Source organism: Tauraco erythrolophus, chromosome 10 (genome assembly GCF_009769465.1).
Source record: "Tauraco erythrolophus isolate bTauEry1 chromosome 10, bTauEry1.pri, whole genome shotgun sequence".
Classification (NCBI taxonomy): domain Eukaryota; kingdom Metazoa; phylum Chordata; class Aves; order Musophagiformes; family Musophagidae; genus Tauraco; species Tauraco erythrolophus.
In genome coordinates, this window is record NC_141474.1 from 33,491,907 (window position 1) to 33,622,615 (window position 130,709).

The 130,709-nt window shown below is 44.0% G+C and overlaps 1 protein-coding gene across 1 annotated transcript; it reads left to right on the top strand.

Moving 5' to 3' along the window:
* The first annotated feature begins 2,112 nt into the window (after positions 1 to 2,112).
* CACHD1 (cache domain containing 1) lies at positions 2,113 to 117,305 on the top strand. Its single transcript, XM_086617440.1, has 27 exons — positions 2,113 to 2,322; positions 42,295 to 42,357; positions 53,112 to 53,260; positions 67,295 to 67,401; positions 77,551 to 77,677; positions 79,988 to 80,132; positions 81,748 to 81,964; positions 85,938 to 86,087; positions 87,525 to 87,758; positions 90,101 to 90,250; positions 90,817 to 90,940; positions 91,426 to 91,543; positions 93,300 to 93,468; positions 97,956 to 98,098; positions 98,660 to 98,841; positions 100,528 to 100,638; positions 104,749 to 104,871; positions 107,044 to 107,143; positions 107,256 to 107,372; positions 108,756 to 108,916; positions 109,666 to 109,752; positions 109,958 to 110,074; positions 111,025 to 111,176; positions 111,579 to 111,740; positions 113,359 to 113,436; positions 114,403 to 114,504; positions 117,067 to 117,305. The coding sequence occupies exons 1-27, from the start codon at positions 2,113 to 2,115 to the stop codon at positions 117,303 to 117,305; spliced, it is 3,837 nt and encodes a 1,278-aa protein (XP_086473566.1).
* Positions 117,306 to 130,709: the final 13,404 nt, after the last annotated feature.

Here is a 130,709-nt window from a genome sequence, read left to right on the forward strand (position 1 = left end):
CAGCTTTCCTGTAGGCCCCCTTTGGAAGGAAGACCGCAGTAAAATCACCCCGGAGCCTTCTGTTCTCCACACTGAACAGTCCCAACTCTCTCAGCCTGCCTCCGTAGCAGAGGTGTTCAAGCCCTCGCATCATCTTCATGGCCCTCCTCTGGACCCACTCCATCAGCTCCATGTCCTTCTTATGTTGGAGGCCCCAGAGCTGAACGCAATACTGCAGGGGGGGGTCTCACGAGAGCAGAGCAGAGGGGCAGAATCCCCTCCCTCAACCTGCTGTCCACACTGCTTTGGGTGCAGCCCAGGACACGGTTGGCTTTCTGGGCTGCCAGCGCACGGTGCCGGCTCATGTTGAGCTTCTCATCCACCAGCACTCCCAAGTCCTTTTCCTCAGGGCTGCTCTCAATCCATCCCCGCCCAGCCTGTACTTGTGCTTGAGTTTGCCCTGACCCATGTGCAGGACCTTGCACTTGGCTTTGTTGAACTTCATGAGGTTCTCACAGGCCCATCTTTCCAGCCTGTCCAGGTCGCTCTGGATGCCATCCCTTCCCTCCATCGTGTCCACCACACCACACAGCTTGGTGCCATCTGCAAACTTGCTGAGGGTGCACTCGATCCCACTGTCCATGTTGCTGACAAAGATGTTAAATAGCACTGGTCCCAGTACTGACCCCTGAGGAACACCACTCATCACTGGTCTCCACTTGGACACTGAACCACTGTATTAATTATGGGATGAATTGTTAAGTCGTGGAATTTACTGCTATGGGACATGAGTGACTCTGGCAAGACTTAAAAAAATTCACTGGGGAAGTGGATATCTAAGCTGTCTAGTCACTATGGGTCAGATTTATTTAGAAGTTATATACGTTCGCAGGGTTTTGATGTAAAGTGCTAATTAATGAGGAGTAAATCTAGAGGGTACGTATCTCGTAGGTGCCCAGTATTTGGCTTCTTGGGCTCACTGATCGCTGGGCAGGACCCACTGCCGGGTGCAAATTAAAAGGACTCCTGCCTTCATTTGGCAAATTTTATTCCCTTGTATGTGTTTTCCTAACACAACCCAGCATGCTCGTGAGGCTTCTACCGTGTTCCTAATGAGGCGTGTGATGAGGAGGGAAGTTGCGAGGAAGATGAGGGATTGAGAAAGACGCTGCTACGCATCTCTGGGCGCAGCGGTTGGCATGCGCCTGCCCGCACGGCGCTTCCAAGGTGGATGGGATTATGAGCAGAGGTTATGGAAAGGGGTTTCTCTGCATCGTTCCCAACCTGGCTTTGTTCCTGCCCCAGTGCTTCGTCACGCAAAGGCCGTGTTTCTCCAGGGCTCCGTGCCGCTCTTCCCGGGAGGATGGCTGGCGTTCTTGTGCCACCGAGTGGGTTAGGCTTTGCGTGCGTTCCTTTCGTTTGCTCATTTCCCACCCCTGTTTCACGACGAGCATTTTCCTCAAGCCGCATCGCTCGACGCGAGCCCGGGCTGCGTGGTGCCGCCTGGGACGGACCCTTCGCGCTCCAGGATAGGAGAGGCGGCAGGCACAGTGCACCCTGATTGAAAAAAAAAAAAAAAAAAAGAAAAAGAAAGAGGAGGAGGAGGAGGGGGGGGGGGGAGATTTAAAAAGTTTAAAAGAAAAAAAAATAAAAAAAAAAAAAAAAGAAGGAAGCGCGCTCCGCGGGGGGCAGCGCGGCCCCTCCGCCGGCGGCGGGGCGGGGCGGGAGCGGCGCGGAGGGGGCGGCCCGGCCCCGCGCTGCCCCCGCCCGCAGCGCGGCGGCACCAGACGCCTCCCTTTTCCCCCGCGGCGACTCCGCTGCCGGCCCCGCCGCTCCCGCTCCTCCCTCCTCCGCTCCGCACTTTGCGTCTCTCCGCAGCCGCCCTCAGTCGAGCGGCGGGGCCGCGGCGCGTAGTGTCCCCGGAGCCGGGCGCGCAGCGGCCGCCCGCCCGCCCGCCCGCCCGCCGAGCCGCCGCCGCCGTCCCCCCCCCGCCCCTGCATGGCGGCCGCCCCGCAGCCCTAACGGGGCCCGGGGAAGGCGGTGCGGGAGTCCGGGGGAGGCGGCGGGCGGGGTGGGGGGCGGAGGAGGGAGGTTGGCCGGAGGCGGTGCCCGCGGCTCTCCCGCCGCGGCAGCATGGCGCGGGGCGGCGGGCGGCAGGAGGCCGCCGCCAGCGCCCGGGGCCGCCGCCCGCGGGGCCGGGGAGCGCTCGGCCTCCTGTGCCTGGCGCTGCTGTGCGGGCTGGGCGCCGCCGAGGCGGAGTTCTCCATCCTGGACGAGGCGCAAGTGCTGGCCACCCAGATGAGGAAACTCGCCACCGAGGAGCTGGGGGTCGTCACCATGCAGGTACGGCCCGGCCTGGCCCGCGCCTCGCCTGGTTTTCCCTCCTTCCCTCTTCGCTTCCCTCCCTCCTGCACACGCTCTTCCCGATTCCTGTTTTTCCCTTTCTTTCTCGGTTCCTCTCGTTCTTTTTTTTTTTTTTTTTTTTTCCTTCCCCTCCGGGGTTCTCTTCTCCGCCGCAAACTTTCCGTGCTCCCCCGGCCCCGCTCCCCTCCGCCCCGCGCGGCTCGGCGGCGGGACTCCTGTTTTATTTGGAATTCGCACAATAGCAACGGGCAGAAAACTCCCCCCTTCCCGCCGCTCTGAACTCCCTTTTCTGCAGAGGGGTCCGGGCTCGGCTCCGGGGCTGAGCCCGCCGCGCTGCGGGGCGTGTGTCGGTGCTGACCCGCCTCCCCGCCCGAGCATCCCGCTGCCCGGCAGCTGGAATGAGTCCGGTCCTGCCCGAAAACGCTCAGCTCCGGGTAAAAGAAACGCTTCCCGGCCCGAACGTGCGTTCGGACAAGTTTATTCCGGTGCTGTAGTTTCGTTTCTGGGTTTGGGTGAAGGTGGCTGTGGTTTTGCATCTCGGCCTCCGAGGCTGCATCTCACCGGGGTGTTCGGGGTGCGGGACTTGCGGGGGGTGCTGGTACCGTTACAGCCATCGGCTGCCCACCCTCCCTCGGCGGGGATGGAAAGTGAAATCAGATCCCAAGGGGCTTTGGCTGGAAGGTATGGTCAGTAGCAAATGCGGTTTTAAAAGCCTCCCAAATTGAAAAGGAGACGCTTTCATAGGATCAGCGGGGGTCTCTACCCAAATGGCCTTTTATCTTCTCTAAACTGGCTTCATTCTCTCACCTCCGAACCGTCATTGTGCTGGCCGGCCTCCCAGGGCTGCGTTTTGTCCGGGGAAAACACTGAGCTGGCGCTTGTCCTTGATGCTAAGACGACGTGGATTTAAATGACTTCACTTAACAAGGTAGATTATTGCTGTACTGGGTTCAAGGAAGTCACTTTTTTTTCCCTGTGCCGCGCGTATGTATGTATTTCCCCTCAAAAGATACGGTGTTATCCTGTAAATGTTGGAGTCTCTGGTTAATGCAAATTAAGTCGGTGTAATTGTGTTGCTAAATCTGTTTCTGGCGTTAAAAAAAAAAAAAACAAATCTGATGCGATCGCCTCAACACCTATTGTCTTTAAAAAAAGCTACTCATAAAAAGTGGTTACGTTGCTGTGATGCAGTAGCGAACCGCAGGATGAGCCGGATTTTCCTTGCAGGAATTGCACCGACGAAGTCGGGAACGATCTGGGTGCTGGTGGGCAGGGATGCAAATAACGTGCAAACCGTGTTTACTATTAGGTGGATATTTAGGGCCCCGAAGTAATTGAATGCGGTGGAACTGGTAGTTAAACTCTGAAACCCCTTTTCATACTGAGCTCTATTTTTATGTGCTTAATATTGTGGCTGCTGTAACTCCCATCAAGCTCATGCGCAGCCTGTCCTTTGCTCTCCCCTGTAACATTATTACAGCTGTTTAAGATTAAAAAGCGGTGGGAGCAAACCTCCCCTGATTTTAGAAGCTTCTTTGCTGACCTTTTGCAGGAGAACAAAAAATGTTATGACATGTGTCACTGCAGCCCAGGCTTCTTGCTCGATTTTAGGGCAGAAATTTCCTAAGCCTGTTCAGGCAGGGCTGGCTGTAGCTGGCACAGAATTACCCTTTTCTCCGCTGGTGCCGGGCGGTGGGTCGGGATCCGTGTACGCATCGTCCCGCTGGCATCCCGGGGATGCTCGGGACGATGTGTACAGGTGCTGTGGCGGGACGGTGCCCGGGCAGAAAGGAGGGGTGGGGGGATTTCCAAAGAAGAGCGAGAGCACTTTTGGGCTTTAATTGAATATAAATGTCGGGGTGTTGTCCGGGGTTTAGAGGGCGATGTGGAGGCAGGCCCCGAATCGGGATGTCGGGAGAGGAAGTTGTGGTAACGAGAGGAAGGATTAATAACCCACCGTTTGGGAGCTGTGGTTTTGTTTGGTTTCATAAATTGTAGAGGAGGAAGCAGCAGGATTTGATTTGATGCTTCCCTGGCGCGCTCTCGTCATGCTTTGGTCCTCGCCAGTTGTGGCTCCCGCGTCTGCACATCCTGGGAGGAGGCAGGAGGTGGTGTCACCGGCGCTGGAGCGGGACGGGATTGTGGGAGAGGGCTTTGGAGGAAGGACAGGTCTGAGCTGGAGGTGGGGAGGAGGCATCCAATGAGTGAAGGAGCAGGTGGAAATGCTTCAATAGAGTGAAGGCAAGAGGTTGGTTCGGGTGAGTTCTGAGTCTGGAAAAGAGGAAACTGTAGACAGAACCTCCATAAATGCAGGAAGGGAGGATGAGGTGGAGCCTCTGGAGCAGGCGGTGGAGGAGCAGAGGAAGAGGTAAGAGGAGAACCACGAAATTTGAGCCTCAAATGCCTGTATAACGGATACGGAAGGTGTGAGAGAGAAAATAAATTTGATTTCTACTGGAGCAGCCATCAGTGCTATGAACGAGATCTGTCTCCTCCGTGCAGTACCTACTTCTGTGATACGTTCTTCTTCTACCAGTGTTTCCAGTAATTAGTCCGACAGCAATACGGACTTAGTGGCTTTAATCAAATCGCGTTATTTTGCGTTGTTGAGAGGAGCGAGGTGTGTGTACGTCTGCGTTGTAATATAGGCTGAAGCTACAGGAAGAGTGAGGATGGGAGAGACTTCTGATGCCAGCATCAGTCTGGTAATTGTTTTTGGCACTCACACCACTGCTTTTCTATTTATAGGCATTTGCATGAGCGCAGTATCTGACTGTTACCTTTAAATAATGCTTTGTTTTCTCACCCGTGTTAGTGCTCTGATTTCATATATAAATTTCTTCCTGGAATGGTACTGCATAGAGCAGCTGTGGATAATGTAACGTAGGTGGCAACTCGTGAGATGCATCACTCCCTGAACGTCTTGGACAGCTGTTTGACAGCTTCTTGGTTAAGTTTCAAATTAGAATGTATGTGTTTGTATCATATATGAGGGATTCGCATAGAATGGGTTGTGCACTGAAGTGTAGAAGGTTGTTGGGTTCCTGGGTGTGTGCGTTACTGTCCTGGGCATTATTCCTCCAGGAGGGATTCTATACAGAAAGTTCATTCATTGTCTAACTTCCTCTGTTGCACTGATTAATTATCGTTCTCACTCCGTTTGACGGTTCTACCCAAACCCCAGTTAATGACATTGCTGTGCCTTAACATCACATGTGTGTCCTTTTACGTGTCGGGCTACGGGGTGGTGTGTGCGTGAGCCTTTTTTTTGCTGAGCAATAGAGGTGATCTGTTGATGGTTCTCCCCGAAATTCGTCAGTGCTTCTTCTGAATTGACCAGAAACAGCCGCACCGCAGTCGCGTACTCTTCCCTCTCCTTCCCGCGGGACGGAGGACACAGTGCTGCAACAGCGGCGGGAGGAGAAGCCACTGGCTCATGGGGGGGTTGCTGTGCCTGCAGCAGGACACGGGTACGGTAACCAGTCACCCGTAACCATCACCTTCCTTTTTTTGTTACCTAGAGCACAGGTTGACAGCAGGGAGCAGCTTTTGGCAGCGGGCTGCATCCTTGGAAGACGACGTGCGATCGCATCTCCGCCTGCCAGTCTGAGCAGCCCTTTTACTTGTTGTGACTCGTAGTCTACATCTTCAGTAGCCCAGTGTCATAATTCAAAGAGGGCTGGAGCCCGGTGAGTGAGCGGCTCGCGTGACAGTCCTGTAGTATATTCTCCTGGGCAGAGCTGACACTCAAGAGTAACTAAAAGCTAAGCGCCCCTTTGTACTAAAGTTGTAAGTAAATTGGTGGTTGTGGTGTGACCTGGGCTGCTGGTGGAGTTTCACCATCCCTGTTAACCTGGTTTGTCTGATCCTGGCTCTTCTGGCGTGGTTGAAATTAGAGAGTAGGTTGTTGGTTGAAACAGCCGAAATCCTTCGGTTGAGAAGTTAAGGCAGGAAAAGAATAAATCAGAACTTTTGTGAGCGTTTTGTTTGGTTTTGGCAAGGTTTAACCCTCTAAATCTGCACAAGCCATCCAAGGTGAGGACTATTTTTAATAGCGTGGGGCAAGGTAACATCTCTGCCTCTAAAGTGGGGCTATCTTACTTGCAGTGAGAGTTGAAAGGATTAAGCATCTTTGAAGATGAAAAGCATTGTTGAGTGCTTCTCTAACTTTCAAAATGCATGTTGATGTTTCTAGCCAAATAGTACCAAAAGTATGGGCCCAGAGGGCCTTGAATAGTTTGAAAGGCAGCTCTGCCATCTTAATCCTTTACACTTGCTCCGAGAAGGAAGCACAGCCCTTTCTCGTTGTCTGTTACTGATCCTGGAGGTTGGAAGAAAAAAAGAAAAAAGTATTTTGATTCTGAAAACAGCAGTTTGCTGGTCATTTTTTCCCCTCTGAATTTTCTTTTTTCATATATGTTAATACTTGCTCAGTTGAGGTAGCGCTGTGTAAAATAATCAAATGCACAGTACGAGCTTCTCCAGGTTGACTGGCAAGCGTATTATTTATTTATTTTACTAATAACTTGTCTGGCCATATGTTTCTCAAGAAGAACAGATTGTACACAGACCAGAATGACATGGAGACGGGGAGATGTCCGGGAGTTTATGTGGGGAGGATGACCTGACACCGTTGTTCTGAAAAATCTGTGTTTTTTGAAGATTTCTGGGTGATGGTAAAGAGTTGCAGTCACCAGAACTGTCCATTTGTTTAATCTCTCTGAAAACAAACCCTGACAGAGTACAGTATTTTTTTTTTCCTAACATGATGGTCTTCTGGCTATTGACAGTGGATTTACAACTTAGAAGAGAGAAATCCCATTCTGAGCTGCACTGCAGACCAGTTGAAATACCACAACTGTATCTGAAATTTCATGTTTCACACATTTCCCCACTTCTTTCTCTGGGTATTTACAAAGAAATCTGTCGGTGACTGTGAGGTACTCATGCAGCAAGTGATGAAAAGCACTGCAAGTCCTCCAGCACCAGGTCTGAAACCTGGACCTCTGTGGACCCTCAACCAAACGACAGCACAGAAAACTGCTTCGCTTTTTTTTCCTTTTATTTTCAGGTTGTTTCCAGCTTCTGAAGCTGAAACACAATAGTGAATGTAAGTAAGGAAGGATGATAAATGTTTGACTATATATATTTTTTTAATTATTATTGGGCAATAGTGCTCACTTTAGTAATAATTGCAGAGTAGAAACCAGTGGGGTAAAACCTCATCTGTTTTACATGATTATGCCTCGGTTTGAGTCCAGCTACAGCAGCGTTTTTCAAGGCTCTCTGAAAGCCCAAGACTGCAGCAGTTTTTCATCCTGTTCCACATGGATTCTTTTTTTTTTCTTTTTTTTTTTTTTCTGCCAGCATGAAACAGTTCAAACAGATAGAGAGAGATCCTGGTGGAAGAGCAGTGAAAACGGCTGCGCGCAGGAGACCGCATCTGAATTTTTAATTAGGCTTTGAGTTGTTTCTTCAAAGTGTCGGGGCATCGTTAGCGATGTTAAGTCTTGTTGCATTAGCCAGGGCTGACATTTCCCTTCAAACGGGGGAAAACGCAGCTGTCCTGGGCAGATAAAAGTTGCCAAGTGCGGTGCAGCAAGGTGGGTTGGCAGATAATTAGATGTCCCCTGCGCCGCGGTGACGAAGGACCTGCCAGTCGTGGCGGGGTTATTAGCAGCAAGAAATCCCAGTAGAGCACAAAGCGATTGGGAATCTCCTGGCTGTGGCAGGGCTGATAACACGGATGTTTAAGAAGGTGCAAAAGTAAATAAGGCGTGTGTTGCCCCACTTTTTTCTTGGCTTAGTTCAGCAGAGGAGGAAGGGTTTGTGCCTGGTGATTGGAATGTGGCAGAGAAGCTGCTCTGCTGCCGGCAGCTCGGCCAGGCACCGGTGAGAAAAAATGTAATGATTATTGTCAAAATTGGGTGCTTCGCCTTCTTTCAGACAGAAAGGCAACATATGAGAATGGAAGGAAATGTGAAGTATTAAAAGATATTTTTTAATGTGTGTTTAACCATTACTATTTTATGTCCGTGGATAAAAGGAAGCATTAACAGATTTTTTTGTTTTGTTTTGTTTAACAATTAGTGTTTTCTGTTCATAGATTATTGGTGAAAAATTTGCAAAGGAATGAGTGGAGCCTTGTCAGTTCGTGACTCGAAGTGCCCAGCTCTAAGGAATTGTCCCAGATTTCTGCCTGCCCTTTGTCAGGACACTGTGTAGTTGGATCTGCTCAGGGCTGGGATACGGGGCTGGCTCTCCGTGAAGCTGCTGGTGGCAATGCTTCACAGGTCAGAGCTTATGGGGGCTTTGCTGGGGACTTCAGTGAGGGTTGGATAATGCCCCAGGAATGATGTATTTGTATGTAGTTGAACAGGAAAATATTCACTTTTTTTTTTTTCCCCTGTATGTGGATAGTATGGCTTGAAAATGGGAATTTAAGTAACTTACTTGATGCATCAGCCTTTGTTTTGCATGTTAAAAATTGTGCTGAGGTTTTGACTAATAGGTGTACTACCTCTTCTCGTACCATAGGCTTGATGCAGAATAAAGTATAAAATCATGACGTACGGAGGGACTGCATTCTGCAGTCATCACGTTCCTGTGGTTTGTTCTTGTTCAATAACATGCAACATTAATGAAATCTGAAAGGATATCCTTCTGCTCTCTTTTCTGTGGAAAACAGAGCTTAGTGACATTGATACATACCCAGCATCTGTTGTGAAGATACACCTTTTCTAATGAAAAATAGAGTGCACGCGACGTCGTTGCTTGAGTCTTGCGTTATCTGTGTTCTTCCCTGCTACAGATTTTTGGATGACACTGTATGTCTAATTTAGCAGAGAGAATCCAAGTTGGCTTTTGAAATAATCATGATGCTGCAAGTCACTAATACTCATTTCCAATCCCATGAAAAGTTCTAATGGAGTCACTTTTATCAAGACCCTGTAGAGTCTCCCAAGTGATTATGCAAAAGTGTATTTGCACAATTACAATCATTAGTAGAAGCAAACTATTACGTCTCCCTTTACCAGCTTCTCAGCCAGAAGTGGCTGATAAAACCACCTTTTTCACTCGTGCTCTTTCCCTTTGAGCACACAGTTTTGGGCAACTTTGACTACGTGATTTCAAGCTGCAACCAGTCTACTAATAGAGCAGAAAAGCCCTAACACCTTTTGGAGAAAAGCTGTAATTTTACTTTCAGCATTTCTGTGCTGTCTGTCCACTTCTGGCCGTCTTTTGCACGTACTCCTGCAACGCAGTAGGAATTTTTGGCTATACTTAACAATCCTCACAGGTGGGAACGAGGCCAGGGGAAAAAAAGGGATTTAAAATAGGCACATCTGGAAGTTGCCATAAAGGTTTCTAGAAGCTGGAATGCCTTAAGCAGAATTTCTTGTACGTTCGCCCTGGTAGGGTTATGAGTGTATTTTTGTGCCCTTTTTTTGTGGATTTTAGACCGGGTTGCATCTGGAGGGGAGTTCAGCTTGGCGGTGACGATGTGACGGTCCCACACCAAAGGGCTGGGGTGCTCCCACGACCTCCCTGGCTCTGGTTCAGCCCCTGCTTCTCTCCCTTTCAGCAAAGGAAGTATTAGAAATATTTCCTCCTGCGCCGTACTTTCACCTCCGAAGTAACACCGGACAAAACGTGGGGAGGTGTTTGTGTTGATGGAGCGGAGGGGAGAAGGGACAGACTCCCAAAAATAGCTATAGTGGGAGCCTGTTTGCCTGGAGTGACTCCAGGCTCTGAGCCAAGGCTGGAAAGGGCTCAGCAGCCTTTGGGAAGATGACACGCAGAGCCAGGAGGACTCTTTGCCTTTTTTTTTTTTTTTTTTTGTTGTTGGAAAATAAAGGAACTCCAAATTGTGTGGGTCAGGAGCGTAACATTTTATCATAACAGACTTCCCTTTTGGATGAGAGTAGCGTTTGTTACTAAAATGAATAGCAAGCCAGCCAGATATCTTGATTTTAACCAAATAAGCAGCAATCTTCACCAGTTCTTTCCCAGAAGCCGTGGTAGCACGAAGATGAGCTGCGTGGTCGCCTGCACGCTTTGTCATCGTTCCCTCTCCGTCCCCCTTACTGCGTGGTGGCAGCTGGATGCGAAAATGGGTGGAATAGTGCTACAGCTGCGGGGAGAGGTGTTGGGCAGCATCCGGATGATGGCACAGCTGGAGGTGACGGCACGATTGGAGATGATGGCACGGCTCTTCCTGGCCAGGGACCATTCCATGTCTGCTGCATATTGGGTCATGTGCGATGGTGTGGGACAGTTCCGCTCGCCGATGCATCCCGAACTGGGCTGCTGCTTTGGGAACAGGAGAAAGCCCGAGTCCTCAGCAGGGACCAGTGTGTTTGACTTGCACCAGTAGTGTTTTGCCTTGAGACAGCCAGGAGGAGAAAAACCAGTCATGTGGTCCTTTCAGGGTGAAGTAGATGCCGAGATGTTGCACGCGTTGGCAAGCATCAGGTGAGGAGCACTTTTTGGGAATACTCTACAGCAGCCGCCTCGGTATGGCTGCGGAGGTGTGCGCTTTGTGGGAGCAAAATAAAGTTTGCCTGAAGTTTTTGCTTTCGGTGGCAGCCTATCCATTGCAAATGAACGTGCTGGCAAATGCCGATGGAAGATTGGTACAGAAGAAGGTAGTTCTCAGGATGTTTTTTATGGTTTTGTTCATGGTCAGTGAACTATCACGTCATTTTCTCTTGTTTTTTTCCCGATACGGAAGTCATACGGGGTTTCTGCCTTCTGGTTTTGGAGACTTAAACACCATTTGGAGGAGAAGCAAGCAGCAGGATCTCTCATCATTGCAAGGAGCGTAAAGCGGAGGAGTAAAGGCCGCTTCAACTCAGTGGATCATTAATTATAGTTCAGGATTCGTTAGTGGTGGAGGCTGAAGCGGGTGTGTGCTCTGCGGGTTCAGCTTCCAGTTGACAACAGACGGTGTGTGTGGTCAAGCCCTTGTGGACTGGTGTATTCAAGAGAGACCAAACCAACATTTTGGAGACAGGATTTATGTGTCGTATGAAAGGCTTACGAAGGATAAAATAAAAGGATATTTAATTTGAGGATAATACATTTAACAATTTTAACAGTGAAAGGATATTTAATTTCAGCATGCTACAACTGCGGTCTAGGGAGTTAGACTTCCTTGGGCATGTTGTTTGCCCAAAGAATTGTGTGTAATGTGAATTTCTTCGTGGGCTTTCATTTCTTTTGCCAGTTGCTATCCAGGACTGGCAGGTGCGATGTGGGATTTATTCCCTTGGTCTGTCTTGTTGGAGTTCAGCTGCAGAGAACGATTTACAGGGAAAACTGCACCTCCTGGTGCCGACAGGAGGACAGGGATACGCGCTGAGGACGGCTCGTTGGTCATGTTCTCCAGCAGTGCTCAAGTGTCTGGTTTTAAACTTTAAATTCCAAAGTCTTTGATCTGTTAGTTTAAAATTAGAAAATGTTATTCCGGGATACACAGTCTCTTGTGTTTTGCTTGTAGGAGGTCATGATTTAAAAAAAAAAAAAGAAATTGGAAAAAAAATAATATTCAAATATGTCACAGGAAGAGGACGAAAATTACAAACTCTTCAAACATGTTTAACTTCAGAGTAGCTTCACCAAAGTCGAGGTTGCAAATATAAAGCTAACGTCGCTTAAGTAGCCTGCCTTGTCTTGGGAGTTACTGCTCAGTAGTGTAATTTGGGAAAAAACAAAGTCTATTTTTCGTTTCCATTTTTTTATTTTTGACTGAAATGAAAGTGTCATTTTAAATTATAATGTTCTGGCTCTTCCTTTTGAATTCTGCGACTGTTGTGTTTTATGTAGCCCTAGATGATTTCGGTAGCTGCTCTGAGGGATATGCTTGATGGTCTTGAAGTTGTTGAAATCAGTTAGCTGGAGGTCCAGCTGGTCTTGGTGGAGGTACCTGTGATGTGCTGAGCTCTCTGCTGGGACTGTGGGATTTTATTAGGAAAGTTGTGTTTGTTTTTTTAACGTTTTAGGTATTGGTATACTGATGATACTGTATTTCCATTAAAACTACTGGATGCAAAGCCAAAATTAAAACAGCTCCAACGTTGCCGTAACAGTAGATAACCAGCTTAATTGAAGTCATTTATTTCTGTTTGGTAAGAAATTGAATCTAAAGAATTTTAAAATACTGATTCACCATGATGTCACGTAAATTAGTTTTGCCTCTTCTTTCAAATTTGTGTATTTATTCAGTAGGTTGTTGACTGTAAGTCTAGAAATACATTTAAAAAAATACATTCTGGTAATTGCAACCTCAGACTTTCAAACTCTGCTTTTTCATACGTATCCAAGAATAGAAAATCAGCCTCCAAAAATAAATGAAACCCAACGTACATTGCCATGGTTTTCAGTGTTTGAAATGGAGGATTTCTCTTTGAGGGGCAGAGGTGCAGCAGCTATTTTTGGGAAGGGAAGACGACTTTGGAGTCAGGACAAAATGAATGCAGACCTGCTATGCGAAGGCTCGTTTGAAAAGTGAGACCCGCTGAGTGTGCTCTCTGCTTCGAGCGTGTCGTCCGGATGATTTATTAGAGCCTGGGAATTCGGGCTGAAATGGAAGAGAAAAAATAAGCAGCTGGAGAAGGGATAATACAGTTGTTAAAAATGTTAGTAGAGAAATGCATTGTTTGGGATTCTTTGGAAATGCGATGAAAGCTGTTGTCCGCTCCGAGCCGAGCTGGATGAGAGCTGCTTTGCGGGATGTGTGTATCGTGCAAGCCTTGTTCCAGGCTCTTACCTGGTTTTTATTAATCCATATCTTGGTGCAGCTCTGATACAAAAAAATGTTATTGTGTGTTCGAGGCCTTTGACCTCAAACCTTGACCCGTTGGGAAGCGTAGGGAGTTCCCATGAAGTTGTACTTTAGGCTCTCTCGCACAGAGTTGTGTTTCTGCTGCCTTCCAGCGTTGCTCCACCATTTCCTGAGCTCTAGTTTCCTTGTTTTGTGTCAGTTTTGCCATTCCCTGTCTCCTTCTTTCCAGTACTACCAGCGTGCTGGAAGCAGTTTCCCTGTCCATCGGCACTGGATGAGCACTTTGCCCTCCTCCACGCGACGTGCGTGGGGCCGAGGTGGTTGTTTCACGGCTCTGCTGTGGCAGGTGGACAGCACGCCTCTCCGGTCAGCACAAGAAATAACATGGTTGTAACAGATCCCCTGAAATTTTGCGCTTCGTGGAAGATATCCCCGAGGGACTGGTGGGGATCTGGATGGACTCCTAGGGCTGCGAATGTGTAAACCTGAAGATCTGGAGAGGGGCTTTGGACAAGGGCGTGTAGTGACAGGACAAGGGGCAATGGCTTTGAACTGAAAGAGGGGAGATTTAGATTGGATATAGGGATGAAATTTTTCACTCTGAGGGTGGTGAGGCACTGGCACAGGTTGCCCAGAGAAGCTGTGGCTGCCCCATCCCTGGAAGTGTTCAAGGCCAGGTTGGATGGGGCTTTGGGCAACCTGGTGTAGTGGAGGGTGTCCCTGCCCATGGCAGGGGGGTTGGAACTGGATGGTCTTGGAGGTCCCTTCCAACCCAAACCATTCTCTGACTGTATGTTTCTATCTGCAGAGCACTGTCTGCGTGACAAAACCCAGCAGTTTTGCAACCATCCGCTCTTCCTCTGTGTCCGCAGTGAGGAGCTGGGCACATTTTTGCCTCTGCTGCTGGGAAATGACGTTTCGCTTTAGTACCGAAAACACATTCACAGCCTTTTTGGGATTCTTGCTCTGAAATAAGATTAGAACCAGCATTAGCACCAGCCCTTAGCCTGATTGCCTGCATGTCCGAAAATATATTTAAAATATTAAAAACTTGCTGTAGCAAGTCTGTGGGCTGGCAGGGTGGCGAGCTGCAGGTCCTGCACAGGTCGGTGTGTGAAGCTGGCGTGCAGCCATACCCACGCTGGAGAAGATTGTCAACTTGTGGCCTTGCTTTGATGCAGAAAGAAGAAAGATTGGGTTTTTTTTTTTTTGCCTTTTGGTGGACAGAAAATAACTTTCTTTCTCGCAGGGCTGGCGGGGATTTATATCTACCTGACTTAGTTATTCAGTATGTTGGGAGATGCTGATGTTTTGATGAGAGCAGGAGGAAATGCTCTGGAACCCTCACCAGTTCATCCTGATGCCATGATGGAAGAGCAGGATCCAATCAAACGTGGGTTATTTTGTTGTTTTTTTTGGGAACCTTGCTATTGCCAGCTGGCCGGAGCGGAGATGCCACTGTCCTCTGAGCATCGTGTTTGGTGCAGGTACAGTCAGGGCTTGAATTGTCCTTTCCTTTTTATCCCAGAATGGTGCCGAATGCAGAGCAGTCATGGTCTGAGGTGCCTACAGATCACCAAATAAAGAAATTAAAGTGTTAAAACGTAGAAAGTGCACTTTTGGCTGTCGTTGCGAGTACCGGACCCGTTGGAATACTACTGCAGAGGAGTCGTGCAGCATTCCCAGCTACTCATTTCCAACCCCAGCTCTCTAGTAATAGACGGAAAAATCTTATTGTGTAGTTGAGTGAGCGACTTGAGTCTTCACTTTATAATCTCTTTATAAAAATGTATGCATATTAACAGGACGTAGTTAATAGACACGCTGCCCAGATGAAAGGGCGCTTTGTGGAAGGAGGCTTTTGTGCCTTTCTGGATCTCTCGGCAATTCCTGCGGAGCTTCCCAAGTCCGGCTGACACTGAGCGGCGGAGGAAAAGACCTTCTGGCTTTCGGCTTGAATGGAGAATAATGGGGAGTGAGATGGGAGTGGGGGAGGGAACCCCGCTCCCCGGCACGGGGGGGCACTCACCAGCCTGGAATTTAACACGTTTAGTTCTGTTCTACCCCCGGCCGGGCTTTGCATTTGCAGTGAGCTCTGTGCGACCTGGGCAGTGCCAGCAGCTTCCCGGCCCCCTGGAATTGGGACAACTTTTTTCAGCCCAGGTAGTCCCTTTATTTCTGGTTTGATCCACAGGGTCGGGTTTGTCTGTAATGGCCACTTACCAGAATAGCATTTTATCTATTAATTAATTAATTAATTTTAATCGAGATCTGGTATTATCTTTCATCTTCTATTTAATCCCTCAGCTGGATTTGGGTGTTGTTTTTGTTTTTTTTTTTTTTCTGTCTGTGGTTCACCACGGATTCTTGGCGCGAAAAAGGTTTTGTTTCTCAAAAAATAAGGCTGCAAGGTCATGGATATGTTCATGTCTTCATGAGAACAAGAATCTAGTGGACATCTAATGAAGTTTCCACTGGCAAAAAGAACTAAACTTCAACCAAAAAAAATCCTGAAGTTCTCCGATGAAGACATCTCCTTCCACAGCTGCTGCTAATTCTCATGCTCTGTAGGGTTACAAACAGAGAGAGCTTCTCCTTAGTCCTATTGCAAGGACCCCAGAAAATGTATTCCAGTTTGGAAACATCTGAGTGAAGATTCACAGAGAAGATAATTAAAAAAAAAAGCGGGGGGGGGAGGAGGAGAAGTGCCACACATTTTTAATTAGGATGGTAAAGCTGGACAGATGTGATTGGGGTCCGTTGGACTAGGGTTTCTAATTTGGTCAGATGGTCTGTCCCTGGTGGGAAAGGTGGATGTCCTCTGGGTATTGAGTTATTTCTGGCTGGTTGCTGTGCCAACGCTGGCACATATTTCTAAGAAAACAGCCAGAGGAGGAATAGCCGGGGGCTGCTGGTGCTTGGGTATCTCCAAACAGGTGTGGTAGCAGTAGCTCTTGGGATGTACCTCACCTCTGCTTCTGGCCTTGGACCCCAGCTGCCTGTCTTCATCTGATTCCTCGTATTTGCTGATAGTTTTTCAGTTGGAGACTCCATCATGCCAAGAAAGAGCAAAAGCAGGTCTGCGTCTGGCTTGAGCTGAGTGTCTGCAGGTTCCCCCAAAGGGTGGAGCAGTTGGTTGTGCGATGGCTGAGAGCGAAAGCTGAGGACCTGGTTACACCCAGGTACCTTCAAAGAGATGTGGAGGTATTAAATTGGAAAATGTTGCAAGAGGAACGTGCCTGGCCGAAGATAAAGTGAATCAGGGGTGAAGGGTGGTGGGCTGGGCTGCCTACGCGCTCCTGTGTGACTTGAAAGCGCTTCGGACTATCTGAGATATTATGCGATGGCATCATCGTTGTGATGGAGAATTTCATCTTCAGAATTGAAAAAAGCTTTTTGAGGTGAATCACTCAACCTCTTTTTGCCTGCAGCCCCAGCACAAGCACGTAGCATTTCTCTGTATAAAACCAAAAATGAACCACCAGCCTGTTAATTTCTGGATGAAGGCATCATTCCTTTCCGGAGGTGCTTCTGAACAGATGCGTTTCAGGTGGCACTCCCTTTCCTCGATCTTCTCTTGCCAAAGAAAAGATCTCACAGAAGTGACAGGAAGTTCCAAAATCCTTGATTTAATTCCTCCTCTGAGACGAGGGTATCTGTCTTTCCCTCTTAGCCCTCCACTTAACTGTGTTTAACGAGGTGCATTAGGTGGGTATATGAGGAACCTTATGGTATCTGGTTATCTCTTTTTTTTTTTCATCAAAACAGAAGAAAAGCTGGCAAAGGACTGAGGTGTCCCTAAGTCATTGAGTGATTTTTATTATTATTATTTTTATTAAATTACCTTTCTTTATCACCCATCTTAATGATAAAAGCTTCCTAGTTGATGAACTTTGGTGTATTTTTCAGGTTTGAGTACTGGCCTTGCTTCGTTAGATACGATGAGCCTGAAATTCCTAAGAGCAGGTGGTTATAGTGTGTTAATTTCAAAAAGAGACGAGAAGTTGTGTCCTGCAGGATTCAGAAACTGGAAGTAGCAGCATCAGTTGCTGGAATCAGAAATTAGCTATTCTCCCAGTAACGCAGGTATAGATAAACTGGCTGTTTTCTCCCGTACCACGTAGTGTCCCTGCTCCACATTTCTCCTGATTATCCTCAAAACCACGCCATTATTAAAGTGATCATCTGGATTGAGATTGATCTCATAGATAAGAACTGTACGTTGCAAGGTGGTGTGGAAGTTTGACATTCAGAACTTGGGGGAATTAAGTCATTTCTGATCAATACTGGCAGGAACTTCGTCAGGAGCGGGGAGCAAGGATTTCCCAGCAATAACCTGAGTAGTCTGCTTTATTTGAGGAGAAGGACTTGGGAGTACTGGTGGACGAGAAGCTCAATATGAGCCGGCAATGTGCTCTTGCAGCCCAGAAGGCCAACCGCGTCCTGGGCTGCATCAAGAGGAGCGTGGCCAGCAGGTCGAGAGAGGTGATTCTCCCCCTCTACTCTACCCTCGTGAGACCTCACCTGGAGTACTGCGTCCAGTTCTGGAGCCCCCAACATAAGAAGGACATGGACCAGTTGGAGAGGGTCCAGAGGAGGGCCACGAAGATGATAAGAGGGCTGGAGCACCTTTCCTATGAGGACAGGCTGAAAGAGTTGGGGCTGTTCAGCCTGGAGAAGAGGAGGCTCCAGGGTGACCTTATAGCGGTCTTCCAGTACCTCAAGGGGGCCTACAAGAAAGATGGGGAGAGGCTGTTCAGGAGGGCCAGTTGTGATAGGACAAGGGGTAATGGTTTTAAAATAGAGGGAGGTAGATTCAGATTGGATATTAGGAAAAAATTTTTTACCATGAGAGTTGTAGAACACTGGAACAGGTTGCCCAGAGAGGTGGTGGATGCTCCATCCCTGGAGACATTCAAGGCCAGGTTGGACGAGGCCCTGAGCAACCTGATCTAGTTGGAGATATCCCTGTTTGTTGCAGGGGGGGTTGGACTAGATGACCTTTGAAGGTCCCTTCCAGCCCTAACCATTCTATGATTCTATGATTTTAGCATGTTGCATGTGAGTTCACACTAACATCTTGCTGGTTTCAGATGAATAAACATCAACTACATGCTGCATCACTGCAAGTCTCACCTTTCACGAGGCTTTCCGTGCATGTGGGCTTGTTGCATGAGCGTGATTTTACCTGTAACCTCAAGCAGCTGGTTGAAATTTGTCATGTTTCTGAATTTGGTGCCTTTCATGAGGTTTTCTGTGGCTTTACCAGTCCAGTACAATTCTTGCAATAATGAAATTCAGCTGGCTTTGAACTGGTTTGTGCAAAAGCAAGAGGTAATTGAGATGGTTTGTTTCTAAAAGGAGGTAGTTGGAGTAGATAAAGCACCTGAAACTTCTGTGGTTTGATAGCAATCCCCTATATATATAATTACCTAAGGCTTTTCTATCCTGCTTGCTTAGTGAAATACTTAAAGGAACACACATAGTGTATCCTCTACAGTAGTACTGTGAACTATAAAAAGCATACGTGTTCTGAAAGCTAGAGAGATGTAAAAAAAAAATAAAAAAAATTCATTAATTTCAATGCTTATTTGCTGCAGGTTTTGTGCTCTTTGCATCTGGTCTTCAGTTTCTTTAGGGGGGAGTTAATTGAACATTGAATTGAAAATCAGGTTCCTAGTTTGTCAGATGAAGATTTCTCATGAAGAATAATTTTATTTGTGGTTTGTTTTTTTTTTTTTTTTATAGCTACTACATGGTTTTGAAGACTAGGATAACAAGTATTTTTTTTTTTTTAATTAGAAAAAAAACCCCAGTATTGTTGTTATTACTATTTTATTTTTGGCGACTAAAATCTGAAACAGGAAATGACCTGAGACACAGTTTCCATGACACCCTCTCACTTGAATCCAGTCTTCAAGAAGATGAAAGGCCAAAGCAGCCTTTTGATAGTGAGCAGCTAATTGGGTGGCTGATAGAGGCAGGTTTTCCTATGTGAAAAAAAATAAAGGAGAAAAGAACTGGAACAGCTGTGTTTTGGTACACATGTATAATCCTCAATAAAACTCTCCAAGAATAAGGAAATATAGTAATGCCTTAGTGAAAGGAAAATTAAGAATCTTCAAAAGCGTATATATGGCGTTTTGGGGGTAGGTTGTGTTTAAAATAAAAATCTACTGGAGCAACGGTGTTAATAAATAATGGATTTGTGAAATCAGAACAGAACCTCTCGCTCCATGCAAAATGTGGTGTTGGTTTTTGTTTCTGTCTAGGCAAATCCCAAGAAAATGGCAAAGTGCTCAGTTTTGTTTTGGTTTTTTTTTTTTCCTTTGATCAGTATGTTCCTACCCAGGAGGACGTGTGGCTAGAGCAGCGTATGCTGCAGCTCATGGTCTTCCTCACTTTTGATCATTGCTTTTACTTCTCCTCTAACACTGTGTTTTAAAAATGTCACAGTGCAAAAGTACAGTGTAGAAATGTGTCATTTTTTTAATATAGATTTAAATCTGAGAAGCCTCTTCTGCTGATAGTGGGGATGCTGGTCAGGGTGTTAATGTACAGGTAGTCTCTGCAATGAACAATAACCTTCCAAGACATGGCAAAAATGATAAATACCTAAAATAAAGTGAAATACTGAGCAAAAGATCTTCTTTTTCAATAAATAGTTTGAATCTCAGATTATAAAGTAGATTAAATGCCGGCTACTCAGATAGTTTTAAATGAAGTTTGTTTTACTTTCTGGCAATTGATGCAATATGAAGTGAGTGGAGGTTCCCTATATCCATGTAACTGGATAGAAAAAGAGAGTACAAATCATCCAGTCCTGCCTTGTTCATTTTTCTCTCTGCTGTCCCACTTAGCTTGGGAACTCCAGGTGTCTGGACAAATTATTTCTCCTCCAAAAGTGGGTGTTTTAAGTTGATAACCTTGTGAGCCTGTTAACTAATTGGTATCTGGCATCTATTTTTGATTTGAGGAGCAAGTCCTGAAGAAATCCTAATGAGTTGTAGAGTAAGATATGACTGATGAGGGTGCAGTTTCTCGGTAAACTGGTAGTGTTTGCTTCTGCTACAGCATCTGTAGGTGTTAAAGTGCTGTTATATTTTATATATCAAAACACAGGTACTGCATTACAATTGATGACTCTTTTCGTTTATAAACTGGTAGTAAAGTTGTCCTATCCAGATATTGAAGTGAGAAACTAGGCTTTAAAAGTTGTTCTTTTAGTTTAATGAAAATAGAAGATGTGAAGGACATCTTGACTTGCAGTCATACCGAATTCAGTTTCAGTCTTACTCCAGTGAAGCAGGGAGCAAGTAACCCTTGAGTTGTGGGTACAGACACAGGTTGTGGTTAGATGTGTTGGCAGATGGCACGTCCAACCTCGTGGCTATCCGCCTCCAAAGAAGAAGGAGATCCTTGTCTGGGCACATGCTGCTGCCGTGTCAGGCGTAGAGGTTGCAGAGCAAGCTGATGAGAACCTGCTTTATTTTCGGCAAGGATCTGTCGAATTGATTTATCCTACAGCCTAGTGGCTGGATTGTGCTGGTAAACCATGTCTTCAGGAGCGCTACAAAAGCAGTCAAGCCGATCCTACCTGCTGAGAGGAGAGGGTTTTGCTTGCTCCTTCATTGCCACCATGCCATGGTCTGTCCCTGGGGCTTCTCGGGCTCTGAGCTGCACCCACCCGTGCAGTACAACACAACTTCTGTCCCCTGCTCTGAGATTAGCCTGGGCTTTCGTGAACGGTTGGGTGGATTTTCATGGCCTTCTTCAGTAGGTATTTTTCTCTCTGGAGGGAGAAGATAGTTGCCTTATCTAATGTCTTTCTTGCTGCTGTGCATGGGATACCTTTGTTTTCCCATGAAGTTTTGTATACTTGGGAGAGAAAGTTGTTGTAGGAATGTTTTGAGGTCTGTTGTCTTGAGACCTTGCGTGCTCTCCATGGTGTGTGGTACCTTGTTGGTCCTGGAAGTGTGTCCAGCTGGTGAGTGCTGTTTCCAAGCATTGTTTTCTCCTCCTGAACTTTTTCTGCAGAATACAGCCATCTAGGTTGGCATAGTTCAAACTAAGTGAAATAGTCTGGGTTTTGTCTCCTGAATATCAAAGCAAGCCTCTTCTTTTTTTCTTTTTTTTTTTTGTTTTTGAATGCAGGAGATTAAGATCTCCTCAATGAAAGCTATCTAAGCCAACAGTTTGTAGTCTTTAAGGGTTCCTGAACCTAAAAATCTGCTGTGCCATCGGTAAACAGCCAACGGAGATGGGTCTGGAGGAATTTGGCACAGCTCTGGCTGATTGATGTAAGACCTTTACGCTAGACAGTCATGGGCTGGTAACTTCTGCCATGGTAAGGAAGCAGCTCACTGTCTGAAAGGGCTGCTTCAACATAAATAAATAAAACCCTCTAAAACCAGCTTGACTGTTGGCGTCGGGCAGCTCCTCTGCCTTCTCATGTGAAGATCTTATTAGGCTACGGCTGCCATCCCGCTGCCAGTTTGCCTCTGCAGACGAAGCCTGGGGGACTGCTCGTTAGCTCCCTGCCCGCCTGCCGGAGAGGAGCATGTAAAATTCATACGCGAAGAAAGGGCCGCGCTCCGCCGCCGCGGGAATGCAGGTGGGCTGGAGCGACGCGCCGGAATTAAGCTAACGTGCTAATCGTGCTCCTCGCAGGAGGCCGGCTGCTCCGTGCAATTTCAGTATTTTCTGGTATAATAATCCCAGTGGGTTTTTTGCCAGCTTTTCCCAGCTCTCTCGGCTGATAGAGCCTTTAATATTGTGGTTTGTGTGAGAATTTCGGTGAGCGTTCCGTGAGAATTTTGAGAAACAGGTGGGTGTTGCCCGCCTTCAGAAATTGGAAAATATTCCTCCGTTTATGAGCACAGCGTGGCGTTTGCCGCTAGTCCTGCGTGACGGTGCGGTGTCAAGAGTGTCATTTCCCGGGAACGGTGTCTGCAGCTGGCGGAAATTTCTGAGCGCTTTGGAATTTTGAAATCCAGTCTCGCGCTTGTGCCGTCAGTGTGGAGCTTCCTTACGGCACTCCTTTATTTTTCTTTAAAGGCTGAAATTTTAATAGTGATCCCAGAGTATACATTCAACTGTTTCACTTAGAAAATAGTCATTACATGTGCCTTGTGAGAGGCTGAAATAAAATAAAGTCGATCTGCTGTTGTACGTGGAAGGCAGAGGGTAACGTGTTCCCGTGCAGCTGTGCCAGTCTTATGCCACCCCAGGGATCATCCCTCTTGCCCTGTCCCTTTCTTGTAACAAATCTGTTTTATCTGAGATTAAATTAAATCAACCTGAAAACAAAAAAACGGTAGCAAGATGTTCCAGAAGCAGCGATTTAATGATAATTTTGAAATGCAATGCTAAAGAAAACAGTTATTTCATATAGGTGCTGTTGCCAGAGCCCTGCTAAAATGCATTTATTCTCATGAGTAGTTTATATGGAAAACATTTAGCAGGCAGGAAATACAGGGTCTTTTTTGCACCTTTTTTAACATTTACCTCCAGAACAGGTGGTTCGATAACTGCTTAATAAAGGTATTTGCCTTAAATTGGGGAGGCTATAGAACAAATAAATTGGGGAGGCTATAGAACAAATAAATTGGAGGCTATAGAACAAAATAAATTGGAGACTAAGCAAAATGCAGTTTAGCTATGGGGAAGATACAGTTGAGAGAAAAAATGGGAACCCAAGTCTTATTTTCACTAGTACTGGTCTACATCACTGTAGTGGTGTAAGTGCCTCCAGGGGGTCGTAAATGTGATTTATTTACGTTGGAAGGGTCTCGTGTGCTTCCAGCGAAGTAAATGAGCGTTAGGCTTAAAAACTGCCAGATGGACTTTATATTTCATCAGCTGTACTACTTGGTAAGTGTTGTTTTTAGCAGTCATCTTTCTTGCAACACGCTGCGTCGTGATTTCTGAATTTCTGCATGTCCAGCTGCGTTCTGCTGGGCTCTGGATGCCGGGTTGCACCATGCCACCCCTGTTGCTTGCCAGCTCATCTCTTCATGTAGCAAATTCGGGGTAGAACCTACCACTTCCCATGACACGGGCAGCTCAGTGATGGTTACGGAGTGTTTACTACTGAATGTACAGTTCTGTACTGAACGCTTGACATTGCTCAGACACGTACCATGTGGGTTTGATGGTGCAGAACTTCAGAGGTTCCTTTCTCAGCTGTTTGCCCCATGTCTTCATTGAGGTTTGCCTCACTAATAGTTGTGTTAGTGCAGCTATTTGTAGGGCTGTAGTATTAACTGGATCCTTGACTTGAATCCCTGGGATTGCAAGGGTTCGGCACAGCCCCGGCAAACAGCGGTGTCGGCATAGCAGACGTGCTAGGTGGGTATTTCTTAAGGCAGATTTGCTGCTTATGCCCACGTATGTATAACTACACCGTTCGAGTTAAAGAATAATGGTGTTTTAAAACGTGCCAGTTTTAAAGGTGGGCGATCGTTGTACGCCAGTCTCAAAGAACTCGTCCTTCAGAGGCTCATTCTCATTTGTTTCGCTCTGAAAAGTGCGTTGCCAAGAGGTGCCACCTTGCCCCGCGGCGGCGGGGAGCAGCTGCCTGAGCTGCTGGGATGGAACTTCAGCAATTGTTGTGGAGTGGGAACCGTGACGTGAGAGTGCAGCGTGTACAGTGACAAACGGGTCTAAAATTGGTGGTTGACTGTTTGTGTTCATAAAACACAGATTGGAAGCTTTGCTTATTAGCATTTAATACACAAAGAGATGTAAAAAGGCCCTTAAGCCTGATAGAAATTTTTTTTTTTTGTGCCCAGAACTTGTGTTTCTAAAAAATAGTCTTTAGGTCTGGTGGTGTTTCAGTTGACTCGAGTCTGAGAGGCAAAGGAGAATTTTTCAGTATTTAAAGGGGGCTTATAAGAAAGATGGGGACAAGCTTTTTAGCAGGGCCTGTTGTGATAGGACAAGGCATAATGGTTTGAAACTAAAAGAGGTTAGATTTAAACCAGATATGAGGAAGAAATTTTTTACACTGAGGGTGGTGAAACAGTAGAACAGGTTGCCCAGAGAAGTTGCGGATGCCCCAACCCTGTAAGTGTTCAAGGCCGGGTTGAATGGCGCTTTGAGCAGCTTGATCTGGTTGAAGATGTCCCTGCTCGTTGCAGGTGGGTTGGACTAGATGACCTCAAAAGGCTACTTCTGACCCAAACTGTTGTGTGATTCTATGAGAACATTGTGGAAACTTAATCCGAGCTTGGGGTCAGTTTTGGTTATTGCTGACCTTAGAAGAGGCAGGTTCCTTCAAAAGAGAGAGCTTTCACCCACCAAATAGTTCTGTAGCTGAAGGCTATGCAACAAGCTGCTGGAAGATCCTCTTCAGACTTGTGTTTGTTGCAGAAGCCTACCATGGCCAAGGTTAGTGCGTGCCTTGTCTCCTTGAAGACATGGAATAGATGTTCAGAACACTCTGGGGTGTTTTCTTTAACCAATATACATGTTTACTTTAGGGGTTTGGCAGCAGTTGAATCTTGGAGGTGGTTTTTTTTTTTTTAATGGTTGTTGTTTGGTTTGGTTTTGGCTTTTGTTTGTTTTCCTCTAAACATCTTTCAGGTCTGTTTTGGTGCCTGAACAGGACATGCCAAACTCTTGAAGTAAAACTAACTTTGCAAGTCAAAAAACTAACTTTTCAGCCTGGAGAAGAGAAGGCTCCAGGATGATCTTATGGCAGCCTTCCAGTACCTAAAGGGGGCCTACAGGAAAGCTGGAGAGGGACTTTTTACAAGGATGTGTAGTGTTAGGACAAGAGGCAATGGATTTAAACTGAAAGAGGGAGATATAGATGAGATCTAAGAAAGAAATTTTTCACTCTGAGGGTAGTGAGGCACTGGCACAGGTTGCCCAGAGAAGCTGTGTCTGCCCCATCCCTGGAAGTGTTCAAGGCCAGGTTGGATGGGGCTTTGGGCAACCTGGTGTAGTGGAGGGTGTCCCTGCCCATGGCAGGGGGGTTGGAACTAGATGATCTTTGAGGTCCCTTCCAACCCAAACCATTCTCTGATTCTATGATTCTTAGTCATAAACTTAAAACGGCATTGACGTTGTAGAAACCGCTCGTCTTATTTTGTCCACTCTTTCAACAAGGGACACATTGAAAACTAATTCAGGAACCCTCTTTCCCCCAGTTTCTTCTACACTTTCAGCATTTGATAGGTTTATTGTGTGAGTCTCCTGCTCTTTTTCGGTTATTTGTTTGAAAGTGAGGAGCACTGGTAGTTTCCCTATAAAATCACAGATTAGAGTAGAGGGCAGGTGTTACAGCTGAAATTACCCTTTTAATTATCCAGATGAAAGATGACTACATCTTTTTGCAAATAAAAACCAAAGATACAATAGATCATTCACGTTATGGCTTCTTTTTTCATTGCTTTTCACGGGGCTGCAGGCAAAGTTTTGTACTAGTTTTGTACAGGCAAAACTAAACAAGAAACTTTCTTGATAACTTCTGGGGAGCTGAGCAAGGAGGGGTGTGTAGAGTGACGTGGTGAAAGGTTAGGGAGGCTTGGAGGAAGCTAGATATTTAATTTTGGTTTGGAAAAAAGGGTCTCTGAATTGTTAGAGCTCCAGGATCAAGCAGCTAAACCTTCCAACATGCTGTAGAGCTGGTAAACCAAAGCAAACCAGGACACCATCTGGAAATGATTCTCTACTTCATTCTCTGTATTGTTAGTGTAATGAAATAAAAAAATTTCAATTTCTCGTAATTGTTAAATCTTGTCAAGCAAATGTGTTCTAGACCTCGAATGGGATTGTAAAAGTTTTCCTCTGATTTTCACGCTTTGAAGAAAACCTCTGTGTCCTTGCTGCTTTGGTTGAAGAGAGGAGCAGTTGTAGCAAGGCATCAGCTTTTCTAATGACTTTTACATGAATAATAGCTTGTGGTTGTGAATAGGTGGAAATTGGATGCAAGTAGTTGAAAAAATATTAGATTAACATGAGCAACTAGTGATTTCCATGTTTATCAAATAGAATACCTTCCTAAATTGTTGTAGAGTTCAGTAATTATCATTCATCTTCAGCTGATAAGCTCAGATATTTCTTGGCGGGCTGCTGCATGCTTGGGGTGGGTTTGGATAGCATTCCCCTTTTTTTGTAGTTTGATGCGAAGGTCACCGCCTCGTGATTCTTAACATGTGGAACAGAGCACATGCTGCGGTACGTTTTCTATCTGGATAATTTATGGTTTTATTGGGTAAAAATTTGTGGTTTTATTGGATTTTATTTGAGCGTGGCCAGCAGGTCGAGAGAGGTGATTCTCCCCCTCTACTCTGTCCTCGTGAGACCTCACCTGGAGTACGGCGTCCGGTTCTGGAGCCCCCAACATAAGAAGGACATGGACCAGTTGGAGAGGGTCCAGAAGAGGGCCACGAAGATGATAAGAGGGCTGGAGCACCTTTCCTATGAGGACAGGCTGAAAGAGTTGGGGCTGTTCAGCCTGGAGAAGAGGAGGCTCCGGGGTGACCTTATAGCGGTCTTCCAGTACCCCAAGGGGGCCTACAAGAAGGATGGGGAGAGGCTGTTCAGGAGGGCCAGTTGTGATAGGACAAGGGGTAATGGTTTTAAAATAGAGGGAGGTAGATTCAGATTGGATATTAGGAAAAAATTTTTTACCATGAGAGTTGTAGAACACTGGAACAGGTTGCCCAGAGAGGTGGTGGATGCTCCATCCCTGGAGACGTTCAAGGCCAGGTTGGACGAGGCCCTGAGCAACCTGATCTAGTTGGAGATATCCCTGTTCCTTGCAGGGGGGTTGGACTAGATGACCTTTGAAGGTCCCTTCCAGCCCTAACTGTTCTATGATTCTATGATTCTATGATAATGCTTGAACTGGAAACTTCCCTTTGTGGATGGGAGTGGGAGCGCGGCAGCGGAGGGAGCAGGCGGGACCGAAGTTCGGAGCGTGGGGGTGAGGGAAGCTGGAAAGCCAGGGATTCCACTGGGAAACGTGGAAGACACAGGTGTGAATTGGTAGTGTGTACTTTGTGATATTGTTATAATTGCCACATTATAATTTTTACTTTAAATATATATACGTAAAGTCTGTAAATCCTCCGCCATAAGATACAGCTGCTTCAGGTTGCCACTTACTCATTTGTGAGTGTAGGGAGAAACAGGAGCACCCCATATTGTTTAAAACCCTGATTTAATGTTTTGAGACACTAGTTTGTATGACCAGGTTTTGGTATTGGAGGGGGTTAGTGGGGTGGCTTCGTGAGAAGCTGCTAGAAGCTTCCCCCATCTCCGACAGAGCCAATGCCAGCTGGCTCCAAGATGGATGCGCCGCAGGAAAAGGCTGGGACCATCAGGAACAGTGGTAGCATCTCTGGGATAACATAGTTAAGGGGGAAAAAATAGCTGTGCGATTGCAGCTGGTGAGAGGAGTGAGAATACGAGAGAGGAACAACTCTGGAGGGGAGGAGGTGCTCCAGGCATCGGAGCAGATTCTCCTGCAGCCCATGGTGAAGATCATGAAGAGGCAAGCTGTCTCTATGGAGGTCCACAGTGGAGCAGAGATCCACCCACAGCCTGTGGAGGACCCCACGCTGGAGCGGGTGGATGTGTCTGAAGGAGGCTGTGACCCCATGGGAAGCCCACACTGGAGCAGGCTCCCGGCAGGACCTGTGGCCTCATGGAGAGAGGAGCCCAGGCTGGAGCAGGTTTGCTGTCAGGACTGGTGACTCCGTGGGGACCCACGCTGGAGCAGCCTCTTCCTGAAGGACTGTGCCCTGCTGCAGTGGAGAAGTTCATGAGGAGCTGTCTCCCATGGGAGGGACCCCACGCTGGAGCAGGGGAAGAGAGTGAGGAGTCCTCCTCCTGAGGACAAAGGAGCAGCAGAAACAACGTGATGAACTGATGGCAGCCCCTATTCCCTGTCTCCCTGCACTGCTGGGAAGGAGGAGGTAGAGAATTCGGGAGTAAAGTTGAGCCTGGGAAGAAGGGAGGGGTGGGGGGGAAGGTGTTTTTAAGATTTGGTTTTATTTCTCATTATCCTACTCTGATTTGATTGGTAACAAATTAAACCAATGTCCCCCAGCCGGGTCTGTTTTGCCCGTGGCTGTGATGGGTGAGTGATCCCTCCCGGTCCCTGTCTCGACCCTCGAGCCTTCCGTTCCATCTTCTCTCCCCTGCCCAGCTGAGGAGGGGGGTGACGGAGCGGCTTTGGTGGGCACCGGGTGTCCGGCCAGGGTCAACCCACCTCAACTAGAGAAAGGACTTTGCCTTGCATGGAGATAGGGCTTGATGAATTTTAAGATTTAATTTTTCTTTTTAAGAAATTCAATATTCTGTGACTTCTTCATAACACTGAAATTTGTGCCATTACTTCATATTACTGTGCTGTATCACATCTATTTGAGGATGGGCATCACTTTTGGAATCTTCTGAACTTTTATGTTGCTTGATTTTGTAACCTTAGGCTTGTGCTTGTGTTCTTGTTGTCCTTAAGAGTGAAAAGTCATATAAAGAATTAAATTCAAGCTAGGGAGGTGAGTCAGAAACGTGAAACTGTTTTCAGTGTCGGTCTGGTGGCTCCCAGTGTCTCTGCGTAGTGAAAACACACATTTAAATTGTGTCCTGGAAAGCTTTTGGAAATGAAAGTACAGATTGCATGCTGAAACAGGGAGGTAAAGTTGATTTGTGGGTATCAGCAGTTTATTAATTTATTAAAGCTAGAATTTATTCATTGAGATAAATCGTCAGTATCAGCGTAATGAAGAATTTCCTGTCTAATAAATCATATTTTTTTTCCTTTCACTTTCTGACTGTCAAATGCTGATACCGGTGTAGTCGTAACTGTGTTTGACAACAGAAATATTTATTCCCTGAGTAGCATTAATCTACTTCAATTCTGTCTACATTCAAAGTAACATTAATGCCTTTATTTCTCTTTGGTGTCTGAACTCACTAATCCTGATGCCAAAATGGATTACGGTGTCGTTTCCGCGTGTTCGGGTGGGTGTGCGACACACAGATAATTGCACAGAAAAGGAAAAGAAAGGGAATTTATTGAGGATGGCGAGCTGGAGGAGGTCTCTATACAGCCTTAAATCCTTAATTGAATTTCAGGTTTACCAGTCAGTCCAGTTGGGCTCTTGCGCCGAGCGGGACTCGGCAAGCTGGTGCCTTGCTTCGTGCTCGGTTTTCACGTCGGCAGCTGTACTTTGGCCAGAGTAATATTTTTGGTGTACAATTCATCATGAATTCATAAAGTCAGAATTATTATGTAATGCTGTAAAAGAATTACAGGTTTTAGTAAAATACCTTTTTTTTTTTCCCTTCATACAACAGCATGTAGCAAGTATAGGCTTTTAATTAACATCTTGTGTTTCTGAATTTGATAAAATTTAACAAATGAAAGCTTGGGTGATTTACTGAAAATGAAATATAAACTATTTGGGGGAAGAAGCTGATATTAAACATTCTAATTTGAAAACCCCCTTGACTGATAAATATTTTATGTGCGCTGAAGCATCCTCAAAAATTAAATATGAATGAAGGGTAGGAAACCTTGCAGTGCTATGAAACATTGAGGTTTTATAATTTCAAGTGCAAATGTCTGCCTAAGGATTCTTGAGTATTTTTAATGAAGGTGACACTGTACACATGATCAGCATGAGTGCTTCTTAAATAAGAGAGTTCATAAAAATATTATAGATAAAATAGCAGAGATTTATTTTGAATAATCGAGAAGCCTTTTCTCCAGAGGTTCCAAAATATTTTATTTAGACAAAGTTAAACATGAATTGAGATTTTAAAAAAAGGTCAAATAATTCTCTTCTGTTTTGAAACAGAAATTGTTTTAATTGTATTCATTTACCAGGAGCAGCGGAGCTTGCTTCATATTTTGTTAATGTTTTGTGAAAAAGCAGCTTGTAATAATATTTACAGAAGGAATGAAAAATAGTAATTTCCTTTGTCATTGTTTTAATTTTAACAATGTGTGTGTGCATGAGTCCTTTTTGATCTTTTGAATAGGTACAACCCAACTGGCAATGACATCATGTCATAAAAGGAATTAATACTACCATGATAAATTTCCAGGGTTGTTTTTTTTCTGAAAAGTCGATTCCCTCCAGTTTAAATTCCTTTTTTACAGTGGAAATCTGCTCCCAAATTCACTTGTCTGCTTCATTCCTCCTGTCCTCACGGTGTTGTGTGATGTTGACTGTAAATTACAAGGTTGTGTGGATGTGCAGGATGCCAGGGCTGTGCTTGTAGGTTTGTAGCAATTATCTTATGTGGTTTTTAGGTTGCAAAACGTAAATTCGATGTCAGTCAATTCTAGATTTTCATTCTACAGCCGGGATAGTGCAGGTCTCAGACCAGTCTGGGCTCAAAAGGTTGAACCAGGGGTAAAACCAACTCGAAACAGAGGGAAAATGTAATGCTATCTTCAGAAAAAATCTAAGATTCTTGAAAGCTGTTTTCTTTTTCCATCATTTTTGCATCATTAGTGATTGGCACATGAAGGCGCTTCACAGTTTTGGCCCTTTAACCTTGTGCTTTTCCATCTTGACTGCCAAAACCAGCGAGCTGTAATAGGTAAGTCCTTGCAGCAGGTTGTGGAGCAGAGTCCCTTTGGAAGGTGGATGGGTTATTCACGTGTTTTGACAAATTATTAAGTCTATTGTTAAGGATATGTGGTGGGAAGGGGATGCAAGAGTCTCCTGCACAGCATCTTCTGGAACCTTTGTGTACCCCAGCGCAGTGTTCCACCGCTGTGCTGACACCGGGGTATGTCCATGTTAAACTGATTAAGTCCACTGTCACATTTGTTTTTTAATAATCTGCAGAAGTGGATGAATACTCAGTTAAAGGATTCCAGGTTTTCTTCAAAAAAGAACATCCTTTCTTCTCTTTTGGTAATGTCTTAAAAAACACCAACCAACCAAAAAAACCTCCTCAAAACCATCTGCAATCTGCAGTATTCTTGCTCCTTTTCTCAGTGTTTTCACAAAGAAATTAAACTTTAGAAAAAAATATTATTTCAAATAATATTTTCAAAGGGCCAAAACCCCACAGTTATTGAATATTGTCATAACTTTAAGATTAGAGGTGGAATTCAGGAAATGGAGAACAGGTGATGCTACTCAATCTGCAGCATGTGCGTCTACAAACTCAAGCAGAAATTAGAAGAATTAGTCTTTATACATCTTCTTTTAAATAATTATATCTCGCTTCAGTGAGTGAAAAGGAATCACACTGAGAAATAAATATTTCATTTACCTTCAATACCCGTATAATATTTTTGGGCAGTGTTATGTGTGCCTGTATTTGGTGCTCTCGTCAAATGATCAGTCTTTGTTGTCTTATAGTGAGTATATTTTGCCACGACTTCTTAGAAGCTCGTAGTAGTGCAGGTCTGCTGGAACTGGAAGTAGTGTGTTTCTCTCTTGGAAACTCCGGGGTAACCAGTGGCAGATCTGGGACAGCCCCAGCAGAAACCTCCTCCTGCAGTGACTCGGAGGGTGTATGGCTTCCATGGGAAACCACAGGAATCTGACCGCACGGCCAAGAGTGTCCCATGTGTTGAAAGAGCTGCAAAAAGCTCTTCTGCTCGCTAGGGAAAAGGTGCCTATGTGGAAAATGAAAAAAATCCTGCATTGTAATCTGAGGTGGTGTCTTCGGACAGGTGAAATGCTTTTCGGGGTGGGAATTCTTTACAAATTTCGACTGCTAATTTGCAGCACCCATTTTCAAACACCAAAATAATTCGGATGATGTTCATCTCGGTGGTGTTAATCAGTGGCTCATCAGAAGAGTGCATACTCTGATTTTTAAGTGGAGGTTCAGTCTGATTTCTTACTACTTAGTGTTTGAAAGAGAAGTAATGAAAGATTAAAGTAGTTTTTAGAAGGCTGAAATAATTGTTTTTAATTAGGAAATCAAATAGACTGTTCATTCAGCAATAGTGAATGACACTGTTTTCATGGTGTGTATTTATTATACTTATTTAGGATGATAAATACTAGTTTGCCAATATTCAAATAATTAGAGCAGCAGATTAGAAATTCTGTGTTCTGCTATTTTTCATAAGCCTTTTATACCACTTAGTCTTTCCTTGAATTACGATTTATGCTAAAGTTGCTGTTGTGGCAAGAGAAACAAGCAGAGCTGAGGCTGTTTTTATGTTTTGAAGCCCTGGTTCAATGACTCCCTGAATAATGACAACATTTTTCAGGGAGTCTCAGAGACCAATATGGTATCTACAAAAATTTGTACTTAGGTGTCAGATCACAGACTCTGCTTAACTGAAATAATTGCACTATATACCTGAATAGCCCCGGCCTGAGCGCTGCTGATGTTAAGTGAACTTGAACTTCTCCGTGTTCTTCATATGGAGAAATGGACTCATAGTTGATATGTAGGATGTCTGTACCGGGGAGACCTGTGAGACATGAAAAAGGGAGGCATGCCAAAGAGCCATCTCTCTCTTTTATTAGGATGACTTTCTTTGTAAAAAAAAAAAAAAGTGAGACCAGTAAAAAGTGGAAGATGAAAAAGCTCTTCTGCTCGGTGCCAAGCACACCATGGGCTGAGGCAGGTCCCTCTGGCCTGAGCCCTCTCCATCTCAGCAGCTGCCTTGGGGGAGCCATCCCATCTTCTGGGACTCACAGTCAAGGACCCTGGAGCCCTGCCCTTGGCTTGCAGCCTCTTCAGTTTGGGAAACAATGAGGGTGTGAGATAAAGGACTCTGCTTTGTCAGACATCTGATGGTTTTTTGCTCCCGAAGGCTGGATGTAGAAATCCTCATGGGGTGGCTTGGCAGGAGTGCTGCAGAAAACACTGAGGCGAGTTTTGCTCCTCTTCAGCGCCTTCCCTCATTAAATCTGGAGCTTTTTCTCCCTTTTCTGGGTTGCAATCTACTCTGCTCTTGATTAACACTGGAGGTTTTGTTTGAGTTTTGGTTGTTGGTTTGTTTTGTTGGGTTTTTTTTACTCCCCCCTCTTTCATGTAAATGATGTCTTATTATTTTGCTTGCTTTTTTTCTTTTTTAATTAGGAGAATAAATGCCCGCATTCATGCACAAATTGCTTTGAAGTGCTGTAGGAATTCAATTCATGAGCCTCCCCTTAGTCTCAATCTTTAGTTTGGGTTTTTTTGGGGTTTTTTTTTGCTAACTGATAACATCTAATGGCTCTGCTCTTTCCAGAAAATTACATTTGTTTTCTGCGGGTTGCTCTGCCTCCTTCTGTGTCCCGAGATAACAAGTTAAACATGACGAAGAACGGTTAATCGGCCAGCTCCCGTTGAGCGTTCCTTCAAGGTTTTGTTTCACGGAGGGTTGACTCATGCTGGACCACAGCTCTATCAAAGATGGAGGGAAAAATAGTCCCAGGGACTAATTGACCTCCGTTGAGCAGGAGCCAGCTGAAGGTGGATTGCTGGATGCCGTGTGCCAGCTCTGCTCCTCTGGCTGTTGTCCTGCAGAGCATGGGGACCTTGGATGAGTGCTAGCAATTCACTTGGAAAAGTGGTTTAGCAGTTACTTCTAAAGATCATCTTTGCTTTTCTGACCTAGCAATTATTTGCTGTTTTGCATCTGTACGTTATTTTTTGGAGTCCAGGACACAGCGTTTACTTCTGTTGTAAGTTGTGTTTAATCTCGTTGGGAGTGTCAGGTTGGTCTTCTGGCTCATGAAGCATTATGGGGAGAAGTTGTCAGATAATTAGGCCGTTAGCGTGCTTGCTCCCTGAGTTCATTCCACCCATTTTGGGAGCAAAATGTCCTGTTTCCAGTGCTGGTTGATGGGTAATTCTCTAAGTATAGCGAAATGTTGTTTCCTAGAGCTCACAGAGAGTGCCAGGGGATTTCAAATTTCAAGGTCAGGAGGAGCATAAATTAAACCAACTCTCCTCTGCTTTTGTAAGGATCTGGTGATTGTCCCATGATTTTTGGGTGGAGGTCACAGCTCTGGGACTGGCACCATGTCCTCAGGGAATCGGAGAGCGGCTGATGGGATGGGACCTCCTGAGGTCCTCGTGCCCTGCTTGTCTCGGGATGCCTCCAAGGATGGGACTCCCCAAGACCCTGGGCAGCTCCTCCAGGAGCATGCAGCGTTCCCCAGCACGTGAGCGTGGGGAGAGCTTTGCAGATGTAACACGTGCTGCTACAAGAGCCCGTTCCTGCACATGTGCTCTGGCTGCTGCTGCCCGGGATACCACTTCCATTTATTGCAGCCTCCCAGTACCTAAAGGGGCTGCAGGAAAGCTGGAGAGGGACTTAGGACAAGGGCGTGTAGTGACAGGACACGGGACAATGGCTTTAAACTGAAAGAGGGGAGATTTAGATTAGATCTAAGGAAGAAATTTTTCACTCTGAGGGTGGTGAGGCACTGGCACAGGTTGCCCAGAGAAGTTGTAGATGCCCCATCCCTGTAAGTGTTCAAGGCCAGGTTGGATGGGGCTTTGGGCAACCTGGTGTAGTAAAGGGTTTCCCTGCCCATGGCAGGGACGTTGGAACTAGATGATCTTTGAGATCCCTTCCAACTCTAACCATTCTATGACTCTATGATTCCACTTACTGTTTGCTGCCAAATGTGGATCCTTGCCCTGTCTGTGCACCTTCAGCTCCGCCAGCCGCTGGATAAACAAGGTTTGGTTTGAGAACTGTTTTGGGAGACTATCAAAGAAGAACAATGCAAATGAGGTGTGTACACAGGTGACTTTAAAACTCTTCTACTTATTAATTCAAGTAATATTATCATATGAGAGTGCCCCTGTACTTTTTATTACAAACACTGACTCGTACGGGAAGGTACTTATGTGCAGACAGTCTCTTTCAGGTTGTTACTCATCTATTATTTTTCTCTTGAAAAAAGCGTTGGTGCCTTGCGTGGAACCAGCTGAGAACTGACTGCAGCATGTGTTAAAGTTTAAACTTTTGTGTCTTTCTGAGTGCAGGCAGTATTAGCCATTTTTTTTTTAAGAAGCGCTGCCGCAGCGGTTGCAGGGGAAGGCTGTTATCATGATATTTATCGTGTGTATGTTGATGGTTCCTGCTGAGAGATCCTGAAAAATGATACTCTTGGACATTTAAAGAAAACAGTTCTGTAATTATGTTAGCATCAGCCCATTCATTTTATGCACAGAAGCTTAGTGTCGTGATTTATGATCTATACATTCCTATGTTTAAGCTTATCCTTCTTGGATTTTTTTTCCGATTCAAGTAGATCTCTATAATGCCTCACTCCAGCCTTGGAGTTCCTGTGCTGCAGTGTTTCTCCAAACAAGACCCAACAGCTTCTGCCTTGATTGTGTTAAACAGACCAGGACACAAACCCATGTGTCCTCAGTGTGTCTCCCTGTTTTCTTTCTCTCTCTCTCTCTCTCTCTCTGTCTTTTTTATTTTTTTGACTTTCCTGTAAAATTTCCCAATCCTAGCTGGAATGTTACACAAATCGAACCATATTTCTTCTGCATACTTGCTCTATATCGAATTCATGACCAAATTGGACAAGCACAGTAATTATACTAAAATGATACCAAGCTCTTTAGGCTATAGGATTGCATCTATTTACATGTATTGGTCTGCTGCTTAAATGTTTCCCCATTTTTAGTTAGTCATTTTGACATGGGCTTGAAAACAAACTAGAAAAATGAAAGCCAGAGTTCTCCCAATAGAATGAAGTTGCAAGTCAATTTTGCTCCTGATAAATGCTCAGATTTATGTTCTTTTTAAAGGGAAGAGGACCAACAAAATGCATTGAGTTGAAAAATGTCCAGTAATCCAAAAAAATTTTCAACTTGGAAAAACTCATATAAATATTTTAAGTTTCACAGCCTAGAGGCTGGAATGAGAAGTAAGTGTAGGGAGAAAAAATCCAATCCTATTGAGAAGGCCATCTGCTTTATATTTTAAGGTTGGGTAGCATAACTTTCCTTTTTCTGAAATACTGCCATATACGTTGTCATGAGTATAACCTTAGTCGAGTTACATTGGCTAAATGAATAATCTTTTTAACATGTGGAACTAATTTTCTTAGGGTATTTTCCTCTCTTACTCTTTTTTTTCCTCCGTCCTCTCTGGTTCCTTGAAAAAGACGACAAAAAATGTGCCGGTTCTTGATTGCATTTTTGGCAGTTACTCAGTTTTCCATAGTTTCCTCTCCTTGCAAATGCCTGAAGTTTTCCAAGGAAACCTGTTTATAAGCCTTGTGCTCTGCTTTGACTGTTGTCAAGCAGTGTCGTACATACTTACCGTCTCCTATTCTGAGTAAGACTCTTGAAATGATCCCAAAGGCTTTTACCTCCCACAGGCTGATGGTAGTAGATAAATTGTAAATGCTAACTGTGATGCTTTCTACCATCAAAATTAAGATCAAACCTGAATACCAGTTCTCCTGTGGTCCTCTGTGTTGCACAAAATGTTTTGCTTCAGTGCAGGGAGCAGAGATGTGGTGGGCCAACTCAACACATGGCAGAAGATAATGGTAGCAAATTGGTAAGCAATCTTCATTGAGATAAAAATTGAGGAGAGAGATGATGTTTTCCTGCTTAAAACCTGCTCAGATATTGAGGAATGTGTGCGCCCATGAAGGTGTGATTATGAAGGTGCGGAGATACATGTCTGCAAACCCACACACACTTGAATCTTGAGTGCCAGGAGGTTCTGTGTTCACTTTGCTTATGGAAAACCTATGTCTGATAGTCTCAGCTTTTCCTCAGTTGATTTTTGCCCACAAATCCCTCCTCATTCCAGGTAATCTCGTGTAAATTTTATATGTAAAATAATCAAAATCATTTAAATGAAGCTGCCAAAGGAGTCTTTCAAATGCTGATGTGGTTTAACAACACTCCAGCAGCACAGATGGTTGAGCACAGACCAGCTTTGCCCGTTAGTGACATGGAGAGCTTCTCCGAGCAAAACGTCGATGCTGGGAGACGAACTGGGCCTGGAGAGCACAATCACAAGCTGTAGGAGTCTTTGCATTTCCTCAGGTTTTTGACTGAAGATGCTGCTCGTGGTGCCTACTCTTCGAGAAGGCACTGACCTGAGTGCATCGCCTTTCTCTGTCTGATAAAGGTACCTGTTTGCCACTTGACAAATTAACGTAATGAAAAAACCATTAATTAGTTAAATCCTCCCGGAAAACTTCTTTTCTGAAACCCACAGAAAGGATTTGCAGTGTGATGTTGGGATATTCCTTTCAGTCGTGCAGCTGCTGCGCCCGTCCCTGGGCTGAGCAGGGTCTGTAATACCGGGCTGCTGCCGGCGGTGCTCTCATCCAGCCAGGTTTGCCTTTTGCTGAGTTTTCCTCCAATTTATTTTAGCTTCTTATATGTATATTGTAATTTCTTAGGGAAAAACACAAAGCATGTCCTTGATCTCATGGGAACCCACTGTTTAATGTTTCTCGGTTTTAGAAAGTGGTAACAAAACATAACGTGATACGGCTTGAGACACTGCAAAAATAAACTCCAGACAGAAGCCACAGGTTTCCCTCAAAACAATCTCACTCTGTGAGTTTCGTCAGAAAAAAAGATTTGTTATATATTTGTTTATTCACCACTTTTTAAAACATTAACCTTTCAAATAAGAAACAGACCCTGGTTGGTTTAAAAAGTATTGCAGCCCTGCTGAGCTAATGCTGCAAGTGTTGGGTACACGTACATTTTGCTACTGCTGTTTTGTATACTTTTTTTAATATTGTTGAGTATTTCCATCCTGTCATTACCCAAGCATCACAGGTAACAGCAGTCTACATCCTAAATCTGCTGGAAGTTGTGTTTTTTTTTTTTCTTTTTATGCATGCTAAAACAGCTTCAATATATATAACAGCTCAGTGGATATTTTACTAATCCTGTATTTGTTTTTCCCCATTCTCTTTGTCTCTAAAAATGTTATTTTTGTCAGCAGGGAGATGGATTCGTATCTCGTCTGGCAAATAAAGTGATGTGCAAATGGTTGACTGCAGAGCAGTTGGCGCTTGTATTTGGTTGGGGACCTTGGAGGTTTGGGGGTGGTGGCTTTTTTGGTTTGTTTTGATGCAGTGCTGACAGTCAAACTGGGGCTTTTGAAGTATTTTCTCACGGCACTACCTCACTGCTGAGTTTGTTTTAATCTCAAAAAACTGAGGGCACAAGCCAGTTAATTTTTACTTGTTACGCTCAACTTGGTTTAGAGTCATCTCCCAGATTTAAAAGTGAGTTGCCTTCGGCTTCACATTGTGAATGAAAGTCTCCTAAGCCTTGTTTCGGCACACCACGAAGCCAAACCGAGCTGCCCCTTCTCTCTGGCGTGGTGGGAAACCTGACTCCTTCCTCCGTGGTGTTTGGGTGCTGTGCCCATTCATCACTGTCAGAGCCCACCTGCGAGAGGCATTACGTGGTGGTGGCCCACTCTTCGCCGTCCCAGCCCCCAGGACCCCTGCCTTTGCATCCTCTCATCGCTTCCCCAGTTATCTCGCTTATCAAATATTTGTCCTGTTGTTCAAAGCTAAAAGTGAGGCACGCTGGTGGCACCGAGAAGCACTTGGTTGCAGTTGAAGTCATTAAAGGACATCTCTAGATACCACAGAAGAATTATTTTCTAGGAAGTTACAAGTGATTTGACCCAGACAAGTAATTAAAGAGCTTAGGAAAGCAAGAGTCTCTAGTGTGTTGGAAATGTGTATTTGTAAAACAAACCCCAGGTTTCTCAGCACTCCATCCAGACCATGGTCATGCTCCGCAGGCTTGTAGAGTCACGTCACTGAGCTCTTCTGCAACGTGTCTGTCTCAGGGCTGTCATGGATCGCCAGAAATCCTGCAGTGGTCCCTGCAGAAACTGTGATTTTTCTCTTCCTCGGCTTCGGTTTGTGTAGCTAAATGTGAGCACCGTGTTCAGTAGGGGAAGGGGAGGATTAAGAGCATGAGTGATGTGCCGAGCATCGTGCTGCAGGATTCGGGTGTTGCCGGAGGCGCAGGGGCTCCAGGGATGACACAGGGCTGTGTGCTCAGCCCCCGCCTGCCCCCCGGAATTTAAATGTGAGTATAAAGCAGCAGGTGATGGATACAGCCACATGAGCGTTGCTCTCTGAGCATCTCCAACACTTGAGTCATTTGAAAAGAGAATTACAACTTCATTGACTTTCCAGTTCAGACCTGACTAAATCCAGAATTCATGTCATTTCCGAAGCTTGCTTTTGGAGCAAAGTATGGACATTGCAGACACTTCAAAACTCTGAAGTTTTGCAGCAGTTTTGAGTTTTGTTTGCTTCTTTACGTTGTGTTTGAAAAACTGATGCTTTGTGGCAGCAAGAGCTGAAGAGAACAAAGCGAGGTTTGCTTGCCGTGCTGGGCAAGCTGCGACAGCGTGGGGGAAAAGTTGTAACAAAATGCTGGTTTCTGAACCAAAGCTTGCCATTTAATTCAGAGTTTGGATTGAAAGGCGGGGGGGGAGTTGCTTTTGTTTCCATTTATTTTTTTTTAAAGTCTAAAAACTTTGTGGAGATCTACTTGATGACACCAAGCTGTCGGAGCTGTTGAAGCACTGGGTGCACATGCGGGTGTGCTGTGGCACGTTGGAGCACGACTGTGAAGTGACTATTCCCAGTCCAGAACCTCGGATAAGTAGTGGACAGTGCAGAGCATGTCGTTTTGCCCTCCGCCCCGTGCCGCAAGAACAAAGCTGTTGTCTTTCTCTAAGTTTAAAGGAATTTGAGAATTCCGGAGAAAACGAATCTTTTTCATGTAGTGGAGCGATGTTCAGCGAGAACGTGAATATTTGTAAAGATTATTACAAACTTGAAATAGCTGATGATAGCAAAAAGAGAGGGGCCAATGGAGAGAAATGAAATAAGATGTTGCTTGGGGCGGTGTGTGATGAGGAGGTGCTGGGAGCGGTGGTGGGGATGCAGATGGCTCCGTGTCCGGCGCGGGGAAAGGCTGGGGGCCGGAGCGGTGGTGGGTTACGGCGGCTAATGCCGGGCGAGCATCTCGTTAAACACGTGTGTAATTGTTCCTGTTGGAGGGAGCTTCGCCTGCTGCCATCTGCTAAGCAGGTTCAGCTCAACAGCGAGGGGTGGGAAGAATAAAGTGCGGACACCCATGTGCTGTGTGAGCTACGATGGGCGAGTTCTCCTAAATACTGAGATTCGGGGTTGTAAGTTTGTGGAGCTGAGTTACTCTTGGGTATGAGAAGTTCCCTTTGCTTCGTTTGGAGGTTTGCACTTAGCTCTGCTTTTCTCCTTAGGTCACTTTTTAAAAGTTAGTGAAATTGGTTTCAGTGCAACAGGGAGATGTTTTTGGCTCTGGGGGAAATTCTGCATCGGAGTTCTCGAATAAGGAGCAGATATCCCGACTAACAGGACCGTACCGAGCAGTTAACGCACAGCCTCGGCGAGCTCACATTTTCCTGGCTGGTTTCTCCATCCTTTCTTAGTTTTTTCCTGTTGGTTCAGGCTCATGGTGATGGCAGTTTGACTAACAAGCTCCTGCAACCCCCTCTCTGACACACACAGAGCTTTTAATTTCCAAAGTAGAAGACACCGTAACATTTTAAAGTTATTGATGAAATCGTGATTAAATTATGAATCCAGCAAAAATAGGTTAAAAACCTAGCCCAGTGGTTAAATTGTGACTAAATTATGAATCCAGCAAAAAGAGGTTAAAAACTTAGCCCAGTGGCCAAATAAATGCCTGCTGGCACTGCCACTCTCGTATATCCGTGTATAATGTTCCCTGGGATTATTTTGGAAGTTGATAAACGCGGCGGGTTGTGGAAGGGATGGAGGAAGGGGTGAGCTTTGTGTTAAGGACAGAGAGCTCCATTCTGGGTAGCTGACAGTCTATTTCCTTCTCGTTCCTTTTGATGTCTGGAGACTAAATGCTGCGTGGAGAGAAAAATTCAATTCATTTAAAATATTTTGCATCAAAATGACATGCTTTAATGTATTTTCTTCTGATGTTTAAATTATCTTTTCATCTCCTGGCGGGGGGGGGAGCGGGGAAGGGAGCCAACATGTTTGTAGTTAAAGTGCCCAAGTAGAACTTTAAACAAAGGTCTGGGAGAAGAGGAAGTCTCAATGTACGGGTGGCTTTTAAGAGTAGATATGTCTTTTTTTTTTTTTTTTCCCTTCCCCCCCACCTCGCCCCTTCTTGGCTCTCTGAGACTTGTAAACTGAGGAGATTTATTGCTGCCCTTCCAAATGCTGCTTTAGAATTAAGAGTTCAAATTTTTGAAATTCCTGAAGCTCTCAGGAGGGAGAGGGATAAGGGAAAGTGATGATCGTAAGCGGAGCAGAGCACACCAAAGGGTTTTCCTGGCTGGTTTTGCCAGTTACTGCTGCGTCTAGCCTTACTGGGAGGAAACCAGCTAAACCTGCATCAGGAAAACTCTCGGGAGTCACGGACCAATGATTACACTGGATTTGGATGAAATTTAGATTTGTTTAATAATTGGAGTTGTTATTGCTTATAATTTGGAGAGCTGACTCTGGCTTACTGCGTTGCTGTAAACATGAGTCTGAGTAATTTCCAAACTATCACGTCAAGGGAGGGACTCAACAGGGTCTTTACGCATCACTGTCCCTCGCCAGATGTGGCCATGCCTACAGATGTTCTTGCTGATGTGTTGTCATGTGTTTGACTTAACACAGATAGACATGAAATGAACTCTGTCAGTGAAATCCCAGCTCCTCTTGGCTGGTAGAGAAAAATCCCATGGACTTATTTTTTATGCCTCCTCCGCAATCTGGGAGGGGGTCTCATTTTTCTTTTTTTCTAGATACCAAATATGTCTAAATTCAGCTCACAGCCTCTTGTATGGTAGTTGGAAACAACGAGTGCTTTTAAAAATAGTTATGTTGGGTTAAATTTTTAGTGATAGAGAACAGTCATAGTTTGCGTGGGCAAGAGCTTTCAAATGTGAAATATTTTTTTTTAGCACCTTATGTCAGTTTGGTAAATTAACACATATTTTGGAAAAAACTGTTCTGTGTTTGCCTTCAAAACCCAAACCAGCCTCTTCATTCAGATCCAGAAACAGGTATGTGGAGACGTGATTCCCCTTGGGTAGTCCTGGCCATAGGCTCCTCAGGTGAAATGGTCCTTTTCTGACACACATTCCCTCACCCATGTGGCTTCTGGAGCTGCTTTAATGTGATATTCATGACAAAAGGTCTCTTACCCATCCTTCCTGTTTTTTCTTGCAGAGGATATTCAACTCCTTTGTGTACACAGAGAAAATATCGAATGGAGAAAGTGAAGTTCAACAGGTGAGTCCGAAAGCCCCTTCCCATCTCCTGCTGCCGCTTTCCTGGTGTCCAGCACATCAGATTAACCCATCTCCATTTATATTCTATTCCACTTTTTATTATATGGGCTGATTGTGTATTGGAGAGCTTTGCATTGCCATGAAAAGGTTTTTCCATCTGCTTTGCATGGGTCCTTCCCTTGGAAACAAAAGAGCAGAGGCAGAGCTGGGGCCCTTGTGTAGTATCTCACGTTAATTGACGAGCGTTCGTGTTGGAAGTGTCTCTTTTAAAATCGTTTTAATTCAAAGCAGAAGCACTAATATTGTTTATAAACGGGGAAGTGGTATCAATTGCTTTGTGTAAATATAGGACAGTTACAGCCTCATGCATAACAGGTATGGTTGAGGTTTTTTCCTAATTTTGTGGGGTTTTTTTCTTACGGGAACACGTCTGAACGTTTAAGTCCTCAATTTAACATGGAGATAATATATCTCGGCACATGGGCTGTTTGCATTTTAAGAAATGCATACATTTGGAAAATTAATTTTGGATCCATTTTAAACCAGATCAAATAGATCTCATTTTCTTCTGTAAGAAATTAAGGTTCCAATTCTATATGCTCACAAGTGCACCTCTGTGCTGCACATAGGAGTTAGGTGTTTGTTGGGTGAAATACAGATGTGTGTGGGAAACAACAGAAGAAACCAGAGCAGCACATTAATCCTTATAAATTACCCTAATTCTGATTGCTTGGCCCTGCAGGTAGTAGTGTCTCAACCCTTGTAGTAGGTGTTATGCTTTACAGGAGGTTTTTCCTACCTCTGGTTAGTTCTAAGACATTTGATGCAAGTTATTCCTGAAGTTTGTTCGTTTTGTTGGAATCTGTCCTACATGCTCCAGCTGGCTGCAGAAACACATTTCTGATTTTCAGTCATCACAGTTGAGATCATCACCTATAACACAAGAGCAAAAAATTATGGGGAGGGGTAAATATGCCAGGAGGACATTCCCTCCTCCGGTTTTGATTCCACTGCCTGTCTTTGCTACGCCACCTTTCCCACTTTGCTTCCCAGTTGAATTATGCAGAAGAGTTCCATACTTCTAATAATTAGCCTTATTCTCTCCTGACTTTATTTGGCTTCTACAGTCACCAGTATGAATGTCACGATGTGGGGGGCAGCAGATGTGCTGTTAATATTGTATTAGAACCCTTCAATTATTTTTTTAAATATCCTGTCTTGCAAGAAACCCCTCAAATTATTTTTCTTTGTTGACGACTTCTAATTGGAGAACAAATAATTACAAAGAGGTTATATGGAACTGAGTATAACTACACTCTGTACTCTTTGTGTAAGTGGTACTTTTTTTCCCCTGGAGATCCAGGTACATATGGCTGTGGGTTTGAGTAGTTCATTTTGTGTCACTGTTATTGATTTATACAATTCTGATGTGTGTTCTTATTACTAATTTGGGAGTACTTTTTTATTGTTGTTATGTATTGGTGAAATATTTTAAATTACAAAAAAAAAAGTAAAAAATTGGATGCCCAAATCACAATCTCATCGAAGAAATTTGCTGCTTGGAAAGGCCTCGTGCTGTTGGTGATGCGAGGAGGTTGGTCTATGTGGTGCTCAAGGTCAGATGCACATGGACAGTGGTGGTTCAGCAGTGCGGACAGGAGCCGTGTACCACGCTCGGCATGAAGCTGGAGCCCACCATCCACCCTCAGGAGGCTTTGGCATCCCTCTGAGCGTGAGCGGGTGGCTGCTTGTGTGCAAAGAGACCATGGAAGGGGAATTGTCACCTGAGTTTAAAAGTTTAAATCTGAAACCATCCTGACATCTTACAAGGAGGGCCACGAAGATGATCCGAGGGCTGGAGCACCTCTGCTCTGGAGACAGGCTGAGAGAGTTGGGGCTGTTCAGCCTGGAGAAGAGAAGGCTCCAGAGAGACCTTCCAGCACCTTCCAGTACCTAAATGGGCTACAAGAAAGCTGGAGAGGGACTTTTTACAAGGGTGTGTAGTGACAGGACACAGGGCAACAGCTTTAAACTGAAAGAGGGCAGATTTAGATGAGATCTAAGGAAGAAATTCTTCCCTCTGAGGGTGGTGAGGCACTGGAACAGGTTGCCCAGAGGAGTTGTGGCTACCCCATCCCTGGAAGTGTTCAAGGCCAGTTTGGATGGGAATGTGAGCAACCTGATCTGGTGGAAGATGTCCCTGCCCGTGGCAGGGGGGTTGGAACGAGATGATCTTTGAGGTCCCTTCCAACTCGAACCATTCTATGATTCTGTAAGAAGGGCTCGCTGGCTTTGACGTCGCGCTAGGGTAACGCTTCTCTCGAGTGTTTCTGGGTGGTCTGCGCACCGCGGAAGGGCCATGTGGGCTGGATTATACGTATCAGATGGCTTTTGAGAGCCAAAAGTGTTTTTGGGAAACCAAGGAGCTGGATTAAAACTTCTTTGAAGTCTCAGCTATTGATTCTCTCTTAGGAAAAGACGCTGCTTGTTTCCCAACCACAGATGTACGTATTCACCCTAAGCAGATATAAATAACTGTCTAAACACTGTAGGTAGTGTGATGAATTCGGAGCTGTCAGAGGAGAAAAACGAGGCCCCGCCGAAGCATAATTACTGTGGTTAAAAGCTCAACAGTGAAGTGGATAGAAGAATAATTGAGCACTTCTGTTTCGTTAATAACCAGGTCTTTTAGCCCTAATGAATCACGAGCAGTATAACTGGAGTTTTATGAGTAATAGTGGTGCATCGAACGGGATCGTCTTGAGCGAATGCAAACAAATGTAAGCAAATTAAATCCCCTGTCGCTCATTCCTGGGTTTGTCATTCATTAACATTCTCTTAGCAACTGATACCCGAAGGCAATTAATTACGCTTTTATGTCAGCTGGGATTTTTTTTCTGGCAGGACACCGAATTGTTGTGGGGGGTGTTTGTTGGTTATTTTTGTGTTTGTTTTTTTTTTTTTAATACCAAACTGTAAATAATGACTTTCAGTTTGAGAAAGTGGAAAAACCTACAGCTGTTGGCCTTCAGGCCTGACTATTTAATATGCTTGGCTTTCTTCATGCCACACAAGGAGTGGTTTACCTTTTGACGTTAAGCTGGTTACTCTTTTAAGGTCTACAGTTATAGAATTACTATTGTATGTAACAGATAAAACCTTTTTTTGCTCTGAATAGCTTATTAAAAATCAGATGACGATTGCCAAAAATAACTGGGATTCCTTTCTGGTAAGTTATTTCAATATCAGAGAACTCGCATACAATATGAAAATTCATTAGTGTGAACTATTGATGTTAATAAAGTGGAAGATGGTCAGTTTTATTAGGGGAAAATCTAGATTAGCCGTTTTCAAGGAAGTCAGCATGTGTTCAGCATCCTGCTGCACATCTGCTTTCTGCAGTATAGAGAACATGAAACTGGACTCCCGAGGAGGAGAGGGGACGGTGACGCAGTCTTGAGCAGGAGCATGTTTCCCAGCTTCATGCAGAAAAGTCTTGATGCATTGAACTCTGGCAGGGAAGTTGGAGCACAGCAGGAACGACACCTCTGCAGAGAGAAATTCACAATCATTTCTTCTATTTCTCTAGAGCCTGTCCTTGCATCCTGGGGACAGAAGCAGTAGCAAATAAAGTAATTAAATTAGTTGAGATAGTCAATTGTAAATAGGCGTATGTCAGCTGAAAATCACCTTGCTGGAGTATTCCTGGGAATATTCACTCCTGTTTGAAGGCTGGGGAGAACAGGGACAGAGGGAGGATTATAATTGAGAACAAATGAGTGCACAAGCAGTGAGATATGCCTTTTGTCATTAGGTTTTTCCTTGTTTAATGTATCCTCCTCTCCATGTAACTCCTGTGTTTTGAGCCATAAGGCTGTCGCTCCTGTTCCTTCGACCTCATTCAGAGCATAATTATCACCCATAAAACCAGCAATAATAACCTAGAGAATTGGTTTTGTATAAGTCTGCTAGAAGCTGCTAAGAAATTGAAGGAAGTTAGTCGGGAGGTTAGGAACAGAATTATGAGGCAGAACACTATTTTTTACAGGTATGTCGTTTTGTTTCCAATAGAACCCAGTTACCAAAAGTATTGTTTTAAGAAATTATATACATTAAAAAAAAAAAAAGTCCCTGAAAGCTGAAATCTTAAATGATTTGGAATTGAGTAAATTGTGTCTGCCACACAAATGTCTTTCAGAGTAACAGAAAGCATTCCTCTTGCAATACAGTATACTTGTAATTCAGAAGTGCTTATATTTCAGAGTTATAAAGGCTGAGACTCGATGCTCTTAAGGGTCTTCTCCAACATAAGTAATTCTATGGTTCTAAATCAAGTGGTTAAAAAAATCAGAAATCAAATGATAATTTATCAAAAGTGAAACTTCCATTATTTTTTTCCCCTTAACTTTGCTACAAAGAACACCTACACATATTCGTTGTCAGTCTGCTGGAGAACTTTTCATCTGAATTTGGGGATTTTTTTTTTTTTCCATATCTGACTACAAACCGAAAGATTCACTGTTCAGGGTTTTGCTTTGCATTGCTCTTATACTCCTGATGGACAAAAATTATTTCAATACATTGCTTTTGCTGTCATATTTGGGCAAGTTCAGTGAAGAGTGTGTAATTCATTGGAAATAAAATAATTAGAAATTTTTCACAAGTGAGATACAGGTGCTGAAGATTTTTCACCTTGGAAAGACACCTACTTTTGGAGATACTTTTAAATATATAGCACCGTATGAGTGAAGGGCACGTGTTTGCTTGCGAAGGGTTCTTCTCTAATGACTATTATGGAAGTAGAGTTTATAGACAACATTTAGTTCTGAAAATATGGTAAAGGATAGAAGTCATGCCCTCAACTGAACCAGACATAGGCACTGACTGAATTTGGGGGAGATCTCTTTAAAGGTCAAATAGCTGTTTTGCAAACTCTGTTGACTTTGTGGCACATGGAAGAAGAATTAAAATCCCAGGTGATATTATTATGGGTTTCTTTCACTGGGTCCTTATGGCCTTGGGCTGTCGTCATCATCTGGGTTTCTGGAGGGATTACCTTCAGAGCCATTCCTTGTTCTTCCTTGTTTCTCTTTGCCAGTTGATTTGTGCTCCACCAGTTGTGGGGGTTTTAATAAGCTGTGGGACAGGACACAGCTATCTCCACCAGGTTTTGTTCTATACGTGTTCCTTGCTAAGGCCAACATCACGACAGACATCAGCTACGCACAAGATGTTCACTCTGTCTTCAGGGAGTATTTTTGTTATAAAAATAATTAACGACAGGTCAGTTTAAGGAGCTCCTTTGCAGTTGGGCTAATTAAAGTGCTCTTTATCACCTGATTTCTTTTACTTACTTATTTTTTGCCAAGATGGGTTGTCTTACTAAAATGAAGCTGTGCATCAAGAGCCCACCTGGTTTTACAGCACTGATACGTGTGAGACAGATGAACACATTTGTTCCCTCTATCACCACACTAGAAGAAAGCATCTCCCTCGCTGCCATCCTCTGTGGATGCTTTTGGCTGCTGTCTCGCAGTGCCACTCATCAGCGGTCGGTACCCACGGTTGATGACTTTGACAGTCACACTGATCCAGCACCAGATTCCTGCAAAATGGGCACAGCAGCCTTGGAGAAACCAGGCGTCGTTCTCCTGAGCCATGTTCTTAGTAGAAACAGGATCCTGATGTGTCTACCCTGAGTGCTCAGGGTTTGTAGAAGCGGTAAGCGAAAGCTCCGTGCTTGCCATAATCGCTCTTGGCCGGCGCGGTGCAGCCTGGTGAGACCCAGCTGGTACGTCAGCCAGGTTAGGTTGGGATGTTTTTTGTTTATTTTTGGACCTGGCAAAGAGCTTTTGAACTCTTTTGAGAAAAGAGGGAGCAGGTTTTGTAAACAATAATTGGTGAGGCTGTTTGGGGCTCCTCATCTAGAACTGCTGTTCATCCCCTCCGAGGTGGAGCAGACGTTGCGGCGCTGCCTGCTAATGACCCGAGTGCTGATTAAAAGCCATTGCAACCCCTGACTTTTCAACTGGTGACTTGTTCCATGTCACTCCTAGCATGGCAGCTGGTGACAGGCCTGGTTGGAATTTCCAGAGGAAATATATCAGCGTGCTGAAAAACCTAGATTTGGCTGTTGAGCGTGACGTCTCCCTGGCTACGAAAAGCAATATACTCGGACGATGTTGAATTTTATGTCAATTAATTGTGAGCCTCATGATAAAAGGCAATGCATGCTGTGTTTTAACGTATTTCCAGAATGACTTTCAGGAATTGTGGCCCTTTCTCTGGTTTTTGTTCTGCACCATGCTTGACATCTTCCATGGAGTAAGTCTTGGGAAGCCTTGCCAAAGTTACAGGCCAGTGGAAAACCTCAGATGAGTGCTGGTCTCTTTGAAGAAATGCACATTGGAAAGTAGTTTCCTGCATCCTGATTGAATACTCAAAAGTGTATTTTCATCCAGAGGAGTAGGAATGATTTGAATCTGTTAAAGCAGAGGTGTGGGAAGAAGCTGGTGGCGATTCTACGATCCTTTCTCAAGCCACCTCCCTGCTGACCTCTGTGCTTTTCTGGGTTTGTGCAGAAGCAGTGGTTTCTTCAAGACCCGCACAGATTAGGAATAAATACATTAAAAATTCTCTGGAATAGGGATCTGTGGATGCAGAGTAGTGTTAAGTTGCGATACTGCGGAAGGAGTGCCTGGTAGATGTTGGAGAGAGGTACTTTTGTTCCAGGTTCTTCTGGTTCGCAGAGAGGATTTAAAAATAAAAATACCAGCTAAACTCTTCGATGTTTAAGCAATACTTTTCCATGAGCCTGACAGTGTTAAATCCCTGGCTGTGAGTCTGTTATGGCATCCGTGCCTGTCAGCCTCATTGATGCATATTTTATATACAGTCTTGAAAACATTAAAAATACCTTGGCTTTCAAGATACAGCCAGAAATAAAACCTAACCTTGGAGCTCTGCTTTCCCTCGGTGCTCCCTGAAAAGGGAAGACTTCAGAGCTGTGGAGCTTTGAGGGGAACGAAGCTTTAAAAAAAAAAAAAGCTCCAGGGAACTATGCAAATGAGGCAAATGTCTCTGGGAAAATTAGAGAAACTCACTGATGTTGTGATGAAAGGTTGTCAGTGGAGATGGTGACAACTGAAGTGCATTACCCATGGGTGCTGCGGTAATAGGAACAGGTGTTACCGTCCAACCTGTCTGCAAACTGAAATGCTTTGGCTGGCTGCGTGCCAGCTGCCAAAAAAATATATTATAAAAAAAAAAAAGAGCTAATGGCTGCATTGTTCAGAGCAGGCACTGATTTCTTATTATTCGGTTAAAATTAAGGAGGAAAAAACACAGAAATCTGGGGAAAAAAAAGAGAGAGGAATGCCAAGCAAGGCTTTTTTCCTCTGGCTTTGTTTCTGAAATGAGGTGAAGAGCACTTTGAGAATTCACCTGAAGATAATAGCATTTTATGTCAATCTCCAGGTATCCAGTTTTATTTGAGTCTCCATTAAAATGGGAGAATGTGAGCATTTCTGTGGGAACGTCCGTCACACTCGGTACCTACCCAAGGGTCTACCCGAGCATGAGACCTGAGTTCCCTGCCCCTTTTATCTGCCTGGTTTGGGACATGGTTTTCCATTTTGCCTTAAAAATGTTTTCAATAATTATGTTAGTAGTAGTTCAATGCTCTTTCCTTTCGTTATTTGTTACCTCTTTCTGAACCTGTAAGGTTTTGTAACGAGCGTGGCGTGGGTCTTCCACTCATCAGTATGCCACAGCTCTTCAGCTCTGGGCAGGGTATGTGCTGGAAAAAATAGTGATCTTTGGCTTATAAACTTTATTTTTTCTGCTTTGAAAAAATGAGAAGCTGATTTAAGCCTGCGGCTTTTATTCTGACAGGCTCTAGCAACTGAGTTTTGCAAAATGATGTTTCTGAGCTAATGACGGGTGCGTGCATGAGCGCGCAAGCCGAGGAGCTGGGAAGGATATATGATTTTTTTGCTGTTGTTTTAATCACTGAGAACTGGAATGCCTGTTCACTGGTGTGGGTTTTTGCACTCCAATGAAGCCCAGCTATGGAAGAAAAATTAAGTTAGTTTTGTTGAGCTTCATCTGGATTATACTTCTTGCTTTGATGAATTAGAACCGTTTGTTTTTAGTAATTTTTCAGCTGATTGGTACGTTACCCTTCGGTTCTTAACATGGTTTATTCATTGTAATCAATTTTCAATGGAAAATTGCTTTTGGATCATCTTGCTTTTGGTGGCTTTTTTGAGTTAGCTGGTTTTAAAGAGGTGTTGATCGTTGGGCAGTATTTTTAAGGTACTTCAGATTAGACAGACTCAGATCTTCCAACCATGCTTGTGTCCGTGGGCAGGGAATAGATGTCTGTGGAGCTCTGGGAGACTTCAGGTGCCTTGTTGCTGACATGCACTTGACTCTCTGCCCCAACTGAAGTGTTAGATCCCATTTAATAAAAGTGGTGGAATGACTTTGAGCCGTTCCGAGTTTTTTTCGATGGGAGATGCGGTTTAGGTACTGAGCATTTGCTTTTTATCAGCTTCTGAGGTACGGGCTCTTCTGAAAAACACATTTCTCAGATCTTCAGACTGCACAGCAGGGTAAAATTCAAAGGCTGTGGGGTGCTTTTATCGTTCAACCTGGAAGGTGAAAACTCATCAACACCAAAACCTCATCTTGTACAGCATTCATTTATCAGAGAAAAGCAGTGATTCCAAACGAGATTCCTTTTGCTCTGATGCTCCGTGTTAGTTTCGTTACTGCTAATGATGGTTGTGTGGTCCTTTTTTTTTTTTTCCCAGCAAGCTTAGGCTCACTCTCCTTTTTGTGATTTCAGGTAAGGAAACCAAGAAAGTGTATAGGTTCAAGTATCTGGTTTACTTAGTGCTTAAGCTTAGGTATTTCATTTGCCCAAACTGAGAGGGGCACTTGGTAACCATGAAACATAAATGCTCAATTTAGGAAATTTGACTCGTGTGCGTTTGAGACCCTTCAGAAGAATACACTTCTCAGGGACGTGTTTGAGGAGTACAGTCAGACAAAAAGAAAGTTTACCGGAATATAGAAAAGGAACTACCCAACAGCTTATTATCTAACAACTGGGAGCAATTTAATAGTGCTGGATGCCTAACGTGGAGGAGACCATTAGTAGTCCACTGGTGCCTTGGCAATAAATCATTCTACAAAACTAATTAGGTATAATTCTGCAAGTCATTTGAACAAGGTCCTATTAAAACCTGTCCTCCTAGGAGACCTGTCACTGAACTGCAGCATTTGCTGGGAACAATGGAGGCAAAAGCATTGCTGTTATCAGCGTGGGCCTCCTTATTCACATAACGAAGTAGATCATGATGAAATGTCCTGTTAGTAATAGTTAGGAAAGACACAAATGCGGCGGCACCGTGAAGTCATCCCCGTGGAGTTTGGAGTGTACAGGGAGCAGGAGGGATGATGGGTGGAAGGAATTAACAAGTAACTTCAGCTCTGCAAAAAGTTTGTAAAAATGCAAAATGTAGTGTTTCTTCTGAGTATCCAACCCTGCAGTATGTTGCTTAGAGGTGATTCTCTTTCATTTAGGATGCATCTGGTGGATGATTAAGTGTAATAAATAAGTTGGTGTGAAAAGGATACCGAATATGCCGGCGCAAATTTTGTACGTGCCTGATCCGTTTCATTAATTTTGAATGAAAGACCAGGAGCAAAAGTCTCAGTAAATGTTTCTTGTAAAACCCGACGCTTCCTAGTAACTATGTTTACTGTCACGTTTGCTCGAATAACAGCCACAAGCTTTCCTCTTTTAATTTTCCCCTGCAAAGTCATTAGCCAGGCTCGTTGTGAAGTGCCTAATGAACTAGACACAAGCGAGCTCTTGCCCGACAGCACAGACCTTCAGCTGCCTGAGATGTGTCCCAGGAGGCTCTACCCTTGGGAGCACCGCGTGCCCTCGGATCGCTTTGAATCTGCCCGGCACGGTGGGAACGCGGGGCTGAGCCTGCAAGAGGCACGTGCAAGAGTCGCACGCCAGCACGTCCTGATGCAGTGCTCGGGAGTATTTGTTTGCAAAAATTTGTTGACTTGATTATTTTTTTATTTATTTATTTTAAAAAAAACCCACACACATTTAAAGAGAAGGGCTAAGGTACCCAATTTGCTAGTTCTAAAGTTAGGCACTCTAAGTTCTTTAGAGGCCTGAGCATTGCTGGGGAGGGGTGACAGTTTGTTTGTTTTTGCTTTCTGAAAGGAGACAAATACAATCATCTGCTCTTAGGACTAACAGCATAACCTCTAAACCTTGTCCTGATGGATAAGTGGCTGCCTTCAACAGAGGGGCCTCCAACAACAAAAGGCTTCTGGAAGATTTTCACCTGTGTGAGATACTTGTCATAATTTTCATTCAGTTATAATATAATGTCAATTACAGATTTTTCATTTTGTTGTTATTTGAAGTCTGTAGTTAAGCTGTTGTAGCTTATGAGTAGCCACAGTGAGCTGCTAGATCGATAAAGAAAATCGCTTGGAGGATGCTCAGCTGAGAGCCCGTGGTGCCCCCCAGGAAAGCAGCAGGCGATACAAAGAAAAAAGCAAGAACTGGGATGGCTTATTTTGCCCAAATCACAACTGTTGTCTTTAACATATGCAGTTTCTACTTTTCGTTTAAGTTGGTTAATAAGGAATGGAGTAATACAAAGAAACTGCCTTACTTTTAACGTTTTTCTTTTTTTTTTTTTTTTTTGTTTTCAGCTGGCAAAAAAAATTCGTGAGAAATTTAACCGTTACTTGGATGTTGTGAATCGTAACAAGCAAGTGGTGGAAGCATCATATACCGCTCACCTCACGTCGCCCTTGACTGCGATCCAAGACTGCTGTACTATTCCACCATCTATGATGGAGTAAGTATTAAATTCTGAAATTACTTACACTGCCATTTAATATGTGAAGAATAAAGATGACTTCTTTGCAAAATAGGCTGTATTTTCTGCCACTCTTGATAACTCTGAAAAGAGCGGGGACAGCACTCTTTATCTTTGTCCTCATATTCTTTTACATTTCTACTGTGCACATGTTCACTGAAGAGCTCTGAGCAAGAACTGGGACTCAGCTGTGATGGATTGTAAAATGCAACAAAAAGGAAAAAAGTTTTTTCAGCCCTTAATCGCGTGGGATAGTCTTCTATACAAAATTTGTCTGTCTATATCCAAGATACCATTTTTGGATCGAGACACTGCTTACCCTGAATAACTCTTCTGAAGCTGGTCATGGGACTTTTTTTTTTTTTTTTATCTTTGAAGTGCAGTAACCAAAATCACGAGTTGGTCAGTACATCACATGCTAAAAATACTGCATTACAGTTTAATCAAGTTGACATGCTGCTGTTTGATACACAGAGGTTTACCGAAAATGAGTACATTGCTTGGAAATGGAATTTGTTCATTTTCAATTTGTTTTGTTTTTAAATACAGGAGTTTTGAATAGTCTAAATCCAGTCAGTTGGTTGTCTTAAGGGGCAATGGCTTTAAACTGAAAGGACAGATTTATATTAGATATAAGGAAGAAATTCTTCCCTCTGAGGGTGGTGAGGCACTGGCACAGGTTTCCCAGAGAAGCTGTGGGTGCTCCATCCCTGTAAGTGTTCAAGGCCAGGTTGGATGGGGCTTTGGGCAACCTGGTGTAGTGGAGGGTGTCCCTGCCCATGGCAGGGGGGTTGGAATGGGATGATTTTTGAGGTCCCTTCCAACCCAAACCATTCTATGATTCTATATTATATTATGCTGCATATTTGCAGAAACTTCTTTGAGTTTCCTAATTGTAGGAAGATTGATAGAAGGTCTGATTTTTCCAATAAAAGCGTAATAATTTATTTTAAATACTGGACATTTTGAACATTTACTTCCATACGTGCTAGAAAAGAACAACCTTCAGTTCATGCAGACCTTGATTATAAGGTGTATTTTCATTGTTTATATTTCAGTCTGATTTAATAACATTTTAGAGAGAGGAAGGTGACTTGGGTAAGAAATATTAAAAGTGCTTTCTGCAATCTAACTCTGTAAGACAACTCTTAATGACAGCATGCTGTCATCTTTTCTGAAGAATGGCTTTAACCTTTGTTCATGTGAGGATTTAAAATATTCACTGCTGTCAAATATGTGGTGTGAATCTGTGTCTGGAGAGAAGGGCCACTTGCTTGATTTGTGTTTGTTTTGATTGGCATGGAAGTAAGACATCTCGATTGGGTTAAATCTCAGGTAGCCCCAAAGAAAGGGGCACCTTGCTGCTGGGTTGTGCGTAGATTTAGTGGTCTTGTAGTTCTTACTGGACAAGATACCCTCATGGAATGCTGGCGCATCTGGTGCTCAATGGCCAGACTGCTGGCAGCATTAGTAGGAAGGTCAAGAATTTGTTGAGGATGAAAACCATCCTTCCTTCTCATCTCTCCGTGCAGGAACCACCAGGCAGCCTAACACCTTCCAAGCAATGGGTGAAGAGAAGGTGGAACGAGGAGATTTATAATGCCCTTGTCAATACTGCATATTTTTTCTTAAAAAAAAAAAAAATAAAAAGAGAGGTCTGCTCTTAGTCTGGAAACTTTTCATTAATTTCTTTTCACTTTATCCTCCAAAATTATTCAGTTTGGAACTCCTTTAGAAATTTCTTTACCCATGGTGGACTTGCATAAGTATCCTTCACCATAAGTGGTTTAAAAAACATACTGGAGGTTACAGCTCGCAAAGCGGAGAGGAATATTCTGTGTGCAGAGCTCTTCATTCAGGTTGTACAATATGATTCTCGTTATTTAGTTACTTGGCTTGATAATATTAAATCTGCTAAAGCTGTCACCAGACGGGTCTATCAGTCTGCAGGACCTTCCAGACCATGCTTCAGCAAGATGCACTCGAGTATTTATGGTTGAGGAACGGTGGCTCATCAGAGCATCGGGGATATACCCACCGCTGTCTTCAGGAAATTGTTGGCAAGTCATTCCCTGCTCAGCGCTGGCAAAACCTGTCCTCCTCTCCCTGCTGCTCCAGAAAAGAGAATTATTTTTAGTAGAAATCTCAAAATGAGATAACCTTCTTCCTAAGCAGGAGCTTTTCATCGAAATTAAAAGATGAGATGCCTGTCAGGATGCCCCTCGGACACCTCCAGGCATGGTTAAAAGGGGGGAAGCGGCGAGCAGGGGTGAGTGTCTTTCCGGGAAGACCTAACTGAAATCATCAATAGCTTTTTTTTGTTGTCCAAAGAGATTCATAAACTGAGATTTTTAGCAGAAAGTTCTGAAAGTTAAGATCCCTAAATCTGACCATTAAGGTAGGTAACTGGAACACACGTATGAGTGTTTGAACGTGGATTTAGGAATTATTTCTAAAACGCAGGCACAAGTGTCTCCCACCTGGATATCATGATCATATTTTGAAGGTTACTGATTTACTTAAACTCTTCCACCTTTAATTTTTGGACTAACTTGGTCCAGCTGTGAGTGAGGGGTCAAGTCAGGTGTGCTTTTGCTGGTGACAGCTCATCCTCAACGTTTGAGAGATGTGTGTTCGTGTCGGGCGGAGCAGTGCTGGTGGTGGAGCAACAATAACGATAATAGTTTGGTTTAGAGCATTTATTAGCAGCTGCTGTAGAAGAGGTCACGTTGAAAAAGACACAGATTTGTCTGTGCTGTTTGCTGTTTTTGGGAGATATTTTGCTTTAGTTTGTGCTGTGAAAACGTGGGTGTCCGGAGGGCTGTGGTTTTTCTTTCAGGAGGGTTGTGAAATATTTGTGTTACAACTGCTTAACTCTGCATCATTTTCCTTGGTGTAGGGAAGTGTTTCATCATGTGGCCTCTTCACTTAAGTAAATGTTTGCCCAGTCTCAGAAGCACGTTACCTTCAGGCTACATTTTTAAGGTAGATTTGAAGGCTTTTCCCACAATATTTGAGGTTGCCTATCACACAATGTTCAGCCTCTGAACGGACGATGACATTTGTAAATCTGAGAGTACTTCATGTTGTCAGGCAGTTCCTCCATCAGCCTGTTACACCGCTGTCTGGCTTGGTGACCTTGCTTTAGGAATGCAGCAAGTTGGGGCTTTATTTCGTTTGTATTTGTTGATAGCATTAACAAAATTGTCCATGTATGGCCTTGTGTTTGCTTGTGTTTGTCTTGAAAATCTGGGCATTGCCTTAGAAGGCAGTTTGCAATGTTGCTTGAGATAAACTGTGAGAATACCACACCTGGGGTCTATAAATAAATGATACAAAATAGGACCAACAAAGCACAAACTGGGATGTAACGTGGACCTGGTGTTTAAATTGCTCGTTTAGTTGAGTAGCGAGATACGACAGGGAAAGCAATATTTATTTTAGCGCTGTTAGGTGGTGTTGGCTTTTCCAGTGAAATGCCCAAATGAGTAAGTTTCCATACAACTGTGTTTCCAGTCCATAGTGACTGGTTCTGAATCAACAGCCTGACTATGCTTTCGGTTGCTGTGTTGTACCCAACGTACACCAGCCTAACTAGTGTTAAGAACGAGCAATCACAGATTTCTTTTCCCCACCAAAGTAGGCTTGTGCAATGGAACCGCCGTTTTTGGGAAGGTGGTGAAAATAAATAAAGTAGAACATGCGGAAACAACTTGATGAGGCAGTGCAGTTGGTGGCTATCGAGCTGTTTTGGCAAAGGATTTTTCTATAGCCTTAATTCAGCAGACATTTCATTATACTCTTACGCTCATCTGGTTTACCAAAGTGTTTAAGCGTGTGCTTATGTAGATGGAAATTAATCACACACTCAAGTATATGTGCAAGTGCTGCTAAGTAGAGGTGGACTGCTAAACTGGAGCCACAGAGCAGGGGCTAGGTATTTTCTTTAGTTTTTGCTGTTCCTTGCTTCAGGTAAAGCTGTTTGCATTTTAAGTTAATCAAGGAAATGGAAAAAAAACACAATGGCAATGGAGGGAGAGACAACAGTGGAGAAGAGCAGTCAGAGAGCATGGCTTTCAGACCAGCTCAGAAGGGGATGGTATGGAGATCCGGTACCTGCCCTGCCATCTGGGCTGTGTTGTGTCCGTGGGGTCAGAGCCTGGGGACTTGCTGCTTTTCCCAGGGCTGTGTGCCTCATCGAGGAAGCGCCCGTAGCAGTTGAAGAGGCATCGCTCCAACCAGACAGAGTTAATACGGATAAAGAGCTCCAGGCTCTTAGCAAAATGGATGGGTAAACTGATGGGAGATAAGGAAAATGGATGTCAAGTGACATGCGTCTTCTAATCCTTGGAGAAATTCCCTGCTGGAAAAATGAGGCTTTGTGTTTCCTCACTAATAAAGGCTGCTGAAGAAGCCATGAGAAACAGATTTCATGCTGTCTCCAGACATCCCCTATCGTGGTTGAATTGGGTGGTTATTTACAAGACAATGTTTTAATTAAAGTATCTTCCTTCTTAAGAGGATAAATACCTTGTGTACAAGACAGCGTCTCTTGTTTGTCCTGCCTGAGATGCTTCATTCCCACAAAAGCCCTTGATCTTTAGGAAGTCTTGGAACTGCAATGGCAGATGGAGCTATAGCAGAGTGTCAGCAAGAGGGTAGGGGAAGGAGTAAACAGTATTTATCCGAAGTATTGAGCACCTGCAGCTTCCCTGCACCTTCAGTGGGAACTTAGGGGATATGTGTCGGTTGTGAAAAGTGTCTAAACAGGGACTTTAGAAATGAGTTTTGGGAAACAGATTTGGAAGCATTAGGTTTGCAGGGGGTTGTAACTTTGCAGGTCTGCACAGCCCGACTTGTGAACAACAGCTCAGCTCAGATAGCTTTCTCCATAACGATGGTGTGGGACTGGATGGCACCGTGTGGATCAAATAGGTGGTTTATATGGAATATTTGCGGATGAAAGAAAATCAAACTCTTTCCACACAAAAAGGAGGAGTAAGTCTGATGATGTGTGTAATTGAGTATTCAAACTGCTGTTTTCAGGAGACGCTGGGGTTGATGCTATCTGGCTCTAGTAGGAGACTTTCAGAAGTATCTTTATATAGTTCCAGTTTTGTTGGGTAAGTTCAAGTTCAGTTCACACAGTAAGTACACAGGAAGATGCAGTTGCAAGTACATACTTTACAGAATTGGTGCTACAGAGTACGCTCCAGTGGTTTTCTTGGCCCTGTATATCTGCAGTAAGATTATCTTCCAAAAAAAAAAAGAGGCTATAACTTCTTTCTTAAATGCATTTGTGAGGAAACAAATAAATTTCACTGCTGGTTTTTATGGAAAGCTGTCACAGGTCCTCCAAAAAACGTACGTTTAGAGGTGCGTTGCCATTCATTAGTGCTCTTGCTTCTGCTGCTAACGTAGGTGTTTCAAGGTGGCTGGAAATCGATTTTTGGTCTTTATTTAACTGTGCTGATAAGAGCTCAGGGAATGCATTTATCTAAGTCTGTGACAGGAGATGGAATGGAGAAATATTTGGTGGTAAAACATACTACTTGGCAGCGTCGCGCTACAAACATTAATAGAGCTGTTTGAATAAGTGAGTTTGCAAACCTATTTTTGAAAATCATTTACTCCCGGACCGTGATACCGCCTTCAGAAGTGGTCTGGTTCTTACTTTTTTAAACAGATGGTTAAATATTTGCTAATGCAGTTTGATTTTATCGCAGCTCTTTCTGTGTTTATCTTTCCTCTGCGGAGCGGTTAAGTGGGAGATAAGGGCAATCCCATTCAGTTCCTTCGGTTGCCGCAATATCTGAAGAGCTGCACTTCCAAAGGAGGAGAGGGTGGGCCACACTAAATGAAATTTAAGATGTATTTGCTCTTCTTGCAGAGTATCAGACTACAGAAACGCATGTGGGTCTCCAGAAAACGTAGGGAGCGTGCATAGTGCTAGTCTTGGCGTGACCCCGTTGTGTCCATAAACTGTAGCAGGTTTTTAGGAAATTGCTCTCTTCACCGTTGCTTTTACTTCGGAAACGTGGCTGAGTTCCTCGTGAAAAAGTGGTTTTTGGAATAGTTTGTTGTCGTGGTTTTAGGCTGATCCAGCAACTAAAACTCACACAGTCTCTCCTTCTCCAATAAAGTAGAGAGGAGAGGGAAAAAAAAAACAAAAGGACTGAGGGTTGAGGCAAGAACAGAGGGAGCACCCACCAACCATGGTCCTGGGCAAAACAGGCAGCGCTTTTCTCAAAGCAAAACAGTTTATTAATGATTACTTAGAAGGACAAAGGGAAATAAAAACCGATTACTTGAGAGGACAGAAAGAAACAAAACCAGATCTTAAAACCGACACCTTCCCCCCCCCACACCTTCCTTTTCCTCCCGGCTCTACCTCCTCCCCCCAGCAGCACAGGGGGCAGGGACTGGGGGAGTGCAGGTCAGTTCATTCCGTGCTGTTACTGCTGCTTCTTTCTTAAAGGAGAAGGAGTCCTTACACCCTTTTCCCCTGCTCCAATGGATCCCCTACCCACGAGGAAAAATCCACAAATTTCTCCAACGTGAGTCCAGCCCACTGGAAACAATCCTTCCCCACAGATTGCTCCGGTGTGGGCTTTACCACAGTCTCGGGTACTTAGGGAGCTGTAGCCACTCGCTCCGGCGTGGGTCGTCACGAAGACTCCAGATGCCTTTCTGCCTTGCCATGCACCCCAACACGACCATCCTCGGGCTCAGGCATCTTCTCCCCACGGGCTGCGAGTGGGTCGCTGCTCCACCGAGGCCGTCCTGGTTGCAGGGGGGCCGCCTGCTATCTCACCATCAGCCGCAGGGGAAACTCGGCTCCGGCACCTCCTCCCGCTCCATCCTCACTGACCTGCTGTCGATGCGGCTGTTTCTCTCAGATCTCAGTCCTCTCCAGGTGAACTCAGCCCAGTGGGCACCCTGGGAGTGGGGTGCCCCCGAGTTCCCCAGCTGGCTCCGCCGCCGCCATTCTCCGTGGGCGGCGCCAGCCCGACGCAGGCAGCTGCCCGGCCGGGAGCCAGGGAGTGGGGGCAGTGCCCTCCTCCCTTCTCTGGTCGATCCTGGGCGAAGCACCTTTTCCGGTCCCTTTGTCCTGACTTAAACAGGGCAATTCGCAGAGGCGCCCTATTGGCTCAACCCCGAGGGGGATGGCAGTCTGATCCGGTGGCCAGAACTAAGCCTAACCCGGATCCAAAACCGGGGAGGTCGCAGGGAGCAAAATCCCTCTCCTGCCACCAGAACCACCCCCCCCTCCACATCAAACCATGACAGTTACTGGGTTGCAGCCCTCCTTCCAGTAATACGCTTCCTTTACACCTGAGAGCAAGTGTGCTTTGACTTTTTCAGTGGTAGTTGAAATAATTGGAACAACTTCTGTGCCTTGCCAGGAGAAACTGGTTAACTGAATCATCAGTAGCTTTTTTTGTTGTTGTTGTTGAATTTATTCGTAAAAACATTGTTTGCCAGCATTCCGTTTAGATGCAGTGGGAACCATATATTTATTTAAGTATGTGAAATCCGAGTTAAAATCTTACCTTACAATCAAGAAAACATGCCTAGTTGTGAATTGCAAGGGAAATGCTGGATTTTTGGTGAACTTAGGTAATTTCATTTGCATACTAAAACCAGCTTTAAATTTGCATGAATGGAAAGGCAGGGCAAGAAAAAAGTCTTAAAACAATGAGAACCCCTCACAGCTGCTCAAGTGTCGTTTTTATACGCAGCTCCCTCATTTTTGCCTAAACTGAAACTGTACAAAAGAGGTTGATTTACACTGTAAATTCAGGCTGAACAAAATCCAATTGCAACTCACTCGAGCGCGGTTTTGATGTAAGATTCAAAGCTCCTGCAATTTTATTTATCTCCTACACTCGCTGATCTCCTGCTTGTAAATCCTGTTGAAGGAGAATAAAAATGAGTGCAGCCTGATGGGAATTTAATGTCTGAAGTTCAAAGCGGTTTGCACATCAGAGCAAACGTCAATCAAGCGAACATCTTGCAAGCCAGGCAGGGAGCGTGGGTCTCCGTGGGGAAGAGATCAAAGTGGGAGTCGCAGCTCTGTTTGCTCCCTCGGGATGCAGTTTCGATCGGTTGTTCATTAAAGTGAATCCAGAAGGAAGGGCTTTTTGGAGAGAGGCAGGGAAAGGGGGATGGGGTGAGCCAGCCTGGCTTGAAACTGAATTTCAGCCCATGTCTTCTGCTCTTGTTTGAGTAAGTACAAAAAGTAATTACGTCTAAATTCAGATTTTTTTTTTTGGTATTTTTCTGGTGAGGATTTCGGAGGGCTTCCTAAGCGTTGGCTGTGGTGTTACCACCTAGAACGTTTTGGGCCAAATCTCAGAGCGAGACCGTGGTCAGCCACCACTGTTGTCATCCACCTGGTAGTCTTGCTGCTGGCAAAAAAGTGGGAGACGCTGGTAAAAATTAAGAAATTAAGTCGCCTTTGTGCAGAGAAAGGGTGGTGGTCAATGCTTATCTGCAAATCTTAAAATATTTAAGTTTTTTGGTTTTTAACTTCTTCCAAAGCGAGTGATGGGAAGATTTGTATGGTTTGAGATTTGTGTGGAAAATGTGCAAGGTATGAATACGTCGTAGGAAAGATAAAACCAGTAGGTACAGCCAAGAATAGAAGCATTTACTGGAAATGCCACATGACAGTGTTGGAGCTTTAGTTTAAATTGTCACTTTAATGGTGAAGATTGCCAAATAGTTTTGTAGTGCATTCTTAACTGAAACGACTTCAAGGCATCCCAGAGCAGCACATGAAAAATTCTTCAGTTTTAATTAAAATTACTGCAAATATTACATGTTAATTTACTGCACTACCACCTTTGCCCAGTTTCTGGTCTTGCTTTTCTGAGGACCTACGCTTGCGATGGGAGCTGGTCTCTGCTCAGGGCCCTTGTGTCATGGACCCAGTCACGCTTTAAAAATGTACCCCCAAAACAGTCAGTTTTAAGGCAAACTGCACCTAAAAAGAGATTTGAGGTAGATATCCCAGATAGCTGACTCTGGAGCAGTCCGTGCTGTAGGGTGACAGGTCTGTCTGAGGGCTGGTCTTTAATTTATGGGGTTTAAAGCAATTCTGCTGCTTATTTTGTTTATATCGTTTTCCCATTACCTGTATTCTCTTTCTGCTACTTGTGTGCTCTAGCAGGAGAAAGGAGGGGGTGGGCTGGGCTGCTGTAATTTCTTGCTTCCCTTTTCCAGCTCTGCTGCGGATTATTTAGGCATCTATGCCTTCATTTTCCTGATGGTAACATAATACTTGCTTACTGAGAGAAGCTGAAGGACGTTGCTGATTTTTGCATTAATGTGCTTTGATGTGCGGCAGTGAAAAGTGCAAAGTAAATAGAGTGTTCATAGCTGAACCACGGATCCCCGTGGCGATAGGTTTGGGGCTGCAGGAGCACCCGTGGCAGGGCAGTTGAGGGTGAGAACTTCATTTTTGCCTTCCTAGAAGGTCTGCCAGAGTTGGAGCTGGTGCTCATCTGCGTGAAAGCCCATGTTAATATCGTGACGGAGAGACTTGGAGTTCAGTCCGGCAGCTAGTTTGGGTAGTGTGAGCTGCACATCAGGATGCACATGTCACTTTGAGCGTGAGCGGTGACTTTTGGCATAAAATGAAATCAAGAGGAACATTCCAGATGATTTTGAGCTGAACCCCAGCATTTACTGCCCATGTTCTGAGACGTGAATAATGTTAGCTGCTAACAAGGTATCCTGTTGCCATCACTAATAGATTTTGATGGGAGCACTGGGACAATTAGCTAACATCCTGAAAAGTCATTATCTTTCCCTAAGAGTTTGTTCTTTAGTATTCCTCAGAAATATTTCTTTAGCATGGAGATGTTTAACTTGCAGTCTCTAGCTCTTCTCCGCCTGGTTTTGCCCAAAGGTAAAACGTGCTTTTTGTGAAACCGATCCTTTATCCATCAATCTTAGTCTTGAGATTCTTTAGCCAACAAAAAAAATCAGGATTTATACTTGCTTGGTAGGAGCTGTAATTTTTAGAAGTGGTTACGTTTTGATGGGGATAGGAAAAGCACAGCCTTGATCAGGGAACTGCGTTCCTGTGAAATGTCAAGTCTTCTCCTCAACGGAGAGGACTTTGGGGATTTTTCAGAGAGCAGGTTGCCGATAATCTCAACAAGCAGCCCCTGGCAGAGTGGGTGAGCCCATGCAGGGCTTGGCACCGGCACGGCTTGGCTGCTTTTGGTGTCTGACATAGCATCCCTCCTCCACCTTACAACCTGATGAGTGTGGGCTCTGAGCAGGAGGTCAGGAGGCTTCCTGTCTGTCTGTCCGTCTGCTTCTCTCTCTCTCTTCCTTGCCATGAAGAATGAGGGTGATGCAGAAGATCATCAAAAGCTCTTTGCTCCTATCTGAGTCTTGAATCGAAACACCAGCGCCAATGGAGTGTGGTTGATTATGCTGTTTTGGATAAAATACCAAAAGCACTGGACATCTGCGTGCAATAAGGAACCCGCAGTACTTTTTGTGGAGCAAGGAATTTAGTTGCCTGTTCTTGTTCCCGCTGCATGTGGCATTTTTCACTTTGCTCGTGGCCGAATGGTTTTGGTGTGTTGAGCAGCTGCCACGATTAAAGGTGTTTCTCCGGTGACGAGCAAGTTCATAATTGTGTGTGTAAGGTGGGGATGGAGGTGGGCAAGCAGAGTTACACATTTGTGTTTATATACGGTGACCCAACTGTGTCAAAAGACTGAGGTATGTAAAATATTTGTAAAGAGATGAGAGAATTTGCGTACAGACTGCTCTGGGACCCCCAACACAAAAACTTGCATGCTCTGTCTACGTTTGCATCTATATGGTAGAAGGTGTGCAACTTAAAATGTGGGATTTTTTTTCCCCAGTATTTATATATGTATATTAAAAATATTGATCAAAATTGATAGAGCTATGTTTAAATTGCATTTATTCTACATAATTTTTAAAGTGCACAGAGGGCAGTTAATTATCTCCAAATATACGACTCCCTTCTTTTTTTTCTTTTTTTTTTTCCATAAGTCTAGATTTGAGAAGGGGTCAAAAAATGTTGGTGCCTCAGTAACTCCAACTCTTCACTGGTAGTCTTGTTCATCTCCTTTAAAAATAACACAGTTAGTTTAAGGTCCATGTAGTGTTTATGGATATAGATTAAACCAATTTTAAAGCATGCCAGATTAAGGAGACATTGTTTTCATTGATGCTTCTATGTGACACTGAAGATACTAAAATTAAGCAGTTAGTAATCAATAACAATCACTTTTTGCATATTCAAAAATTCAATTTGATTAGAGCTTCTTCAAATAGACCCTCTAGTCTGCTGAGCTCTAGCTATGCAAAGTGAGACTTCTTGTGACCCTACAAGAATCATAAAATTTAATCTGATGTTGAGACCAAAGAAGTCAGTGTCTGAGGTTTTGTTATGCATTTGTGTAAAGGACTTTTTTTACTTATTTGTAATTCAGAAAATCATTCAGGAGTTTAATAGTGAGTTCTCGGGGAAATGACTCCTATACTTGAAGGGCAAATTTCTACACTTGTGAGAAGGGCATGCCATACCCTTCACCGATAGCAGAAGTTAAAGCTCTGCTTTAAGCAAAAAAAAAGATCAGCCCAACCTTAAATATGGTTATAGTGGCATGAATCATGAACAAAAGACAACCTCATGGCCCGTGTACGTGACAACAGTGGTGCTTGCAGTGAGCTCCTGTGCTCCTCTCAGGAGCATTTGTCTGGTTTTACAGTGCTAAAATTTCTGAAAGTGGATCCAGTCGCCTACAGAAGTGGTGATCTTAAGCCTACTAACAAATATTTTTCTCCTCCTTAGTTAGTTTTCACAGATCTCTTCTGAGTCGTAAAAGGTTCTCCTACATAAAAGATTCTCCCACGTTCCCCGTGCAAGGACCCCATAAACCGAGAGATGGAGGCTCTCAGCAAATCCTGCATCTGGCTGGCTTGGGGCAGCTGCAGCTCCCCGTAGGATGAAATTATTTTGAATTGACCTGAAAGAAAACATATTGGATTAGGAGAGTTTTAGTTTGCTTAAAAAGACTTGCTTCCTGTGGTCATAACTTGAAATTTCCTTGTGGTAACCAGTTCCATCTGTCTGTGGTTTTTGGTTCTGCTAATTGTTGTTTTAAGGGGATGGTTTAGAAGCACATTGTTTTATTGTTTGTGTCTCTGAACCCCAGCCCTTACAGCAAGCACTCTGTAAGGACACAACCAGAAAATCCACGTCTTCCCATTCTTACCGGGCACCATGTTTGAAATAGTTATAACTTGCTGGATTTCGATTTCTTAATTAAAATCTTCAACCAGAAGAACGGTGCTTGTTGTTCATGCCTCTTCTGCTTGCAATATTTTGGGCCTCTGCTATGTGGCAGCATATCTATGTGTCTTGGTATGGGTATACAGACGTGTGTGTATGAAAAACTGTAACATCAGTTTAAGCAATTAAGTGCAGTTGACAATAAGCAACTAAATAACGAACGTGAAGCACAAATATAGCGCTTGAGCTAAATGAGAAGCATTGGAATGGCAGTGGGTGAGTGGTATACAGATGTAAGCCAGTGATTGATGTGCTGTTAATATTAAGTAAGTGGGTCAGTATCTTTTGATTTAGCTGGTTTTTGTGTAATTTGCTGGTTTAGTCTTGACAGTATTGGACGAAACTCTACCCAGTTTCTCTCCAGGATTTGTTTCTTATCAGTTTTCATGCCAGAAAGGCTTCTTCAGGCTCTTCGTCCGGAACGGGATGTTACACAGACCTCGCTTGCAGTTTGTTGTAATTTCTTAGGAATAGGTTGGTTGTAGAAAAATTTCTTTGGTAGGAAGGAAATAATTTTTTGAAGTAGCAGGATAATCACACCGTAAGTCAAATGTCATCAAAATATTCAAGGTCACAGAAATGTTAACAAATACGGGTCAGGTTGGACGAGGCGCTGAGGAACCTGATGTAGTTGGAGATATCCCTGTTCCTTGCAGGGGGGTTGGACTAGATGACCTTTGAAGGTACCTTCCAGCCCTGACCATTCTATGATTCTATGATTCTATAAATAAAATGGGAATATGTGAATGATACAAAACTGCATTTGAGTCCGCGAAAGCTTCAGAAGAGTTTCCACTTATTTATAACCCTTTAAAACCCTTTCTATTTAAATTTTTTAAGGCATTGGTTTAGTTATATTTTATCGTCATTAGAACTGGGCACTGAAATACTTTTGCATTAGAGGTATGAATGTATTTGAGTTACTTAACCTAACCAAAATGTAACAGAACTTCAAACTGTCAAGTTCCTTCCACTGTTAGGAACGTGAATCCTCAAGTTTAGGTACAGAAAACAGTTTACAATTGCTCTATTTGATCTTTTTCATAAAGACATAAAGAGGCCTTCTGTCCCTGGAAGTGTTCAAGGACGGGTTGGATGAGGCTTTGGGCGACCTGGTGTAGTGGAAGGTGTCCCTGCCCATGGCAGGGGGGTTGGAACTGGATGGTCTTGAAGGTCCCTTCCAACCCAAACCATTCTGTGGTTCTGTGAAATCCTCTTCAACCAAGACAGTTGGAGTAAATTTTTTAAAAGTGAAAGATGAAGTAGTAGTCCTAGTTTCTCTAGCAAGAAAAAGTTCGACTCAATAACAGGAGGAGACACTTTCTGCTGGCATGCCTGGATGCTACGCACGTTTCCCATGCTGGAACCTCTACTGTTTAAATCTAGATGAAAGAGCATGTTCTTTTATGATCCTGTCTTTCAAGGAATATCGTGGAGGAAAATGCAACATAACATGGTAGAGAGCAGATGCAAGCCAGCCGTGATGAGCTTATGCCCTCTAGTTTTGGGTTTCACGATTTTTCCTGGAGCCTTAGAATATACAGTGTTGGAGTTTTCAAAATAATTATGATTCCTTGAAACTTCAAAAAGATGTGTTTCCATTGTAAATGCTGCCTCGGCTTAATAGTGTTAGACTGCTGACCCTGTTGTTGTCATTTCAGATTTGATGGAAATTTTAACACCAACGTTTCTAGAACTATTAGCTGTGATAGACTGTCTACCACTGTCAATAGCAGAGCCTTCAATCCTGGACGTGACTTAAATTCTGGTAAGTAATAAAGTTTTGGGTATTTTCTTTCACTTGTTTTGTTTTGTTTTTTTTTTTCCATTAGACTTTAACATTTCCTTGGCAGAGAGAATTAGCATTGATTGCCATAGCAACACACTTTTATTCCTCCTTGAAACTGTCACACTGTTCTTAATTTGAGATTTCATGATTGAAAGATGATACCTAAAGTAATGCCCTTAGTCTAAGTACTTTATAAAAATGTCATGAAGATTTTATTCCAGCCTTCCATGGATAATTTTGTTGTGGTTTATGCACTTTTTATGTTGTCTTTTTTTTTTTCCCCCAAGACACTTTCCTTCCTAGGCCTGTCTGCTTTGGCATCAGTAGTGTCAACTGCTGAAGGGGCCGTGCAAAGAAGTTTCTCTGATCTTCTTAAACAAGTTCAGCTAATGTGAGGCTGTGTTTGCAGCGATATGCAAAAGCTACAAAATATAAGGACATCCTAAAATATTTCCTTTCTTTGTCTTGTCAGGGCATTTCCATCTTGACAGTCCATGCGTTTGCTTGACACACTTAAAGAGCTAGAAATATACTTAGAGCCTAAATACATGTGACTTATCCCTGAAAAATTCAGCTTTTGATCCTCCAGTGCAGCAAGGTTTTCTTTTTTTACATCCTGGTCAACTTGAATTAATTTCAGGGGCTTTAGTCATTGTTTTGTCCAGCTGTTCCATCTTGCTTTTCAACTTTTTACAATGCTTTAGCGCTCTAAATTAGAGTTTGGTCGTATTTCATTTAGCATACATTTTGGGTTTTGGTGTGGTTTTGGGGTTTTTTTGGACAAGTGATGCAGACTTGAGAGAATGCGGGGTTTTTTAAATTTAAATTCTCATGTGCCTTTTGGAATAAAATACCCATTTATTTTTTTTAACTCAACTGGTGAAGTGACAGACTCACCATTCCACCTTCAGAATGCACTGAGTATTTGCATGTCTCGCAACAAATAGGATGAAAGAACCCCAAATTTTTCTCTAGCCTCTCTTATTGTGTCTATTTTTGTAACTTTGCATTGTTTCTGGTGAATTGCAGTCTTAATGAAATCTAAAAAGAAAAAGTAAAATCGAGAAGCAAAATGAACAGTCCCTGTAGGTTCCTTTCCACTGTATACCACATCTTGAATGCAGGTGCTGGCCAAACAAGCTAATTTCCTGACATACATCTCATCACCATAATTTGTATGGTGTTTTCCATCCTAAAGATAGGGAGATTTGTTCACTTATTATCATTTTCTGGGCTTTGTTTTACTCATAAGTTATCTCTTTATTAAAAAAAACAAACAAACAAACAAGCAAAAACTAGTTTCTATTAAAATAATGTTTAAAATCACATGCAGTTGTTGATTGATCAAAATAATTTTTGAAAGCAAGTTTTTTCAGGCACTATAATGAAAGCAAAGCATTGAATTAATCACTTAATGTGTTTTATTTAAGTAAAAAAAACCATTCTTTTTTTACTGCAGAACATGGATGTAAAAAAAAGTATGAAAGAGATACTCCTTCTTCTTGAGTGGTGGGAAATAAGCTATAGTTTCTCTTAAACATTTTTTTAAATTTCTGGTTTGAATTCTCACAGAAACAAAGTGAATCTGTGCTCAAGCTTCTTGCTGTCCTGGCTGGACGGTAAGACTTGAGTGCCTCCTCTTCCTCTGCCTCCGGCTTGAAAGCTTCTTGATGAAAAGAGTATCTTCAAGAAGTGGTGTCAGCAGAAAAGAAGAGGGAGTTGGAGTGATAGTAAGAACAGGGAAGTGCTTCAGGATTTATTGACAGCAGACTCTCCTCTGGCTTTCCTGTTAGCATCTCTCAAACACAGTCTTTGGGGGGAGTTTTTTTTTTATTGGTGAGAAAACACCTGTAAGAGAGAAGTGGAATGGAAACACTGGATTGATGCAGAAAAATGAGATGGAAACCGGTTTATCTGAGAAACAAAAGTTGGTACACACTTGGTGAAATAAGAGGCTGTAGGCGAGCTACAAGGAATGCCCTTAGTGCTCAGCTCCTTGTGCTGGTGTTTGAAAGCTTGTGAGGTGACATTTCCCACCTTCCCTTCCCTGGTCCTCAATTGAGAACATCCAAACCATGTGAGCTCCATCGCTCTGGCCACAGGAGACTGCTGTGGCTTCAGGGAAGGGTTGCTGCCAGGAGGTTTGAGCAGAATAGTACTGGTGTGGAGCTGGACATCACCCACGTCCTACACAGTGTCCCTGTATCACTGCAGAAGTGTTTGGGTTTGGGAATAAGCCCTATGTGGGAAGGCTGAGGGGCAGGAGGCTGGGTGTTTGTCTTGCGGGTGGAGGGTATTGTGTTGGTGGTATCTGTAGTGCTTGCTTGTGTAGTCATGGGCCACGACTTGTGCCAAAAAAGCGGTCTCTGCCCAAAGGAATTCATGGTCTAAGACAATAGTTGGCTTGAGGCAGACTGGGGATACAAACAGCCTGGGAAGCAGTTTTGATCAGGAGGACAGAGTGCTGTCAGTGCACCAGCATCCTTACAGCTGTGAAGATGGCTGTCAGGTTAGAGATGTTTTTTTAAAAGTACTTACTTAGTGTCATCTGTCTCTCAAAACTCTTAAGTTTTTCTTATTTCTGCATTGGTGTAGTTCTGTCAAACCACTTACCTGAGAAGATACGCTTAGGACCGAGCACTGTGTCTGGGCAGGAGCTGTTTCTGAATAAACCTGTGTGTGTATATTCATCACCCTGTGCTAAAGAGGATAAAGATCAAGCAAGCCTTTGAAAGAGGATAAAGATCAAACAAGAAAAAAGTTTCTCTCATCTCATGTTTTTCTTACTTCTCTTATAAGTGTCCTCACGCAGAGCGATATCTGTTGGACTTTGAGTTCAAACTCTACCTTAGCCTGAATTATTTTTCTGCTCTAAAAAGCCTAAGAGTTGCTGGTAGATCTGGGCATTTCAGGGCTTTCCTTGCTTGTTTAGACTTAAAGACAGGATGGCTTCCCAAAAATCATGTCATACCAGCTTTCCCACTGGATGCAGTGTGATGGGGAGAACCAGGCTCCTAGAGAAAGGGTGTGAGAGCCCTTGACAGCCCTCTGCTTCTCTGGCCCAGAAGCAGGAGCTCCTGTACTCTCCTCTAGTTTGCCTACAGTATCCAAAACCAGCCTGGCCTGTCTGTCAACCAGGTTGTCTTCCCAAATGGGTTGATCATTTCATTCTTAATGTAAAAAAAAAATAATAAATTTCCCATGAGTGTCTCTCTTTTCCCGCATGAGTTTTGCAGTTTAAATAAGCCGACCTATAAAAAGCTCTCAGCAAAACATAAATTTCAACTCTGCTGTGTTCAGCCTCCATCTCAATTCTTTAGATGTTAATCTTGGCCAGCTCCGTGCCCAGCGTAAGAAAGTGGGATTAGAGTGGTGAAGTTGTAGGTGTTGGAAGGGAATGGAATTTGCACCGCAGACTGCGGGTGAGCCACGGGAGCAGAGCCTCAGCTTCTCGTCCCAACAATGTGTTAAGAAGGGTCATGTAGCTCATGAAACTTTCAAAAATAACAAAAGCTCTTTTGCAGTCTTTTATTGTTTTTTTTACAATATAAAGAGAAAATAAACATTAATCTTGGGGAAGGAAGGAAGAGGAAAGAAATAGATGTACTTCTTTTTTCTCAACCCTTGAAACATAATGATTTGCCAGTTTTTTTCTTGATACTAGGTGACTTTTTTTTTTTAGTATCTCAAAAAGGTTTTATTTTATCTTGGCTTGAGTTTTCCATTTGGATTACTTATAGCCATTACTACAAAATAGATAAGGAGAGAGTCTTTATTCTTCAGTTGGAATTGCAGGCTTCGGTTAGTTAGAGAGATCTGTCCTCACTGGTCCTTTATTTATTAGATGATAAAATCTTACTCAGAGCCATTATGTTATCAAGATTTCTTGTTGGGTTTTTTTTTTTTCCTTTTTTAATAAACAAGGAACCAGTAAATCTTTCTTCTTCTCATCCTTCCAAGTGCCGAAATGTCTGTTGCAGAGTGCTCTTCCTCAGCGATATGCAGAGATGGTACCCTCTGTGGCTTTTTTGAGGTGTCCATCGTTTAAAATGTGGAGTGCCTTGGTTGTGGTCCTTACGTTGTTATGCTTTAAACTGATGGCTCAGGTGAGTTAAAATAGTTGGGAGGTATTTGAGAAGACGAGTTAATGCCTGCCCCCTCCAAATCCTTTTAGGCAAGGAAGCTGGGCTCATTCTATAAAATGGAAAGGTTTTTTACCTCTTTGCCTTTCAGAGTCAAAAGAGCTCCCAAGGAGCGAGCTGGACTTCGTCCTGGCTCATGCCATCAGCAGAATTTTAATTGGGTTCGAGCTGTAGAGCCTTTTATTTCTGGTGAAAACGCATGAGCCGGAATACAGTTTGACTCAGAAAATCCTGGACCACATTTGCAGGTCTGGAGAATTAGAGAATGCCTTGGCCTGTAAAATAAACACATTTGCTTTCCACTGTTGTTTCTGGGGAGCACTGGAGTAGCTTCACGATGATTATTTTTAGTGGAGGTTCTTGTCAGAGAAGAGCTGCAGTATGTGTGTTGCACAGAAAATTAAACTTTTCTTTTTTTGCCGGGTGAGAACCGTGAGGTCTGCAGCTCCATCAATGTGATGCTAAAGAGGAGGGCTGTAAGAAACCCTTTTATAATGAGCAATTATGTTCAGTAGTTCCTTTTTTTTTTCCCACTGACTGTTGTGCTGTTCTTTGAAGATTAATTAGTTAATGATTTGACTATGCTTTGAAGATGTAAAGTGGTATCTAGAAGTGCTAAGTGTTATCATATCGCATTCCCTTTGAAGTTTTATAAACTCTATCACATAGGGCTTTCTTTCTAAAAGTCCTTTTTGCCTTGTGAGATATTTATAATTAGAGAGAATGATGATTTCAAATGCTCTCGTGTTAATACTTTCCAACTTCTTCTGTCTGCAGCATAATTTGGGGTCAGATAGTGCTGCACTATAAGTGGAGAGGACACGGATTTCAGAGTGACTTGGCATTGCCAGCTCCTGGGTCGCTCCCAGCTGGCCATTTATATCCTCAGTCTGTGTCTGGAATTAAGGGATTCCACTAAGATTTCTGTGTTTTATAGGGATTGAACTCTTGGCTTCCTTCAAGTGTGTGATATCAAGACTGGGTCTTTATTTAGTGGTGATGCTCATTTTAGAAAAGCAATTGTACATTTAGTGTACTCAGTAATGCAAAATACATTGTAATTTCTGTTAAAACAAGATGAGTACCTTCTTACACGTGCAAAAATCACTTGAACCTGGCTACAAAATGGAAAAAGGAAATTACTTTTTGAGTTAAAATGGGAACCACAGGTCAAGCATATGGAGCCTAGAAAGCGAGTACCAGTGAGATGCCCTGCACATGCTGCTGCTGCCAAGGGGGTAATTTTGACAAATTTAGCCTTTCACTGTGGGTTAGACAGCCAGCTGGCCTTACTGCATGTTTTTTGTTGGGGTCTTGCAGTTGTGTAACCTGTCCAGAGGTTGGCTTTGCTGGAAGGAGGTGAGAGTAAAGCACAGGCAAGCAACTGAGGGAGTGGAAAGCGGTGGGGTAAGTGAGGTGAGGCTAAAAAAGAGCATCTGCTGGGTGTCTTGGCAGGGACCAAGAAACAAGGAAATGTCTGCAGGGCGATGTTGTAGCTTTAGAGGATGGAAAAGAAAAGTGCACTTAAAGACAAAAAGTATGTATTTTTCAGCCATGGCTTATCTGCTGGGAGATTGTCTACTGCGGTGATAGGAAAAAGGAAAAAAAAAAAAAAAAGCCAAGAGTTATGATAAAATTGGTAGTGTCTGGGGAAGGCATTACTGAACTAACATGCGAGCTGAAGGAAAACAGGAGCAGAACTTTGTGGGAAGGAGGAACAGCAGAGAGGCACCGAGGCTGTGAGGAGTTTGTCTGAGGTTCGAAACCAATTGTTTTATGGGGAAAACCAACACTTTTAAATCCAGATACTCTCATGGGGAAATAAATACAAATCATAGCCTTGTGGGAGTGAGAAGTTTATCTTTAATATAGCAATGATTTAAAAAAAAACCTCCGCCTTTTAATTATAAACTTTCTTTTAATGCTATTGGTGAAATTAAACTAGACAACTTATTTCATCCAGACTTTAAGTGTTCAAATACCTGATTTGAAAACATTTTTTTCAAGTTCTGTAACCTGTAACAAAAACTTACCAGAAATACAGCCTCTTTATACAAAGCAAAACAGCTGCGGTACTGCACCCCCAGAACTATGAAATCCCAGTGGCTTGACATAAAAAGGAGGATTTAAATGGTCAATACTCTCTTCTCCCTCCCTGCCAGTGAGGCAGGACAATCCCATGAAGCAGCAGTTGAGCCATAGTGGGGGTGAGCCTGGACTTTGATCTTATTTATGTCAAAGTATAATTGTATTAACTTTTTCTAAGTTTTTTGTATTGCAGCAGAATGGATAATGTTGATTGTCATACACTGCTGAAAGACAACGTTGTTTAAAAAAAAAATTTGAAATAATTATGATTTTTAAATATTTTTTTTTTTTTCTTCCAAGGTTTTGATGCTTTTAAAGGATTTTTTTTTTTTTTTCCCAAGCTTTTCTTTGCATCTTAGTAAGTGTTTATCAGATACTTTCCTGGATTCCCACAGCTGTGGCTGTGCATGGTGCTCCCATGCAGGAGAGCTCACGTGGGCTGTGAGCATCAATTCTGCACCTTCTCTGAAGGGTCGGGCTGCCAAACCCTCCATGAGTCCAGAAATGAATCTGGGTTTTCTCAGACAAGGTTTCAGAGAGGAAAATAGGGTGGGTGCTTTGGAAGGGGATTGAGGAGAGGAATTTCCACTAGTCCTAGCTATAAAAGCTAGAAATTCTGTGTGGGTTAGGTTTATTTTGGTTTTGATTAAAACTGGGTTTTGCCTAAAGTTTTCCGTGGTGCCTAAATTTGGCAATACTCAAATTTCATATTGATTTGTGTCTCTGCTGTGTGGAAATCATTGTCCATGACCAAAGAAACCTCCGTTTGTAGAAATCAGAAACAACACTGCTAAACTAGTATCATATCAGGTGTAGAACCAAAACAGGGAAAAGAGAAATTTAGGGGAAAGTTGAGTGAAACAAACAACATTCACAAATTTGTTTGACTTTGGATTGCAAGATCATGAGTGGTTTCTTTGGAAGTGTGAAAATTCCTGAGAAAAAAAGATTCCTGCTCCCAAGAGCATCACCAGGTTGGTTTTGACCTGTGCACAGGGGCAAGAGACACAAACAAGCTTTGGCATCGTTGTTGGGGTTGAGTTGGTATTTTTTGGAGGAGGATGAGAAAGTGAGAGGTGTGAGCAGAGCGTAGTTCTGGTCCCCAACTCAGTCGTTAACCCACTGGGAAGAGCCTCATCAGCCATTTCATGTCTTGTCGTGTTTCTTCGTTGCTCCTCCTCCTCCTCCTCATCTCGTCCATCGATGCACCAAATTCTTCAAAGCCACAATCGTGCAAAGCTGCATCTTTGTGCAGAGCCCAGCACGGTGCAACCAGGACTTCCACTGGGACTTTCAGGCACTGTGGAAATAGAAAAAACTGTGGCAAAAAGAGGGGGGAAGAAAATGCCAAGATGGTGGTTTTTCCAGGGTAATTATGCTGAGCTGAATGTGGAGAGAACATCGTGGCCGCAGCCAGCCTGGGGAACTCGAGAAAGTGCTAAACTGTTGAGGATGTTGAAGTTGAACTGTGTTCTACGTGGGTATTTTGTCGTAGAACAGCTGGCTAAGGTCTGAAATGTGTCCTGCAGTGATTTCCAACCCAAACATTGGCGTATTTGATAATGGCTGAGATTTGGAAGATGAAACCGTCTGGCCTATTTTCAGTGTCAGTCTTAAGGGAAATGCCAAAAGTAAATGCTCAGCAAAAGGTGGAGTGCTGTAAATCGGAGCCCCCTCCACCACTTCTGGGAAGTTTTGTAATTGGAGAACATAAAAGGAGAGCTTTTTACAAGGAGGTGTAGTGATAGAACAGGAGGCAATGGCTTTAAACTGAAAGAGGGGAGATTTAGATGAGATCTAAGGAAGAAATTTTTCACTCAGAGGGTGGTGAGGCACTGGCACAGGTTGCCCAGAGAAGCTGTGGCTGCCCCATCCCTGGAAGTGTTCAAGGCCAGGTTGGATGGGAATGTGAGCAACCTGATCTGGTGGAAGATGTCCCTGCCCGTGGCAGGGGGGTTGGAACGAGATGATCTTTGAGGTCCCTTCCAGCCCACACACTTCCATGATTTGGTGAGAAATGGCAAGAAAATACTGTTGTTTTTTTTTCTTTAATGCATTTTCAGCTGTTTTAACTGTTAGGTGAAAACTAAAGAATTCAAAAATTCAAGTTTTATTTTCAGTTTGCTGCAAGCAGAGACGATGATTTGCCCCAAGTGGAATATAATCCTGTTACTGCCATGATGGTGAGAGGGTTTGTGCCTCCCAAGCTAATGACTTTCCATTCCCTCACTCCTGGGAATGTTTTTCCTCTTGCTTTAAGGGACTCAGCCAGCCTACGGCACCGGCATGGCAAAGCTGGCAAACACATGGCATGAACGCTGATCCCTTCATCTCACCGGGCTGGCGGGGAGAGCAGTGGGGGTGCACACACCGGGTGGCAGCTGGGACATGGCCATCGCACCACGCCGCAGAAATCCCGATGCCACCTCTGCCTCGGGTGTTCCGAACACGATTATCCTCACCCAGGCTCTCAGTACTCGGGATTTCCACAATATCCATACGCTCTGTTGGTTTAGCTCGGTGTATTAAATATCTTCATCAGTTATTAGTGCAGATGGTCTCAGCCCTGGGGCAGCTGCTTTATTTGGTTGTTGGTTTTGATCATGTTTTGTGTTTTTACTACTGTAGTCAGTTTTGTTAATATCGCTGAGCTACAGCTTTTGAAAGGCTTTTATTGTTAGCATTAAGTAGCACTTCCTTAAAGATTATTTTAATGGGAAAGTAAGCACACTTTAAAGAGAATTAATGTGGCCTGTAAACTACAGGAAGGTTTGAGATCCGTACCCTACAGTTATGTTCTGAGCTCAGCTCCTGCTTGACCACACGACTGGGGAAAATGTCATTTACCTTCTTTGTTCTTTGCTTTTTGTCCATGCAATGAGTTACTGATAATCACCTGCCACAGAGGAGTTTCTGAAAGACTCGGAGGCAAGTTGCGATATAGAATCAGGTTTTTATCATTCTTTATGAATTTTGTGATCTTGAAAATGGGACCCTGGTGGAGGTGCTCACGGTGAGGATGGGTGGAAGCAGCATGGAGCCACCACCCACCGGGTGGCTCTTGGAGAGTGTGACCACTGCATAACCCTTTGAAGAAAGATGCTACATTTTCCCTGAAAAATGGTTATTTCTCCTAACATGAGGGCCCCGCAGCCTTGTTAATTATGGCACAGGGATAATGAGAAACTTGGGAAAATTCTTGAGTCCCATGAGTGGGAGCTGTACCTATCTACCCTTACACAAACAGGAGAGCATGATGAACAAAGAGGAAAGAGTCTCCTTTTTTTAATTAACCTTTTCAACTATTTCTGTATGGTGAGTTTTTCCTTGACCCACGTTTGTGTGTAAAACTGTTTTTGCTAACTATATTCATGTAGACATTTTAAAATGGATGTCAGAATAGGCAGTGTTAACAGATTGGGTTACAGAGCTGTACGCAGCAAACCTATTTAATATTTTGGAGTTATTCCAGTATAAAGAACACATGTTTTTTTAACATCAAGGTTTTTTTCTTTATGAAAACTATGTGGACAATGTGTTTATCATTACATGGAAACGTATGTATGTATACATATTATGTATAATTGCCTTAATCCTTTCCTTCCTTGCTCCTGCCTTGGCTTCTTGGCCCCCAGTTTTGCTTCAGAGATTCAGGAATTGTCATCACGTATTAAACAAAATCTGTAAAGTCCAGTGTTAAGTTTTCAAAAGCCTGTCACTGTTTGCCAATCAGACGTGAAGCTCTATCAGTCCTCAAGTAGAGCTGCTTGTCGTTGGTGTTGGGACCCAGATTCTTCTTCTCCACGCACGAACGAGAGACCTTGAATAAACATACCTCCAAGTTTGACCTCCCCTTGTAACTCTGCTTCATTTCTCATTTTTCCTCTCCAACCTTCAGTCCTTGCAGATAATCTGAAGTCTAACCCAGGAATTAAATGGCAGTATTTCAGCTCGGAGGAAGGCATTTTCACCGTTTTCCCAGCCCACAAGTTCCGGTGCAAAGGCAGCTATGAACACCGCAGCAGGTATGGTTTGTCTCGTGTGGTTTATCTCCTTAACGATTTAGCGGGCAAAGCCCTAAAATTGGATTCCTCAAGCCCTGATTTCATTTCAGCGTTACGCTTTGCCAAGATGACAACATTCATGAGTAACTTTTAATGGGGTCCCTTGAGTTTTCTTAGGTTTGTTTTTGAAAGCACCGTTTTTCGCTTTTAAGAAACTCTGATATAAAATAAAATTACATACAGGTTCCTCCCCTCTCCCAAACCAAATAAGCCGTAAATAGCAGTAACTTGTAAATCAGAGGTCTGCCCATAGGCAAAATTTGTCTTGTATTTGACTCACACTTGACCCCTGTAATAAAGTAGTGAACATGTGTTCTACTGATTTGGCAGGTGCATCGCTTTGGGGAGGAGGGTGGAAGGATGAGAGACTGGAAAATGCGTTGTTAGGAACATTTTTCCAGACCGAAGGTTCAAGCAGCACATAGAATCATAGAATGGTTTGGGTTGGAAGGGACCTTAAAGATCATCCCAGCCCCTCTGCCATGGGCAGAGAAATCCTCCACTACACCAGGTTGCCCAAAGCCTCATCCAGCCTGGCCTTGAACACTTCCAGGGATGGGGATTGCAGATAGTAGGGAAGCAGCAATGGTGGAAACTTTCTGTTTCTACTAAGAAAACTGTGGAAAAAAGGATCAAATGGTGACATGTTTTTTTTTGCTCAGGGGAATATTCCTATTCTGTAGGCACGAAGCAGAGCAGTTGCAGTGCAGGATTTTTTTCCCTAACCTTTGCTATCGATATTATGGGACTGATCAAGAGTCAGGGGTGGAATCTTCTGCGAAAGTGCAGTGGCTTTAGCATCTCTGGTCACACATTAGCTAATTGTACCAGTGAATCAGTCCATGTGGAGGAAGTATCGGCACATCCAGGTACATTTCTACATAGCTGAGTGTACAGAGACTAAAAAGCGTTTGGTTACCTGTCCATGTTGAGCAATCAGATGTTTACAGATCTTATCTTCTATGTGTCATCAAAGCTTGAAGCGTCTGGGCTTGATTAAGTCTTCTGTGGTCTTGGAAAGGTGCGGTCTGAAGACGTGAGGGCTGGAGGTACCCCAGTCTTGATCAGAATTTTGGCACTAAAACTGTTGGTGATTTCATCCAAATCGCTTAGTCGTGGTCGTAGTTTCTCCATGGCTAAATAAGGGATATCTTTTTGCCAGTATTTACTTCAGAGGGTAGTTTGGATGGATTAATTAGTTAATACTCAAGTTCTTTGAAGATCAAAGGCCTTATTTAAGTTCTAGGTATTAATACCAGTGTAGAGCTGCAGGCTGTTTTACAATTAAGAACTGATTTGTGCCAGTTGTTTATTGCAGTGCCTTGTCTAAAATCTTCTGCATTTCCTTTGCTCTTAATAAGATTTCTGTGGCTGCCTTTGATATACTAAAATTTAGATCCCAACACTCACACCAGACTCTTAACTAGTTTTGGGTCTGAACTAAAGAGGGAAGAAGGTCCTGTCCCTTTTTAATTCTTCCTCCCTGCCGAAGATCTTCCTAATTTGTTCCATGTTGAAACCTTGACATGAGAGCTCGTGAAATCTTTCACGCATCTCTCAGAATATTGAACTGGATCTGAGCGCCGCTGCCCTGAAAATGTGGGTTTTTTTTTTTGATGTTAGCACAGACAGACACGTGGCAGCACCAAGAGCCTTCACTGGAGTTAACTCAGACTGGCCACGGGGTTTAAACCTCCGTGGACCCAAGGGGTTGTGGAGCATGACCCGCATGAAATGTGTTCACGGGCACCAAGAGAAAACCCTCTCTTGGCCAGAAGCCTTCCCTTGTTACAACACCCCATGCTAACAGCTTCCCACAGTTGCACAGGTTTTTACTGGTCACATAACCAGCAAATACCCACTGTCACACTTCTACATCCCGGCACCCGGCGTTTATCACGAGGCGTTGCTTTGCTTGTCAACACTCAATCCAATGCTTGATGTGAGCTGTTGCCAACAGTGACTCCAAACACTGCTGCTGCATCAGCAAAATTGTTTATTCCTGGCTGAAAGCAGTTACTGTTACAGAAGGAGAAGGGTCTGACACCTGATTTTGGGTAAAAAAATCAGAAAGAGAGTGAAAGCGAGGGTCTTTGTTCAGATCTCAGCTCATCTTTCCTGGTAGAAGTTTTCAGAAAGGCAGAAATTCCTTTTCATTGTTTCTTCATGGGGTGTTTTTATTTTTAATTCTTAGCTGTTTTCACTTGTAAATGTTTTAGTGGAAATTACAGGATGACTCGTGACAGCAGTTTGGGTTTTGCTCTCCTTCAGGCCTGTCTATGTTTCCACTGTTCGCCCTCAGTCCAAGCACATCGTTGTCATCGTGGACCACGGGGCTTCGGTCACAGAGACGCAGCTTCAGATTGCCAAAGATGCTGCTCAGGTTATTCTGAGCTCTATAGATGAGCACGATAAGGTAAGCTTTCTCCAGGCAATGAGAATGTTTTTATGGGTTTCAGCCAAGCTCAGTGTGTCCAGTTTTCATCCAAAGCGGTGTTTTTAAACTCGTGGTCCATGGACTCATAGGGATCTGTGGTCTACCTCTAACGGGTGATGAAGACTTGAACTCGCCTTTGAAAGCCTGTGTTACTGCAGGGGAAACATTTGGGGATCCATAGGCTAAAAAATAGTGAATAGGGCAAAATCTTGTGTCTGATTAGAGTAATCTTTAAATGCTCCTTCGTCTTGGCAGAGACTTTAGATGATGGTCTGCAGTGTGATACAGTGTTCAATTAGGAGAACCATTCCCTGAGCCTGATGACTTCTGAAGTACTAGCTTGCTTTGAGCAGCTCATTTTACCTCTGAGGCTGTCTTTTTTGCTTGTGAAAATAGAAATATTTTAATTCTGCTCCTATACTGGGGTGAGCTGAAACATAATTAGTGTTTGGAAGATTCCCAGACAACTTGTGATACTAGCAAGGAAAGGATAAAGCAAAGGGCCAAGAAATCTAGATTTTATTTCTTGCTCTGCCACAGATACTCTACTCAGCAATGAGAAAGTCACTTAAACTGTAATTTTTTTAAGTAGGGATTACAACTAGGAGCCCATAAAGTGTTTCTGTATGACCACAAACAGTCCCCAGTTTGGTGTTTACTGTCAGTAATTCTCTGTTAGTAGGACCTTGATCGTTCTTGCTACTTGTGTTGATTTTTTTTTAGTAGGAAGGAAGTTTCAGTCAAATCAAGTTGAAGAACAACTGATTATAATCTTTGCCTTAAGTCTTCTCATTAACAGTATGGGGAAAAAACACTTCTCACTTCTGTACTTTTAGAGAGTTTTAATACTGTACACGCTTACAGTGTAGCAGAATTAATAGCACTTCAAGTGTCAAAAGTGTTTGTCTTAATAATGCAGACCTATAAAGAAAATACTTTTGAGACGTATGTTCCTTGGTCAGTAGTTCCGTGGTTATGAAACCTGTTATACGAGTATGTAATTACTGCTTAATTCTATGGCTGTCTTGCATCAGTTGTAATTTATTAATAAAGTATGCCACTCGTTTAATAAGGCTGGTATGTTATGTGTATATTAATATAAGTGGTACCAGTACATGCCTTAACTTATTTATGGGATAAAAATCGATGGTAGATTTGGCTCGCTTTGACTGAAACGTTAAAACAACGTAATGTTTTGCCTGTGAAAGATTCTTAGAGCGTGTTGTTTTTTTTTTCATTTTCTATATGCACTCCACTTTTCTGTAGGCACTCAAGACTTTCCTGAAAATGCTGTCTGCTAATTTTGTTTTATCTCCAGTTCACTTAGGCTTCTGCCCAGAACAGTGTATTATGTACGAGCAGAGTGAAGCTGACTTCGTCTGAGAAACAAAGACTGAAGTCTCTTTTTCTTGAAATCACCATAAGTCTAATCCTTTTCAAATTTGACTGATTTATGCCTCAAGCATTTATTTTGTAACAATTGAGTTTTAAATCCACGGAATCTCTTCGGTTGGCTTATCATTGTGTTTTCTGTATCGGTGAGGAAAGAATTATAAATGGTAAGGTAATCCAATATAGTTTCTTCTCTTTCAAGATCTCCGTGTTAACCGTGGCAGACACCGTAAGAACCTGCTCGCTGGATCAGTGCTATAAGACGTTTCTGTCTCCTGCCACCAGTGAGACCAAAAGGAAGATGTCCACCTTCGTTAGCAGCATAAAGTCATCCGACAGCCCCACGCAGCATGCGGTGGGATTTCAAAAGGCTTTCCAGTTGATACGAAATACAAACAATGGCACAAAGCTCCAAGGAAGTAAGTCTCTTGTTGGGCAATCCTGATAGTTTCTGAGGTTTGCAAATGTTTTCTTATTTGAAATTCTCACCTTGACAGAGGCCAAAGGAGTGTAGTGTCTTGAATATTTAAAATTAAAAAAAAAAGAGAGGAGGGGAGGAAGCACGTGTTTATTAAGTAGCATTTACTTGATCTGGAATCTGCGTGAGTGACTGTTGAATGTGGCCATTCCCTTTTAACTTATTTCACTTGCTGACTTCCCTTTCTTTTGAACTAGAATATGAAGTTTCAGGATGGAGTTGCCTGATAGCTGAATTATTTCCCAAATGTGTGCAGAGGCATCCTTTTAATGGAAATTGCCGTTGCTGCAGGTTCATTGACTTAGTGCTAAAAATGACATGTATGGATGATCTGCCTGACTGCAATCCATACAGCAGTGGCCTCTGCTTCTCAGGGAAAAGGGTTTTTTGAGAATACCAATTATGGGTGATAGTTTATGGAATGTGAGGTTGACCTCGCTAAATTTTCCTTCATCTAAGAATATCCTCGGGAATTTTGGTGTATGCATTATGGGCTTTCTCTTTCCCATTCCTGTGATTGGGGTTTTTTGTGTGTGTGTGTGTTTTGTTACAAGGATGTGGTGAAATATGTGGAAAAGATGGATGTGAAATCGAGTGACACATTTGCTTGCCAGGCAGCCGTGGAAAGCAAACTCTTGAAGCTGTGCTCCGAGTGCTCGTTGGAGTTGAGTCACGTTGCCAATGCGTGGCAGGGTGGAGAACGCAGACCCATCTTTATCCGTTTAGTCCATTTATGTGACAGCAGATCCTGTACCTTGGTCCTGTGAGTGCAAATTCTTCAGTGTCCTGAAGGGTCCTGGCTCAGGTGCTGTACAGAACAGTGAAAAAGAGAAATCCAGGAATAAAGTGCTTTGGAAGGACTAAGGGAATGCACTCCTTCTTCAAGTGTCTCCTTCAGTTTATAAAATGGTGCTTTTGCTATTAAAAGTTCAGGCATCTTCTGAACTTCAGGCTGTAGATATAGTGAAATGTTTATCTGACTGTACATTGCTCAGCTGAGAGAGGGGGTTGTCAAGGGCAGGTTTTTACCATCCTCTGGCAAAATGATGAAAGGGGTGCAACCTTCTAGAAAACAAAAAATAATAATAATAAAAAAAATCTAATGCTGCTGAAGCTGGCTGGGATAAGATGCATGAGTCATCAGTGGTTATTCCAAGAACATCAGCCATAGAGTCTTGCAGCATCCTCCTACGTATCTTTTATGTTTGGCACTGTTTGTATATTAGAATTAGAAGGTTTTGACATGTTCTTCATTAATGTGAAAACATCTGCTTTTACTGGGTTTCATACGAAACAATTATTTTGGGGCACAAGTACAGAAAGTGAAAAGAAAAGGCAAATGCTTTGGGTTTAGGTTTTCTTTAAGTGTGAAAGATTCTGAAGACCTAATGCGTGTATAGCAAATTTCAGAATTCATAGGGTGAGACACAATAGGTTTGAGAAGAGGATGTTTATAAAACATGCCTCATTTTCTTGTAAATAATCTTTTCATCTTTTTAAAAAAGAAACATAAACCTAGGGAAAAAAAAAAATCATTCATTTCACTGTTAATTTTCTAACATCCTGTTCCCAGAGAACAATGTGTGGGTGTGTCGAGGAAGCTATTGAGATACAGCCTCGCTCCCAAATTCACACTGGAGAAGTTAGAAGGGAACTGCTGGTATGAGATGGAAGAGCTGTGCTGTTGAACACGTCTAAATTTCCTGCCTTATGCCATTTCCTATTGCAGTCCAGCAGACTCTCATCCCAAAGTGTAGGAAAATGCCCTACTACAGAGTGCCGTCGTTCCTTGTAGGCACTCTAGTTAAATAGGTAGGGGGAGTGTGTGTGTGTGTATATATATATATTTAATATATGTATTGTGTACCCCCCCACACACAAACTACAGCTAGGTAAATGCAGTAACAGTACACTGAATATAAGGGCCTTTGGCAGCTCTCAGAAGTGAGGTTGATCAGATAACGTAGGATGATCAGCTGTTGCATGGTAAGATGCCCTGTTTAGCACTGCTCCCTAGTGCAGATTTAGGACTGGCTTATGTTACTTTTAACACTTAACATATTTTATGTTACTACTGCTTTTAGATTGCAGCATCATGCCTGGCCGCAGTATGTAATAGCTATGCTATAGCCTAGGAAACACATTAACAATTTTTCTTAAACTACAGCCAAAGCTGTATTAATGCCTGCTTTTGTTGTTTGTTTGTTTGTTTTTTTTCCCTAGTTTTAGCTTCTTAAAAAAAAAAAAGGCAGAAATTCCCCCCAAATTAACAGCTCCTCTTAACTTCTTTGAATCAAAAGCCAATTCTGGCTGAAATGATTTTCAAGTCGTGATGACAAAATCAAAGTCAAGTACAAGTCAAAGCATTCATACCTGTTTAAAAAAAAAAACACACAGCAAAAGCACACAAAAAAAACCAACAGGTGAGACACCAGCGTTGGTGTCTCACCAACTAACTTCACGTGCCTTGGATTTGATGGTGGTGTGTGATCCGTAGAAGTGTCTGAATTTTGTGTAAAGCACTTTGGATACTGAGACAGAGCGTGATGAAACAGGACGGTGTGTAAGTGGTGATTCGGATTCACGTGTTCAAAGGCTCTCAGGCAGGAATTTCACCCAGAACACACTCGGCTGGAAAAACACGTTCAGGCTCCGGCGGAGCGAGCCGGTGGTGAGCGGTGGTGCACCGCGACACGTTTCCCAAGCGTTGCGCTCTGACCCGATGCCACCCGCTCCGATGCAGGTGCCAAGGAGGAGCAGCAGGTGACACGGGCTTTGACAGGGATTTTGTGTTCCTCACGTACGGCTGTTGAGGTGCCCACCACCGTCCCATGGCAGAGGCCGATGGCACGGCCAAACCTTACTGGAAGGAAGGATGAGTCCAGAGGAGGCCATGAAGATGATGGGAGGGCTGGAGCACCTCTGCTCTGGAGACAGGCTGAGAGAGTTGGGGCTGTTCAGCCTGGAGAAGAGAAGGCTCCGGGGAGACCTTCCAGTACCTAAAAGGGGCCTACAGAAAAGCTGGAGAGGGCCTTTGGACAAGGGGTGTAGTGACAGGACAAGGGGCAATGGCTTTAAACTGAAAGAGGGGAGATTTAGATTGGATATAAGGAAGAAATTCTTCCCTCTGAGGGTGGTGAGGCACTGGCACAGGTTGCCCAGAGATGTTGTGGCTGCCCCATCCCTGGAAGTGTTCAGGGCCAGGTTGGATGAGGATTTGAGCAACCTGGTGTAGTGGAGGGTGTCCCTGCCCATGGCAGGGGGGTTGGAACTGGATGATCTTTGAGGTCCCTTCCAACCCAAACCATTCTGTGATTCTGTGAGGAGGGCCCTGAGGTCAGCAGCAATGGTGATTCTGAGCCCCCTGTGCTGCTCATGCGGCAGCAACGGCGGGGAAAGCACCGTGTGCTTACGTAGGAAACACAATCAGATGCTCCCTGGGATGCAGCACAGCTCCATTCTGGAGAATTGCAGGGCAGGAGAAGAACAGCGGGTCAGGAGACAAAACTTGCAGGTTTTTTTGCTTTTGTTAAGCCCTGTTGGTGGAGTTAGAGGAGCTTCTGCAGCACCCCGGGCTCGTGTGCTCCTGCCTGGTTGCAGCCAGGCCAGGAGGTGCCTGTGGGATCTGCTCAGGAGGAACAAGCCACAGTGCTTCTGGGTGGCTGGTAGGCACCGAGTCAGACAGAGGTCTGTTAAATGCATTTGTGAATGGAAGTTTGATGACGAAGGATGTAATTCATAAGACTGCAGCGTGTGTATCCATTGTAGATTGCTGTGAATGTCACAAATGAAGCTGTTGGCAGTGTGTGGTTGCAAGCAGATGTAAGGGCTCTTACCACGTGTCTTTCCCAAGTTAAAAATCTAATGCACTTTCTGCTGTGTGTGTGTATATATATATTTTTTACTCTTTTTAGATACCGACATGGTCATAATTTGCCTCTCGGCTGGGATTACATCAAAAGATTCATCGGAAGATGATAAAAAAGCTACTTTACGTGTCATCAATGAAGAAAATAGTTTCCTCAATAACTCAGTAATGATTCTTACTTACGCGCTTATGAATGGTGAGAAATGTTTTCGTATTTCCAGTGGATGAAAATTCCCTTTCATTGTACAGCTGGTTTATCAAGCTCATCCAAATGTCGTTCCATGCCTTATTGAGAGCAGTTTGTTAATGGGTTTTGGCCTGTGTAATCCAGAGGGTGCATCCAGATGTTACCTCTTTGGTGTAGAAAACTGTGTGCCACTATATGATTCTATATATTACAGGCTGAGAGAGTTGGGGCTGTTCAGCCTGGAGAAGAGAAGGCTCCAGGATGATCTTATTGCAGCTTTCCAGTACCTAAAGGGGCTACAAGAAAGCTGGAGAGGGACTTTTTACAAGGGCGTGTAGTGAGTGATAGGACACGGGGCAATGGCTTTAAACTGAAAGAGGAGAGATTTAGATTAGATATAAGGAAGAAATTTTTCACTCTGAGGGTGGTGAGGCACTGGCACAGGTTGACCAGAGAAGCTGTGGCTGCCCCATCCCTGGAAGTGTTCAAGATCAGGTTGGATGAGACTTTGAGCAACCTGGTGTAGTGAAGGGTGTCCCTGCCCATGGCAGGGAGGCTGAAACTGGATGATCTTTGAGGTCCCTTCCAACCCTAACCATTATACGATTCTACATCACGATGCAGCTGCTCAGGATATGAAGTATTATTACCTAAATTGTCTAGTGGCAACCAGACCGAATCAAATTTGATAACTATTGCAGCTGTAAACCTTCCTGACGCTGCCCGTGTTTCCTGGTGCAGCAAACTGAGAGAATATGTGACTTGTATTTCAGTCGTTAGCCAAGGAGCATGAACGTAACATCAAACGTGATCTGAATTGCTTTGATAACTTAGGATCCAACTCAAGAGTGAAGCTAAGTATGAAGATCACGCACATGGTAGTTTGGCATCCTGTGCTTTTTCCAACAAAGCCTTTTGAATAAGAAGGCTGTATGTTGTATTGTGAAAAATTGCACGTGGACTCTAACCAAGGAAGATAATGCTTAAGCTAGTGTATCGTTTGTAAATTTCAATACTCATTTGAGACCTAATATGTACAAAAGTCTTTGATTTGTCTGCAGGAATTTAGCCTGAGACGTACGTAAAATGTGAAACTTGAATGTTTAAGCTGAAGACAAGGGTGTATAATGTGCTCCTGGTCCTTTATGTGGACTGACCACTGCTGGAGAACAAAGAGCTGTCCTGTGGATTTATGGGTCACATAAGTCTTTGTTGGAAGGTCTTTGTTTAAAGCAGCGATGCGAACAGCATGCTGAATTTTTGTGCTGCGCAACAGTATGTGAGAGGCAGTCTTACTAAATTTTGCAATAAGTATATTCAGCCCCACAGTATCCATATGTATCGTTTTGCTTTTCTTGAGAGTACTTTGGAGTAAGATACAGAAGGCTCGATGGAAAGTAAGCTGCTTCTATCGCCTTCCTTCTATTTCTTGCATCTCTGTTTCAGAGGGAGTGACAGGTTTGAAGGAATTGGCCTTTCTGCGAGACCTGGCAGAGCAGAACTCGGTGAAGTACGGGGTGCCAGACCGAACAGCCCTCCCTGTGGTCAAGGGAAGCATGATGGTCCTAAACCAGCTGAGTAACCTGGAAACGACAGTTGGCCGGTTCTATACCAACCTCCCGAACCGAATGATCGATGAGGCAGTCTTCAGTCTGCCGTTCTCAGATGAAATGGGAGATGGTAAGTGCTTACACTGAATTTATGTGTAAAAATGTAAGATTCCTTTTTGCTTATATATTCCTAAATATACTGTAGTCTTGTAAAGTGATGCTTTTGGGTGTGTTCCCAAGGCAAATGTAAAATTAGCCTTTCATGCCAGTAGGTTTTTTAGCTGCAGAAGATCTAGTTATGAAAAAAAGTGGTTAGAAGTCATGGAGTAGATAGATTCAGATTGGATTCTCAGGGGTGAAATTTTTTCTTACATATGTGTATGTATACAGCATCCATAATTTAATTTGCAGAGAGAAGTTCTTTGTACTTGAGGGAAGCAGTCTTGTCATGTTGAAATGACAGCTGTGACCATTCTGCACCATTGCCACCTTCATTATTTCAGTATCTCTGTGCATCTCGAGGCCTTACAGGTAGTCTCAGAGGGTGATAGAGGCCCCAGCAGTGGAGGAGAGAAAAAGTTGTTATCATCTGAGCTTCCCTTGGAGCCGTGCACGTGACTTTTGACTCATCCTTCCTGCTGGAGTTCCCTTTTTTCTGTCTTTGCTCTGTGGCTCCTCACAGCTGGTTGACCATCCGTTCCCCACTGCCGGGCTGTGAAGACGAGGATGCTGAACGCTGGCAGTCAGACCTATGTACATAGGAGGAAGGCAACCAGCTCAGCAAGTAGCACAAAGAGACATTATTAAATATTGTCCAAAATTTGCTATCAGTACCTCTTCCTTTGGCTTCAGCACGCTTGGTCTGCCCCAGCACCAGACAGAAGAGGAAGCGTGAGCTGACTGGTGATGGCCCGGCCAGTCTGGAGTGAGGGATATACTGAATGTGGTGGAAGCCTGGTGACAATTGTTCCATAAACTCTGAATGAATCCTGAAGAATATCTTAACGCAGCAGATGTCTGCAGTCTGGTCCTCCTGTTAGTTTCTAATTTATGCTGACGTGGTGGGAAGGTGCATGGATCAGCCCTTTTACCTTAAATCTAGATGCCACCTTACCAGCCACTGTGTGTTCGACTTTATCTGATCCCACTGCTACATCCAGTAATGGAGAGACCCAAGGTGTAGATACCAATAGAGACTTCTGGGAGCGTACCAGCGTATGTGTAAGGTGACGGACAGTGTAGGAAACGCAGAAATTAGTTAAATTTGGTGCTCAGGTAAGGATGCACTGCAGGGTGATGGTGTGTGGGTTCTTGCCGGGGCCAGGTTCCGGAGGTGGCGAGCCAGCTCAGTGCTGGCAGAGCTCCCCTGGCTGGACACCCACCCAGTGATGTTAGGAAATACGTTGGTGATCTTATATTCCTCTGACAATTGAGCAAATTCTGTATTTCTTCATTCGGGACTTTGCATATTCTTAGTCTCGGCTAGTAGGTAGGAGCAGTTGGGGGTTCTGCTGAGTAGTTTTCAAGGGCTGCTGAGTTTAGGTTGCACGTTTGCCTTGTGTGTTGAGTCCCAAAACAAATCTAAGACTGTTCCTGAGCAAATCTCTTCTGAGTCAAAATGCTTGCTGCTTTCTGCGTTTCCCCACCTCGTTAATTAAGCTGTGTAACTGCTCCCTCACAAAGCCGTGTCCGAGCATAATGGAAAATTTGAGCAACAGAAGGATTAGAAATGGTGCAATAGAGGAGGTTTGTCTTACATTAATATCAAAGGGTACTTAAAAGCTTATACATGCAAATGGATTTTGTATTGGTTTGAAGGAAAAGAGTCACTGAGTTTCCAAATTGCAGAGGTGTGGAAAGGAGAAATAAGGTGTTAGGGAGAGTCCTTCCCTCAGGCACAAGACGCGTCTCAAACCATTGTGTAATTATGGGTATGATTCCCAGTGCAAGTGGCCATACTGGGATGTAGTTAAGCAGAGGAGGTGCAATATTCTGGATGTGCAATTAGATGAGCAATAATTCATCCCTGCTGTTGCTTTACAAGTACAAATCCTCTTTCTCCCTCCTCCTCCTATGTTTTACGTTGCCTTAAATGGTGTTAAAGGAACAAAATACTATCTTGGCTTTTCATGCAAATGCATTTTTTATCTGTCAGGTATCCACTTGTAGACTGACAAAAACCTCGAAACATAATCATGGTGTGTATTTTAATAAATTGATTAAAATATACCTTAGGTCACTATCAGAAACATAAACTAATTAGGGAGAGAGGCTAAAACCTGCCAGACATGATGGAGAACCTGCTCAGCTTCCCTGCAGGCGTGCCAGTTTCTGTCCATGTTCCAGCAAGGAATATTCTCTAAAATATAACTGTATAACATGTCAAAATGACAAAGCACATGCTCTGTTTCCTCAAAAATAATTAACCAGATTGTATTGCTGATGATTTTATGTTATTTCTCTCATCCTAAGGCCTGATAATGACTGTAAGTAAACCATGTTACTTTGGAAACCTGCTGCTAGGGATTGTTGGAGTAGATGTTAACCTCGCATACATCTTGGAAGATGTCACCTATTATCAAGACTCCTTGGGTTCCTACACTTTCCTCATTGACAATAAAGGTAACTTTTTGGCTCGGGTAATCTCTTCTAGTCCCACTGAGGTCATTAATCATCAAAAGGAAGCTCTTAATTCTCTTGTCTCTAAATAGTCTGTAAGGAATGAATGATAATATTTATTAAAAGAGGAATCGCATGTTGTTTGGTTAGTTTTGCCTGAGAGTTGCTGGAGACTGTAGGCGGATTCATGACTTGAAATTTCTTTGCTGGAGTTTTGATGTGGAAATGCTTACTTGCTGTTGAGGTTCTCTACAAGTGTAACATCCCAGGTTTTCTAGAGGAAAGGAAAGACAGAACTGGTGTATATGTGTGTGTTCAGCTCTTTTCCTCTGATCCCAACCTCTTTTTATTGCTTGGTTCTTTGAGCTGTCTTTCATTTGCAGCTTTCCTAGTTCTTCATTTGCAACTTCTTTGATGATAATATTGCTTTTTCACTGGCATTTGTTAAGCCTTTGCAAAAACTGTATGTAGTTACTGTATTCTTAACCCCCCCCCCCCCAATAAATATTCATCCTGGGCTCAGTTGTTACAATGCATTCAGTGGATGGGTTTGTGTCTTTATTTTTTAGGATACACTCTTATGCACCCATCCCTTACCAGGCCCTACCTGCTGTCTGAACCACCACTCCACACAGATATTATCCATTATGAGAACATTCCTAAATTTGAGCTGGTGCGCCAGAACATCCTTAGGTAAGGAATCGGGATGCAAGTTCAAACATTAGCAGGCCTTAGGGCAGTATAAGTGTTTCTAGAGGGATTTTAAGAGAATATAAGATAAAGTTCCTTTTCCTACAGTATCTAGATACTTGGATGGATTTTTTTTTTTTCCTCTCCCTGCCCAATGCAGAACAGTTCTGGTTTAGTTTTTTCCACCATTTCGTCATTCGGTGTGCTAAGCAGTGGTTTCTACAGCTGACCTGGGGGATATTCCTGATGTCTCTTCCATGTCAGGAAGATTTTCCACTATTTGGTCTGTTTTTTTCTTTAGCCTTCGTCTTATCTGAGTATGTGTTTTAACTCAAAATGTGCATTTTCGGCATACATGCACTTCACCTAAGACAGATAACAGTTAATCTCTTCATGTCTTACGATTTATAAATGTGTAGTAAATAGGTTTTGCCTAAGAGCTTTCTCAGTGTTTAATAAAGTGCTGTACGTTCTATTTGCCACTATAGCATTCCCCTGGGCAGCCAGATCATTACAGTTCCTGTGAACTCCTCCCTGTCTTGGCATGTGAACAAACTGAGAGAAGTTGGAAAAGAAGCCTACAATGTCAGCTACGCCTGGAAAATGGTAAGGACTTGAAGTGACCCAGTGTAGGATGGCATAGAGTAAGTTCATGTACTGAAGAGTATATTAATGTATTGAATATAGAGAAGCATGAAGTATTGCTATCTGTTGAAGTGTAAAGGGTTTGAATTACTCAGAAACTACATGAATGGGTGTTTTTTTTTGTCACAGTGAAGAACCAATGACATTGCCATTTCAGGTTTGTTAACATGTCTTCTTCAGAGATGTGTCTGCGTGAATACATGTGCACTCTTTCTTCATGAAGGTGCTCCTTTCGTAAGACATAAGTTATGTACAATCACATATTGATTGTACTTGTGCTTTCTCAATGGAAGTGAATCTGTACTGGTCTGGATGTCCTGCTGCAAACCAGGTGACACGTAAATACCTCTGAGAGACCACATTTGAACACAGTGCTGAGGCAGGGTTTAGTATAAAGTCATTCTTTCTCTTAATACTGTTGTTGTGTTTGGGGCAGAGGAGAATGGTCCATTAATTAATACAATTGGGAAAATGTCAGCTTCTCATTCCAATACTGTCTTTTTTCAGAACTATATCAGTAGCCAGTGGTGATGTTTGCCATAATTTCACACTTTTCTTACAAACATTAGTTATATCGAAGCTCTCCTTGAAAGTGAGTACAATGTGTATGCAACAGGCTGTATCACCAGTTGTAAGAGCCTTAAGAGACCTTCTGGCAGCTGTCTTCCTTTCTTCAGTTTAACTTTTGAACATATCTGAACACTGATCTTGGCCCAGGGATTCAAATGGAATGTAAAGTTAAATACAATCCAGGTGAATTTCGCTGATGCAAGAAATAATTGGCTACTTTTTTGTGCCAACAAACTTAGGAGGGTACTTGTGGATCGTTTCACAGTATTAAGTTAAATCCAACCTAAAAGATTAAGCTGAGCGGTTTTAAGAGATTAAATCTGTCATTGTGTAACAGAAATTCCCATAGGAGGGTGACTTGAGCTAATTTTCTAATGTTGTAATGCTACATTAAATATCAAACACCCTTACAGAGCAGCTGGGCACCTCCAAGTTTTGCTAGTCTGATCTACAACAGGATACTTAAAATATACAAACCAGTAAAGCATGTGACACATGCAGCACACAGTTAAGATCAGTAATGATAAAATCTTGTTTTCAGGAGTTAATTTGTCTGTATTCTTCACAAAGGGAATACCAGTGTGTTTTTATCAACTGTGGACCTGAAGCCTCTCCTCTGTTAACGACACTTCAAGAAGTATCCACAAAAGAGTGTTAAAAATTATTGTGAATCGAGCAACAAAATGAGGGTCTTAATGTAATCTTTTTTCCCGAAAACTAAGTATTTTTATTTTGTGTGTAGACTATGGAGAAGTACTTTTTGTACAGCTTAGTGGCCCCGATAACGTACAGGATGATTACAGGCTGGAATGTGGCTGTGTGGGACCAGCTTGCAGTAATCAGAACACTGAAGACAAGTGTCTCTATCCTGCATGGAGACCAGTACAGCGTGAAAACTTTATCTTTGCAGCCCTTTCCTCTGTTTTCTGTAGGATCAAGTCCATATTAGCTTCTTTGAAAAGGAGTTGTCTGTTTTCAGAGAGACTGGGAACTGTGATCCTTGAGAATACGGCAAAGCGTAGTGCTGCCTTCCAGAGCTGGACGAGATGAGCAGTTAAAGAAAAGAGAGTGAATGCTAAATAGAAGATAAGTTCCGTAACACCTTCACCTTTTTGTTTCAGTTCCATGACCTGCCTGTGTTTTCCAGGTCCAGGACACGTCCTTTATTCTGTGCGTGGTGGTAATACAGCCAGAAATTCCTGTTAAGCAGCTGAAGAATCTCAACACCGTCCCCAGCAGCAAGCTCCTGTATCACCGGCTGGATCTGCTGGGCCAGCCCAACGCCTGCCTGCACTTCAAGCAGCTGGCTACCTTAGGTAAAGCTCTCCTGCAGTTCCTTTTGTCCCCCTCGTGCATGTTTCTGCAGAGTGTGGCAGCAGAAAGTAAAACTCTTCTCAGAAAACACTGGAAATACTCTCCTCTCGAGAGGCTTTTATTTCCAAGGCTGCTTTTCTGATCAGCTGGTACCTTCTTAGAGCTCTCGTCGATCATGGCTACCCTGCTCAACGGGGAGCACGTGCACGGATGAACGCAGTGGGACTGCTCATCGGAGTAGGAGATAAGTGCACGATCAAGTTCCCAGAAAGCAGAGTGGGGAGAATGAGAGATGTCTCACCAAGCTTAAAACCAATTTCTGTTCGATGTCTCACCAAGCTTAAAACCAATTTCTGTTCTCTTGGCTGTAAAGCCGCTTATTGACAAATAACATAAGCAGGATGAAGTCCCGGCCAGTCGTGCAGGACTGCTCTTCTTCTGACGTTGGATTTATGCAAGTTTTTCCCTGCTTTAAGCATTTAAAGCCATTGATCCGTGTGAAGTCAGAAGTTAAGTCTGTTGGGGGAAACTGAGAGCTTCAGTGGTGTGATGGTGTGATAGTTTGATGTGTGGGGGGGTGTTCTGGTGGCAGGGGAGGGGATTTGCTCCCTGTGCCACCAGATCTGAGTCCCATCCCCCCCGGGGGAGGTTGAGCCAAGGCGGCGCCTCTGCGAATTGCCCTATTTAAGCTGGGACAAAGGGGCGGGAAAGGGCTTTTTGCTCAGGAGCGAGGAGAGAGCAGGAGGGCGCTGCCCTCGCTCCCGGCTCCCGGCCGAGCGGCCGCTCGGGCCCGGGCCGGCGCCATGTGCTCAAGATGGCGCCGGGGAGCCACATGGGGGACTCGGTAAGCGCCCCACTCCCGGGGTGCCCGCCGGGCCGAGCTTCCCCTAGAGAGGATTAATATCTAAGAGAAGACAACCACAACGACCGGGTCAGCAAAGATGGAGCAGGAGGAGGTGTACTGGAGCTGAGGCTTCCCTTGCAAATCGGTGTGAGATTGCAGGCGGCCCCCCTGCAGCCAGGGTGTACTCGGCGGAGCAGCGACCCACTCGCGGCCTGTGGAGAAACCCACGTCGGGAAGGAGATGCCTGAGCCCAGGAGAGGTCGTGGAGCAGGGGATGCGCGACCAGGTACTGTTGATAATGGGGCATGGAATGCACGACGAGGTCGTGGAGGCATCTGGAGACCGTGGGACGACCCACGCCGACGCGAGTGGCAGCAGCTCCCTAAGAGGCCGAGACTGGTAAAGCCCGAACTGGTGCGATCCATGGGGAGGATTGCAATCCTGCGGGCAGGACTTACTTTGGAAAAGTTTGGGGACTTTTTCTTTGTGAGTAGGGGATCCACCGAAGCAAGGGAAAAATGGTGTAAAGACTCCTCCTCCTTTAAGAAAGGAGCGGCAGTAACAACATGGATGAACTGACCTGTACTCCCCCATTCCCTGTCTCCCTGCGCCGCTGGGGGGAAGGCAGAGCCAGGAACGAAAGGAAAATAGGGGGTGGGGAGGTTGTTGTTTTAAGATCGGGCCTTGTTTTCTCTTTCTCCTCTCAAGTAACCGGTTTCGTTCCCTTTTGTCTTTTGTTTAGTAACTGTTAATAAATTGTTTTGTTTTTATGAAGAAAGCCTGAGTCATGTTTTGCCCGAGACCATGGTTGGTGGGTGCTCCCTTTTCGGTTCTTGTCTCGACCCTCAGTCCCAAAAAAAAAAAACCTTCGACAATTTTTGGCGCCCAACGTGGGGCAGAGGAATTCGAGATAAGAATAGTGATTGGGAGAGGTAACGGGCAAAACATGGACTCCAGAGTGGTGAAAACAGAAGGACCTTAGGAAACTTTGATTGTTGTGTTTGGTGAAGGGACTAGGGGTGGATTGTTTGTGAAATGTGTGTTCTTGTTTAATGTTTTAAGTGAAGTTGTGCCTGAATAGGGAATTCGCAGAGGCGAGGGGTGGAATGTGATAGTTTGATGTGTGGGGGGGTGTTCTGGTGGCAGGGGAGGGGATTTGCTCCCTGTGCCACCAGATCTGAGTCCCATCCCCCCCGGGGGAGGTTGAGCCAAGGCGGCGCCTCTGCGAATTGCCCTATTTAAGCTGGGACAAAGGGGCGGGAAAGGGCTTTTTGCTCAGGAGCGAGGAGAGAGCAGGAGGGCGCTGCCCTCGCTCCCGGCTCCCGGCCGAGCGGCCGCTCGGGCCCGGGCCGGCGCCATGTGCTCAAGATGGCGCCGGGGAGCCACATGGGGGACTCGGTAAGCGCCCCACTCCCGGGGTGCCCGCCGGGCCGAGCTTCCCCTAGAGAGGATTAATATCTAAGAGAAGACAACCACAACGACCGGGTCAGCAAAGATGGAGCAGGAGGAGGTGTACTGGAGCTGAGGCTTCCCTTGCAAATCGGTGTGAGATTGCAGGCGGCCCCCCTGCAGCCAGGGTGTACTCGGCGGAGCAGCGACCCACTCGCGGCCTGTGGAGAAACCCACGTCGGGAAGGAGATGCCTGAGCCCAGGAGAGGTCGTGGAGCAGGGGATGCGCGACCAGGTACTGTTGATAATGGGGCATGGAATGCACGACGAGGTCGTGGAGGCATCTGGAGACCGTGGGACGACCCACGCCGACGCGAGTGGCAGCAGCTCCCTAAGAGGCCGAGACTGGTAAAGCCCGAACTGGTGCGATCCATGGGGAGGATTGCAATCCTGCGGGCAGGACTTACTTTGGAAAAGTTTGGGGACTTTTTCTTTGTGAGTAGGGGATCCACCGAAGCAAGGGAAAAATGGTGTAAAGACTCCTCCTCCTTTAAGAAAGGAGCGGCAGTAACAACATGGATGAACTGACCTGTACTCCCCCATTCCCTGTCTCCCTGCGCCGCTGGGGGGAAGGCAGAGCCAGGAACGAAAGGAAAATAGGGGGTGGGGAGGTTGTTGTTTTAAGATCGGGCCTTGTTTTCTCTTTCTCCTCTCAAGTAACCGGTTTCGTTCCCTTTTGTCTTTTGTTTAGTAACTGTTAATAAATTGTTTTGTTTTTATGAAGAAAGCCTGAGTCATGTTTTGCCCGAGACCATGGTTGGTGGGTGCTCCCTTTTCGGTTCTTGTCTCGACCCTCAGTCCCAAAAAAAAAAAACCTTCGACAGATGGTTTCCAGACCCTCCTTACCTGCTGAAAAATTCTCCGGTCACTGACACATTTCTGCTTTTGATAAACTAAAGTGGCTCTGCTCTGCCTGACTCATTTCAGTAGTTGCTCAAAGATACTGGAGAGAGTCTCCATGGTAGTATAAGTTCCAGTGTCTGGAAAAGATAGAGAACTTAAACCCCACAATATATCCTAAAAACATAGAGAGGTTTTTTATATAAGCATCACCAGCTGCAAGCTTTCATATTTAAGTGTGAATCTTGGGGGTTTTGCTAAAACCTGTGCTGTATTGTAAGAAGTTCTGAATTAAGTGCTGTTGTTTGTAGCAGGGTTTGAAGGTCTCGTGGTGGATTCACAGCACAGTTACGATGTTTTCGTAGCTATATTGCAGTGCCTCAAATAGCTAAATGAGATTAGACCGGAGGAGTTACGGAGGAACTTGACAAACCTATGGAAATTGCTTTGCCAGTTGTTTAAAACACAGGGTTTTTCCTTTCTTTAATGTGGTGCCTAGTCTTGATTACCTTGTATCCAGAAAGACAAGATATAAATGGAAAATATCCCAAAAACACAGTACTAAGCTGACAAGTGGAAAAACCTCATGGGGAAGCAAAATGCAATCGCATCAGAATATTTGGTCTGGGAAGCAGATGAAGGACTATGTGATGACTGCAGCACAGATGGTTGCTGGATGCATGGTGATGGGTTTTAGAGGAATGTGAATAAAAGCAGAACACTTCACATACTCCAGCGGAATTTTTCCTCTGGAGACCATTACACGTGAGGAAATTGGGTTCTATGGGTCAAATATTCAAAAAAGGAGTTCTTCTCAACCTTCAGCCTTGCATCATCATAATCGTTTTTCTTCTTAAAAAGAAAAAGCTGTCTGGTATTGCAGTTTCTGCACAATGAAAGTTTTTCTAGTCTCTTCTGCAAATCACCCCAGACAGCTACACTTTTATTGGTAAGCTCCCTCTCCTGTGCTCGTAATTCTCTGTTTGGTCATTATCTGTAGCTGAAAGTGCTTGTTTTCATTTTCTCCTGCCATATCTAACCTAAACATAGGTAATTAATTTCTTCTTCTTTAGCACAAAATCTTTTCTTAAGGGCAAACAGCTTCTGTAATCTTTCGAAAAGTAGCAATTCAGAAATTGTTTAGACTTTGAGAACGAGGGCGCTGAATTCTGCCAAATAACACGTGGAGATCGGAGCGAGCCAACTGACTTTTTGACTTCTGTATTTTGAAGCCAGAAGGGTAGTTCATGTGCCACGCGAGTTTTGTCAGTGATACCCTTTCATGGTACGAACGTGTTCGCTATGCCACGCGTGCGGTTCGTCATCCTTAACTTTCCCATGTTTTGCTCTTTTTAGAAAGCCCTACGGTCATGCTCTCTGCGGGCAGCTTCTCTTCTCCCTACGAGCATCTCAGCCAGCCCGAGACAAAGCGGATGGTGGAGCATTACACGGCGTACCTCAGCGACAACACGCGCCTCATCGCCAACCCTGGCCTGAAGGTACGGCCTCGTGCCTGTCAGCCCTGGGCACCCTGGTGTGCTGCCACCCCGTGCCTTCATCCCGGGGGGCAGTACCTGAAACATTCGTCTTCTGGTGCTCGTAGGGTGCTGGAGTGGTATCCCCTGTGCCTGGAGAGGTGGCCATGGGCTTCAAGGTCCAGAAGAGGGGAGAGAGGAGGGAGAGGGCTTCCTCCCCAAGAGGGGGGGGAAAAGTTGATAAGCAGCTATTGCAAGAAACACTAGAAAGATTAAAGCTGCAGTAAATTCTTAGTGGAAATATCTTTGAGAAATTTCCGTTCCGTGTGCAAGCGGAACGGTGTTTATATTTACGTGAAGTGCAAAAGCAAAGCAAAAGCCGCAGAGATAACGACAACAATATTTCATTCTAATAAGCTTTCCCTTTGCTTGGAATGTGCCAGATCTGTCTGGTGTGAGAAGACTTTAAACAAGTAATTGAGTTTAGATGATCTCCGATCGCTCTTTAGGAAACCCCGCGAGCAGCTTATTATCTTTTCATGCAAGTCTTAGAGGAACCCTGCTAGGTCCGCCTTTGTTTTGCAGTTCTCTGTCAGAAATGAAGTAATGGCTACCAGTCACGTCACAGATGAATGGATGACACAAATGGAAATGAGTAGCCTGAACAGTTACATTGTGCGCCGTTACATAGCAACCCCCAATGGGGTGCTCCGAATTTACCCCGGTTCTCTCATGGACAAAGCATTTGATCCCACCAGGAGACAATGGTGAGTTTTTAGGGTCCTGTTATCAAAGCTTTAGATCATCTTGGAGGGCAATAAGGAAAATATTTGATATCGATTTCATAGCCTGTTTGGTTTTTTTTATGGCCAGCTATAAACTATTTCACTAGAAATGTTTTCATCGTGGGTAAAAGGCTCGGTGCTTAAATACAGCTAGTTAAAATCTTCGTCAGGTCTAATTTCAGCCCTTTTAGTTTAAGTGATAGTTTCTGTTTCATGTCCCTGCTATGGCAGATGGGAATATAAATATTCAGAAAATGAGCATCCCCTTCAGGGATTAGCTCATTCGGGAGTGTTTTTCAACTCCCCGTGCCGTTTTTGGTGGTTAATCTTTCAGTCTTTTTGTTTGTTTGTTTGTTTGCAGCAGATTTCCGTGCTAATTTAGAGTAGGAATTCGCTGGCTCGACCGTGCATCAATTAGGCACTAGCATCTGATTTGGGAAAATATTTGTGCACATCACAAAGGAGATTGTGAGACAGGAGAGCGCTCGGGAGCGTGGTTTTGGTGCTTGTGCTGTGCTGAAAGGAGGCAGCCAGGTGCTGCCGTGCCTCCGGCGTCTCCCAACCCTCCGGCTGCACAGGGGAGGCTCTGGTTCACTTCTGGTGTTGGCCGTGCTGGAGCTCTCCTGACCCAAAAATCCCTGGAAAAAATCATTACCGTAGCGACTCATCCACTTTTCTTCAGGTTTTCTTCCTTTTTATCGTTGTTTATGTTTTTGCTGACACATAAGATGATGGAATTTTGCCCTCTTTTTTTTTGTAGTGGGATAAACTGGATGCATTCATGTTATAAATTGAGTGCACTTTTATAATCCCTTCTCTCCGTTTTACAAGCTCACAAATGATTTTAGTTATTGTTTTTGGGAGGGTGCTTGGGGTTTTTTTTTTGGCTTTTGCACTTCACTGGTTTTCTGAAACCATGATTTTGAAAAAGACTCTGTATGCAGCATGCTGTAGTGTCTCGGTTTTTGTATAAAGCCCAGTGGCAGTATTTTGGAAAGAAGATGCAAGCAAAGCGCTCGTAATAAAGTAGAATCCAGTCACTTGCACAGCACATCCAGGCTCATGGGATAGTATACTGGAAAGCAAAGTAAGAGCTTTTTCCTACACAAAACTGTTTCCAACAGTTGGAATGTTTTATAGACTTTCTTATGAGAGTAAGAAGATATTTGACGTGATTGTGGCTCATTTTATGTTGACAATAAATTTTGAAAGAGATTGCAATTTGTAATCACCTTCTGACATCTTTCCAGATTTTCGTGTGCGAATCCTGCCTATAGGACGTCCTTTCTCCTGTGTTTGCAACATAATAATTTTGCCAGTGTTTGCTCTGAGTTTTGAGTTTGAGACTCTGCTGGCACTAAGTCATACATTGTTCTGGGGGAAAATGTCCACGATGACATTAAACATATTCTATGCTGAAGGAAATTGAGCTTTTTTTAATGCAGTTGTACGTACTGAGGAACCATTTATTGAGCGAGTCTGGTTTAGTTCTGGGTCCTAATCGTACTTAGGAACTTGTTTATTATTAACAAACTTTAATTTGGTAGCACATTGTTCACAGCGTGCAGAGTTCAGTGTTTGTGTTTCTGCAAAATCAAGGATACTGTCTTAAAAGTTCACAGTAACCCTTTTTCACTAATTATCAGTGTTTCTTTTGGCTGCCCTTAGGTACTTGCATGCAGTGGCTAATCCAGGACTAATTACCTTTACTGGTCCCTACTTAGATGTTGGAGGGGCAGGCTACGTCGTTACCATCAGTCACACAGTCCATTCTTCCAGGTAAATTGTGTTTTGATGGTTGTATCAAGCAAGAATGCTCTCAGTTGTCAAGATGTGCTGTAGGTGGGAGAGAAATATGCTGAGCAACTCCTATGTATTCAAGAAATGACAACGAAACCTGTTTTTAAAGTGCTTTTGATGAAATAGAGCCTTTTGCAGTTTCAGTGGAAATAGTGTGTAGAAATACTGTGAAAAATCCATGTTATATGAATAGGTTTATATTCTGTAGCTTTATTCATCTATGAATAATAACAGCATATAGAAAAAAAGAATGATTGGTGAGAACATGCTCCTGGATGAACATGAGATGAGATGTCACGTACACAAGACAAGGACCTAAGAGGAGAGGGATCACTTTCCTTAGGCAGTGTGGGACGTGTTCCCTCTCTCTGGTAGTCCAATGCTTTTTCATCAAGACAGCCAATCTCTAAATTTCCTGCAGTTACTCACACTTACGCTCCTGAAGTTCTATGTACCAGGGTGATGCTTGGAAGGGAGTAAGAGGTGAAAGCAGATCTACCTGACTGCAGACAGAGGTCAGTCCACAAGACAGTTTCAATTACAGAGCTGTCTGTACTCCAGGGATTGGGGGAGCTCCTCGCCTGGGCTGGTTTAGTTTGGCACTTCTGGGCAGGAGCTTTCAGGAGTAAGAAGACCTTGAGGAGATGCCTGTAAACCTTCAACTGCCCTTACAGGATTGCAGAAGACAAATCAGAGTGGAAACAGTGGCCTGTGCCTTTGGGATCAAAACCAAAATGAACATGATAGCCATATAGGAAGAAGCATTTTTTTAATTAATTAGTCTTCTGTGGCTTAAAAAAAGGAAAGGGGAAATTCTAATCTATCTTCATTCAAAGCTGATCAAGAGAATCTCAGTGTTTCCTTTATTCTCAGTACAGTTCACATTACCACCAGGAGAACTGGAGTCAGTCTCACTGTGAACATCTTGTCAGTACTGGAATGACTCTTTCCTTGAGGATGAGACTTTTGTTTCAGCTCCCTCTTGGCCAGGCCCCCAGCCTTAGGCTGAGGTTTGGTTTGAGCTGTAGGCTGCTTAGAGGAGGTCAGTTTAGAGAATATGTTCTAAACCTTTCTAGCATCCAGCTAGAAAGCATCCATCTAGCTTTCCAGTTTCAGAAATGGCAGTTACTCGTTTTCTTTTTTACACAAAGTCTCTTCCAAGACTTTCACTGAGCACGTGGCTTCTGCACACTCTCTATCTAAGACCCCCACCAGTGCAAAGGTAACTTCTAACGTTGTGCTGGTAAATGCAGACCACAAAGCCAGCAGAGCTCGGGACGCTGCTTTTCTGCTCTTCTCACAGACATCTCAGCGTCGTTTGGGATTTCCCACCACAGGACATCTGCCTGTCGCTTTTGGCAGGAGTATTATCCAGCCTAACGCCTGCGTGGTGCTTCTCACAGAGGAATTTACTTAAGGGAAAGAAGTGCTTTTGTAAGAAGAGAAGTGCAATTAATCAAAATTCTTATTTTTATCTAGCAAGCGATGGTTCGGTTAGCTTTAGGAACTTAAAGCTCGCGTGGGTTATTAGAACATGATTAAAGAACAGTTAAACAAAGTTTGGCAGATGTGAGTGTGATTCCTGGGTAAATATGACCTCTAAAGCTTACAGTCACATGCAGCTATAATCCCCAAAGAGGCCTTAGTTTAAGAAAAAAACAGAGGGATGGGGGAGGAATCAGTAGAGCTCATAGGCACACTTGCATTAGAAACTGCTGTGTGGGTTCAAGTAACAACGTTGGTTTGTCTGGAACTGACTTTTTATCTCTCATTCCCATTTTATGGATATCTTTTTTGGCAGCTGGGAACAGAAGATTCATGCAAGAAGTTATTTAATACAGCTTGCATCAGCAAACCAGAAAGATTTAATGCTTAAAAATGAATCTAAAACATTTACAACGTTCCTAATGGCTTTTTGTTGGTGAGGACAGAGCAGTAACTTCGTAGCTTGATGCCTCGTCACGTACAGTTAAATGTGCTGCTTCGCTGGCATCCCTTTTCCCACCCCTTCTCCATGAAATGAGTAATGTTAAAAATAGATTAAATGCAGGTTTTTAGAATCCGTATTTATAAATCTGCAAATTAGATTTGACTGCATCTTCACTGTACCTCTTTAAAAGCAAACAAACTTCAGCCCAGTAAACTGAGTCAGTTTTAAATGGGTAGGGGGGTTGCCAGCTGCCTCTGACTTGTACAGCCCAGCTGTGCCTTTTTTTTTTCCTAAAAATTTTTATTCCTGTTTAAAGAGTAAATTTTAAAAAGCAGCAAGTCAAACACGTCTCCTCTGTCACCAGCGTAAAGCAAAATAGCACTCGCCGTGAGTTGAGGATGAGCTGATGGTTCTGTGTCCTCCAGCGGAGAGAGGTGGCTTGGTTTGGCCGTGCCATCCCAGTGCTGGAGGGAGCAATCCTGGAGAAGTAGGAGCCATGGGTTCCCTGGTCATTCGGTCCAGCCTCAGGCTGCTGCACACCACCACATCATATAATTGTTTTCATAATCCGCCCTGAAAACCATTATTTCCCTCTGTTATTATATTAGGCAGCTTTTGTTCCAGAATCTTGCTGCTCGGGTGCCCACCTGCCCAGTGGGGGTTCGCCCCTTAGTCCAAGTGCATTGATTCGCGAGATCTTGACCATCTGGATGTTTCTTCTGAGAGGAAGGTGGGAATTTGCCAGGACAAGAAGTTTTGGAAGAATAACAACATAAATAGAATATAATTTCTATTTGGAGCTTTCAGCATCCAAATGGTCTCAAGCTCTCATAGAATCATAGAATGGTTTGAGTTGGAAGGGACCTCAAAGATCATCCAGTTCCAACCCCCCTGCCATGGGCAGGGACACCCTCCACTACACCAGGTTGTCCAAAGCCTCATCCAACCTGGCCTCGAACACTTCCAGGGATAAGACCATGCTTCCGCCAGGAGATCTCTTGCAGTTGCTTCACTGATGGTGAGGAAAGTTAAAAGGATGCGACTGAGCAGAAGTAGCTGTAAGAAAATACACTTCCATACATCAGCCTGAGACTGTCGTGTCCGTCTTTGATGGATCAGTTGCTAAGGCAACTGTGTATATTCCCGAACCGATGTGTAAAAATAGGAACACAGGCGCGTTTCCAGTGTGGGCGAGATACTGGCATTCACAGCAGCTCTTGCTGCCCGTGCTGGTGAGCATCCACCCAGGCTCCAGGTTTTGGCCTTTCCCTAAATGTTTGTTTTATGGTTGCCCTGCGTTGGGGAAAGATATATGAGTCAGAACACTTGGTAAGTGATACGGTTTGAAATGTCACTTGGCATTCCGTAGGCAGCGGGAGGCGATGTCAGATTAACGTGAATTACTCCTGTTGAATTCCAGCTAGCGCGGATAACCGGCCTGCCAGTCGGATGTGATTTGAGGCATTTAACACAGTGCTCACTAACTAGCCCCTAAATACCACCTGGTTGCCTGGTGCAAGGTGTCCTCATCCATGCCTGTACCTCAGCCAGCTTTTTTTGCTGGCTGAAATTCAGAATCGCTCCTACACGTTGGAATTGTAGGGATTTAGCAAAAGGTCGGTGGCAGCTTCGTTTTCCATTCCTGTTGCTGGGGGCTGAGCAAAGAAGAACAGTGCAGGACCTAAACCCTCACCGAGGCGGTGGGGATTCAGGAGCTGCACCCTGCCTTCATTTGTGCAGGTGGGGAATTTTTAATCCTGATTTTTATTGCTAGATATTAAATGCCTGTAGGTGGTAGGGGTGTATGTAAGAGCCGAGGGAGAGCAGCCCGTGGGGAGATGGGGTCGGTTCCAGGCTGTGATCCAGTCCGTGCTGGGCTGTCTCTTATCTCCTCCGTGTCTCAGTGGTATGAGGTGCCATTTAAGTGGAGAGACTTCAGGATTTCGGGATAAAACACCGTTCTCTCCGTTTACAGCTGCTGTAACTGTTCATTAAACACAGGGTGAACTGAGCTTCCATGAGGAGCTGTGGATTCACGCTGGTCGTTTATATGCCAGGGAAGCCAGTCTCCTTTTCAAGCAGGGAACTGAGTAATTAAAATATTAATTATTAACACAGCCACAAAAGCCTTTTTCCTTTTTTCCCTCCCGTCTTTGCAGTGCACAGATGTCTTCGGGGCATTCGGTGGCAGTGATGGGCATCGACTTCACCCTGCGGTACTTCTACAAAGTCCTCATGGACCTGCTGCCAGTTTGTAACCAGGATGGAGGAAACAAAATAAGGTAAATGTTCCTCCCAGGCAATAAATATCTGAACTTTTTCTTTTTTTTTTTTTCTTCTTTAACTAGATGACCCAGAGGTACTTTCTAACTTGAATTATTCTAGGATTCTGTTACTTTCAACGTGTGTTCTCTGATTTCCACTAAAATTTGTGCTCGTTCCTCATAAAGATTATGTGGCTCTCTTGTTATTCGAGATCAAACTGTTGTCAGCTAAGTAAAGAGTCTGCAGGAATACAAAAACGGAAGATAACTGATTATTTTTTTTGGGTTATATTTAGACGTCGCTGAAATCCTGGGCAAAACCCCATTCTTTATTCGATGAACACACTTCCCATTCTCTTCTGTTTGTTTTCATTTTACCTGTTTAGTTACTGTGAACGTGTAACAATGATGTATTCTCTTTAGTTATTTAACTGTGATTATTAAAATATACTTTTGGTTTATTTTTCTCAGAAATACATAGTCAGAAGAAGTCTGATTTAATCTGGGGTATCTAATTTTATTTAGACCTACGCGTATCTTAGTTGTTCTTCTTTCCTTTACTCCTTTTTGAAAAATCACGGGGAGGGGGTTGGATCTGGAGTAACTTGATAAAATGGACTGGGCACTGTTGTTTCTTTGTTTTTAAACCTTAAATTTGAGAAGGAAAGTGGTTTTCTGTCATCGTCCCAGTTCTTTTTCTGATTTGATTCAGGGCAGGGGGGTAAAATGTATGTTATGGTGGTGTATTAAAAGAAAACGACAAACCAGGATTTCTGATTTGGCATTCCTTCCTCCCCAGTTAAAGATTATTAATAATCAATGGGGTCAGATGCTTAATTCTGCTTCCCTAAATGAGGAATTTCAAGCATATTGTTAAATGCTTTGTTAGACCGTTCCAACATAGAAGCCGGATGTAATGCGTACAGCCTCTGCGTAAATGCACACAGGTACTAAGAGAGAACTTTTGTAACTATCTGGCATTTGGGTTTTGTTAATGTGTCTTTACTAAGCCTTTTCTCCCTGCAGCCATTTGGGATAATCACAAGCCTCCTCGTTCTCCTGTTTCCTACAGCATCTTTCAGAAAAGAGAGAAAACGCAACATCACAACGTGAATTTCTAATGCAAAACCCAAACGCTTTGAGGCAGGAAAAAAACAAAAATCCTGAAACTCAAAAGTTTTCATGACTCCTTTGTCTGCCTCAAGTGTACAGTCCCATCCATTCCGCCCTGATGGCTCTAAATTCCACCCGCTCTCTCCCTCCGTGAGCCGATGGAGGTAGAGCTTTACGGAGCAGGCTGCCATGGGAATCGCAGACTTGAAAGCCTCCCGAAGCATCCGGTGGCCCCCGGCAGGCGGCCGGGGCAGCGGCGCAGCTGCGGGGCCCAGCCAGAGCCCCGCTGTGCCGGGGGGACGTGGTGCCACCCCACTGAGCTCTTCGGGAGCGCGGAGCGGCCGCGTTAACCTCCTCCCGGCTCCCTTCTGCGGCCACCGGTTCTCTTGATCTCGGCGCAGGCTGTGCCGTCCCCGGTGCCGCTTGCTCCTCCGCCTTCCCCGGCGCGGCTGTCTGTGGCTATGGAAACGGGAGATGCCGAAAACATTACGGATTGAAACCTGGCAGCGCGCTGGTTTCTGGAGAGGGGCACAGATTCGGCATCGTTTTCCCTGAGATCACACGGGAAACTAATGGGAAGAGCTGAAAAGGGAGAGGAGAGGTTGGGAAGGCTGAGAATGAAACAGGAGTGATTTATCTCCCTGTTAAAATGGAATTCTAAGGCAGGAGGTCATCAAAGGAGAGTGTAAAATCTCTGTTTCATTAGTAACACAGTAGATTAATAAACTGTTAAAGCTTTCCAAGTTCATTATGCTTCTTTTTTTTCTGGATCTTCCCCGATGAGAGAAGAGAAGGTGCTGATCGCTTTCCGTTTCTAAGAGGTTCCATTTTCCAGTCCTTGATGGTCCAGCCTTGCTGTAACAGTGACAGGCTTAAAAGCTTCAGGGAAATACCTGATATATTGTTTAAAGCCGTTTTGCCATGGATTTGTTTAATGGCCCTGTTATTTTAGTCAATGGAAGCCTTTAAATATTCTTCCCCTAGCTGTGAGTTGAAGATGATGTTTTACTTCACCATATTCCTCTAAAGCCCAAGGAGGTCTAATGGGAGGCTCTCTGCTTTGTTTTTTGGGGGCAGGTGCTTTATCATGGAGGACAGAGGGTACCTTGTGGCACACCCGACCCTCATCGATCCCAAAGGACACGCGCCGGTGGAGCAACAGCACATCACGCACAAGGTCTGGTTCCTTTTTTCTTGGTCATTTCCTCGCTTTCCTAATTGCTGAGGTGGCAAGGGCTGTGGAGGAGCCGCTGATTTTGGAGGCGTAAAATCCTCCCTTTTTCACTTAGGAGCCTTTGGTAGCAAATGACATTCTGAACCACCCGAATTTCGTCAAGAAAAACCTCTGCAACAGCTTCAGTGACAGAACAGTTCAGCGGTTTTATAAATTTAATACCAGCTTAGTGGTAAGTGTGTTTTTTCTGTTTTATTTTGATTTGAATGTACTTTGGTTGGGTTGGGTTTCTTTTGGTGGAAGCACAGATGCTGGCCAGGGTCAGCAGACGAGGCTGGGAGCCAGCCTTCCCTGTGGATTGGCCTCGGTTCACCCTCTCCAAACACAAAACCAGTGATCCGGACTGCACAGACTGGGCTGGCACGAGGAGTCACTTGACATACAAGGGATTATGGATGTGATCGCTGGCCAAGTGTGGTTGAGATCTGCAAAGTTGCACCCAGCATCAGGAAAATAAGAGCAGTTCTCTGTCATTAGGTGAGGACTTTCCAGCAATAGTTGGGACTTTTTTTGCTTTGGATCCTCTGACCTAACCTCTGGCTTCCAACTCTGGACCAGTGTCACATCCTCCTGTGGCACAGGTAGCAAAGTTCTCTGATAACTTCTCTTTTGGTGAGGTGCCCAAATAAATGCCTCTACTGACGCAGTGTACGTGAGCGTTCACGGAGTCTCGTTTGCCAGACTGCAGATCTCTCTTGGGAGACCTGAACGCTCCTTGGTTGCCCCAGGTCATCTCTGAGCTTCCTCTTGTGCTCAGCTGTGCTGAGAGGTGGAAGCCAGGGGCTGTCGTCTCTCGCTGCGCTGCCAGTGCCGATTGCAGCACCCACCCTCGCAAGATCACCGCAGAATTATTCAGAAGATGTTAAGCTCTGTGGGAGAAGCTGCTCTTTAAATAATACTTTTCAATTATTACTGGGAGAAGAAGGTAGGAAATAAGTGTCAAAAATATTTGAAAGATATGTCAGAATACGTCGATTTATGTCAGGTAGGCTTAAACATTTTCCTCACACTTGAAATGCAAAATAGAAAGTGTGTTACTGTAAAGGAAAGTGTGTAGGACAGAGCAAAAACTCGTGGCATGCAAATAGGAATCAGGACTGATTCTGCCTCCTAGATCACAGCTCTACAGTGCTGTGGTGTGGGGTTTTTTTGTAGTACGCATGCCAGGAAGTTTTCAACAGGTCGTGATGGTGCTTCTCCGTCGGAGAGGAGCCGCTTTGCGGAGGTCACCGAGGGCTGGCACAGTGGGCACGGGTCGGGGAGCGATGCCCTGGAGTGAAACGTACCCTGCTGTCGGCGGGACATCGCTCTCGGTGCTGCTGCCACATCTCGTAGCGTTTACAAGCAAGCGTATCTTTTTCTGTCTTCAGCAAAGTACTTCCACCCAGTGGTAGGTTGGAAGCAAAACTCAACAGGATCATGGACAATTTCATAAGGTTGAAATTGGAAGGGTTTCCTTGTAGGGGGAGGAAAGTTTCCTTGGAAGGAGGAAAGTCTTCAGCTCCCTAAAACGAGTTTCTTGCTACACCATTGACACTATTTGTTTTCTTCCTAGGGTGATCTGACAAACCTCGTGCACGGCAGTCACTGCTCCAAGTACAGGCTGACGAGAATCCCGGGCACCAACGCCTTCGTGGGAATCGTCAACGAGACCTGCGACTCGCTCGCGTTCTGCGCCTGCAGTATGGTGGACAGGCTCTGCCTCAACTGCCACAGGTGAGCAGGAGATGGGAAATGAACAGGCTGGTCCAGCCATTTACTTCTTCTCTCTTTCTTGAGTCAAGGTTTATAAAAAACGCATTTATTTTATAGGCTAAATGAAAATATGCAGTGCAGATCTGAAGTGAAGACAAAAATAGTTAATTTACCTGTGCTGTTTGTAAGAGGCACGGTGGCTTGGCGTATCTCTAACCCTTCTCCGTGTCGTCAGTGTATTAAAACAGAGGGTGGTTTGTTCTTGGCTTGTTTGGGTGGATAATGTTAAAAGACCACAACAGATGCAGTTTCTCAGGGGCAGTTATCTGGGGATCAGGCCCTTCGCTCTGGCATATTAATGCCCATGATTTTACATGCCTGGACGCAGTTTTTCATCGAGGGTATCCTGGCACTTGCATGAGATTTTGCCTACACCAGCATCAAATGCATATGTGTTGCACTGACAAGAAGGATGCATGCATCTAGGTCTGAGATTTGTCTGAGGCTCGTCTGCTTCTTAAATTTCAGGGGTGAGGAACAGATCAGAGAGGTGCTGGTAGCACATTGTCCTCTGTCCCAGTGCAGAACAGAGCAATCCCTGTGCTCCTGGGGGAAGGAGAAGGGTTACTGGGCAGGTTACTTCCGTCCCAGTGCAGAACAGAGCAATCCCTGTGTTCCTGGGGGAGGGAGAAGGGTTACTGGGACAGGTTACTTCAACAGGGTTAAATCAGGGTGCTGATGTGTTTCCTGTGTGTTTTCTGCCCCTGAAGAATGGAACAGAATGAATGTGAGTGCCCTTGCGAGTGCCCTCTGGAAGTAAACGAATGTACTGGCAACCTCACCAACGCCGAAAGCAGGTGAGAACCGACCTCCGCTGATGGGACAGCGTGTGACAGACGTTAATTAACAAAACCACTCGTTTGTTCAGGTGATACTGGATAGAATAGACAGTATTTTTAGTATAATGAAGCAGATGATATCGAACAGGTAAAAATTATGGTTTTCGTTGATTATACTTTGGCTGCTTCTTATAATACAATTGACTTTTTTGCCCCAATCCAGGAATCCGAGCTGTGAAGTTCATCAGGAGCCGATGACTTTCACAGCGATCGATCCGAGCCTGCAGGACGCGCTGCCGCAGTGCATTAACACTCAGTGCAACCAGAGAACAGAGAGCGGGTACGGTGGCCTTCTCCATCCCTCAGATACACTGGGTTCCTGACGTAATTAAGTGAAAACAGCTCTTCCTTACATGGTTTAAAGAAAAAAAAACAAAAAGGGACAAAAAAAAATGATGCTGCCAGAATAAGGTATCGTAGCACACACCAGTGATGGCATCACACCGCGGTGCAGAAACACAAGACCTCAGTATTCCCGTTTGAGACACGTAGCACCATTAATAGCAAACAAATGGCTCTTCCCGTCACACTTGGTGACTCAGAGAACCGAGGGTTGTGCAAGTGGCAGACTTGGTGTTGAAAGGACAACAAGTTCTTCCTTTTAGCAAAATGGATAGTGCTGCTGTGTTTGTCTGTCTTCTGGAGGAATGTGTGGGCTAAAGGGGACAGTACTTGCACGGTGGTGACTTTGGAGCACGTTAGAGATGGTGGCTGCCTGTCAGCTTCTAGTTTCCTGCTTCTCTGTTCGACTCCTGGCATTACGTAGAGAAGTTTGAGGGGTTATTTATTTTTTGGTAGTTAGGAGCTGTCTCCAGGGAGCTGAGATGGCGAGGACATACCGTGCCCTGACCAGGCTTTCCAAATCCTTTCTTCCGTCTTCCAAAGGATTGCAGGAAGAGGGTGGAACCGTAGTCAGACTTCACCATGCTGAGAAATGCCTTATTGGAAGAGTTTCAAGTAGGAAGTTTTCCCTTTGCTCAGACTGAATGCTAGAGGGGAAAAAAACAAAGTAGGCAGACTTGGAAGATGCAGCTTCCCGATATAACTTCCTTTGTGGTATCTCAACATTTTAATGAGAAGTTTTTTTGTGGCCACGCGTTACGTATGTGAGGGCTGACGGATGATTTTGGCCTCCCTCTGTCTCACAACTCTACAGTAGACTGAGCCATGCCAAATGAGAAGTGTTGAACGTGGAAGCCAGTGTGGTGGTCTTTCGTTTTTCGTTTTCAGGGACTGCTTTGGTGTGTTGGACTGCGAGTGGTGTATGGTAGACAGCGATGGGAAGACCCATCTGGATAAGTCCTACTGTGCCCCTCAGAAGGAATGCTTCGGTGGCATCGTGGGAGCGAAGAGCCCGTACGTGGATGACTTGGGAGCAATAGGTAACTCTGCCTTTTGAACAGATGCTGCATTTAACTGTTGGTGTTCAGGAATGTGCAGTTCCAGTGTCAGGGTGTGCTTCACGTGTCACGTTTGTCTCTTATGCTAGAGCTACATTAGCATAAAATAGTGCTTCAAGCAGTAAAGAAGCAGCATCAGGCCTGTTGTGGGTATTGCGTTTTTGAAAATACTGATGTGTAGCTGAGCGTAGCGATATGTTCCCTCCTTTCAGATGTACCCACCTTCTCTGAATTTCTTCTCTTTAAAGGGTGCTGTCCTGTGTGAGTGCAGTTAAGCACCCAGAAAGCCTTTGAGATCTTCTCTCATCTTCAGAGATGTCAATTTAAACCTTTCTGCAGAGCATTTACATTTTTTTCCCCTCTGTTTCGTCCCGTTTGATTTAGGAGACGAGGTGATCACTCTGAACATGATCAAAAGTGCACCGGTCGGCCCAGTGGCTGGAGGCATTATGGGCTGCATTATGGTGCTTGTCCTAGCGGTATACGCGTATCGCCACCAGATACACCGGAGGAGTCACCAGCATATGTCACCTTTGGCTGCCCAGGGTGAGCTGATAACTCTTGGGAGAGAAATAGTAGGGTGGGAATAAAAAAAACAAAGAAGCAACAAAAAAAACCCCACAAAAACCAACTAAACAAAAAAATAATCTGAAACCTCCTTCATTGGTTTTGTTTCAATGCGTCACCCCATTTGATTTCCCTTTTACCAGCTCCCGTCCGGGTGCTGGTGCACTGCTGCCCTCTCCTGGGTGCAGCCACAGCTGCTGCTGCTGCCCGAGGAGATCCTGCCCAAAATCCGTAACTGGATTCTCGTCAGGAAGCTGAAGTTAGGCTTTTCCTAGCACTAAACCGATAAGCCCAACTTGACAGCTTTCTGGACCTTGTCCTTGCACACCGATGGCCTGGCTTTAGTTCTGCACAGGAGTGGAGTTTTTGGGAGTATTACAGTTTTCACACTCTTTCTACTTGGGCTGTTTGGGACGTGTCTTTTTTCACTTGTGTTCCCTGCTTCTGGTCCGTGTGATGTTCATGGCATATCTATACATAGACAGATAAAACCACTGGAGTCTGAGAGACAAAACGGGGTGAAAGGATACCAGGCACAAATACAGACTGGGTGGTGAATGGATCGAGAGCAGCCCTGAGGAGAAGGACTTGGGAGTGCTGGTGGACGAGAAGCTCAATATGAGCCGGCAATGTGCTCTTGCGGCCCAGAAGGCCAACCGCATCCTGGGCTGCATCAAGAGGAGCGTGGCCAGCAGGTCGAGGGAGGTGATTCTCCCCCTCTACTCTGCCCTCGTGAGACCTCACCTGGAGTACTGCGTCCAGTTCTGGAGCCCCCAACATAAGAAGGACATGGACCAGTTGGAGAGGGTCCAGAGGAGGGCCACGAAGATGATAAGAGGGCTGGAGCACCTTTCCTATGAGGACAGGCTGAAAGAGTTGGGGCTGTTCAGCCTGGAGAAGAGGAGGCTCCGGGGTGACCTTATAGCGGTCTTCCAGTACCTCAAGGGGGCCTACAGGAAAGATGGGGAGAGGTTGTTCAGGAGGGCCTGTTGTGATAGGACAAGGGGTAATGGTTTTAAAATAGAGGGAGGTAGATTCAGGTTGGATATTAGGAAAAAATTTTTTACCATGAGAGTTGTAGAACACTGGAACAGGTTGCCCAGAGAGGTGGTGGATGCTCCATCCCTGGAGACGTTCAAGGCCAGGTTGGATGAGGCCCTGAGCAACCTGATCTAGTTGGAGATATCCCTGTTCCTTGCAGGGGGGTTGGACTAGATGACCTTTGAAGGTCCCTTCCAGCCCTGACCATTCTATGATTCTATGATTCTATGATTCTGGTAGAAAGATACAGAGGTGAGAGGTGTGATCAGGGCTAAGTACCTCTATGTTTGATTAAACCATGGCTCTGTTTTGAATCCGTTCACTTCCTTCAAAACGTAAAAGCCCTGTTTTTTTTCAGGGGGAGGTGGGGTGTGTTGTTTCCCTGGTATCCTTAGCCCCACATATCGTGGAAAAAGAGCACACCAAGCTCAGGCTGCATCTCTTCACACAGTAACACAACGTGCTTCCACTGTATTACCAGGGTGACAGCTGTTAGTAAGATGATCCAAAATTTTTCTTTTAACAGTTGCATTTTTCTGTTTGTAATGGTGTGTAGAAATGTCAGTGCGTATGTCAAACCTGGAAAACGATAGGGACGAGAGAGACGATGACAGCCATGAAGACAGAGGAATCAGTAAGTACAGAATCACTTTGCTGTAAAAAAAAAAAAAAGTTAGATTAAAGGAGCCATTTGATTTCTTAATGCACTAGAATTAAAAATCCGTGAGGAAGCCCTGTGCTGATTAGCAGTAGAAAATGACAGAACAATGTTTCAACTTAAACTGTAACTTACAGTGTACCTTTAGTCTCATGCTGAAAAATTACATTTTTTTTACTTTTAAAAGACAAATCTCCTCCTCTCAGTGTGGAGGAGGTTTGCCTTGTACGCTCCCCTCATCATGACCACTTCCAGCAATAGCTCTGATCAACTTAAAAATTGCAATTGTGACAGTACAGGGTATGGGAAACTCCTACCATTGCTCAGCCTTGGAAAGCAGAGGCCAAGTCTGGTGTGTACGTGGCAGTAAATCTTATTTGCCTTGATGTGGGATGCTCGTACTTCTGTGCTGTTCAGTAAAAATGGCATTTGCATACGATACTGCTGAACTGTAAGATGAGCCGGTGCACCTGAACTCTGGGAGACCTCCAGAGTCAGACCAGATCCCTGTCTCTGGCCCTGACTGAAACAGAACTAAACCATTACCCAAGATTTGAAACTGTGCCAACACTCAAAGTTTGAAAAATAAGCGTATCTGAGTTTCATGGCTTGCAACTACTGCTTCTCCAAGTCCTTTTTAGTTGCAGTTTGAGTCAGCTTTCAGTGCTGCCACAGGTTCTTTACGTTGGCATGGTAATTCTCTAACTTCTGTTTGTCCAAGCAGATGAGATGAATAAGTTCCACTGGATCTTGATCTATTTCATGTTTAAACACCATCTCTTTGCTCCCACTCCTCTGTCGCTTGACAGTCTTCTTAAAAGAAGTAGTATTGGAGAAGAATTAGTTTGCAGAAGGCATGTTCCCCTGCGCCTCATTTGTCCCACTCACATAATTCAGTAAAAGCACTGTCTTTAAAACCAGTTGTTTGTTTCTCTCTCCCAGTTAGTAACACTCGATTCATAGCAGCGGTGATAGAGCGGCACGCCCACAGCCCCGAACGCCGACGCCGGTACTGGGGACGATCGGGAACGGAGAGCGACCACGGTAAGACCTTGAATCGCTGCCCTGGCCCCAGGTTAATGGTTGTGGTTACTCAGCTTCCTCCAAAGGTCTGGCACGCTGCAGATAAGGCTGCCAAAACCAAACCAAACCAAACAAAAAGACTTTCCTCCTTGTTGGTTCACAGTTAAACAGTTCTGACACCCTCTGCAGATGATAGTCCAGCGAGGGAGCTGGTTTTGTCAGAGCAGTAGTGTCGCAGCAGCTACACACTGTGCTCTCCTGCCTGATTTTGGGTTCTGCCAGCCTCTCTGGGTGACAGAATTCACACCAACAGAAATGGTGCTGCGTTGACCACACTTTCTCCATCACCAACCCCAACAATCTAGATGTTCAGTTGAGACAATGGACCTCTCCTGCTTAACGAGAGAAAGCACATCCCTTGCAATCAAGTCAGCATCTCTGCTGCTTCTCTGTTTGACATGACACGCACGTTTTCCCTAAAATTCTAGCAACATGTGCTGGATGCCTGCATTTGCTGGGGTAAAGTAAGCATGGATTTAGAGACCAATGAGTCAGGTGCCCTGTAGCCCTTCTGTTGCACGTTCGGTCCATCCTGTCACTACACAAGGACATCTGACATCACCTTTAAGCAAACAATGATCAACATGAACTGTGTACGTGTATGGCAATGAAGGGTATTCAGCCATGTGCACTTGCCACACACACACACTTCAACCCTGTTTAGGTCCAGGGAGTTTTGATACGTGTCTCGTGCCCTGAGACTGCGTCATCTTAAACCTTGAAAGCTGTTAGAGGGGTGTAATGCTGTTGACTCACGGGGAGGCTTAATATAAATTAAGAGGAGGGTTAGGCAAGGCGGTCTGCCACAGATGGCAGCTCTGGCAGCGTGTCGTAGTGGCCGGGTATGTTACAGCAGACCTCTTCAATTATTAAGACAGCAGTTGCACTAATGGAATTGCTGAGGGACAGGAAGCCTGAAGGCCAAAGCCTTGGAACGCGGATGAACAGATGTCCGAGAGACAATCTCGCTCTAGGAGGAATTACCCTGGATTTGGGGCCAGATTACCTGTGCTGAGGCAGATTTGCTAGACTAATGCTCCTTCTGCTCCATTTCTTGCAGTCCTGGCAAATCCTTCCCATCTTTCCACTCAACACGTCAGGGTTAGCAGGGTGACTGTCTACCTATTTCTGAAGTGTGCGCTTCTATTTTTAGTTTCTGTAATTCCATCTTCTTCAAAGGGCTGCCCAGTCATCTTCCCCAGTTCCTCTCTGCCAGCTCGAAACCATGACTCAGACCATGGGAAATGAGAACCAGCTTTGGGCACTTAGCCTGATATTTTTAACACTCTTCTTTTAGGTGTCTCAAGCCGAAAACCTGACCGAGATGCTCAGAAGCACTAGTGGGTTTTCAGCTCTTAATCCTTCTCAGAAAACTTTGGCTGCTTTTCTAATTAAAGCAAAATCTTCTGCCTTTTAAATTTTGTTTGTGTTTTTGCATTTAGAAGTTACTGAGGTGCTGTTGTTTGTACTGCAAACTGGTTTTGAGTGGTAACAGCTGGTTTCAGAGGTAAATCCAAAGCTCATAGTTAACTACTACCACCTGCTTCAAAAGAAAAGGACAGAAAATCTCCGAGGGCCCTGTTAGGAGACAGCTTCCTCGCTGAGAAAGCACGATCCTGTCTTGCAAGGGTTAGCTGTGAGCTAGCTTTCCAGTGACATCATTTCCTTAGGATATCCCAGGGAATGCAATGTCTCATTACTTCTATAGACGGCTGATTTTGTTGTTTTTTTTGTTTTTGTTTTTTTTTTTAACTTCTCAGACTCCAGTAGCAGATATTTTAGCCAAGGGAAAGCCTCGAATTAATCGCACTGTGCGCGTGTGCTTAGCTGGAAGTGTCAGTACCGTGTGGTTTAATGGACCTGCTGTGTGGAACACTTCCACGTGGATTCAATAGATTTCCTTAACTGGATGGAAACTTCACCGACATTAAAAACATAGGCTTGGTTTTTGCAAATAGACCCTGGCAGGTGAAAAGTGCTCGCTTCCTCTTAAAAATACAATACTGTGATTATACAGCAAGATGATGCGAAGAAGTTTTGCTGCTTCCAGATGCAGTAGCTGGTGATGCTTCCTAGGAAAGAAATAGAGTTTGATAGGAATAGAGGTTAACGGTGGTGGATCCCGCCTATTTCTTCTCTTGTCTGTAAAAATCCAAGTATTATCTTAAAAGATCCCACCCCCAAAAGAAATTCTGTGACATTTTGTTTTTCAAATCGGTGCTATTGATTGTACCGTAACAAACTGTTGAATGCATGATTGGTTTTTTACTGTTTGGGGTGGTACAGACCAGAGGTCCCCAGAACTTATAAACAACCAACGGTGACAGGGAAAGGGATCCATTACGAACTTAGAGGAGAGGATGGGTTTGTTTGGGTTTTTTCTATTAATTAAAGAAAATTAATTGTTTTATTCTCTCTGAAGCTCTGACTCTGATTCCACAAAGGGTGCAGCAGTCAGCACTGTGGAATATTGACCTTTTAAGTCTTGCTTTCCATTCTTCATCCTGCTGATTTATTTTCCAGGCTACAGCACTATGAGTCCTCAGGAAGACAGCGAAAACCCTCCCTGCAATAACGACCCGTTGTCGGCTGGCGTTGACGTCGGAAACCACGACGAAGACTTAGACCTGGACACGCCACCTCAGACAGCTGCCCTGTTGAGTCACAAGTTTCACCACTACCGGTTGCACCACCCAACTCTTCACCACAGCCACCATTTACAGGCTGCAGTCACGGTGCACACTGTGGATGCGGAATGCTAAGGAACGCCGACAAAGAAACGTAACTGGTGAACAGCGATCCGTGCAGCGGCGGGCGGCTTTGTTTCCGTGCTTTTCCCCAGGAATGATTTCACCGACTTCCTGAGTAAACTGTTAGGCAGAAACGCTTTACATTTTTTATAAATGTAAGGCTGGCTCTGGAATGGGAGGGAAACGTGCTTGATGGATGGACCTGCCATAACATTTAACGAAACGGAGCAGGAGGCACGTTAGACCTCCAAAAAGTGGGACGCAAGTTTATACAGCAGCTGAAGCTTTGGAAGCCCTGTTACGCTGAGCCAAGAGGAGAGAGAGAGCTTCAAAGAGCTGGAGAAGATTTGGTTTCCTTAACTGGAAGAGCAGAAATCTGTGCAGCTGAAGGCTCAAAAAGTGCCAGATAGAGGCGGGGGGGTGGGGGAAAGGCTGTTGGTTTCTCTGCCGTTTGTTTCACGCGTAGAAAGTTCACTGCTCTGACAGTTGCTGTATGGAACCTGGGACAATGCATCTCAAGATTTTTAAGTAAAAGGATTATTTTTCTACTATTTATTGAACTTGAAAACTTTGGGGGGAGGGAAGGGAGAAAACCCGTTAGCAATTCTCGACAACTACCACATATATTCTGTGATGGTGAAGTGGTTCTTCTGAGGAAGACATCTGTTTCTTATTAGCTGATATTCATCCACTGCCCCTCTCTGCAAAAGGGAAAATGAAGAAGTCCTTTCCGACGTGTTTACATTAGGAATGCTTTCCTTTCCACCATTGTTTTCTGGAATCAACAGAACAACCTGTAAACAACCTGATTTACATGGCAGTATTTTCTTCCTATTTGCAGAGGAGAAATCCTGTACTCCGTTACTAAAATTCTGAGAATTCTGCCCATAAATCTCCCCGTCTTTACCTCTTCGATCATCCTTAAAGGTTCCCTGTGTGGAAGTAATAAAGAATTTATTTAGCGTTAGTTACCAGCTAACTCCAAACGACATCGGTGCCGTTATTCTGTTCCCTTAGGACACTGTCAAGATCAGAAGTAGGGAAAAACCAGTGTTTTGTAAAACTTGGGTTACTGTGGAAGGTATCTTTCTGAAATCATAATTTTAAGCTGCTGCTGTTTTGTCTGGAATTTAACATTGCTTGGTAATTCAAACAAAGATTAATCCAACTGTCTACAACACAGAGCATCATAATTATAAATTAGTTTTAAATCAGTGTGTTGTATTTTAGATTCACATTTTGTGATTACAATGATATAAAAACATTCTTGCACTGTGCATATGATAAACATCCATTTATACGTAGGGGTTTTTTTTTAAATCACTTGTTTTAATTAATATGGTACTTAATACTGTATTATGTAAAAAATTGGTTCTTAAACAGTACGGTAAAATAACTATATGTGTGATACCAGGATACCCCTTTATACTATGTATAAAATTAAAATCTCTAGTGAAATAAACTGTATATAAAGTATAGTTCTGTGGATAACTGGCTAGATTGAAATTATTCTGTCTCAATTTCCTTTAATCTTCTGTCTGAATGAGTGCTGTAACAGGAGTGAAACATTTGATCAGGCCTCTCTTGTTTTTATAAACAAACTTGACAGATCTAAACTTTACATAGAAATGACAGTACTGGCATATGTTTTAAAGCTTTTTTTTTTTTTTTTCTTTTGCCTGTCGGTCATTATTTGGGAAATGAGCATTTCTGGAAGTGGTCAGCCACTGCATAGACTCACCAAAGCCAGTCGTTTGGTTTTTGTCTTACGTGCTACGGAGAACTTGGTCGCACTGGGTTGGCCATTCTGCCGTGCTTGTGTAGGACTGGGTTGTGATGTTTTGCTGAGCAGACAGCCGTAGAAATCTATTAAGCACTGCTTTATGCTCTCAAAGGGCTGGATGTGATGCCCTGTAACAGTTTGTGTGTCAATCTGTAGACCCAACTTGATAGAATTTCTCATTTGGAATCCAAAATAATGCTGGTGGTGGGGAAATGGACAGACTGGCCGTTTTGTCAGGTTTGCCTTTAGAAGAAAATGGATTATCTTACTATCACTGCTAGACCAAAGAATAACACATCCAGCCAAGCAGCAGAATTCTTGAAGGGAAAATAGCTTTCAGTGTGGAAACTGGTCAACTGTATGTAAGTTTTAATAACAGTTTGTGCGAAACATCAAACAGGACGCTCTGTTCATTTCCTAGTCCTATAGAACTCACAAAGGTGTTCTCACTAAAATGCAGAGGTAAATGAGATTTGAAGTTCTGGCTAGGACTTCACTTGTTCAGATCTGTGCATGTGACATAGAAGCTGGAATTCAGCCAAAAGCTGTGACCACCTGACAAAAGTGTCTCGGAAAGTTACTGACTCGTAAAGCAGAATTTAAATTTTGTTTTGCCCTACTACATACATATGAAGGAATCTCGCTATGCAGAAGTTCTTGAATTTGAGTATTTTCTCCCCAGTTGTAGTTTGTTTTTTTTTTTTGTTGAGCAACATTAGAATAGTTTCCTTGCATATAAAATAATATAAACAGAAAAAAAAAGAAAAGCACATCTTTGGCTTGTTCTCCGCTTGCCTGCCTGCTGATGTTAATTTAAACCAGATAAGGCTATGGAGCACGTTTGTAGTAAGAAGAACATCATTAAAGTCCAGCTCTAATTAAACTGTAGCGTTAAACACAGGTTGTACCTATACATTTATGAACCCACACTGGCATATTCTGTATCAGAAAGCAACATGAATAAGCACATACGTTGTGAAATGCAATAATATTAATTACTTTCTTGACTATAATACTGTTTCAGCGGAGAGATTTTTTTTGTTGTCCTTAAAATTACATGCCAGGCAGAAGCTGCTTGCAGTGTTCTCTGCTGCAGCCCGGCCAGAAGTCTGTGTGTTGCACTTCTCTTTGAAGAGCTATTAAAAAGTCACAGCAATAAAACCCCTTGCCTTTTCCCTTTAAAAGCTTTTGTAGAGCTGCACCCCACTGCTGCTTCACCGCTTTTGTTCCAGGCCATACAAACCCTTCTGGATTTGTGGGGTCTGGACAACCTTGCTTAGACTTGAAGTAATGAGAAGAGCCAAAGCTCTTGCTATTAAGGAATAATTAAGGGAAAAACACAGATCTAGAGGTGTGCCAAATCCCAGCTTCAAATGCTGACAGCTAACCTTGTCCCAGCAGGAATAGAAGTAATGCTGGTAAAGATACTGTTGTTCATTTAAAACAAAACCTGGGAAGTACAGGAGGGAACACGGATGTAATCAGCTTTTCTAAGAAGCTGCACGATAGCTCTTCATTTTTATGGTAGGAGTTGCTGCCATCGTCTTCCCTCCCCGTTATTATTTTACTGTGTTGACTGTGGAGCAAGATCATAAAACGAGCAGTTCGCTGCCTGACTTGGACTCACGCCCTGAACCCTCCTCACCTATAACTGGTGGACTTTACGGCTGCTCCTTTTCCACTTGTTTCATTTTTGAAACTTAGTTGTCATAATTTCCTGTAGGTTTTCTCACATTCTTCCAAGTTCTTTCGAAATAAAAGTGAGCGTTGCCTTTGGTTTGTGTTCACTAACGCTAAATTGACTTAATGCTTTCAGTGATTGAGCCCCAGGAAGTATATTGATTTTTCCTGCATGTAACAAGCAGGTCGTCCATCCAAGTCACCCAGCTGGGCCTGCCCAGGCTAGAAGCTGTTTGCATGTTCAGAATATACTGCTTGAAAATGAATTGAGATGTTTTTTTATTTGTTTCCATTATTGCCTTGATAAAAAAGGTGATTTGGAAAGAAGAGTACGTTACAATTTGCCCATGAACATTTTATAAGGCCACTTAAGCCATGAAATATTATCTTTACCCTTGCCCTTAGCAATGAGAGAGAAGACGGAGGAGAATTCAGGAGATGTTCACATGTGCAGCACTAGTTGTGACTATAACTGGTCAAAAGGAAGTCTCCAGCTTTCAAAGGCTTTATTCTGTAAAGTGACCCAGAAATGGCGATGAGAAAAGAAAGTAGATTTGTCAGAGCACAGATTATGGTAGTAAACTGGCAGCAAACATGGAAAAGGGAGGGAAAAAAAAGGATGGAGAAGTCCTGGATCAAGTTTAGAGAGTGCAAGTAATCCAAAAGGCTGGATGCAAGTGCAAAGATGAATTTGCAGCGTTCGTAGCTCTTAGCTACCCATTTCATTTGGTTTTTAAAGAGAATCCCAGCTATAGCTGGGATTTTCAAAGGACCCTGCACTAGGCTGTCAGTGATGTTTGGAATATTAATGCCTACAGCAGTTAATTCAGTACCTGTTGGGTTGTTTTGCTGTACGATCCCCCTTTGCCACGGACCCAACTATGGAAAAGTAATAAAAGTGCCACAGAGTGTCACCTACTCCTTATTTGCAGCGCTTCTGCGTGATGAGAGGTAATTATTTTCTCTACTTTATGTGTCCTGAACTGAGTCACAGAAGGACCTTGGCCCAGAAGGGCTGGTGCTTGAAGCCAAGGCTACAGTGGAATTTAGACGCTCAAGTCCAAGAGTGAAGTCCTCCAACCTCTGCCTCGTTAGTGAGGTGCCAAACATAACTGGTGCGTTTGCCAGCGCACGCGCAGAAACGCTGCCGGTGGAGCTCCGGAGGAAAGCCTGATGCTTCCCTGCCTCTGCACCCTTCGTGTCACCGGCTTTGGATTGTGCTTTCTGAGGCTGGGGCATGCGGATCCCTGCCTGGGAACCCAAAGGAGCCTGAACTGGCAGGAATTCAGAGTGTATCCAGCACTCTGTGTGAACAAGGGTATCCAAAGGGAGTTACTGACTTTGCATGGCAGCCTGGAGTAGAACGTGCACTTACTGGTTGCCTGCTGCGTTCCAGGCAAAGGCTTCATCACTTCTACCTCTCTTCTGCAAACTTCCAGCAAGATTTTCAGTAAAGAGTTGATCTAATAATATATTAAGGGAAAATAAATGTCCAAAGTGAAACAAAAGTTTCCTTCAGATATCCAGATCTACTCGGTTAACCAAGACTTTTGCCGTAACGCAACACAATCCTATGCCCATCGGAGAGTGGCAGGGGATACCAGTTAGCAGTAGCGATGGCCTGAGCAGAAGAGAAGCACGGATTTGATGGCAGAAGTGGAACATTCATTAGATCTGGAATTATCACCTTCAGCTCACAGATGAATCACAGTGGCCTTGTCTAAATTCTGTGGAAAAAAATTCCCTGTTGTTGTCCCTGGGCTGGTTTCATTAGTGGTGGCAGTAGATGGCACTGCTCTCAGAAGCTGGGAGCCAGCACTAACAATTATGTTTTGCTCTATTTTACTCTACGTTTTTATAGCTGACCCTGGCGAAAATACCAGTTCCTTGGAGCACGGCCTGAGCCAGAGTTCTCCACCGTTATTGCCACCAATGGAAAAAATGGTGATAGCAAAGACGGGAAACTCTTGGCCAAAAAGCAGAGTGAGGAACATTTCCACCCCACCCTCCACCTGGCAACGAGAGGTGAGGGCGTGAGTACAAGAGCTGCTCTGCGGAGAAAGGGAGCAGCCTCAGCCTCCGAGACTGCCGAGTCAGCACTTTTCACGAGCACTGTCTGCAAGAAAGAACGCGCGGAAGGAGGTAGCGCCGTGCCAAAGTTCCCATAAAACTCCCAGTCTCCCCTCTTTAATCCCAGGCGCTGAACAATGGCCCAGCCTCGGATTAGATCGCCAACTATTTCCAGTTTGGTCAACGTTGGTGGATTTTTCTAATTTTAAAACTCTTTCACTGCACTTCGTGAAATCAGAGAGACACTCTGAGCGAGGCTGGCACTGAGAACTGCAGGAAACTGGGAACTTGGTCAAATAGTTTTGGAATACTTATTTTCAGTTTTCCAACTTTCTGACACTTCAACAGTTAATTTGCTCCCAATATCAATTCTCTTGGCATAATGTACGCCAATCACATGCAACTGGGAGAGATTAAAGGTTGAGTAACTAAACTACATGATCTAATGCCTGCAAAATAGTGATAACCTCTTGAAGTGTGTTTATTTCCATTGCAGCTTAACCAAGGAAATCTCTATAAACAAGTCAAGATGTGTTAGTGCTGGAACCTCAGCCAGAGAACCTGGATAACAGGGAAGGGATGGGTTTTTCTGGTCCCCTTGAAAACAGAATGAATATGTAGAAGTTAGACAACTTCAATGAGTGTGTTTATAGCAAAAAGTCATGTTGCATGACAGTTTCTATAGAAACCTTTTCATAACTGAATGGCAGAACATTTTAAAGTCTCATAAATTTTTTAAGAATGCATTGGGAAAGTCTAACTTGCATTACATCCTTTATGCCAGTTTTCCATATTTAACAAGTTGGAGCGTTTTTAAGGACAAAATATTGCAGGGCTGTTTCAAATTCCAGCCTCTGTGGGCAGGGATAAATCACTGACTGGTTTATCGTATCGAAACAAATTGCTGGGAAGATGCCTGTTCATTCCCAGCACGTACCAGCCATCCAGTTAATCACGTCAAAGATTTTCTTCACGTTTATAATTAGCCAGATGTGTAGCAGCTGTAAACGAGAGAGCAATGGAGATGTACCGCTTCACCCCAGTGAGTGCTTCAGTTCAGTATCATAATTTCACTATTTTGGGATGTGAACTGATACCACAATTTCCTGTGAATTATCAGTTTCCAGTTCCTAGAAAATAGGCCCTTATAGAGAATCCGAAACAGAACGACTTGAAACTACAATTCGCAGCACATTCCCAGGTTAGCCAAGAAAAACATGTCATGTAGGCATGTGGGGTCATACCTGCTTTTGCTAGCAACCAAAGGAACGTTTTGTATTTTTTTAAAACTAAAATTGCCAAAATGTACTTCCTGCCAATAAGTTATTACGAAATTTGAAGTTGACTCTGAATGAGGAAAAATAATGCCTATTGCAGGGAAGAATGGTGATTTAAAGCAAGGAGGGCATTGTTTTAGGAGCAAGTACTGCTGAGGTTCCTCTGTGAATATATTGGCCTTTGGGGCCATTTATTGACAAGGACTGTACTTATAATATTTCTTTGATCTTATTTCCTTTCATTCTCAGTTATTATTCAAGACCTTGGATTTGTTTTGCGGTGGTTTGAGATTTACTCTTTTCTTTTTGCTGTCTTTAAATATAACCTTCACATGGATTTGCTAATGACACGCATTAGGCAACAAAGGTTATAAATTCTACTGCAAAGACGACGATTCCCAAAATAGACCATTACATTACGATTCAGTGTAATGATTTCCTCAGAATGGTTACTCACTTTATAAGTTATAGCTCTTCCCTCTTTTATCTTTTTACTGTTTATTTGCAGGCCACTGTGTTACCGAATGGGAACTGAGGAGAAGTTGCTAACCAGTCTGTTACTGAGATAATCCATCACTCCTAACACGCTTAGGAGCAGTGTTACACCAAGTTTAATAGCTATCAGGTTCCACTTAAAAAGAAAATGTTTGGCTGTGGGCAAAGTCACTTGACGTGCTTTTGTGCCTGTATGGAAGAGCGTTTCAGGAGCAGGGAAAGGGCCCATTTTTGGTCATCCACAGCAGTACCTGACATCCTTTCGGGAATGTGAGCTACGTACAGCACATGTAAGGCTCCCGCAGAGGCGTGCGAGCAGAGTGAAAATAACTGTTTGTCGGCAATGCAACTCTGAAGGAAGCGTGTGGCTGTTGCGGTCTCTGCAGCAATCTGTTGCCCATCTGGCATCTCTTCGACAAGATGGGCACTGCTGGGATGTGATTTGATGGACCTGAAGTCTGATCCTATATTACTGCAATTCCTAAGTGCTTGGAGAACAAAACGTTAATCAAAATGTCTCTGGTATTAAAACGAGCTTAGGAGTTAGCTGGGAGGACTTACCACGTCACAATACCTGTCTCAACAAAACTGCAGTCTAGACATCGTGAGTTATTTTAATGGTTAATTAGTCAACTGTAACCCTGCAGAACAAGAGAAGCCTGAGAGTACGTGGTAGCTGCAGAGAAGGGTTGCGATGTTTCTGCTGCATCAGAACACTGAAGGTATCAGTTCCTCACTGCGCTGTTCCAGGCTGGTAATTTGATATAAAATTCCATTTGTTTCTCAGTGATCCCCGCTCTTCCCGCGCTACAGAACGTTACACTGAGAATGCCGGAGGTATTTAAATTTGTTAGGAAAAATGGTGACAGGAACTTCTTTTGCATTTGTGAGATAAAGCGATGGAGCATCTAGATGATCATCACTGAGCTCATTACTGGTGTTGAGAACAGAATCGACATCCTTCAGTTTCGAAATTTCAGCTTCCTCATGAAACAGTGGCCATAACGTAGAGGGAAGAGAACGGTATTGTTCACACTTTGTTCACATGAGGTGGTGATAGCAATCAGGGGGGTTTATGGAGGCTTCCAATTTGCAGCAACTGATGGATTCCACACCCTCATTGCAGGAAATAAACCAATCGCACGGTTTCAGGTTTTAGGAAATTGTTTAGATTTCTCTTTCGTATAAGAAATCACTTATCTAAAGAGCTCACAGATACATTTCTAGTATCTCAGATACCTGAGAACATCAGGTGGGTTTTGAGATCCAGCAGATGTTCCCAATTTTGGCTTTTATTTTATCTGCACAGATCTGAACTTGTTTGTACTTTTGAAGATGGACAATTATGCCTGAGTGCATCTTTTATTCAGAAAGAATGTTTGTGACACGATTCCGTTTTAACATTCTCATCCCATAAAAATGAAATAATATATATAGCTTGTATTACTTCAAAGTAATGGGTAAATTAATCTTAGCTTAAAAGAGCTACAAAAGCAACTGCTGTGGATGGGTGCATTACTCTTAATTAACAAGGAATTTAGTGAACTAAATTAAATTACCTCAAAGTGGCTTATCTGTATAATAGCATCAAGACCGCAGCGCAACCAAAGTTACACTTGCAGGTCATTATGCTTTTCTGTATTTTTTAAGTAGTGCTTTTTGCTTTTGCAGCAATTTTGAAACATAATGAGAGTGCATTAGAAAACTGAAGACTGTTTAGAGTGCAAAGCATCAACATGTAAGGCTTTGTTTTGAAAGCAACAAAATGAGTAACACCATACTCAAACAAACATACGCACGCAACGTCTGCACATGATTCTACGTTCTGCAATCAACAAGATGAAATTAGAATCATAGAATCATAGAATGGTTTGGGTTGGAAGGGACCTTAAAGATCATCTAGTTCCAACCCCCCTGCCATGGGCAGGGACACCTTCCACTACACCAGGTTGCCCAAAGCCTCATCCAAACCTGGCCTGGAACACTTCCAGGGATGGGGCAGCCACAGCTTCTCTGGGCAATTCTTTAAGGAAAATACATGCATTGGTGTTGGATCACTGTCCTCTTCCTCTCCTGGGTGAAGCGGGGTAGAGACTGTTACCTCTTGCATTTCATCCTGATTTGCACCATCTCAGCATCTTCCTGAGGACATTTCCCGCTCCTGTAGACGCAGCAGCGCAGGGTGGCGAGAGGGCTCCCGAACCTGGGTCAGGTCTCACAGCAGGGGTCAGCAAGGGCTGTTCAAACTCACACAACTGATTTTCACTGACAGCAGTTAGAAAGAACAAAGCTGAGAGCAGTAATGGCTGAGCTGAGGCTCTGGAGGCCCGAAGGAGGCTGGATTGTTGGCGTGCACAACCTCTAGACCGTATTAATGGGCCCACTGATGATCTGTGGGGGCTCCAAAGGATTCTGGTGGTTTACTTTATTGGTGCCTAATTGTGATTGTTCTTTTATTTAAAACTATATTTTAATTCTCCAGGTACCTGCTTGAGGGTGTACTGTAGTTCAAAAGAGGGATGACATTATCATAGAATCATTGAGTTGGAAGGGACCTCAAAGATCATCCAATTCCAACCCCTCTGCCATGGACAGGGACACCTTCCACTACACCAGGTTGCCCAAAGCCCCATCCAACCTGGCCTTGAACACTTCCAGGGATGGGGCAGCCACAGGTTCTCTGGGCAACCTGTTCCAGTGCCTCACTACCCTCAGAGGGAAGAATTTCTTCCTTAGATCCAATCTAAATCTCTCCTCTTTCAGTTCAAAGCCATTTCCCCTTGTCCTGTCACTACACACCCTTGTAAAAGGTCCATCCCCATCTTTCTTAAAAGCCCCCTTCAGGTACTGGAAGGCTGCAATAAGATCCCCCCGGAGCCTTCTCTTCTCCAGGCTGAACAGCCCCAACTCTCTCAGCCTGTCTCCATAGCAGAGGTGCTCCAGCCCTTGGATCACCTCTGTGGTCCTCCTCTGGAGACACTCCAACAGCGAGCTCCACCATTTGGCTAGAAGAGGGAATATTCCCTCAGGTCAGGTCGGTTACTGGTGCTGATGCTTGTTTGGCTGATCTTGGTTGTCGTATGAGGTGATGTGTCCTACCTCCTTGTTCATTTTCAGGGACCACCTCCACAGACAATGGGGGTATCGTTGATCTTTCCTGCTCTCTTCCTGCAGCACTTCGTAGTTTTCTTTTAGTAAGACAAATGCTTACGTTTCTCTGGAACTATTTACAGTTAATACTGCAGTAGTTTTATTTTTGCCATTAACATCAAGCTGTTCATTTCTGAACTATTTCTTCTAGCAATGCACTTTAATTTTTAACAATTTTCATTCGGATACACCTGCAGCCTATAAAAAAAAAAAAGATAAAGGCAGCTTTTGAGAAGGCAGTTGCTATAGGTAGGATTAATTATCAGTAACATACAGGTGAACCAGGGAGTCCACCTTCAAACTGGAAAAACTTAATGGTATCATTAATTACTCTGCTTTCACTTCTTCATTAGCGTCACTAAACTGTATGATGTTTGAGCAGATCCATAATTTCTACTGTAAGAGCTGAATCTGGTAATTACTTCTGAGCAGACAGTTATGTGCTTCAGTATTCCTGGCACAGCAGCTTTTCCGTAGTCCCAGAATAATTTATATCACATAATCTGTGATGTGCTTCAGGTAGGTTTTGAGGAGACCACACTTAGTATCTCTGCTTCAATTTCATAGCTTGACCTGAAAATCAGTTTGTAAATAGTCACTAGCAGACTTTTGACTCGTAATTTTTTATCATCTTTTCCAAGGATGATTTTATGATTAGTAAACCTTTAAGACTTGAGAAGCCTACACCTCACAGCTTGTGCTAGAAAAGATATTTCACAGTTTGAAAATGCAAATCTTCATCTGAAATTTGAAAAAATAACAACATGTACACTTATTTTTCAGTTACATTTCTCAAAGAATGGTGACCTACGAAAATCTTGTTTTTCTAAGAATATTAAATTTTCTTTTAGGTCAGAACTCACACTAATAATTTGTTATACTAGTTTTTCCTGTTTCTTGGTTTAAGTATGAAAGCTAAACTAATACTGTTCAGGACAGGCTGAGTTTGGCAGTTCCCAAATTCTCCCGTGACAAATACATGAACTATTTACAAATGTCCTTCTCACCTCTGATTTCGAAAAATGCATTAACATAATGCAAAGATTGAAGGAGGAGGAACACTACCTGTTTAAAAAAAACAGGGAAAAGGAAGCCCTTCGACAGAAGCTTGTCAGCCGTCACAATTTTTTTAATAACACACCAAAACTAACAAAAAGCACTTTCATTATTGTTCGCTCAGTAGTTTTTGAATTAATTTTAGAAGTAATGAAGGTCCAAGATTCTTTGTAGTCTTAACTTGATATCTTTGGTTTGGACTAGAGCAATTTCTAAAAACACTCTTGTTATTTAGTAGGGTTTTTTTTCCTGTAACTGGTAATCCTTTCTCTAAAATGGCCATTTAAACCTAGTCAAGAATTATTATCCAGAATTTTCTTGATAAGAATTTAGTCACACATACCCAATTTAACTCAAAGTGTGCTTCCAATTTCAAGATTACTATTTTTTAGGTTTGGAGTCTCTTTTGCCTGTTCTTTGCGGTCCGCCTCGTATCTAAAACCGGATAGAAATATTTCAATTATTCTTCATTCATTTATAGCAATGACGACAGCATTAGGAGCTAAATTTACTGGGTTGTAAACGACGCTGCAAGTAGCTATGCTAAGGGAAAATGAATTTTCCAAGAGAACAACCAATTTTATTTTCTAAAGCATGTGCTGACTAGCAGAGTGAAAACATTTTTACAGACAGAGGCTTCGTAGAAGGGAAAATTTCTTTTGTAGCGATGGTGATCTCTCACAGTCTTCTCCTTCTACTGGGATGTTGTGCTCCTTTTCTTGGCACGACGCTGGCGAGCCCCGTGCCTGCCCATCAACCGTTACCTGGGGCTTTGCCAAAAGATGGTGACTTTTGCTGCACCGAGGCACTGGTATACCCATTTGGATGCTTCGTAATTTGTTTGGCATGCTTCTTACGAAGAACAAAATTAGAACGAGATCACCTTGGGCATGCTTCTGACGAAGAACAAAATTAGAATCATAGAATCATAGAATGGTTAGGGCTGGAAGGGACCTTCAAAGGTCATCTAGTCCAACCCCCCTGCAAGGAACAGGGATATCTCCAACTAGATCAGGTTGCTCAGGGCCTCATCCAACCTGGCCTTGAACGTCTCCAGGGATGGAGCATCCACCACCTCTCTGGGCAACCTGTTCCAGTGTTCTACAACTCTCATGGTAAAAAATTTTTTCCTAATATCCAATCTGAATCTACCTCCCTCTATTTTAAAACCATTACCCCTTGTCCTATCACAACAGGCCCTCCTGAACAGCCTCTCCCCATCTTTCTTATAGGCCCCCTTGAGGTACTGGAAGACCGCTATAAGGTCACCCCAGAGCCTCCTCTTCTCCAGGCTGAACAGTCCCAACTCTTTCAGCCTGTCCTCATAGGAAAGGTGCTCCAGCCCTCTTATCATCTTCGTGGCCCTCCTCTGGACCCTCTCCAACTGGTCCATGTCCTTCTTATGTTGGGGGCTCCAGAACTGGACGCAGTACTCCAGGTGAGGTCTCATGAGGACAGAGTAGAGGGGGAGAATCACCTCCCTCAACCTGCTGGCCACGTTCCTCTTGATGCAGCCCAGCATGCGGTTGGCCTTCCGGGCCGCAAGAGCACATTGCCGGCTCATCTTGGGCCGTCGTGCCCGAGATGATGGAGCGTTGGGGTTCACTTGAGTTCTGCTCTGTTTTGTTGTCATCCTGCGTTTCGCTCTCTCTGGGGGGACTCGGACCTAAGGAAGGCACCGACGGTGGGACTTTGGGAAACACCTCTGGAAGCGATGAGCTGCATGGTGCCTCAGGGAGGGCGAGGACCATGTTGGCGCCTCTGTCGTGATGGCTCTCGGGGGGATCTCCCTCGTAACAGAGCCCCAAGCAGAGCGGTCAAGCCCTAAAATCTGACTGGAGATCCCTCACTGCGGGGATGAAGCTCACCCCCTGACCCCCGTTTACCCGCACCCCCTGAAGGGCT

Coding starts and splice junctions, on each gene's coding strand:
- CACHD1 (XM_086617440.1), top strand. CDS start 2,113: ATGGCGCGGGGCGGCGGGCGGCAGGAGGCCGCCGCCAGCGCCCGGGGC. Junction 42,358..53,111: donor GAGAAAGTGAAGTTCAACAG/GTGAGTCCGAAA, acceptor TTTTGTTTTCAG/CTGGCAAAAAAAATTCGTGA. Junction 91,544..93,299: donor TCAGCTACGCCTGGAAAATG/GTAAGGACTTGA, acceptor TGTGTTTTCCAG/GTCCAGGACACGTCCTTTAT.